The sequence below is a fragment of the Microcebus murinus genome, chromosome X, assembly GCF_040939455.1.
Source record: "Microcebus murinus isolate Inina chromosome X, M.murinus_Inina_mat1.0, whole genome shotgun sequence".
Classification (NCBI taxonomy): domain Eukaryota; kingdom Metazoa; phylum Chordata; class Mammalia; order Primates; family Cheirogaleidae; genus Microcebus; species Microcebus murinus.
Window position 1 is genome coordinate 30,121,759 of NC_134136.1, and position 143,800 is coordinate 30,265,558.

General features: G+C 41.6%; 5 protein-coding genes and 2 pseudogenes across 6 annotated transcripts; 3 read left to right on the forward strand and 4 right to left on the reverse strand.

Annotated features, from left to right (window-relative positions):
- Positions 1-21,695: 21,695 nt before the first annotated feature.
- On the reverse strand, positions 21,696-24,631 carry TIMM8A (translocase of inner mitochondrial membrane 8A). Its single transcript, XM_012767416.3, has 2 exons — positions 24,412-24,631; positions 21,696-22,750 (listed from the first exon to the last, which is right to left on the reverse strand). Exons 1-2 carry the CDS (start codon positions 24,541-24,543, stop codon positions 22,589-22,591), a joined length of 294 nt encoding a protein of 97 aa, XP_012622870.1. The 5' UTR covers positions 24,544-24,631; the 3' UTR covers positions 21,696-22,588.
- Positions 24,632-26,077: 1,446 nt separating this feature from the next.
- BTK (Bruton tyrosine kinase) lies at positions 26,078-64,028 on the reverse strand. Its single transcript, XM_075999201.1, has 19 exons — positions 63,891-64,028; positions 53,700-53,870; positions 53,071-53,169; positions 48,939-49,007; positions 46,278-46,359; positions 39,715-39,843; positions 39,349-39,416; positions 37,999-38,186; positions 37,526-37,588; positions 36,210-36,264; positions 35,840-35,919; positions 35,537-35,664; positions 34,560-34,634; positions 32,885-33,056; positions 32,044-32,260; positions 30,437-30,501; positions 29,629-29,747; positions 28,975-29,132; positions 26,078-26,577 (listed from the first exon to the last, which is right to left on the reverse strand). The coding sequence occupies exons 2-19, from the start codon at positions 53,838-53,840 to the stop codon at positions 26,506-26,508; spliced, it is 1,980 nt and encodes a 659-aa protein (XP_075855316.1). The 5' UTR covers positions 53,841-53,870; positions 63,891-64,028; the 3' UTR covers positions 26,078-26,505.
- A 3,828-nt stretch (positions 64,029-67,856) lies between these two features.
- Positions 67,857-71,596, forward strand: LOC105872967 (large ribosomal subunit protein eL42). The gene is made up of 5 exons (XM_075999626.1): positions 67,857-68,074; positions 68,475-68,580; positions 69,155-69,222; positions 71,052-71,174; positions 71,429-71,596. The coding sequence occupies exons 1-5, from the start codon at positions 67,964-67,966 to the stop codon at positions 71,447-71,449; spliced, it is 429 nt and encodes a 142-aa protein (XP_075855741.1). The 5' UTR covers positions 67,857-67,963; the 3' UTR covers positions 71,450-71,596.
- A 1,238-nt stretch (positions 71,597-72,834) lies between these two features.
- Positions 72,835-81,799, reverse strand: GLA (galactosidase alpha). Its single transcript, XM_012767417.2, has 7 exons — positions 81,587-81,799; positions 77,700-77,874; positions 76,282-76,459; positions 75,528-75,619; positions 74,011-74,172; positions 73,610-73,807; positions 72,835-73,234 (listed from the first exon to the last, which is right to left on the reverse strand). The coding sequence occupies exons 1-7, from the start codon at positions 81,793-81,795 to the stop codon at positions 72,947-72,949; spliced, it is 1,302 nt and encodes a 433-aa protein (XP_012622871.2). The 5' UTR covers positions 81,796-81,799; the 3' UTR covers positions 72,835-72,946.
- A 266-nt stretch (positions 81,800-82,065) lies between these two features.
- HNRNPH2 (heterogeneous nuclear ribonucleoprotein H2) lies at positions 82,066-88,490 on the forward strand. 2 transcript variants are annotated; one of them, XM_012767418.3, is made up of 2 exons: positions 82,066-82,196; positions 86,229-88,490. In XM_012767418.3, exon 2 carries the CDS (start codon positions 86,282-86,284, stop codon positions 87,629-87,631), a length of 1,350 nt encoding a protein of 449 aa, XP_012622872.1. In that variant the 5' UTR covers positions 82,066-82,196; positions 86,229-86,281; the 3' UTR covers positions 87,632-88,490. The 2 variants fall into 2 exon arrangements, with proteins under 2 accessions (XP_012622872.1, XP_012622873.1); XM_012767419.3 differs by having other exon boundaries at positions 82,066-82,184.
- Positions 88,491-102,616: 14,126 nt separating this feature from the next.
- LOC142865864 (putative protein FAM10A5) lies at positions 102,617-103,350 on the reverse strand (annotated as a pseudogene).
- Positions 103,351-136,540: 33,190 nt separating this feature from the next.
- On the forward strand, positions 136,541-137,228 carry LOC105873084 (small ribosomal subunit protein bS21m pseudogene; annotated as a pseudogene).
- Positions 137,229-143,800: the final 6,572 nt, after the last annotated feature.

The window sequence follows — 143,800 nt, forward strand, 5'->3', positions numbered from 1 at the left end:
GCGGTGGCTCACGCCTGTAATCCTAGCTCTCTGGGAGGCCGAGGCGGGCGGATTGCTCAAGGTCAGGAGTTCAAAACCAGCCTGAGCAAGAGCAAGACCCCGTCTCTACTATAAATAGAAAGAAATTAATTGGCCAACTGATATATATATAAAAAATTAGCTGGGCATGGTGGCGCATGCCTGTAGTCCCAGCTACTCGGGAGGCTGAGGCAGAAGGATCGCTCGAGCCCAGGAGTTTGAGGTTGCTGTGAGCTAGGCTGACGCCATGGCACTCACTCTAGCCTGGACAACAAAACGAGACTCTGTCTCAAGAAGAAAAAAAAAAAAGTGGAATAAATGAAATGATATAAATTATTATTATTATTTTGAGACAGAGTCTCACTCTCTTGCCTAGGCTACAGTGCCATGGCGTCAGCCTAGCTCACAGCAACCTCAAACTCCTGGGCTCAAGCGATCCTCCTGCCTCAGCCTCCCGAGTAGCTGGGACTCCAGGCTTGCACCACCATAACTGGCTAATTTTTCTATTTTTTTTTTCTTTTTTTTCTTTTTTTTTTAATTTTATGGAACATCACAGAACTGAAAATTTTTCTATTTTTAATAGAGACGGGGTCTCATGTTCAGGCTGGTCTCGAACTCGACCTCAAGTGATCATCCTGCCTCTGCCTCCCAGAGTGCCAGGATTACAGTCATCAGCCACCATGCCTGGCCTCAATTATAGTTCCTTTTGATAGGGGAGAACTGATCTAAGAAGTAACATAAGGTACAGATACAGATAAAAGCTGTTATGTACATACTATTATATTGTCTGGTGCACATAGAATATATTTATGGATTCTCTTCTGTCATATTGCTGTTTCTTTCCAGTAAGTTCTGTTGTACACCTCCCCCTGTATAGTACTTCTCCCCTCTCCCCAGCTATGGCTTCAATTTCAACATTATAACAAATATGCAGTTGCATGTGTTCCTTCAGTAGAAATGTATCCTGTAACAGGAATCCTTCCAAGGTTAATAACAGCTAACATTAACTGAGAGCCTTTTATGTGCTAGGCTCTTTGCCAATGCTTTGCATGCACTATCTCATTGAAACCTCACAATTGCCCTGTGAGTTTGGTATGATATGATCCTGTTTATTGGGGTTTTCTATATTAGTAAACTTAGATTTAAAAGGATTAATTATACCCATCTTTCACCATATACAAAAATCAACTCAAAATGGATTAAAGACTTAAATGTAAGAACTGAAACTATGAGACTACTAAAAAAAACATTGGAGCAACACTACAGGATATTGGTGTGGGCAAAGATATTTTGGGTAAGACCTCAAAAGCACAGGTAACAAAAGCAAAGATAGACAAATGGGATTACATCAAGCTAAAAAGCTTCTGCACTACAAAGGAAATAATCAACAAAGGGAAGAGACAACTCAGTGGAAGAAAGTATTTGCAAATTATCCATCTGACAAGGGATTAACAACCAGAATATATAAGAAACTCAATGTCAAAAAAAAAAAAAATCCTATTTAAAATGGGCAAAAGACCTGAATAGACATTTTTCAAAAGAAGACATACAAATGGCCAAAAGGTATATGAAAAAAATGCTCAACATCACTAATCATCAAGTAAATGCAAATTGAAATTGCAATGAGATATCATTTCATCCCAGTTAGAATGGCTATTATCAAAAACACAGAAAATAGCAGATGCCATCAAGGATGCAGATAAAGGGGAATCTTTGTACACTGTTCATGGAAATGTAAATTACTACAGCCACTATGGAAAACAGTGTGGAGGTTCCTCAAAAAACTAAAAATAAGCTGGGCATTGTGGCATGTGCCTGTAGTCCCAGCTACTTGGGAGATTGAGGCAGGAGGATTGCTTCAACCCAGGAATTTGAGACAAGCCTGGGTGATATAGTGATACCCCATTTCAAAGAAGAAAATACTTCATTGGTAAGTGACATATCATATATAAAAGAAAGAAAACTAAAAATAGAACTACCATATGACCCAGCAATGCCACTACTGGGTATGCATCCAAAAGAAAGGAAATCAGTATATTGAAGAGATAGCTGTACTCCCATGTATATTGTAGCATTATTCATCATAGCCAAAATATGGAATCAACCTCAGTGCCCTTCAACAGATCAATGCATAAAGAAAATATGATGCATATACACAATGGAATATTATTCAGCCGTGAAAAAGAATGAAATCTTGTCATTTTCAGCAACTTGGCTGCAACTGGAGGAGATTATATTAAGGGAAATAAGCCAGGCAGAGAAAGACAAATATTGCATGTTTTCACTCATATGTGGGAGCTAAAAAAGTGGATCTCGGGCTGGGAGCGGTGGCTCATGCCTGTAATCCTAGCACTCTGGAAGGTCGAGGCGGGAGGATCGCTCAAGGTCAGGAGTTCGAAACCAGCCTGAGCAAGAGAAAGATTCCATCTCTACTAAAAATAGAAAGAAATTAATTGGCCAACTAAAAATGTATAGAAAAAATTAGCTGGGCATGGTGGTGCATGCCTGGAGTCCCAGCTACTCGGGAGGCTATGGCAGAAGGATCGCTTGAGCCCAGGAGTTTGAGGTTGCTGTGAGCTAGGCTGATGCCACGGCACTCTAGCCCAGGTAACAGAGCAAGACTCTGCCTCAAAAAAATAAAAAATAAAATAAATAAATGAAAAAGTGGATCTCATGGAGGTAGAGAGTAGAATGGTGGTTACCAGAGGCTGGGAGGGGAAAGAGGGAGGAGGGACAAACAGAAGTTAGTTAAGAGGCACAAAAATACAGGTAGATAGAAGGAATAAATTCTACTATTTGATAGCATAGTAGGGCAAATATAGTTAACAATAATTTATTATATTATATATTTCAAAATAGCTAAAAAAGAAGTTTTGGAATGTCCTCAGCACAATGAAATAATAAATGTTCAAGGTGATGGATATCCCAATGACCTTGATCATTACATATTGTATGCATGTATCAAAATATCACATGTAGTCTGTAAATACGTATAACTATTATGTATCAATTTTTAAAAAAGAAAATCCAAAGGACTTTAGTAAAAAAAAATCTTTAATAAGAGAATTTGGATTCATGATAAATAAAGAATATTAAATAATGTTTTGTATTATAGCCATACATGAACAGAAGTGGAAATGGGAAAAATATTACATTTACAATAACAGGAAAAAGAACTTATAAAATAATTTGGAATAAATTTAACCAGAAAGTCACAGTATTTTATAAAGAAAACTACAAAATCTCATTATAAATATAAAACTATTTTTGAACTCATGAAAAGGCACAGGCAGTGTTATTGAATGGGGAGACTTAATGCCAAAAAATGTTAATCCTCCCAAAATTAATATATTTAATATAAATGTAATGCAATTCCAATTAGAATCCCGGCAGGGTTTTTTTTGGTTTGTGGTTTTTCTTTCTTTTTTTAGGAATTGGATAACGTGAGTAGCCAAGAAAAGCCTGAAAAATAAGAACACTGAAGCAGGATTTGCCTTGCTAGGTATTAGGAAAAGCAATTAAGCCAGTGAGATCAAATCAACATATTATTAATATAAGATTAGACAAATAGATGCATGGAATAGAATAGCAAATCTAGAATGAGATCCTAGTGCTCGTTTTGGCAGCACATACATCAGAATGAGATCCTAGAATATGTGAAAAGTTAATGTGTGACAAAAGTAGTTCAGTTCATCAGGAAAAGGACAGATTATTTAATAATTGATATTGGCACAATTGGCTATCCATTCGGAAGAAATAAAAATGCATTCCTTTCTTACACAATTTAGAAAACTAAATTACAGATGGTTTAGTTCCTTTCATTTATTTATTTATCTTTAGAGACAGGGTCTAACTCTGTTGCCTAGGCTGGAGTGCAGTGGGGCGATCATAGCTCACTGTAACCTTGAACTTCTAGGCTCAAGTGATTTTCTTACCTCGGCCTCCTGAGTAGCTGGGACTACGGGCACCTGCCAACATGCCCAGATAATTTTCTAATATTTTTGGAGAGATGGAGTCTTGCTATGTCACCCAGCCTGGTCTGGAGCTCCTGGCCTCAAGAGAGCCTTCTGCCTCAGCCTCCCAAAGCACTGGGATTTTAGGTGTTAGCCACTGCACTGGACCTTAATTCTTAATATAAAAGTAAAACGGTAAAAATGGAAAGTCTGGTAGGCCGTGGATACAGTGTAAGGGCAGAAGAAATCTAACAAAGACTGGATACCCAGAGTTATATAAAAGAAGAGATAGACCTATTTAACTATATAAACACCAAAAGTGTAATTTTTAGAAAGAGAAAAATAAATTAGTTCATACTGTCATTTCCAATTCAAAATTAAGATTATAGAATTTCTACTCAACTTCTTTGATTTTATATTTGTATCTCTTTTTATGCTGAAAATCTTGGTTGCTAATGATATTAACATAATTATCTATTTACTTTATCCTACAGTATGTATCCAATAGGTTTTTTTTTCTGTTTTTATTTATTTATTTATTTTGAGACAGAGTCTCACTCTGTCGCCTGGTCTAGAGTGCCGTGGTGTCAGCCTAGCTCACAGCAACCTCAAACTCCTGGGCTCAAGCGATCCTCCTGCCTCAGCCTCCCCAGTAGCTGGGATTACAGGCACACGCCACTGTGCCTGGCTAGTTTTTTTCTATTTTTAGTTGTTTTTCTAATTTCTTTCTATTTATGGTAGAGATGGGGTCTCACTCTTGCTCAGGCTGGTCTTGAACTCCTGAGCTCAAACAATCCTCCCGCCTCAGCTTTCCAGAGTGCTAGGATTACAGGAGTGAGCCACCATGCCCGGCCTGTATTCAATAGTTTTAAAATAACAATTTCAGTATTATTACTAACAGGTATGATTATTGAGTGTGAGTTGAGATTTCCTTGTGATTTATATTATCTTTGGTGTATGTCCCACCAGTTTACTTAAATTACAATGCTTTAAAGTAACCTGGAATAATTCTTCTTTGTGTCATTCTACCAACAACTGATATATGTTTAATTTGTTGTATTTATTTTGTTTTCAATTTTTAGGGATTTTTAGTTTAATTTTTGTTATAATTATGAAAAAAATTATGTGGTTCCAATGTTAAAACTATAAAAGGTACATTCAGACAACTTTAGCTTTCATTCCTGACCTTTAAGAGTTTGTTCCTTCCTTCTTCTTAGAGGTACCTATTTTTATTAGCTCTTACTTTATACTCAGTTAATATCAACATAATATTAATATAAGATTAGACAAATAGATGCACGGAATAGAATAGCAAATCTAGAATGAGATCCTAGTGTTCATTTTGGCAGCACATACACCAGAATGAGATCCTAGAATATGTGAAAAGTTAATGTGTGACAAAAGTAGTTCAGTTCATCAGGAAAAGGACAGATTATTTAATAATTGATACTGGCACAATTGGTTATCCGTTCAGAAGAAATGGTTATTCAGAATAAACATGGTTTATTTTTGAAAACATAAATAGCTATATATGTTCTTATTTCCTTCCTTTCCTTCATAAAAGGTAGCATACCTTATGTACCATCTGTGCTTTGCGTTTTTCACTTAACAGTACATCCTGGAGATTATTATATAAGGAGTATAGAAATCTTTCTCTTTTCTTTTTACAGCTGTGTGGTATTCCATTGTTCCAATGTACCATGTTTTATCCAGAAAATCTCCTATGCTGGACATTTGGGTAATTTAAAATTAGCAAAAGTTGATAAGGCGCAATGGCTCACGCCTGCAATCCTAGCACTCTGGGAGGCCGAGGCGGGAGGATTGCTTGAGTTCAGGAGTTCAAGACCTGTCTCCACTAAAAATAGAAAAATTAGCATGACATATGCCTGTAGTCCCAGCTACTCAGGAGGCTGGGGCAAGTAAGGATCGCTTGAGCCCAGGAGTTTGAGGTTGCAGTGAGCTACAATGACCCCATTGCATTCTACCTAGCACGACAGAGTGAGACTCTATCTGAAAAAAAAAAAAAAAGAAATACTAGAAGCCAGAAAACAATAGAATGACATTCTTTAATATGCTAAAAGAAAATAAATGCCTACCTAAACTTTTAAAAAAAATTGGCAAAACTTTATTGCTGATGGGTGTGTGGGAAAAGGGCATTCCTACATTTTTTTTTTTTTTAAATTTAGATCAGAGATCCAAGGAGGACTTTCCTATATATTGATGTTAGAAATATTTAGTATTACAGCCACGGTAAGCAATCTGGCAGTATCTACTGACAATTTTAAAGATGTAGGCCGAGCGTGGTGGCTCACACCTGTAATCCTAGCACTCCGGGAGGCCGAGGCGGGTGGATGGCTCAAGGTCAGGAGTTTGAAACCAGCCTGAGCAAGAGCGAGACCCCATCTCTACTAAAAATAGAAAGAAATTAATTGGCCAACTAAAAATATATAGAAAGAATTAGCCGGGCATGGTGGTGCATGCCTGTAGTCCCAGCTACTTGGGAGGGCTGAGGCAGGAGGATTGCTTGAGCCCAGGAGTTTGAAGTTGCTGTGAGCTAGGCTGATGCCACGGCACTCTAGCCTGGGCAACAGAGCCAGACTCTGTTTCAAAAAAAAAAAAAAACGGTTTTAGAGACAGATTGAAATTCAAGTCAAAGCACCATCATTGGCTATGTGATTTGGGGCAAATCACCTAACAGTCTTTCTAAGCCCCACTTTTCTCATCTGTAAAATCTGGGGTTTTGTGAGCATTAAATGAGATTATTGATATGTTTACTAACACAGTGCCTGGAAGATAGCTTAGTAAATTGTAACTCACAATAACCCTAGGACGTAGGTTTGACTACTGAGGAAATGGAATCAGAGACGAGTCACTTGTCCAATGCCGCACAGCTAGTAAGTGGTGAGCTGGGATCGAAATCCAGAAAGTTTGACTTCAAAACCCATGCTCAAGGCCGGGTGTGGTGGCTCAACCTGTAATCCTAACACTCTGGGAGGCCAGGGCAGGAAGATTACTTGAGCTCAGGAGTTCAAGGCCAGACTGAGCAAGAGTGAGACTCCATCTCTACTTAAAAAAATGATAATAATAATTAATTATAAAATGTCCGATTTCCTTAAGTACTAAGTTTGACAGTTGATATCTTTAACATTTCACATTGACCCTTCTTGTTTTATTTTTATTGTGAAGGTACATCCTTGGTCTTTAAAACACACGTTTTGGCTCGTGATTATCTTTCAAATTTTTTAGAACAATTTTTGGGAAACCATGGATAAGTCAAAAATTCGTGTTATTTTCGAATATGAGTTCCGTTGTGGAACCAATGCAGCACAGACAGCTCAAAATATCAATGAAGTGTTTGGGAAGGATGTGGCTAATGAACGCACAGTACATCGATGGCTTGAGAGGTTCCATTCTGGTGTTTTTAATCTTGAAAATGAGCCACATGGGCTACCTGAGACGAAGGTGGATAAGGATGAGCTGAAAGCTGTAGTGGAAGCGAATCCATCTCAACCTATGTGTGAATTAGCAGCAAGGTTTGACATTACTATTCCAACATTGGACAAGGTAAACGTTCCAACAAATGGGCAAGGTAAAGAAGCTGGATAGATGAGTACTGCATGAATTAAACGAGTGTCAGAAAAGAAATCGTCTCAAAGCTTGCCCTTTTTTCTGCATCATGGCATAAAGGATAACCATTTCTGTACCATATTGTTACGTGTGATGAAAACGGATTCTTTTTGACAATCATGAGTGTTCAGCACAATGGTTGGATAAAGATGAAGTGCCGAAACACAGTCCAAAACCGAATATTCATCAAAAAAAGCTAATGGTACCTGTTTGGTGATCCAGCGTTGGTATTATCCACTACAGCTTCATGAAACCGGGACAATTGATTACAGCAGATGTCTACTGCAACCAGTTGGACAAAATGATGAGGGGGCTTGTGATTAAGCAGCCAAGATTGGTCAATAGAGACAGGCCAGTCCTCTTGCAAGACAACACTGGACCACATGTTGCTCAAACAAAGCTGCTTAAACTACAGAGGCTGGACTTGGAAACTCTCTGTCACTCACTGTATTCACCAGACCTTGCACCAACTGACTACCTCTTCTTCCAGGCTTTGAACCACTTCTTGCAAGAAAAAATATTCAATTCTCAATAAGCTATGGAAAACGCCTTTCATGATTTCATCACCACTCACTCTCCAGGCTTCTTCATTGCTGGCATAAACAAGCTACCGTTCAGATGGCAAAACTCTTTTGATAGTTTAGGTGCATACTTTGATTAATTGTACTGATTCTTGTTTGAGATGTAATAAACTACACTTTTGATTCAAAATTGGACATGTCATATTTAATTACTTAAAATAGAAAAATTAGCTGGGTATTGTGGCACCTCCCTACAGTCCTGGCTTTCTTGGGAGGCTGAGGCAGGAGGATTGCTTGAGCCCAGGAATTGGAGGTCACAGTGAGCTATGATGACGCCACGGCACTCTACCCAGGAGACAGAGGGAGATTCTGTCTCAAAAAAGAAAACCATGCTCATAACCACAACACTAAAATGTTAGCTGCTATTTATGCTGTTACTGATGGCTCTGCTACTGATTAATAACATGGGAAAATGCTTATAGTAAAATGTTGAGTAAAAGAAAGAACACAGGCTGGGCGTGGTGGCTCACACCTGTAATCCTAGCACTCTGGAAGGCTGAGGCAGGAGGATCGCTTGAGGCCAGGAGTTCGAGACCAGCCTGAGCAAGAGCTAGACAACGTCTCTACTAAAAATAGAAAGAAATTAGCCAGACAACTAAATATATGGAAAAAATTAGCCGGGCATGGTGGCACATGCCTGTAGTCCCAGCTATTCAGGAGGCTGAGGCAGGAGGATTGCTTGAGCCCAGGAGATTGAGGTTGCTGTGAGCTAGGCTGACGCCATGGCACTCTAGTCCGGGCAACAGAGTGAGACTCTGTCAAAAAAAAAAAAAAAAAAAAAGGAAAGAAAGAAAGAATATAAAATTATATGTATGTTATTCTGATTTCGCTTTGAAAATTTTGTATTGTGCTTAAGCACGCATTGAGAAAAGACTGGAAGAAAATATACCAATATATTAAAATGATTATATTAAAATGATTACCTTTTGGGTAAAACAAAAGAACAATCCTGGCACATAGAAAATGCTAAATATTATCATCATGATCATTTGTTTCATTGTTCTGAAGATTCGACAACATGCTCTAAATGTGAATTTAGTTGTATTTATCCTGCTCAGGATTCATAATTCCTTAATCTGAGGATTCACATTTTTAACTCATCAGTTCTGGAATACCCTCAGCCACTGCTTCTTTGAATGTTACTTTTATTCATCTGTCCTGTATGTCTCTTTACTTCTCTTTTATATTTTTTTATTTCTGTATTCCTCTGTGCTGCATTCTGTGCATCTATATTCCAGTTTACCACTTTTCTCTTTTGCTGTGCCCAATTTGTGGTTCAATATGTGCATTGAGTTTTTAATTGTAAAACTTATTTTTTCATTTCTAGAATTCTTTTTTAATACTACCTGGTCTTTTTGAAATAGTGTCTTGTTCTTTTCTGATGTTTTCAATTATGTCTTTAATCGTTTTAAACATAGTTATTTTATAGTGTATATTAGATTATTCTATTATCTGCAGATCTTGAGGTCTAAGCCTGTTCGTTGTGTCTTCAGACATTTGCTTATGGTGCAGTGTTTCTTCCTGTGTTTTATAATTTTTTATTGTAAGTTGTGTTCAGTGCAGCTTTACCTGTGGGAACCTTGTGAAGAATATGTCTCTCTAGAGCTATTTTTTGCTGCTTCTGCCAGCATGTTATGCTTCTGACCATGTTATGCTCATTTTTTGGCCTGGAGGGTTCCTGGACATTTCAGGAGGTATATACTTTGAATTCCAAACCCACGTAAAACCAGGCCTGAGGTTACAAATCCTCACAGGGGGACCTTTTTCTACCTTTCTAGAGCCCAGATTATCTTCCTATGGTAGTGAATGATGTTTTTCCAGTTCAACCTTATTAAATGTGTCATCTTTTGAAAGTCTCAGCTGTCTACAGGTATCTCAGTTCCAACCTTACTGCCTTACTTAGGCCCAAGGCTCTGTCTCCTGCTGGCTCTACAAGGCCAGCAAAACCTAAGCACCTTACTTAATGAGGTAACTAAGCTACCTGCAAATATCCCACCCCACTGGAGCAGCTGAAATTTCAACACCCACCAAATGCTCTGGCTTTTGGTTTTCCACTTGATGTTTGGACCTCTGGTGATTTCCTTTACTTACTTGCAAGCTCAGCTGTATGTTTAAAAAGATGTTATATTTTATTTGTTATTTCTAAGTGTTTTGCAGTATGGGAAGACTTTCAGGTTATTTAGGGTATCCTATTACCAGAAATGGACATCAGAGATTATTTATTTATTTATTTATTTATTTAAAGGCAGGTGCTCCCTCTGTCTCCTGGGCTAGCATGCAGTGGCATCATCATAGTTCACAGCAACTTCAAACTCCTGGGCTCAAGGGATCCTCCTGCCTCAGCCTCCCAAGTAGCTGGGACTATAGGAACGTGCCACCAGTACCGGCTAATTTTTCTATTTTTAGCTCAGGTTGGGACAGAGATTATTTTTAAAGGAAAATAATTTTAGGATGGCAGGCAGCGTTGGTTTAAATGCCAATCTTAGATAAATTCTTAAAGAATTTGTCTTTAGAAGGCCATCTCCCTTTCTTTCTTAGGAGAATATAAATGAATTTTTTTCATGCCCTATTTCATCTTTAAAGCTTTTTGCTTGCCTGAAAAAGAAAATAAAACTCTCAACCTACAATCTACTAGTCACCGGAGGTCTGCTACCTCTTCTTATATATATATGAATCTCAGTACATTTGGCAGAATACCAGATTTCTTGCCAGTTTCTTGAAAAAGACTTTCTTGAAGTGGACTATAGTGAAGGTGAGAAGAAGGATTCATCTCACATATGTGCATATATATTATGAATGGATATGAGAAAATTTATCAAATTAATGGTTCTCAACTTTTTTGGTGAGCTCTGCTATAAAAATAAAAGGTGCTTAGCATGCTTCTTAGAAGGGAGAGAGTAATTTATTTCCCTTCACACATGTCAGGAATGAACTTTAATATAATATGGATAAATGGCAGATTGCATATAGTGAATCTTGAGTGGTTGGCCATCCTCATTCATTTCCTCTTACTTCTCATATTCAGTCATTGAAACCTAGCCTGGCTATCTTGGAATTACATTTCTAACTTAAAAATCTACCAGGTCTCTACTTTCAGTCTTGTCCTTTTTCAGTCCTCAGCACACATGTGATTGTAATCTTCTCAAATTAGGTGCTTAAAATACTTTAGAGGTACAACATCACCTTCAACACAAAATCCAAACTCCTTAGCATAATATATGGTCCATGCTACCTTGTGATGCTCATATCCAGAGATTCTCCCATGTCTACCTTGCATTTAAGTGGCACCAGATTATTAGAACTTCCCCCAAATTCTACATATTCATATTAGACCTAAGCTTCTTATTTATTTATTTTTTATATTTATTTATTTTTTTCCCCAAATTCTGTGGGTACAAATATTGTTAGGGTTACATATCTTGCCCCTGCCCCCCTCCCCAGCCTGCTCTGCCAGAGCTTCAAGCGTGTCCAGTCTTCAAGTGGTGCGCCCTGCACCCACCATGAAAGTGCGTACCCTTCCCCTTCTCCCCCCTTCCACCTGTTCACCTCCCATTAACAAATTTTTTTTTTTTAGACATTTTGGTTACAGTGTGTTTCTTTGTCTCTCCCTAAAAAGGGATAGAGGTAATCCTTTCCCCCCTACAATGCTCATCACATCCTTAAGATGTGGGTCTCCCCCCTAAGCTTCTTATTTTAATGAAAATATTTTTGATGAGTTTACTTCCATTAAAGCCATGAAAATAAAATTTAATAAATTCTAGTTTGGGTGAAAATAACATAATTTAAACAACTGCTGTATTTTTAAGCTTTTTTTAAATCTTTATTTTGGTTTTTTTGTTTTGTTTTTTTTGTTGTTGTTGTTGTTGTTGTTTTTGAGACAGAGTCTCACTTTGTTGCCCAGGCTAGAGTGAGTGCCGTGGCATCAGCCTAGCTCACAGCAACCTCAAACTCCTGGGCTCAAGCGATCCTACAGCCTCAGCCTCCCGAGGAGTTGGGACTACAGGCATGCGCCACCATGCCCCACTAATTTTTTGTATATATATTAGTTGGCCAATTAATTTCTTCCTATTTATAGTAGAGACGAGGTCTCACTTTTGCTCAGGATGGTTTTGAACTCCTGACCTTGAGCAATCCGCCCCCGCCTCGGCCTCCCAGAGTGCTAGGATTACAGGCGTGAGCCACCGCGCCCGGCCTTTATTTTGTTTTGAACAAAGCATATCTGAAGACTAGATGCTGTGAGTTTCAATTTATTTTTCAATTTTTCAATATTTTTTCAACAGCTTTTAATATTTTGGAAAAAAATTATCCATTCCAAAATACACAAATATGTATATGGCACCCAATAGTTTTCCTTTTGCCTTAGGCTCCAATATGGTTCAATATAGCACTGTTACTGATCCTGTCTTTATTTAAAATTTTGAGGCTGTGCACAGTGGCTCACACCTGTAATCCTAGCATTCTGGGAGGCCGAGGAAGGAGGATCACTTGAGGTCAGGAGGTCGAGACCAGCCTGAGCAAGAGTGAGATCCCGCCTCTAATAAAAATATAAAAAATTAGCTGAGCAACTAAAAATAGAAACAAAAATTAGCCAGGCATTGTGGCGAGCACCTGTAGTCCCAGCTACTCAGGAGGCTGAGGCAGAAGGATCGCTTGAGCCCAGGAGTTTGAAGTTGCTGGGAGCTAGGCTGACACCACAGCACTTTAGCCTGGGCAACAGAGCGAGACTGTCTCTAAATCATTCAATCAATAAATAAAATTTTGATATTTTGTTCATCATGGATTTTTTGCATTAATTTGATTTTTAAAATAGTGCATTAAAGGCCGGACGCGGTGGCTCACGCCTGTAATCCTAGCACTCTGGGAGGCCGAGGCAGGCGGATTGCTCGAGGTCAGGAGTTTGAAACCAGCCTGAGCAAGAACGAGACCCTGTCTCTACCATAAATAGAAAGAAATTAATTGGCCAACTAATATATATATAGAAAAAATTAGCCGGGCATGGTGGTGCATGCCTGTAGTCCCAGCTACTCAGGAGGCTGAGGCAGGAGGATCGCTTGAGCCCAGGAGTTTGAGGTTGCTGTGAGCTAGGCTGACGCCACGGCACTCACTCTAGCCTGGGCAACAAAGCTAGACTCTGTCTCAAAAAAAAAAAAATAGTGCATTAAAATATCATTCCTCTTGATTACTAAGTTTCTTGGCACTCCCTTAAATTTTGCACATGAAGTGAGTGCCTCCTTCACTCCACCCTACTCCCAGCTCTGCTTGGGGTCCTTAGATATAAATAATCTATTTAAGACTAATGGGCATCTGAAAGTATTGTAGTTGAAACATAGGGTTTTTATTCCTTACAGTGGTTTCTATCACACCTCCTCACTTATTAAACAGAGTTCAATGTACTGAAATGGGGAGAAATTTTATTTTTAAAATAATATTTATACTTTGAATAGGTGATTCATTCACATGATTCAAAATTCAAAAGGCATAGAAAAAAGATACATAGTATAAAGTCTCCCTCCCACCCATACCTCCCAACTACCCAGCTCTTTTCCCAAGAGGCAACCAATGTTAACAATATCCTTCAAGATATAATTTATGCTTATTCATCAAATGTATGTACATACATTTTAATTCTCCCCTTTTACACAAATCGCATACAGTGTCTTGAATCTTGGTTTTTTAATTTAACAATATGTATTGGAGCTCATTCCCTATCAATATATAAAGAGGTTCCTTATTCTTTTTTATTGCTGAGTAATAAGCATCTCACTGTAGGAATACTAATTAACAATATTGTATTAGCCCAGCCTGGTGGCTCATATCTGTAATCCTAGCACTCTGGGAGGCTGAGGCGGGCGGATGGCTCAAGGTCAGGAGTTGGAAACCAGCCTGATTAAGAGTGAGACCCATCTCTACTATAAATAGAAAGAAGTTAACTGGCCAACTAAAAGTATATAGAAAAAATTAGCCAGCTATGGTGGCCCTGGCTGTAGTCCCAGCTACTTGGGAGGCTGAGGCAGAAGGATTGCTTGAGCCCAGGAGTTTGAGGTTGCTGTGAACTAGGCTGACGCCATGCCACTCTAGCCCAGGCAACAAAGTGAGACTCTGTCTCAAAAAAATAAAAAATAAAAATAAAAATAAAATTGTATTGATTGTTTCCAGTTCTTATTACGAACATTGTTTATATGCCATTTTGCATATATGTGAGTATTTTTGTAGGATGAATTCCTAGAAGTCAGATTTCTGGACTGGAAGATTTGTACATTTATAATTTGGCAGATATTGCTAAACTGCTGTCCTCAAATGGTGCCAACTTATATTCCCACCTGTAAGATAAGAGAGTACCTGTTTCTTTACACCCACGGGTAACAGTATGTTATCAGACTTGCTTTGCCAGTCTAAAAGGTGAGAAATATCTCAGTGTAGGATTTTTATTTATCTTAAATATAGACATCTTTTCACATAGTCAAGAACCATTCATATTTCCATTCCTTTGAACCATCTCTTTATATCTGTGACAGTTAATTTTATGTGTTAGCTTGACTGGGTTGAGGGATATCCAGATAGCTGGCGAAACATTATTTCTGATTGTGTCTGTGAGGGTGTTTCCAGAAGAGATTAGCATTTGAATCAGTAGAGTGAATAGAGAAGATCCACCCGTACCAACATGGACTGGCATCATCCAATCAAGAGCTGAGATAGAACAAAAAGGTACAAATTCTCTCGCTTTTGGAGCTGGGACATATATCTTTTCCTGCCTTTGGATATCAGAGCTCTGGGTTCTCTGGCCTTCGGACTCTGGGACTTACACCAGCTTGCAGATGTCAGATCGTAGGACTTCTCGGCCTTCATAATCATGTGAGCCAATTCCTATGGTCAATCCCTTTTTGTATACCTATGTGTGTCCTATTGGTTCTGTTTTCCTGGAGAATTCTAATATCCTTTGCCCATATTTCTGTTACATTGTTGATTTTTTATTATTGATTTATAGGAGCCCTTTATATAATAAGGATATTTAGCCCTTTGTGAAAAAGTTTTGAATATTTGCTCCTTGTTTGCTGTTTTACTTTTCATTTTGCTTATGGAAGTGTTTGTTCAGGATGTTTTATGCAGACAAAATTAACTCTTACTTTATGGCTTCTGACTTTTGTGTCAAGTGTGAAAGCTTGCTGAAACCCCACTGATAGTGGAAGAATGAAGACTAAGGGGGATCTTGGTAATCACCATGTCACTAAGGAATGACCTATGAATCAGAGTTGACTGTTATAAATCTTTAAAATTCCATAACCTTTGCAATTTCCCCATATTTATTATTTGTGCTGTCCCAAGTCTGTTTCCCCATAGTGATTCAAAGCAAAACCTTTAAAATGCTCAGGACCACTGGGCTTGTCTTGAGTGGGGGCGAATCGGGGATAACAGTTAATATGATGGGAAAAGAATCCCCAAATGTTGGCAGCTTTAAGGAAGAAAATAAAAGCATCCCTGGGACCTATCTGGGGGAAGGAAAAAGTGCTTGAAAAACGGGGATTAGCTCTTAAGACATGGTGGTGTATCTTGCCACACAAGGATAAGGAAGAATAGCTGTTCAGAAAAAAACTAGGTGGTGTTCATGCTTACTCTGTAGTGGCAAGGTACATCTAGCAATATCATGACCACATTACATTTTTCTTTTTTTTTTTTTTTTTTTGGAGACAGTGTCACTCTGTCGCCTGGGCTAGAGTTCAGTGGCGTCAGCCTAGCTCACAGCAACCTCAAACTCTTGGGCTCGGGCAATCCCACTGCCTCAGCCTCCCGAGTAGCTGGGACTACAGGCATGCGCCATCATGCCCGGCTAATTTTTTCTATATGTTTTTAGTTGGCCAATTAATTTCTTTCTATTTTTTTAGTAGATATGGGATCTCACTCTTGCTCAGGCTGGTTTCGAACTCCTGACCTTGAGCAATCCGCCCGCCTCAGCCTCCCAGAGTGCTAGAATTACAGGCGTGAGCCATCGCGCCTGGCCCACATTGCATTTTTAATTTGAACGACACTGGTTTAGTACATTAGGTCCATCATGTTATGTAGCAAACGGTTCAAGTCTTAGGGAAATAACTATAGGGCTAAAGTCCAATTTAACAAATACCACTGAGTCTCTGACTCCTCACTGTTTCCTTCTTTTTCTTGTCTTTGTACTTCTTCCTCCTTTCCTTATCAAAGTACAGTATTAAAACTCAAATGATATTTACCTATTTATTCTTTTGGCTCGTGTCTAAATTTTCCTATGAAAAATTTATAGAACATTGCATTTGTGAGTAATCTTTTTAAGTATTTCTGACTTTAGGGATATGTTTATCTTCCTTAAATTGAAGGGGGGCAATAAATGATTCCAAGAGTTACCCAGACACTGGAGCTCTGGGGATAGCCATCTGGTAATTTCCTCTCTGAGGCCCCTTCAACGTGATCAGTTCTGTGATCTTCCTCTCTTTCTAGTCACTTTTGCTGCCCTTTGTACCCCAAGGCATCCTTTTATTGCACATTATTCTCTACTCTCCCTGCTTTCCTTTATCACCACGTTTCTCCCCCTTTCCACCTTACTCCAGATTTCTCTCACAGCTCCCCCATATATGTCCCCCCTCCATCCCCGTTTCCACTATCTTAATTCAATCATCTAGTCGCTTCGCTGAACTACTGACACATCCTTATTACTGTTTTCTCCTCCTTACTGCAACCTCCATATAGCTGCCAAAGTGATCTAATTGCAGATATGAGGGTTAAGGTAGGACTTTCATTTATTTTAAGCAATTCTATGTTGTTTGAAAGTGTTAAAACATGCATGAAATACTTTTGTCATTTAAAAAAGTGCAAATAGGGCCCTGTGCAGTGACTCATGCCTGTAACCCTAGCACTCTAGGAGGCTGAGGAGGGAGGATCGTTCAAGGCCAGGAGTTCGAGACCAGCCTGAGCAAGAGTGAGACCCCCATCTCCACTACAAATAGAAAGAAATTAACTGGCCTAAAAATATAGAGAGAAAAAATTAACTGGTCATGGTGGCGCATGCCTGTAGTCCCAGCTACTTGGGAGGCTGAGGCAAGAGGATTGCTTGAGCCCAGGGGTTTGAGGTTGCTGTGAGCTAGGCTGACGCCACGGCACTCTAGCCTGGGCAACAGAGTGAGACTCTGTCTCAAATAAATAAATAAATAAATAAATAAAACTTGTGCCCTGTCCACTAAACCATGCTATCTCTAGAATATCTTTCAGTCACTTTGGCTCAACCTTTTAGAAAAACATTATTTCCTCTCTTTAAGTACATTAGAAAGCAGTTTAGTACGGTTCAGACCATGAGCTCTGGAGTCAAACTGCCTGGGTTCAAATTCCCTCCCTACAACTTATTAGCTGTATAACCTTTAATAAGTTAATTAATTTCTCTGAGCCTCAGCTTCTCCATCTGTAAAATGGTATGCCAGTAAGTTTCTCTCACAGAGTTGCTGTAATTTTAAAAAGACCCATATAAAATATGTAGTACAACGTGCGGTTTTATGTACCACACAGCGTGCATACCCTCAATAAAGCATAGCTATTATTGTCATTATAGTGCAGATACCTGCCGAATTTCTGTTGGCCCATTTGTTCATCTGGAGTTCCTGATCAGTACATCTTATCAGTACATCTGAATCCTGATTTGCCATATCCTAATTCCCCTTCTATGTATTGCTGTGTAGCAAAAACTGCCATAATTATATTGCATATGTTTTGTCTTTTTGAGAGTGATTTTTGCAAGATACAACTTTAGACATACAGCAATTTTTATTAATTCATAACATTAAATGGGTATTTATTCAAATGCTGCTCCTTTGTTAAGGTGTTAAAGAATGCAATGTTTTGTTTTGTTGTTTTTTTCTTTCTTTCTTTCTTTTTTTTTTTTTTTAGACACAGTCTCACTCTGTTGCCTGGGCTAGAGTGCCATGGTGTCAGCCTAGCTCACAGCAACCTCAAACTCGTGGGCTCAAGTGATCCTTCTGCCTCAGCCTCTTGAGTAGCTGGGACTACAGGCATGTGCCACCATGCCTGGCTAATTTTTCTACATATTTTTAGTTGTCCAGCTAATTTCTTTCTATTTTTAGTAGAGACGGAGTCTTGCTCTTGCTCAGGCTGGTGTCAAACTCCTGAGCTCAAACGATCCTTCCGCCTCAGCCTCCGAGAGTGCTAGGATTACAGGCATGAGCCACCACGCCCAGCCTGTAATGGTTTAATTGTCGAATTGCTTTAGCATTTCTTATATATGTATTTTTAAAAGTAATTCAATTCTTTTATCACAGGATCACGCCTATAACCCTAGCACTCTGGGAGGCTGAAGCAGGTGGATAGCTCAAGGTCAGGAGTTCGAGACCAGCCTGAGCAAGAGCAAGACCCCATCTCTACTAAAAATAGAAAGAAATTAATTGGCAACTAATATATATATAAAAAATTAGCCGGGCATGGTGGCGCATGCCTGTAGTCCCAGCTACTTGGGAGGCTGAGGCAGGATTGCTTGAGCCCAGGAGTTTGAGGTTGCTGTGAGCTAGGCTGATGCCACGGCACTCACTCTAGCCTGGGCAAAAAAGCAAGACTCTGTCTCAAAAAAAAAAAAAAAAAAAAAGATAAGAGTCTTGCTCTGTCACCCAGGCTAGAGTGCAGTGGCATCATCATAGCTCACTGCAACCTTAAACTCCTGGGCTCAAGTGATCTTCCTGCCTCAGCCTCTGGAATAGGTGGGACTATGGGCACATGCCACATGCGTGGTGATGCCTGGCTAATTTTTTTAAAAAAAATTTTGTAGAGACAGGGTCTCAAAATATTGCCCAGGCTGGTTTCGAACTCCTGGCCTGAAACAATCTTCCTGCCTCGCCCTCCCAAAGTGTTGGAATTACAGGCATGAGCCACTGTGCCTGGCCAATGGTCCTTTAAAAACCAATTTTTACCCCCTAGCAATACCTTAATAAAAAATCTTGGCCTAGGGAGGTTTTATTCCAAAGTCTACTCAATAGCACTTCTCTTAAAACTCTTCATATTCTCCTTCAGCCTTATTTTTGTTGCCACTGCACTCTAGCCTGGGTCACATAGCCAGACCCTGTCTCAAGAAAAAAAAGGAAAAAAAGAAAAGACCATCAATTGCTTTTCATTATTTCATGTAAATGATACTCTAAGTGGGGTTTCTCAACTTGGTACATTTTAAAATTCAAACTCCTTACAGAGATTTGTTATCTTAAGTAAATAAATTCTTGCTTGATTTCCTTGTATCTGTTATCCTTAACGTTATTTCATGGACTCATGGGTAAGAACCTTAGGGACAGACTGGTTCCAATTTTCACAATATGTTCAGTAAAACCCTAGAGGCCTGAAGATAGTGCCTTAGGCATCATTGGGGGCACAGCGGGGTGAGACAGGCTACCAGACACCCAGAGCAGCTTAGCTTTTCTGTTTTATATATTAGGCTTCTATATAAGATTTCATTTCAGGAAAAGGGTCTGCTAATCCCAACCTTTTGTTTTACAGTTGAAGCTTGAATTTTCTACCTTGAGTATTTGCAATGAGGACTTTGAATGTCATCAGGGCAGACAGTACCACCTTTCTATCAAGGTTGTGAAAATCCATTTCTGAGACTGACAAAACAAATAACAGCCCAAGTTCTTGCTCTGGTACTTACTAACCTCCTTGAGGACAGAGCAAATGTTATACCTTTGCGTTTCCACTGTCTTATGCCTAATAGTGTTGAACACATACTTGGTGCTCAAGCATATTGTATGAAACCAACAGACTTTCTTTCTTATTATATATACTGGCTGTGTGAGCAAACCAGTAATGTCATAAAGCAAAGACATTTACGTTTGTGTGCACATATGAGAACACTTAAATACTAAATGAATAAGAAAGAATCATGGATATAGCAATAAAATAAATAACACAATAAATGCTATGATAGTAAGAATGAAGATTAAGGAAAAGACCAAAGAACCTTTCTCTATGCCTTGAGGTTTAACATGAATCATAGGGGGAAAGTCAACAGGGGCGTATAGATGCAAGATACCTATCCTGAAAGCATGATTTCTGTTGGACTTCAAAATGCCATTATTCTTGCTACTATTGGTACTGCTACTACAACTTCTTCTTCACCATGTGCATGTTCTCCAAACAGTAGTCAGACTCTCCGAAAACTTACTTAAATTATATCATTTGGCTGCTGAAGCCTCAAAATGGCTTCCCATCTTGCTTAGTAAAAGCCAAAAGTCCTTACAGTGGCCTACAAGGCCCTATGTGATCAGTGCACAAACACAGCCCCCCAGCCCTGATCCATATCATACATTTTTCCCCAACTTTCTCACCATTCTTGTTACCCTACTCCAGCAATACTGACCACTTGACTGTTCTCCGTGGCATCAGGCCATGCAGTTCTTACCTTGAGGACTTTGAACTTGCTGTTACCTCTGCCTGACACGTTCTTCTCCCAGATACCCACAAAGCTTGGTCACTTAGTTCTTTCAGGTCTCTACTAAAATGCCACCTTCCCAGGGAGGCCTTCTCTAACCATCTTATATAAAATAACCATGCCTGGCCAACATTCCCTAACATCTTTACCCTGCTTTTTCTCCATGGCACTTATTAAATTGACACATTTATATGTTTATTGCCTGTTTTCCCACACTACAACATAAGCTCTTCAAGAGCAGGGACTTTATTTCCATGCACTGCTGGAATCCTGTTACTAAAAACAGTAGCACAGAGTAAGCACTTAAATGTTTGTTGAACTGTGTTTTCATCATTATTTTTTAAAATTTCCTTCTATCATGCCTGTAATCCTAGCACTCTGAGAGGCCAAGGCAGGATTGCTCAAGGTCAGGAGTTCGAAACCAGCCTGAACAAGAGCGAGACCTCGTCTTTACTAAAAAATAGAAAGAAATCAACTGGCCAACTAAAAATATATAGAAAAAAAATTAGCCAGGCATGGTGGTGCATGCCTGTAGTCCCAGCTACTCGGGAGGCTGAGGCAGGAGGATCACTTGAGCCCACGAGTTTGAGGTTGCTGTGAGCTAGGCTGATGCCAGGGCACTTTAGCCCGGGCAACAGAATGAGACTCTGTCTCAAAAAAAAAAAAAAAAAAAAAATTTCCTTGTAGTGCCCATCTATGTCGGGAGAAAGCTAAACAGAAACTTGAGACTTCTAGAAATCTGTATTTCCCCAACTTTCATGGATTTGCACTAGAGACTCCCAACAAGTGGGTCCACTTTAGGTCTATGCTCCAGTCTAGTAGGATTCAAAATAAGAGGGGAATCCAGTCAATGCAACCTCTTTTACTATACTTAGGGACTTGACAGCACAGAATTCCTTCCCTCCCCATCTCATCTCCAGGTTCTCTTTTCTCACAAAAAAGACAAGGACCCCTGGAATACTGTGCCATACCTTGCACAGAGCAGGTACCCAGACTGACTACATTTCAGCTTTGGAATCAGCCCACACTAAACCTCTCCAGTTTCCAGAAAACCAAAATAGAAAGCCTTCTCAATCATAATTGAATCTCATAGAAGTTTTTATTTCAGTGATCAACAGAATGCAGTAAATGGAATCTACACTGATTTAACATTAGGCATGCACCTCTACCTGAAACTGCTATTAGTTTTTGACTAGCCTAAATCTTTATAACTTATTTAGGCACATCTTTAAAGTTTTTGTACCCTGATATACAAGGTAAGTTAACTTCTTCCTTGTGGCAGGCTAGTAATGAGAATTATGTTCACTGGCTAGATTCCTTTATAACTAAAGGCCTCTAGACTCTCAGACTGCCCCATAATACCTTGAGACCATAATTTAATATAGATATTTCAGCAAATCACAGTACAGGGGAGGCAAATAATCTACAAAGCTGAAGTGCACGGTATGAACACTCCATAGATCTTTTTTCCCCAACATTGATAGTCAAACACTAGATAAGGAGGCCCACAGTTAAATACCAAATTATCCTTCCCCCACTGCTATCCTTTCTGAAAGACACAATGATCTCCCCAGAAATTCGAAATGAATCCACACAAATGAGAGATTTTACCTATGTGGTCCCACAATCAAATTATAGAAAGCAGTTCCACTATCAAAATTACAGGAAGCAGTTAATGGCGCCTTTGAGAAAAGCACAGTCCCACACACAGTAATACACATCTAATAGAGTTTTCCATTCATCTGTCAATTATTTTCACAAGATTAGCATTAAAAAAAACACAATCAAATACACATATATAATCCTCAAGCCCCCCACACACAAATTGGTCTTTGTTCTTTCTCAGATGACATGATGTCCCAAGAGTGACGAAAGATGGGAGCCAATTCCTCCACAGCCATTTCTTCAATCCTCCCATCAACAGCTCTTCATTTCTTGAACTACCTTCTTTTTCCAAAAAGGTAATGCTGAGATCAGTCAGAAAGGCTTTCTGAGAAGACTGGCTTGGATTTCTGGGTCTGTTCCAGTCGATTCAAGATGAATTGGCTTGTATCAATGAAACGCTCAACGCAGTTCACAAAACAGGCCTCAGCCCGACTGTCCAACTTTGGCCCAGGCTTGTCCATGCACTTCTCCTGCTCAGGACAAGATACAGAATCACAAAAGGAACTTGGACATACCTAACAGGTACAATGCACACTATCTCGGCGATGGGCACACTTATAACTTTGACTCAAGCAGTACAAAAGCAATCCATGTAACCAAAATATTTGTACCCCAGTAATATCCTGAAATGTTTTTTTAAAAAGGAAACTTAGAAATTAAAAAAAGAGGGATGGGGGTTACTTTGTATTGCTTAGAGGGAAAACTTCACCTAAAAATAGTATCTGATATGTTAAGAATAGTTACAAAGTGTGGAGCAATTTTCTCCAGCCTTAAATTCTCACAACCCTATGGAGTAGATACTATTATAAATTCTCATTTTACAAAGAGGGAAACTGTGGCGCAGAGATACTTTGCCCAAGGTCATAGGGCCAGAAAATGGTAGAGCTATTACACAGCAAGAAAAAATGGCAACATATAAATGAAGTAATGTTTTGTTCAATTTGGTTGTAACTCCACAATGCTGCTTGCATTAATGCCTTTCAATTAAATGCAGAGCACAAGGGTGAAAGGATAAATCATTATGTCAAAGCACCCTAAAACCTATCAAAGAAGAAAAAAAAAATCTACAACCTGAGATCCCGTAACTTGTCTACTTAGGCCAGAGGTTTTTGAATGCTCTCCAGACAAATGGGAAACTGTATGAATTTTCCTAAAGGGCCCATAGCTTACAGATTGTTAAATGGAGTCCTTAAGCACACCCACACTTGGCCCAGAAGTAACAAATCACACATTTTTAAAAAAGAATCAAAGCATTCTGGCAGACCAGGGTCAAATAAGCATTTGGTAAGTGTCATAGTCCAGCAATATCACAAATTTATGGGGAAAGGACTATGGAAACAGATGACTGTATATAGTTCAAGTTCGAAAATTTGGTTAATTATCCTCTGCGGTGTACACAAGCCTCAGACCTTCCAATTCCAAGGAAAATTATTCTGGACCTCTGAATTCTGTTAATTTTGTACGTCAAGGGAGGGCAGCACGCTGTCCTTGGCAACCAGAACACTTTTATCTGGAGCTGCAAATGCCTTCCACCCTTTTGCCAAAGTCCCCTCACAGGGCAGACTCAATTCCTCAACCTTCAGACCTGAAACGTCTTGCTGTTACACAACAATCCAATAAAACCAGTAAATGTGTGTGTGTTGGAAGAGATTACACCACTTTTAAAGTTGATGGGCTAGAGCCATTCATTTCTCACCGGGGAGAATTAGAACTGGGGAATCAAGGTAAATCCCAAGGAGTCCGGGAATAGCAAATTCACTGGTTCACTGACTGTCTGGGACTGGAGCTCCCAGAAATAAAATCCCAGAGCTGGGAGCTCTGATCAGTCTCGGTGACCAGCACTAGGCAGCTTTAACCTCAGGTGCCAGAAAGAGCTGGGTGGGACAGAGGCGTTAAGTCTTCTTTGATCCCAGTCCTATGCACCAACAAAGTCGAGGTCCCAAGTGACAGTCCCCTGAGAAGTAGAGTCACCCTTCTTCCCTGCGGCTCAGCCTGAGGAACCTGAGAAAACCAAGGGGTGCTGCCGGGTCCGCCCCCACACCACATCCCCAACGTTGTCGCGAGTCCCGAGGGGTAAAGACAGAGAGGGAAAGTAAGCACAGTGTCCAGGTCCCAGCCCCAGGATCCTCACCCAACAAAGTTCGGTCATCTGGTGCACCAGCTGCTGGAAGCGCTGCTTCTGAGTCTCCACCTCGATGAAATGCTGCAACTGCGGGTCCACAGCGCCCAAACCCGCCGCGGAGGAAGACGAAGAGGAATCCATCCCAGCGCGACCACGCGTGCCGAGACGAACTCCGCACCAACTCACCGACCTTCACGTGTCTCCGCGACGGAACCGGAACCACAACCCGCCGCCCTGGGGACCGCCCCGCGAGCGCACTGCGCGGGCGCGACAAGGGCGCCCGGGTCCGCGCCGCCACCTCCAGCGCCCGAGGCGACCGAGTGCTCCGGAGCACGCCCGGCTCCTCCCGGGAGCCCGCAACCCCGCGCCCAGCCTGCGCCTTGATGTTTCAGGGCTTGCAGCCTAGCGCCGAGGTGCAGTCGAGACGTTATTCCAAAAAAAGAAAAAAGAATAAAGGAAAAGATAAAGCTACTTCCGACCACGTGGCCCGTTCGGGGCCAGCCCAACCTGCTTCCAAATTGGCCCGCGATTTCCCTGCTACCCGGATTGTGCGTGTCCCGGACTGCTTGACTTGTTCGTTGGCCATGCTGGGTCCCTGGCTCTGGTTTTTGGATGGAGTTTTCTCCTCTTCTGACCTATGGAAATGAGGCTCTGGCAGAGTTTGTCCCCGGCTTTCAGATTCATTCAGATATTGCATGTCTATCATGTGACAGGCCCTGTGCTTTGACCTGTGACTATCTCTGTTACAGAGACAGGATTTAACACAAGCGAGACAGGTTAAATGCCAGGGGTCCTGTTGAGTTCTCAGTGTTGGAATAGGCCAAACCATTATCACATAACAGCTTTCTTTTTTCTTTTTTATTTTGAGACAGTCTCACTCTGTTGCCCTGACTAGAGGGCCATGGCATCAGCCTAGCTCACAGCAACCTCTACCGTATTTCCCCGAAAATAAGCCCTACCCATAAAATAAGCCCTAGCAGGATTTCTAAACATTTGCCTAATATAAGCCCTACCGGGAAAATAAGACCTAGTGATTGGCGTGGCTACGCAGCGTTTCTGCACAACCCATGCATTTCGCCATGGAGCGCTGAAGAAGACAAGCAGCCCTTCTTATCTGTCCCATCCTGACAGCTACTATCCCAGAGGTGACCAGAAAGGTGCCGGCAGCCCCACCAAGAAGGTCACTCCCTCTTTCAGGTCCTGGCCATCCTGTGCGTGCTGCAAGCTGAGGCTTTGAGGGGAAAATAACACATCCCCTGAAAATAAGCCCTAGGGTGTCTTCTTGAGGAAAAATAAATATAAGACCCTGTCTTGTTTTGGGGGAAACACCGTATACCTCCTGGGCTCAAGCGATCCTCCTGCCTCAGCCTCCCAAGTAGCTGGGATACAGGCATGCGCCACCATGCCCGGCTATTTTTCCTATTTTTGAGTAGAGATGGGTTTTCCCTGTTGCTCAGGCTGGTCTCAAACTCCTGACCTCAAGTGATCCACCTGCTTCAGCCTAGGATTATAGGCGTGAGCCACTGCACCTGGCCACAATAGCTTTCTTGAACACTGGGATAGGGTGCTTCAGGTAGGCTGCATGATTTCATATATATTTCATATATTTTTTTTTTTAGCTAGCCTGCAGAGGTTGGAAGGCTGCATGATTAATCAAGATATCAGAGACCTTCATGTTTCCAGTAATTTTATTTTATCAAAACACCCTCCCCTCCCATTTTTAAGACACCATTTCATTCTTTTCAAATTTTGCCCCCCACCCACAGCTCTAATGCCTACCCAAAGAGCTGTTGGACCCCTTGTGAGGCTATTTACATCCCTCCCTCCCTCAAAATGTTTCCATCCTAAATTCAGTCTGTCTTAATATTCTTGGGAAATTTCCTCTCTGGGGGGTAATACCAGGCACAATAATTCCTTGGCCTTTGCTCAGAAGGCACTATCCCAGGGAATCAAAGAAGAGAGGCATTCCTAAGTGTAGAGAGGGGCCACTGTGTATTCAGTGGCAGCACAAGGGCTTCAAGGTCTGCAAGCCTAGGATTTCCTCAGAGAAAGTGAAACTGGGACTTGCAGAGGAGAGGAGTAGAACCAAGCTTATTGGCGAGCTCAGGATTCTTCATCCATGACATCTAGAATGTTGCTCAGAAGAATTTTGAAAGTGGGACGTTCATCTGCTTTCTAAAACCAAAGAAAAAGTGGAGTGTTATAGTGGCTAGAATCCAGAACTCAAGGGAAATTCAATGAGTAAGCAGCAAATGTTTATTAAGTATTAACTATATGCCCAGTAGCACACCCTGTCCATTATGAAAGAAAAAAAAAAAAAGGAAAAGAAACAGTAGCTCTCCATAAAGTCCTTGCACACTTTTCATTTTTAGTAACTCAGGTTATTAGTGAGATAAGACAAATTTACAAATTAAACTGACAAACATATTGATTAAAACTAAGGACAAGTTCATGATCTAATTGTACACACTGCATTCTTATTTTGGAGCTTCAAGTGAAAAATGGCTGCCAAACAAGTTTGAGTGGTTGGCAGAACAGAAATCCCACAAACTGATAATTTTTAGTTTGGTTTCAAACACTGTTTCTATCTTCCCCAAACCAAAGTTAACAATGGGATTAACATTTCAAAACTACAATCTGCATCTCTGGGCAAGGATTCTGAGTGCATGGGACCTTCTGTTACCATTGTCTGGCCTCCAGACTAAGGCTCTTTTTGACAGCCATGGTCTACAAGCCTCTGAGGCATTTAGTGATTCAGGGAACATTCGTGCAAGAATGGTGTCCATCTGTCAGAACCAATCTATGGTTTTCAAACCTAGCTGAGTATCAGAATTTCCTGGGAAGTTTAAAAAGAGATTTCTGGGTTCCACTTCAGATGTACATAATCAGAATTTCTGGGGAAGAGGCCCAGTCTTCTGTATTTTTAAGAGTTGCTCAGGGATTCTGATATGCATCGAGTTTTGTGGCCACTGCTTTAAACACGCTGTGGAGAAAATGCCTGTCTGAAATAGTATTTAGATAGCAGATGAGGATGTCCTGATTGGAAGGGAATATAACCAATCACCCCTAATTCTGCATCACATAGGAGAGAGAAGGGAAATGACTCCAAGGAGTTTTCCCTTTCTCCACACAGTTTTTGGTGACCTCTGTCATTTGTTCAAGGGAAAGGAGCCATGCTCTGATCCAGATACCCACTTTCCACCTCACCCGGAGGGCTCCAGATTCACATATGTGTTTGTTGGCCACTGTGAAGAGCTGAGCATTTATTTCCTACTAGAGATTTAGGTTGCCAAAGTAAGGTTGCCAAGGATCTACTGAAAAGTGAAGAAGGCACCTGGGGAAGAACCCACAGTGAGAGCAGCAAAGCATTTTAGTAATAGTGGGACAGACTCTTCATTTTCAAAATACCACACCTACCCACATACCCCACCATGCACCATATTAAAAAACAAAACAAAAAACTCTACTACCTATTTTAGTTCCTTCTCAAACCTTAGGGTTTTAAAAAAAAAATCTCATTTAGGCCAGGTGCGGTGGCTCACGCCTGTAACCCTAGCACTCTGGGAGGCTGAAGTGTGTGGATCGCTCAAGGTCAGGAGTTCAAGACCAGCCTGAGCAAGAGTGAGACCTTGTCTCTACGAAAAATAGAAAGAAATTAGCTGGACAACTAAAAATATATAGAAAAAACCAGCCGAGCATGATAGCATATGCCTATAGTCCCAGCTACTCAGGAAGCTGAGGCAGGAGGATTGCTCTAGCCCAGGAGTTTGAGGTTGCTGTGAGCTAGGCTGATGCCATGGCACTCTAGCCTAAAAAACAGAGTGAGACCCTGTCTAAAAAAAAAAAATCTTGGCCGGGTGCGGTGGCTCATGCCTGTAATCCTAGCACTCTGGGAGGCCGAGGCGGGTGGATTGCTCGAGGTCAGGAGTTTGAAACCAGCCTGAGCAAGAGCGAGACCCCTCTCTACTATAAAAATAGAAAGAAATTAATTGGTCAACTACTAAATATATAGAAAAAATTAGCCGGGCATGGTGGCACATGCCTGTAGTCCCAGCTACTCGGTAGGCTGAGGCAGGAGGATTGCTTGAGCCCAGGAGATTGAGGTTGCTGTGAGCTAGGCTAATGCCACAGCACTCACTCTAGCCTGGGCAACAAAGCGAGACTCTGTCTCAAAAAAAAAAAAATCTTATTTAGGACCTCAGCCAGAAAAGTTTGGCAGCTAGTGAAGTAGAAGAAAGGGCCAAGGACTCTCGAAGGAATGAACAAACTTTGATGACATTTCTTTGGTAATGCCCATACAATTGTCTGAGTGCCTTTGGCTACCTGCTAATGCTGGGTGATGTGGTCCCACAAACCCCCTCTTTCTAAAGCTGAATTAACATTGGGGTCTACTAATGATACTCTGGTGGCAATTGGGGTGGGCCTGGGAGAGCGTCTGGCCATCAGATGATTGGGGTGCAGACTGGGGTCAGAGAATGTGTGCGGCTGGCATGCAGCCATGGAGAGTGGAGACTGGCCAGATAAATGGGAAAGTAGGTTCAAGTAAATAAGAGGTCACCATAAAACTGATACCTCGTGCCAGCAACTGTACATGATGGTATATACTCTCTCTGAAGCCAGATGAGGCCTGTAGAGACGTAGGCCTTGAGCAATGTGCTCAGCGGTCTCGCTGTTAGTAAATCTTTCATATGGCATCTTCCCCAGGGAGTAAATTTCCCACATCAAAACACCTAGAAGACAGAAATAAAGGTATTAAGTCAGTTTGCAGTCTTTTGGGGTAGTAGGGGTCCTAGTCTTCCCAGAGCAACCTCCAAGATTAGAGTCAGCTGGTTCTCCCCTGTGCGCTTTTTGCATCTTACCCAAACTTCTGCTATAGTACTGACCACAGTGTGTGCCAGGGGACTGGAGATCAGGGTGGCACTAGATTATAAACTCCTCTAGAAGAGAGACAGCATCTTATTTGTCTCTGTAGTTACAGGGTCTGGCAGAATTCCTGGTACACAATCAGTATTCAGAAGCTGTTGAAAACTGAATGAAGGCAGGGATCATGTCCAGTTTCCTGTTTTTATCCTCAGAAACCCCCGTGGTGCCTGACACATAGCAAGCACTCCCCGAGAGTGAGATGAATGAAAGAACGATCTCTCTGTGCAGGTTGCAAAGTGTGAATTTTCCCATTACATTTCTCTTCCTTTGAGCTGTGTAATCTGTATAATCTTATTCACTTACCAAAAGCCCAAATGTCAGACTTGCTGCTGAACTTGCTATACATAAGGACTTCTGGGGGAGACCACCTGACCGGAAACTTGGAGCCTACTGAGCTTGTGTATTCGTCATCCAGGACGTACCTGCAAGGGATTCAGGACTTGTTAGCATTAGGGTTTGGAGAGCTCTCATATTGAAGTTTTCTTGGCACAATCACAAGAGCGGCACAGATACATGCTTACAGGCTTTCTCTCAAGCCTCTGCTGGTCAACAAATATGTTTCACAGATGTTACTTTTAACCAATTTCCTATTTTCATATCTGAGCTTTCCTGACAGACAGTATGGTTACAGGAAGAGTGAAGTGAAATAAGATCTAGCAGGTGTTCCCTTCCTCGTCTGGGTCCCTCCCCCTTTCCTTTCTCTGCTCTTCTTCCCTTCCATCTGCTCTGCAGTTGCCAGTGGGAATTAGACTGATTAAGAAAGAAGGAGGTCATTGTAAGTCTACGCACTTAAAGAAAAAAAAAAAAGAAAGAAGGAGGGATGGAGCAGAGTCAACAGGATTAACAGAACAAGATAAGATATTGGGGAAATAGCTACAAAAAAAGAAGGGGCAGAAATAAAGGGAGAAAGGAGAGGAGAGAGAGATAACAATAAAAGTATGAAAGAAGTGGCTTAAACAATTCAGAGGAAGCAAAAGGAATAGAAAGATGGCAGAAAACACCAGAATGAGAAAAAAAAAGACAAGGAGGGGATTAAAAACTATAACACCCCCTCCTGTTTGTACTATGCTACTTTTATTTTTAAAGGGAAAGATGAAAATGGTACACTCACCTGGACAGGCCAAAGTCAGACACTTTAACAACTCCTTGATCATTTACCAAACAGTTTCGAGCCGCCTGTGGTGCAACAGATACACGTGAGACTCCATCCCTGGCACACAGGCCAAACGCACAAAGCTTCTTCCCACCAGTAGAATGAAGCCAGGGAAGCCTCATCGCCTTCGACTACAGAAACCTTCCCAACTAATTGTTGATGCCACTGAGAAATTTTGATGCAATTCCACCCCACGGGGAAAGCAACCTGATATATAGTCCTACGTAAAGTACTGGGGACATGCAGAACAATTTCATTCCCATGAGCAATTCCACGACACTCCTTCCTGCACTGAAATGCTGAAACAATTGAGGGAGAACAGGAGGCAAGTTTGTTTCTTGCTTTTCTGCCAGCGAGACTAGGGCAATAAACTCTGATGCTTCCAGGGGCTAGGCAGGAAAGTAAGAGTGAAGTGGGGTAAGTGGAGATTGCAGGGAATGGAGCACACATGCCTGGTCTAAAGGAAAGGAGCCAACGTGGGAGGATTGCTTGAGGCCAGGAGTCTAAGACCAGCCTGGGCAACATAGTGAGACCCTTTCTCTACTTTTTTTTTTTTTTTTTTTTTTTGAGACAGGGTCTTGCTCTGTCACTCGGGTTAGAGTGCAGTGGCATCACCAGAGTTCACTGCAACCTCAAACTCCTGGGTTTAATTGATCCTCCTGCCTCAGCCTCCCAAGTAGCTGGGACTACAGGCACGTGCCACCATGCCTGGCTAAGTTTTCTATTTTTGTACAGACAGGGTTTCACTCTTACTGGCCTCAAACTCCTTACCTCAAGCGATCCTCCTGCCTCAGCCTCCCAAAGTGCTAGGATTACAGGCATGAGCCAGCGTGCCCGACCCCCCTTTCTCTGCTTTTATAATATTTTTAAAAGCTAGCTGGGCATGGTGACATGTGCTTGTAGTCCTAGTTGCTCGTAAGGCAGAGGTGACAGGATGGTTTGAACTCAGGAGTTTGAGGTTGCAGTGAGCTATGATCATGCCACTGTACTCCAGCCTGGGTGACAGTGCAAGACCCTATCTCTAAAAATAAATAAAGGAAAGGAGGTGGCCTGTGAGAATATGGACCTTGTATTTCAAGATTGTCTAGATTTTTAAAAGAAGCTGGAAATTCCAGTTTTTTTAAAAAAATGTGAAATATCTCTTTTTAAGTGTTTGCTATGTATAACATTTGAAAAAAAAAAAAAAACATGTGGGCCAAATGCACCCACAGGCCACAGTTTGTGACTCTGATGTAACCAAATGATAGCCCCATGCCAAGAGCAGTCTCGTGGGGAAGCACAGTCCCTTCTGCTCCGAGTACATAATGGCCACTGAAGGACTCCACCTCTTCCTCGTTGGCACTACGGAGCTGGAAATGAGTGACTGCTCTAGCACCCACCATGGCAGACCTCACGGACTTGACTGGCTCACCACTGGGGCTGAGACACACCCAACTTTTAGTGTTTTCTACACAAAACTGAAATGACGGCACCAGCATCCCTTCTCAACCGTGTGTGGTATGTCTTCCACTGCTACTTCTACCCCCTCGGCCCTTGGTCCCCTGCCAATCCTTCTGAGGGCCCACCAGGTCTCGGTGAAGGAACTGCTTTGACTCCAGGTATTCCATGGCTTCACAGACATCCTTGCACATCTCCAGCAGCTGCTGAGTCTGAAAGCGGTGGCGCATCTCCCTCAGGTAGTTCAGGAGGCAGCCATTGGCCATGTACTCGGTGATGATGAAGATGGGGCGCTGTTTGGTGCAGACGCCATACAACTGCACCAGCTTCTCATGGGAAAGATTCCTATAGGAGAGACAGCAAGGAACCAGTTCTCCCCTTTTGGCTTTACATACCAGTCATAAAGGGGCTAAGGAGGAGAGGGGTTGGCCTAGGAGGAGAGCATCACATAAGGGCCCACAATAGCAAGTTTGCTTTCTTCCTTCCCACCCTAAACCTCAAGAGTGCTTTTTTTAATTTTTAATTTTTTTTCTTTTATTAAATTTTATACTTTTTTCTTTTTTTTTAACAATCTGCAGCACTAATGTATTCTCTTAAGAGTGCTTACTTAATATGTGGAGGTAAGCATGGATTTGAAACTGATCAATCGAACAGGAAACAAAATCTAGGGCTGAAAGAACACTAAGGCTAAATTAGAATCAGTCTTTCTTTTGAAAGTTTCACTTTCTACATCTAGCCCCAAATGCTATTGAGATGGTACACACCCATGATCAACACTGTTCTCAACCAATATCTAAGGAAGAGAAATGATTACCTTAGCAATTAGGACTCCCACCAATCAAAGGTTGACCTCAGGCCCTGGTCCCAAATCCATCTCACTGTAAGTCACCTTTAAACCACAGTGGGTTGTCCTGGTAGTTCCTGGACTCCAGAAAACAGATTGAGATTTGAGTTTGGGCTGTAACTCACATCATGACTTTAGCTTCTTCAATGAATTCGTCTTCAGACATGGAGCCTTCTTTGATCATCTTGATGGCCACATCATACTGGCCTCTCCATTTCCCGTACTTCACTACTCCAAACTGCCCAGTCCCCAGCTCCTTCAAGAAGGTCAGGTCCTTTGGATCAATTTCCCATGATCCTAAGAACAAAGTCTTGGTGTGATTCTTTGAGGTCATGTGTACATAATTCCTACAATAGATAAGAATCCCTACTGGGGTAGAAATAGGAAAAGTAGTAGAAGGGAATTTCCCAAAAGTAGTAATCCATCTTTGCTCAGGTCAATCTCAAAACATCCCAAAATCCCTTTATGATTATATTAATGATGGTAGTTAATGGTGCTGAAAATTTTTACCACAATTAAAAATAAAAGACAGGCCAGGCACAGTGGCTCAGGCCTGGCTGTAATCCTAGCAGTCCAAGAGGTCGAGGCAGGCGGATTGCTTGAGCTCAGGTGTTCAAGATCAGCCTGAGCAAAAGTGAGACCCCATCTCTACTAAAAATAGTCATGGTGCGGGCCTGTAGTCCCAGCTACTTGGGAGGATGAGGTAGGAGGATCGCTTGAACCCAGGAGTTGGAGGTTGCAGTGAGCTATAATGATGTCACTGCATGCTACCCGGGAGACAGAGCAAGAGTCTGTCTCAAAAAAATATATCTATGTGTGTGTGTATATATATATATATATGGGAAAAGATAAAAATAAAAGACAAGGCTGGGCGCGGTGGCTCAGGCCTGTAATCCTAGCTCTCTGGGAGGCTGAGGCGGGCAGATTGCTCGAGGTCGGGAGTTCGAAACCAGCCTGAGCAAGAGCGAGACCCCGTCTCTACTATAAATAGAAAGAAACTAATTGGCCAACTAATATATATAGAAAAAATTAGCTGGGCATGGTGGCTCATGCCTGTAGTCCCAGCTACATGCGAGGCTGAGACAGAAGGATCGCTTGAGCCCAGGAGTTTGAGGTTGCTGTGAGCTAGGCTGACGCCACGGCACTCACTCTAGCCTAGGCAACAAAGCGAGACTCTGTCTCAAAAAATAAATAAATAAATAAATAAATAAATGACAAAAAGACCCAAAACAACAAATCTCTTACGAATCTATGTATTTGCAGTCCCAGTAGGAGCCACTAGAGGGAGAAAATTATTAAATAACTTTTTTTTTTTTTTTTTTTTTTTTTTTTTGAGACAGAGTCTCACTTTGTTGTCCAGGCTAGAGTGAGTGCCGTGGCGTCAGCCTAGCTCACAGCAACCTCAAACTCCTGGGCTCGAGTGATCCTTCTGCCTCAGCCTCCCGAGTAGCTGGGACTACAGGCATGTGCCACTATGCCCGGCTAATTTTTTAATATATATATATCAGTTGGCCAATTAATTTCTTTCTGTTTATAGTAGAGACGGGGTCTCGCTCTTGCTCAGGCTGGTTTTGAACTCCTGACCTTGAGCAATCCGCCCGCCTCGGCCTCCCAAGAGCTAGGATTACAGGCGTGAGCCACAGCGCCTGGCCTTAAATAACTTTTGCTTGACTGTCTTAACCTTCTTTGAGGCAGCTGGTGTAGAAGAGGGTACCTCAAGAACACCCGCTAACGCAGGGTCTAGAAAGGTAGTCTTTGCAACTGGGCGGCCCACCCTACCCCAGAGAAACAAGCAGTTACCATAGCCCAGGCCTGCAGTGGAAGGTGCATTCTTGTTTTGTTGAGACACTGGATATTTGAGCCTGGATATGAGTCCTGAAACAGAGAGGTCACACTGTTGGTGCAGCGTAGGGGTTGAGACACCTTGCCCTTACTTAAAGCCTCACACTTCCAGCATGTATCTTTCTAGTACATTTTAAATCCCAGAAGATCTCCACAAATCCACATTTTTCTGGAAGTTTCTCCCCTCACGAGTTTTCAGGAATGCAAAGGAGAAAATACTAATTGAAATACACCCGAACTAATTATATTCCCATCTCCCAGCCTAGGTTTAGCTCACATCTGACCTTCTCAATGAAGCTTTTCCCACATATTCATGCCCTCACCGATCTCCAAGTTTTTCAAATGTTGACGTTAGTTAGAAACTGTCTTCTGATGTTGTGTAACCTGCATGTTCTTTTCTTTTCTTTTTTCTTTTTTTTTTTTTGAGACAGAGTCTCGCTTTGTTGCCCAGGCTAGAGTGAGTGCCATGGCGTCAGCCTAGCTCACAGCAACCTCAAACTCCTGGGCTCAAGCAAGCCTCCTGCCTCAGCCTCCCAGAGTGCTAGGATTACAGGCATGAGCCACCGCACCCAGCCTAATGTGCACGTTCTTTGAGGGCAAGAACCTCGGGTCACAATCCTGTGATCTCCTCTAGAACTAAGGAAATTGGTGAGTACACAGTAGGAACTCAATGAATATTTGCTGACTGATTAGTCACCGGCCTCTTCTGGTGTCTTTTCTTAGCACTGAGCATCAATTATCAAGTAAGAAGTTATTTCTTATAGGTCTGCCTTTGACCAGCTCCTTACTAGACCTCCATCCAGTGGCTCAGGGATTTACTTTCACAGCTAATTCACGCTGCCCTGTGAGGCATATTCTTCCCTTCACCACCTTGTCCCGAATTGTTTTTCCTAGTGTTTGTGACACTCTTCTTCTCAGTTGCCCCTGGTACTCACCTGCAGAGTTGTGCTGATGGTAGTTAATGAGCTCAGGGATGGTGCTGAAAAGGTGCTTCTCAGCCAGGTAATACTGGCTCTGAGGTGTGGAGCACACAACGTAATGGCGGATCACCCCTTGAGTGTCCCTGAAGAAGTGGATACTTAGTAACTCGGGAACAAGGGTCAGCAGGCCCCCAGAAGTGAAGAGAGATGAGATTTGAGTTTACGGGGCAGAGGAAGGAGGAGGGGCACGCCATTAAGGAGCTGTTGGGAGGGTCCCCCTGTCCTTGGTCCCCAGGGCCTTAGAACAGTAGCACTCACCCTGTAGATTTAGCAAACACAGACACTGTATATTTCCCAGCTTTGCTGGAGTCTCTGACAATGAAACCTCCTTCTTTCCCCTGAAACAACAAAAAAGAAGTTGCCTGGAGGAGGAAGTGGCGCTTGCACCTGCATCCCACCTGCCCAAACCTGAGAGAAAATAGAATCACCCCTGATTTTACTGCCAAGTTCCACACCTGAGCTGTAGCCTCACTGCTTTTACTATTAAAAAGTCTAACTGGGACCCCAGATGACAGCAGCTTTGACACCACTTTGCCCAAGGGTGGTGGGCAGAGCAGGCCCTCAATTCAGGATCCTCACTCACTTATCGTGCAGGGAGAATGCTATCAGACTGTGATCCCGCACTTACCTCTTGCTTTAGCAGTTGCTCAGCTTGACTCCGAGTCATGTGCTTAGAATACCACCTGCGAAGGGACAGTGCTTGAGTGGCTCCTGGGCCAGGTCATAAGGGGCTCCTTCATGCCAGTGATTCAATCATTTCACTCAAAACCCTATTTACTGAGTATCTGTCATGTGCATAGCCCACTGTATCCCTTTCCCAAACCCAGGCTGGCACCGAAGATTCATGGAAATGGAGAGTAGCAGGCAGAGGGAGGTAGCAGGGGGTTGCAGGAAAGAGATCAGGGACCGGGGCACTTAAGGACAATCCACTTCCATGACTAGAGAGAAAAGGACAACAGTAGCAGTTGGCATTTGACTTTTTTTTTTTTTTGAAACAGAGTCTCACTCTGTTGCCCAGGCTAGAGTGCCATGGCATCAGCCTAGCTCACAGCAACCTCAAACTCCTGGGCTCAAGCAATCCTGCTACCTCCGCCTCCTGAGTAGCTGGGACTACAAGGCACACGACACCATGCCGGCTAATTTTTTCTATATATTTTTAGTTGGCCAATTAATTTCTTTCTATTTTTAGTAGAGACGGGGTCTCGCTCTTGCTCAGGCTGGCTTCGAACTTCTGAGCTTGAGCGATCCTCCTGCCTCGGCCTCCCAGAGTGCTAGGATTATAGGCGTGAACCACCGCGCCTGGCCTGGCATTTGACATTTTTATTCTTTCAAATGTTTCCCATCAGGTTGTCAACTCTTTCTCTTTGAGTATCATTCTTCTGGATTTGAGGGCATGGTGACCTCTCCAGCTCTCATAAGCAGAGGGTATTGGGGTGAAGGTAAGACATAGGCACTAACTTGGGGTAGTGGCATCATTTGACATGCTTGCCACTATGTTTAATATGTATCTTGAAATTAAAAATGTGTTGGGGCCGGGCGCGGTGGCTCACGCCTGTAATCCTAGCACTCTGGGAGGCCGAGGCAGGTGGATCGCTCAAGGTCAGGAGTTCGAAACCAGCCTGAGCAAGAGCGAGACCCCGTCTCTACTGAAAATAGAAAGAAACTAATTGACCAACTAAAAATATATATACAAAAAATTAGCCGGGCATGGTGGCGCATGCATGTAGTCCCAGCTACTCGGGAGGCTGAGGCAGGAGGATTGCTTGAGCCCAGGAGTTTGAGGTTGCTGTGAGCTAGGCTGGCGCCAGGGCACTCACTCTAGCCTGGGCAACAAAGTGAGACTCTGTCTCAAAAGAAAAAAATGTGTTGGAAGTATAAAAAAATATATATATTGTTGTTGTTCCTCTTGGAAGATTGTACACTGGGAACATAAGGCATACTCACTCATACATTTCTATGGAGTCTTCTGCTTCAGTAACATAGTTACTAGGGATATAGCCTTCCTGCCTGTAGGGGAGACAATGTGGCAGATCATCTAGCACCTTCCCATCCTCGGGTAGAAAGATGCATAAGCCCATATCCCTGGGCTCAGAACCAACCTCAAATGGAAGTATATATATCAGACCCCTCCCTCAAAGAGGACCACATCTCTGAAGCATGGTTAAGTCAGTGAAGTGTGGAACTTCTGCACATGTGGCATGGGTTATATGTACATGACAGCAAAGGCTCAGAGAGGTGGCAGAGGTCACGTGTAGAGAGCTGCACACTGGGAAGTACTTGGAGGGAGAGCATATTCACTTGGGTGTGGGAGGAACCGTCTCTGGTCAGGATACTGAGCCGGGGAGTGATGCTGCAGCATTTTGCACGTGTGTGGAGTGGACGGGCACAAGGTTCGGGAAGGGCTGGTGTGGACTTACCCATTTTTATCTCGGGCTCGCCACCATGGTAAGTTGCTTTCCTCCAGGATAAAATATTCATCACCCTTCCGCAGCTGTAGGTCATTTGCGTTCATTGGCATGTAATCGTAAAGGGCTACAACCTTTTTCAGCTCGCTTGTGGGCACTGGTGCTGCCCCTGGCTCAGGGGGCAGTGGCTTTTTCAAGATCTGTGTAGTCGGGAGAAAAAGCAGGAGGGTTTGGCTAGATATCAAGCACTCTCTTCTTCTCTCCCAATTCTCTGGCTTACTAGAGACGCCATTCTAACCCAAATCAGGCATAACAAAAGATTTATTCAGCATTCATTCAAAGACCACTTTTAAGCAACTGTGTGCACGTGAAGACCATCAAGGAAACATTTAACAATTTTGATTCCCGCAGAACAATTATATCAAAATCTCTGGGAGTGGGACCCAGACATCAGTATTTTTAAAGCTTACTGGACAACAACCATGTACAGACAAGGTCAGGGAACCTGCTTGGCACTAAACTAGTACATAAATCTAGTTAGTGTCTCTGAACCTTGGTTTCCTTCTTTGCAAAATGAGCATAATAACACCTGCTCTACTTACTTACGATATATGAGAAAGGGTTTTCTAGGCCTCAAGAAGGAATGAAAAAAATCAAGTTTTATTTATTTATTTTTTTAAAAATCAAGTTTTGGCCGGGCGCGGTGGCTCAGGCCTGTAATCCTAGCACTCTGGGAGGCCGAGGCACGTGGATTGCTCGAGGTCAGGAGTTCGAAACCAGCCTGAGCAAGAGTGTAGACTCCATCTCTACTATAAATAGAAAGAAATTAATTGGCCAACTAATATATGTAGAAAACAAATTAGCTGGGCATGGTGGCGCATGCCTGTAGTCCCAGCTACTCGGGAGGCTGAGGCAGTAGGATCGCTTGAGCCCAGGAGTTTGAGGTTGCTGCGAGCTAGGCTGACGCCACGGCACTCACTCTAGCCTGGGCAACAAAGCGAGACTCTGTCTCAAAAAAAAAAAAATCAAGTTTTAAAGTAAAATGTTAGTGGTAGGTAATTTTAGTGCTAGGTGTTGGGTATATGGGTGTTCAGTGTTAAATTCTTTTAATTTTACTGTATGTTTGAAAATACTTTTCATTAAAAAACCAGGCTTTGTTTTAAACAGGTGATTGGATTCCATGGTTGCCAAGAGCTACCTAATAGCTCTCTATCTTTCCGTTGAAGGGGAAGTCCTAATTAGGACAAATTTCCTGTCTCAGCAAGAATACTAATTAACACTGCCAAGTCCCAAGGGAATTCTAAGGCTTTGACAGTAAATTTCCATTTCAGCAATATAGCAACACCCAATATCTCTATATACCTGGTCTTCCTCAGGTGTGGGAGGAAGAGGCTTTTTTGTCTTCCGGTGAGAACTCCCAGGTTTTAAGCCTGCAAAACAAGAAGCCGGTGATGATCCAGAGTGCACTTTAAGAAAGAGCCCAGGGACAGGATTGGTCAGGGACTTTGCTATAAAAAGTATCTGGGTGGATATAGCAAGCCAGGTAGCATAGCTTGGAGAGCAGGCGGTCACCTGGGTATCAGCCCCCACTAATCCCCTCTTCCAGGCCTTTTTGTGAAGTGGCCAAGTGTACAACTTTATCCTATGTCCCTGGGTTTGACAGACTCTTGGGAAAGCAATGGAAATCGAGCCAAAGGAACAAGAAATTATATTGATCAGATCTCTTACTTCCATTCCTGTTCTCCAAAATTTGGCAGCCCATAGCATTTTTGGCTGTCTGAGAGCAGCAGAGATACTGCCCATCGATCCAGAAGCAAGGGTGATATTTCTGTACCAGATCACTGTTATACCGGATCACTGCAGCGGGAGAGAAGAGAGAGATCACATCTGACATGGGGGAGAATCCACCATTTGCATGTTTTCCTTTTTGACTAAGCTTAGTGGTGAGCTTCAAATAACTGGCCCCTCCTCAGCCACCCCAAAGGAAAGCAGACCACAGACAGGACCAGTTGGCTCACATGACTAGCCTGCCTGACTGTGTGCTGGCCCCAGGCAGTTCCTGTGCACTTTTCTTCAGTGGTCTGCCTTGATGAGTATCTCCTGATCAACGTGATAAGAATATCTGAGGCCAAGAGGCGGGAGGATCACTTGAGCCTATAAGTTTGAGGTTGCAGTGAGCTATGATGATGCCACTGCTCTCTAGCCAGGCAACAGAGTGAAACTCTGTTTCAAAAAAAAAAGAATATCTGATGGCTCCAGAGGCCAAGAACGGAAATATGTTATCTACGTTTTCCCAGTAGCCTTTACAATCTTCCGGTGAGGTAGGTGTTGATTGTGGTGTCTGCTTTCCAGATAAGGGAATCAACATGCCAGCCCAAACTCTCCAGCTTTTAATGTACCGATTTCCCAGTTCCCTGAATGATCTTTTAGGGATGTTCACCTTAGTGAGAACTTCTACATTAGGCTTCCTGTGTTCACAAAATAGACAGCAGGGCCGATCTCAAGGACAAATGAAGGTGATTCTGCTTCTAGAATAAACATGGTTCTGATTTTCTTTGGGCCACTGAGATGGGCTGAGCCCATTGCCAGAGATCAACACAGCAGCCCCATTTCCCTCCCAGAGTTGTGAGGCTCAAAAGAGCTCCAAGAAGCCCAAGTATTTTGCAAAGAATAGAGTAGTTTGCAGAGAGGAGAAATTGGTATGGCTGTTTAAAATGCTGCGGCATGCTATGGTTAATCAATTCTCATTTAAAAAAGAAAAAATATATAATGCTGTAGCATCTCAAGAACCTTAGCATGAAGTCAATTAGAAAAGTCATCCAGGGATCATCGTGTCAGATAACTGACAGAAGCAAACACTTATTGAAATGACAGACCAGCCTTGGTCTTTGCCCCAGGTGCTTGCTACTGTCAAAGAACATGCACATTTGAGGACATATATTTCAGCATTTACTGCTAAGAAGAATCCTGCGTAACCTTTTTAAAAAGACAAAAACAATACAAAATCTTGTACTGTAGAAAACAACTCAAATCCTTAAAAGTGTGCTAGTCACATTTCACTCACTTAAGGCTTTGGGGGAGGCCTAGAAGTTTCTGGTAGCTAGGTGCACTTTAAAGGCAAATGAACAAAAGTACTATCTTTTTTGTAAAAAGTGCCATCTTGATGCTTTTGTTCACATGGATTTGAAGACTTCTAACCACTCTCCCCTGCCCCCCCCCCCCCCGCTCACCCCCAACTTTTTCAGTACTACTTTTCACCATTGTATCAAGGAGGACAGAGTTGTATCAAGGTAGGAGTTGTCCAGATAGAGTGTGGGCTTATAAAGGGCTGCATCGCCTATAGAGAATTTCAAAACACTATGAAACCACCAAAAAATATGTCTCCCTTTTGTTATTACTAGGCACTGGTTCTGCAAACAACAACAACAAAAAAAAAAAACAGGCACTTGTAATTCTGAACAATGTCACTGACACTCCTCCCTGTCAGGATCGATTTCTCCCACTACCTCCACCCTCTACACCCTCCCCCCATGCCACTCCACTTCAGCCAGGGATTTGAAGACCCTTTGGTCCTCTGTGCCACATGCAGGGCTGGGCACCAGTAGACATGCCAAGAATACCTAATCGACAACTAGCCACTCAGATGAACTAAGCTATGCTAATAAGTTAATGAGACGAAATAAGACTTCCTGTCCTTCCCACCCTCAGCACACTCATTAAGAACTCTCCATTATCCAACTGGGTGGGTTGAATAAAAAAAAAAAAAAAAAAAAAAAAAAAAAAAAGAACTCTCCTACATTCCCAAATAATGTCTGCCCTCTTAAGAGGTCCCTTGAAGATGACACCCCTTCTTTTCTTCCCTAAGCCAGACCTAGAATTTCCAGCTAATTAGGAGAGGATTGCAAAAGCAGGGTGTCCACATGGGATGGTTAGGGGAGACTGCTTGCTTCACCAATGCACATGGCCAGCTCTGTCTGGGAAGCACTAATGGTTGATACATATTTTCCAGGTGTTTGATGGGCTAGATGGTCTCTTCTATCCATATTTATCAGGATAATATCTAAAATTCTGTTTCAGGCATGCATGAATCATTCCTCCCCTTGGAGGGGGAGGGCAAGGGAAATATATGTAACCTTAACATTTGTACCCCCATAATATGCTGAAATAAATTTAGAAAATGAGCTTAGGTGGCCGGGTGCTGTGGTTCATGCCTGTAATCCTAGCACTCTGGGAGGCCCAGGAGGGAGGATCACTCAAGGTCAGGAGTTCAAAACCAGCCTGAGCAAGAGCGAGACCCTGTCTCTACTAAAAAAAAAAAAAAAAATAGAAAGAAATTAGCCAGACAACTAAAAATATATAGAAAAAAAAGTTAGCCGAGCATGGTGGTGCATGCCTGTAGTCCCAGCTACTCGGGAGGCTGAGGCAGGAGGATCACTTGAGCCCAGGAGTTTGAGGTTGCTGCGAGCCGATGCCACCGCACTCTAGCCTGAGCAACAGAGTGAGACTCTGGTCTCAAAAAAAAAGAAGAAGAAGAATGAGTGTAGGCAAATATCTGTGGTGCTGGAACACAGAAGTGCCTACTGCCATGTTCAAGGAAATGGAAAGAGAGTATGTGGCTAAGTTCTCAGGAATACAACCTTTATATGGCAAGCACCATTGAGAAAATATGGCAGCTAGATATGAGGTACCTGAAGCCCTACTTTTTAAATTGAAGTAGAACTTACATATAATAAAGTGCACATATCTAAGGTGTACTGAGAGCCACATTTGTCCAAATCAGTTTAACACCCAACTAAGATCCAGCACCTCAGAAGACTTCCTTATGTCCCTCATGGTCAATACCCCTGCAGAGGTATCCAGTATTCTGATGAGGGACCGTTTTCATGTTAGCGATTTCCAATGGTGCATTTTACCCAAGAATGAGATAGCATCACTAGAGTGGGATTTTGTGGCTCCTAGGTAAATTGCTATTGGCAATGCCAGCATCTGGGACTGTCCTGGGATTATTAGGACTTGCACTTAAATCTCTCAGCACTATGGTATTTGTTGGAAGGCACCTAGTTTTTGGCTCCTGTTGTCAGCCCACGCAGGTTGAACAAGACATATAGGCAGGTGGAGCAACTGGAAAAAAATACTTTCAGTGAAACATAAGGGAAGAGAAGGCAAAACTGTGCCTAGCCATACTACCTACTCACACTAACGACCCAGCTAAAGTGATGGTGTTTCTCTTTGTGTGTTTTGGCTTTATTTTTTGGCCTGTTGTAATTTTACTTAGATAGCAAACTTAACTAGCAGTGCATAATCAACATGGTAATGTTAACATCTGAGTTGATAAAGCAAGCTTACAAGCTCAATATTCGTATCCTCAGTCATTACTCATACTTGAATATAGTGGGCACTATAGTCAATAAATCTTTGTTGGACTAAACTATAGTTTTGAAGTTAGTATTTGAAGTGTAAAGGAGCTATGAACTTGAACATACCACACTCTTTCTCCCTTGTTACTCCCTCAGCTAGTCTGCCTCACTTTCCCCTATTTCCAAACTACATCCTAGCCATTTATCAGTGTACAGCTCGAGTTTAATTGTTTACTCTCACAAAATAAAAAATAAATTCACACAACTATTTCTTTATCCCTTTCTGTGTGCAGGGAACTGGAGGCACTGTGGAGAGAACCAAAGACGTGCGTGTGTGTGTGTGTGTGTGTGTGTGTGTGTGTGTGTGTATTCACTGGGGTACCTATCTCAGTCTCTGTGAATATTTCTCTGACTGGAAATAGCATATTGTTTCAGAGCATGGAGTCTAGAGCCTGAATTCAAAGCCTGACCCTGTCATTTACTAACTGAGTGCTTTGGGGCAAAATATTTAACCTCGCTGTACCTCAGTTTTCGTATCTATAACATGGAGATGAGAAAAACAACTGCCTCATATGGTTAATATGAAGAATAAATGAGTTACTATATGTAAAGAATTTAGAGAGGAGCCTGGATCATAATAAGCACTATCAGAGAGTTTGCTCATTGTACCCCTAGGGCTAAGGCAGTCCCCTTATCTTAAAACATGCCAAGAGCTGAACTCTGTGGTGCAGGATATCACCTCTTTGTAATACTCAGCATGGCTGTACTTTAGAATAGTTTGCAACCAACTAAATGTGGAATTTCTGGGCTTGGAAACCAAGCAGCACAAAACCATGTAATGAGCTTGAGCTTTGGAGTCATACAGACCTAGGAATGTGGTGAGAATCTGGGCTCCACCATTCATTAGCTATGCACCCATGAGCAAGTTACATAACCTCTTTGAGCCTCAGTTCCCTCATCTGTAAATAGGGGAATAATACATACTGTATAAGGTTATTGTGTGGATCAAATAAAAAATACATTTGAAGCACTTGGCACAGAGCCTGGTACACAGTAAGTGCACATTAAGTATTAGTTATTATTATCATTGTTTTTAGCCCAAGGTGTTAGGGAGAATTAAATGAGATAATAAATATAAGGTATCTAGCTCAGTGTCTGGCACAGGGCAAGAAGCAAGAATTCAATTGATGACCCTGACACCTGCACCTGGATGTTTATAGCAGCACCATTCACAGTTGCAAAGATGTGGAATCAACCTAAGTGTCCATCAGTTCATGAGTGGATTAACACAATGTGGCATATATATACACACACACACACATATATATATGTATATATATATAAATATTAGAGTACTACTCAGCCATAAAAAGGAATGAAATAATGTCTTTTGCAGCAACTTGGATGGAACCATTATCCTAAATGAAGTATCTCAGGAATGGAAAAACAAGCACCACATGTACTCTCTAATAATTGGGAGCTAATTGCTGGGCACACAGGGGCACAAAGAGATGTAAAGGTCATTGGAAATCAAAAAGGAGGAAGGGGAGAAGGGGAGGTAAAAACCTACCTATTGGGTACAATGAACAGTATTTGGGTGATGGGCACACTAAAAGCCCCAACTTAAGCATTATGAAAAGTATTCATGTAACAAAAATATTTGTGCCCCCTTAATATTTTAAAATAAAAAAAATAGATGACCCTTCTCTTCCTTCCTCCCCTCCCCTTTCAGTCTGAAAGACCTAGTAATTATAATTTTGACCAAGCATATTTGCATTCAAGGGAGTGAACAAGGCTGATACAGCCAGCCAGTGAGTATCAGAATCTAAATGTTTATTAAGACAAAGGGCTGTCGTGCAATAACCCAACCATGCCATTATCAGTCTGCCATCCTTCCTGTTTCTCTAGGCAGCCTTTCCTGATGTCAACTCAACCAGTTAATCTCTCAGTCACTTGACATGTGGCTATATATACACACAAATATGTGTGCATGCATCCTGTGCTGCAAACATTTACTGTCAAGTTTATCTGAGCACACCGTATAGTCTATGCAAAGTGCTGAAACTATGTTCAAGTCATGGTCCTCATAAAGTAAGGAACACAAAATATTTCCTTGGGAAATATCCACAATGAGGAAATGTACGGTGCTTTCTTGTACAGTGCTTTACAGTTTCACATGTGCTTTTACATACATTATTACTTCATTTGATCCTTAGACAGATAGGTATGGCAGGCATCATCATTATTTGCCTTTGAGAAGAACAAATTGAGCCTCAAAGCAGCTTGTTGGTCTACTTGTCAAAAGTCACCCAGTTTGCAAATGGTAGAAGAGAGATTGAAAAATAGGTTCTCTGACTGGCATCAAGCACTCTCACACATCATTGATTTAATTTTTTGGAGCTAGGTATTTCATACTTCGGATTCTAAATATTGCATAACCATTGAAAGACACACCACCCTAGTAATCAGTATAAAGAATGAGACTTTTTTTTATAAATAGGGAAATGGAGGTGCCCACATTACAAAATTTCACTAGAGAGATAGTAGTAGAACCGTGTTGAAACCCTTAGTCTAATATGACACCTTTTATTCATATGCTAGAATACTAAACTCAATCATATCACTAATATTGAGGCAAAATAAAATCTTTTTCTTTCTTTTTTTCTTCCTCTCTCTTTCTCTTTCTGTCTCTTCTTTCCCTCCCTATCTTCTTTTCTTCCTTCCTTCCTTCTCCCTCCTCCCCTCTTTTTTCTCCCCTTCCATCTATTCTTTCTTCCTCTCTCTCTACCATTCTTTCCTCTTTCCCTTTCTTCTTTCTCCCTTCTTCCCTCTCTTCTCTGTCTTCTTTCTCTCTCCCTCTTCTCTTTCTTCTCTTCTTCTTCCTTCCTTTCCTTCTTTCTTTGGCAACTAGTTTATTTTCCAAATAATTCTCACCATTTTTGAGCTGGTGAATCCAACGCTTCCTCAGTTCTTCAGTTGGAGAGAAGACATACAGAGGCCCTTCATCATATACAACCTGAGGCAATGGACATACAGACTTTAGCAGTTAGGATTCAGAAAAAAGAAGAAAGACCTTGAAGCAACTAATCTTAAGGTACAACTTTGCCTATTCATTGTGGAAGACAAAGAAAGGCAGGTGTCTTTTTGATAAAATGACTTTTTTTTTCCCTTTGGGTAGATACCCAGTAGTGGGATTGCTGGATCAAATGGTAGGTCTACTTTTAGTTCTTTGAGGAATCTCCATACTGTTTTCCATAGAAGGTGTACTAATTTGCAGTCCCACCAACAGCATAGAAGTGTTCCTTTCTCTCTGTATACATGCCAGCATCTATTGTTTTTGGACTTTTTAATAGAATCAACCCAAGTGCCCATCAATTCATGAATGTATTAACAAAATGTGGTATACGTTTACTATGGAATACTACTCCTCCATGAAGAAGGATGAATTAAGGCCTTTTGCAATAATTTGGATGGAACTGGAGACCCTTATCCTAAGTGAAGTATCTAAAGAATGGAAAAATAAACACCACGTGTACTGGCTATTAAATTGGAACTAACCAATGAACACACATGTGCACAGGGGGAAGTAAAACTCAATGGAAATCAAGCAGGGGGAAGGGGGGAGGAGGGGATGGGTGAAAATCTACCTAACGGGTACAATGAACACTATTTAGGTGACAGGCACACTTATAACCCTGACTCAAGCATAACAAAATTGATAAACATAACCAAAAAGTATTTATACCTCAGTAATATTTTGAAATTAAAAAAAAAAGAAAGGCAGAGTCTTCAGTCAGCAGTGGTGCTCAGCTTCTGTTAATGACCTGAAGAATTCCTGAGCTATTAATATCCAGGAATGTGGGACTTAGAAGCTCTTAGCTTTTTTAATACTCTTAGGTTCTCTTGACTTATGTTTTAATTTGTGTGTAAACTTAGCTCATAATGTTTTCCTCTCTCCTTGGTGGAGATAGGATTTTTGTTGATCCAAGAAAGGATAGTTTATTGTCTTATTATTAAACTTTGAGTTTGTATAGGAGAGAATTGAAGTGATGATCAATATAACTTAAGTCTTGATTAGTATATGTGGTTATTCACTTGAATAATATGGAACAAAATTTTAATTCATGGCTAATTCCCCACCCCCCACCATCCAGTGGTGGCCCTTCACCAATATTAGCCAAAATAAACCACATTTGAAACCACAAACCTACTTCGAAAAGTAAGGTATATATTAAGCATTATCATCAAATCAGTCAGTACTTTTTGAACATCTACCATATACAAGACATCATAAAGTGTTGTGAAGATGCATGAATAAATAAAATGTGGTTCCAACCCTCACAGAGTTAATAGACATCATATAATGGATTCTAAAGTCAAATATAAATTAATTTTGAATTATCTGCTGTTCAGCATTGTCCACTAGGGCAGCCAAACAATGTCATCTTGTTGAAAGGCAATGGTAGTAAAAGCTATGTCTACAACACCCCTCCTCCACAGGTTTTATAACCTTGATACAGTCAGGGACATGAACAAGATCCTTTTGCATTTTTCTCTTTGCTTGTTAGTCTTGCTGTGCTCATAAATCCATGACAGAAAGCCCCCTCCCCTGAGACTTTCCACTTCCTTTTCTGGCTTTCACTGTTGCAGAGGCTGCTATATTCACAACATGTGGCCTATAGCGTTCTAAGGATGTAGGGAAGCCAGATTGAAGAGCGAATCTGTAGCTCTTGCTCTCCTTTATGACTTACACTGCACCTACCGAACAGATGCCTATGTGACATTTCAACTATTCCAGACTAGAATAGAATTTAAGTTTAGTGTAAGTCTAATAAGCCTTCCCCATACTGAACTTCCTAATATCACTCCTTACCTCCCCTTTTCTGTTTTTTCAACCCACATGACCACCATTAGACAGATAATCAGACCTAGAAGGAAGTGAAATGCTCACTCAACAAGCAGAGCATCTTTCTCAATGCAATTATCACAGACAAGTCACACTGTAATGGAATTGGTGCCACTATATATTCTTTGTGAAGTACAGGGACTAAATGAAATGATTATTAGATTGGGAAAATAGAAAAGCAAATATTCTCAGCTCTGGGTAGTCTCATTTCTTGGGTCATTGTCCTTGTCTACTTAAAATTCTATTCACTGAGCCGGGCGCGGTGGCTCACGCCTGTAATCCTAGCACTCTGGGAGGCTGAGGCGGGCGGATTGCTCGAGGTCAGGAGTTCGAAACCAGCCTGAGCAAGATCGAGACCCCGTCTCTACTATAAATAGAAAGAAATTAATTGGCCAACTAATATATATAGAAAATTAGCCGGGCATGGTGGCGCATGCCTGTAGTCCCAGCTACTCGGGAGGCTGAGGCAGCAGGATTGCTTGAGCCCAGGAGTTTGAGGTTGCTGTGAGCTAGGCTGACGCCACGGCACTCACTCTAGCCTGGGCAACAAGCGAGACTCTGTCTCAAAAAAAAAAAAAAAAAAAAATTCTATTCACTGAGACCTAGTATCCCTCCCTCTGCCCTGCACCCTATCCCTAGTGATTGCAATACAGGGTCCTTTCGAGAGTTGATGAGAGAAAATAACTCACCTGGAAGGGATAAGGGAATCTTTCGATGATTGAAATCTGCTCCATTTCACTGGATTCTTCACCCCTTCTCTGTAATGTAATAAGAAAGCATGGTTATTGGGGCCATGTGCAGTGGCTCATGCCTGTAATCCTAGGTCTCTGGGAGGCTGAGGCGGGCGGATTGCTCAAGGTCAGGAGTTCGAGACCAGCCTGGGCAAGAGTGATACCCCATCTCTACTAAAAATCGAAAGAAATTAGCTGGACAACTGAAAATATATAGAAAAAATTAGCCGGGCATGGTGGCCCATGGCTGTAGTCCCAGCAACTCGGGAGGCTGAGGCAGGAGGATCACTTGAGCCCGGGAGTTTGAGGTTGCTGTGAGCTAGGCTGACGCCACGGCACTCACTCTAGCCTGGACAACAAAGCGAGACTCTGTCTCAAAAAAAAAAAAAAAGAAAGAAAGAAAGAAAGCATGGTTATTGATTGATGCATTGCTCTTTTCTAGATTTCTTTAGTTGGGAGTCTTTTGCTGTGGCTTCAGAAGTTTCTCCTGCACAGACAACACCGATCCTTAGGGATTACTCCTTATAACCCAATAGGGACACATATCCATAGGGCCCAGCACATACTCACTTGAGAATGCCTCAAGTATTTCACATCATTTGGGAAAAAAAAAGGTTTCTCAATAATTGATGCTGGGACAAATATTTAACCACTAATATTGGCGGGAGGAGAAGAGTTAGGTAGCTATTTCACAGCATACATCAAAGTAAATTCCAGATGGATTCAAAAGCTTAACATAAAAATGAAACTATGAATAACTGAGAACAAATATAAGTGACTATTTATATAATCTTATGAGAGGCAAGGCTTTTCTAATATGATGGTAAAGGTTAGAACTAGTAAGAAAAAGGTGAACTAATTTGATGACATAGATTTTAAAACCCTGTATGACAAAAAAGACACCATAAATGAAATTCAAAGATAAATGATAAACTGGGAAAATATTTTTGACACACATTACAGTTGAAGGATTAATATTCTTATATCAAGATCTTTTTAAAAGTACTAGGAATAAGGTAAATATGTGAATAGATTTTCCTGGACAGAGCTGGAACCCATTCTACTAAGTGAAGTATCTCAAGAATGGAAAAATAAGCACCACATGTACTCACCAGCAAATTGATATTAACGGATCAACACCTAAGTGGACATATAGGAATAATATTCATCAGGTGTCGGGCAGGTGGGAGGGGGGAGGAAGGAATGGGTATATACAAACACACTGAGTGAGATGTGCAACGTTTGGGGGATGGTCATGCTTGAAGCTCTGACTCGAGGGGGGAGGGGGGCATGGGCAATATACATAACCTTAACATTTGTATCCCCATAATATGCTGAAATAAAAAAAAAAAGAAAAGTGAGCAAAAAAAAAAATTAACAAGCAATTCACAAATGAAAAATATAAATGAGGCCGGGCACAGTGGCTTACTCTTGTAATCCTGGCACTCTGGGAGGCCAAGGTGGGAGGATCACTTGAGGTCAGGAGTTCAAGACCAGCCTGAGCAAGAGCCAGACCCCATCTCTACAAAAACTAGAAAAATTAGCCGGGTGGGGTGGCACTCGCCTGTAGTCTCAGCTACTATGGAGGCTGAGGCAGAAGGATTGCATAAGCTCAGGAATTGGAGATTGCTGCGAGCTAGGCTGATGCCATGGCACTCTAGCCCAGGCGACAGAGCAAGACTCTGTCTGAAAGAAAGAAAGAAAGAAAGAAAGAAAGAAAGAAAGAAAGAAAGAAAGAAAGAAAGAAAGAAAGAAGAAAGAGAGAAGCAATAGACCAACCTTATGAACACAAAAAATTGCAAAATAAATCAGCAATGAAATGCTATTTTTCTTGGCTATCTAATTAATATTTAAAATATCCAGTGTTGGAAAGAATGTATTGAAATAAATACTCTTGTATATAGCTTATAGGAGTGTATGAAATTCAAATTCCACTTCTACAAAATAAAATACAATAAAAGATAAAAATAACCCAAGTGCACAGATTTCATAAAGAGAAGAACAAAATCGTACCTCTAGGAATTTATTATAAGGAAAAGAATAAGAAAAGTACACAAAGATATATACAAAGTTGTTTTTTTCAACATAGTTTATATTGTCAAGTAATTAGAAATAAACAGATGTGCAGTAATAGGAGATGAGCTAAACAAATTACAATAGGCCGGGTGCGGTGGCTCACGCCTGTAATCCTAGCTCTCTGGGAGGCCAAGGCGGGCGGATTGCTCAAGGTCAGGAGTTCAAAACCAGCCTGAGCAAGAGCGAGACCCCGTCTCTACTATAAATAGAAAGAAATTAATTGGCCAACTAATATATATTTAAAAAAATTAGCCAGGCATGGTGGCGCATGCCTGTAGTCCCAGCTACTTGGGAGGCTGAGGCAGAAGGATCGCTTGAGCCCAGGAGTTTGAGGTTGCTGTGAGCTAGGCTGACGCCACGGCACTCACTCTAGCCTGGACAACAAATCGAGACTCTGGCTCAAAAAAAAAAAAAAAAAATTACAATACATCCACAATAGGGAATACCATGCAGTCATTAAAATCATATTATTAAAGAGTATATATTGGCCAGGCGAGGTGGCTCATGCCTGTAATCCTAGCTCTCTAGGAGGCCGAGACGGGTGGATTGCTCGAGGTCAGGAGTTCGAAATCAGCCTGAGCAAGAGCGAGACCCTGGTCTCTACCATAAATAGAAAGAAATTGGCCAACTGATATATATAGAAAAAATTAGCCGGGCATGGTGGCGCATGCCTGTAGTCCCAGCTACTCGGAAGGCTGAGGCAGAAGGATCACTTGAGCCCAGGAGTTTGAGGTTGCTGTGAGCTAGGCTGACGCCACGGCACTCACTCTAGCTTGGACAACAAAGCGAGACTCTGTCTCAAAAATAAATAAATAAAGAGTATATATTGTCATGGGGGAAAGTTTCCCATATATTGTTTATTTTTTTATTTTTATTTTAAAATTTTAAATGATATTCACTTTTCTTTTTTATTATTATTTTTTGGAACTGTTTCTTGAATGTACCCATATATTGTTAAATTGAAAACGTAAGTTACAAAGCAAGATGTGTAGTATGATTCTATGTTTTAAATATATAATATATATGTGTGTGTATGTTTGTGTTGCTAGTGAAGAAAAACATCTATAAGTCTATATACACCATGATGTTAATAGTTGTTTTAACTGAAAAATGGAATTATTCATCATTTTTATCTTCTTTTCTGTGCTCTTAAAATCTATATAATATAGTTTCTGTAATAAATATGCAATACTCTTGTAATCAGGGAAATATGAAAAAAATTATATTTTTTGAAAAATCAACTGAAAAGTCAGTAGGTTTTATGCCCTAGAGAGGCTCTGGAAAGTAAGAAGAGAATAAACAATGAGATACTACAGAATCTCATGTGACTCAGAGCTCTAGGATTCTGGCATTCAGACTTAACTCAAACCTCTAACTCTGATCTTGGTAACTGAGGGAGTGAAAGCAATCATCTTTGACCACTTTGAAAACTTGATACGGCATCATTTTAAAATTGCTGTTAACCAATTTTCTTTTCTTTTCTTTCTTTTTGAGACAGAGTCTCACTCTGTTACCCAGGCTAGAGTGCCGTGGCAACAGCAACCTCAAACTCCTGGGGCTCAAGCGATCTTCCTGCCTCAGCCTCCCGAGTAGCTGGGACTACAGGCATGCACCACCATGTCGGCTAATTTTTTCTATATATATTTTTAGTTGGCCAATTAATTTCTTTCTATTTTTTTAGTAGAGACAGGGTCTCACTCTTGCTCAGGCTGGTCTTGAACTCCTGACCTTGAGCGATCCTCCCACCTCGGCCTCCCAGAGTGCTAGGATTACAGGCGTGAGCCACCGCGCCCGGCCGGTGTTAACCAATTTTCCAGGTTAAGTGAGATGTTCTGCATATGGAGGAAAGAGGCTGAGATTATGGAACCAATATGTGGTAGAATGAAGACTTGTATAAGGGAGCTTGACTGTGTGTCCCATTGCACAGCAACAGCAGTTTATTTACAGAGAATTTAACTGTTCCAAATTTCTGAAAATCCGCCCCTCCCTCTCTCTGACATTGGTCTCTTCTTACCGGAATCTGTCTTTCAGGGGGAGGATTTTTTTCAGGAACCACTGTTTCAACGCAGGTGATCTTCTCAACATCTATTGAGCCCTTCTTACTGCCTCTTCTCTGAGAAAGAGAATGCAGAAGAAAATGGAGAAATATTGAGTGATTAAGTAATCAGGTGATTAGATTTTGTTATCTAAGCATTCAATGTAGTGAGGTAGCACCCACATTCTGTATAAGGACCTGTCATTTGCAGGGGGGACCTTCCATATGTATAAATCTAACCTTCTTTGGCAACCAAATGGAGGACAAATATTATGGAAGAGTAAATAACTGTATGTGCCTTTGTCATAAGAAATAAGGGAGCAATTCCCAACTCTCAGATTTTATTTTTAACAATCATTTAATGAGTGCTCATCAATTGCAAGATTCCATAGTAAGATTTTCCCTGTGGCTTCTAAGCACCTTTGAATTTTTGCCTCAGCGTGGTTGTAGCTAGTTCTGGGCTAGGAAATATTTTGCTGAGTTTGGATATACTTAAGTCCGTTCCACGTCCGTCCTCCTACCAAGGAAGATGGACCTCTCTCCTAAGGGAAGATCTAAGGCCTACAACTTAAAATCTTAAACTCAAGTTTGACAGTGGAGAAACTTACCCCACGTTCAAAGTCATACTCATAGTAGGAAAGCTTGTGCACGGTCAAGAGAAAAAGGCGCTTCTTGAAGTTTAGAGGTGATGTTTTCTTTTTCTGCTGGGATCGTTTCAGGAAGATGCTCTCCAGTATCACCGCAGCCATACCTGCTTCTTTCAGGAGGTTGCTTGTGTGCTGTTGAGAATGAACGTTGTTAAGGCCCCAGCACATTAATCCTCATCGCTCCTGGTTCCCCCTCAGCCTAGCTACCTAGTTGCAAATGGAATAAAAATGTGCAAAGCTGACAAAGAACCTTCTTCCTACCTTGACATCCTCCTTCCACAGTCCCCAGCTCTATCAGTTTTCAGGTATAATGGATGCACACTGAATTGGGGGGCATTAGTTCTACGTTGCAAGCTCACGTAAACTGGGTTCTTGGGTAAGGCAATAGAATGTTCTAGATGTCAAATGGCATGTACATGTGTGCTCAGTAATGTGTAGAGGCAGCTCTACACTATTCACCCTCTTATGATACATGTAGCGTCTGTGCACAGCAAAAGTCTCTGCACAGCTATTGACCCTGATATCCCCAGAAGGGATAATGCAGGTGCTAGAACTCCACTGAGACAGATATTGGGCTTTCAGTTCCCAGTTTCCTAGACTTGTGAATGTAATTCTTCAAACATTCTCCCACTGGGGTCTGTAACCAAGGGGTCGAATAAGGATACGGAGGCTGCACCTGCAGTTTTGGACTCACACAACTGCCGCCCAGCTGATTTTGCCCATCACCCACTGGCTGAGCTACAAAGGATAGGAGCTTTGTTCTAAAGTTGAGAATACAATTTTTAGAAGTGGAGGGAGTAGTTGTTTTTCGACCTTTTCCCCAACTTTCTTTACTTTTTTCACACGGAAAGCAAAGTGAGTCCCCAACTTTCTTATTGCTATAGACGCCAGCTCTGTTCATTTATGAAGAGTAACTTATTGAGCCTCCCCAAACTTACAATACTCCAGACAGATTCAGCTAAGTAACTGAAATACAGAGAGGCAAAGAAAGTTCCAGAAAGTCACCATTGGCTTTTTTTAATTTTTGAAACAGAGTCTCACTTTGTTGCCTGGGCTAGAGTGCTGTGGCGTCAGCCTAGCTCACAGCAACCTCGAACTCCTGGGCTCAAGTGATCCTCCTGCCTCAGCCTCCCGAGTAGCTGGGACTACAGGCATGCACCACCATGCCCGGCTAATTTTTTCTATATATTTTTAGTTGGCCAATTAATTTCTTTCTAGTTTTTTGTTTTTTTTTTAAATAGAGATGGGGTCTCGCTCTTGCTCAGGCTGGTTTCGAACTCCTGACCTTCAGCAAACTGCCCGCCTCAGCCTTCCAGAGTGCTAGGATTACAGGCATGAGCCACCTCGCCTGGCCACCATTGGCTTTTTTATTTACACCAAGCAACATTTCATATCAGTTATTCACCTACAATTTTATACACAATCTTATATTATTACTAATTCCAAACTTTCATTAGAAAGATAAAGTGAAAATAAGCCAGGCATAGGAGTGAGTTCCTGTAGTCCCAGCTACCCAGGAGGCTGAAGTGGGAGGATCACTTGAGCCCAGGAGTTGGAGACCAGCCTGAGCAACATAGCTATTCCCATTACACACACACACACACACACACACACACACACACACAATGTGAAAACAAATACAATCATAAAAATGGAGCACTGAGAAAGTAACGAAAAATCACCAGTCCTCTCCTCAAGTTTTGTTAGAGGCGGAGTTTTTTCCTATGGGGTGGTGGGATTTATTTTTTTAAACTAAACGCCTTATGCTTTTGCTTCTACGGAGGCAGGATAAATAGCAGTTTTTTCTACTTTTCAAGCATAGCTTATTGCTCACTAGGAAAGCAAGGGAGTGGTTTTTATCAAAGCCTGGGAGCTATCTACACTGTTATTTTGCTCTTTCCTGTGGTGTAAAAGGTTCTATTATCATACTGGGGAGACAAAAATAGATTAAAGGAACACCAGGGACACTCAGAATGATCATTTTGCCTCTTATCTACCATGTGTATGCCACTATCTTCTGGTGGTAGATTAGTTCAATATTTTGTAAATGATCCTTTGAGAAAATTGGGCAAAGGTGCAAACCTTTCCCCATACCCTGCCACATGGCTCTCTTCCCTGATTTCCTGCTTTAACTGGTCTCTCAGGGGAATAACAAACTGATGAGAGTTTATAACCAATTAGTCCCAACATTCATTTTCAGCTCAAGCCCCAAACAGATTCCATTTATTTATTTATTTATTTATTTATTTATTTATTTATTTATTGAGTCAGAGTTTCACTCTGTTGCCTAGGCTAGAGTGCCATGGCATCAGCCTAGCTCACAGCAACCTCCAACTCCTGGGCTCAAGCAATCCTCCTGCCTCAGCCTCCCGAGTAGCTGGGACCATAGGCATGTGCCACCATGCCTGGCTAATTTTTTCTATATATTTTTAGTAGGCCAATTAATTTCTTTCTATTTCTAGTAGAGACGGGGTCTCGCTCAGGCTGGTTTTGAACTCCTGACCTTGAGCAATCCTCCTGCCTCGGCCTCCCAGAGTGCTAGGATTACAGGCATGAGCCACTGCACCTGGCCAAGAGATTCCTTTTAATATTACAGTTATTCGTTTACCTAGTGGTGGCAACCAAGTAAAAGTACTCAATTCTCAGGAACTGCCAACTCCTTGAGATCCCTTTAATAACATCACATTTGTTCTCATGGTGAATTACAATTAAATAGCTCTTCACAATCAAAGACTCAAATTACACAAGACAAAACAAAACCCTAAACAAACTGAATAGTATTACCAGTCAATGGGATCGGAAGCAGCCCAATAAACCACGTCGAGATGTCCTTCATTTAATTGAGTAAAGCACACCGAGTAAGCTCTCAGTGGATACACTCTCTGCTCAGACCCAGCATCTGCTTCAATCTTGGCCTCTGCTCTTATTTCCGATAAGACAAATCCTTCTGAAAGCTGTCTCTGGTCTTTTGCTTTTTTAGAAGAAATCCAGTTTGTACAAGAATAAGGCTTCCTCTCTGTCGAGTGTGTGTGTTGGGCTAGGATTCAGTGCTGGTCTGAGTATGAGGAAGTAAGTAAGCCTCTTACTAGCCTTCGCCCCTCTGAGCAAGGGGTGAAATGGCCTCCACCTCTAGATCATTGAGTTGGAGGAACACCAGGATTTCCATGGTGTGGCAGCACCATCTTTGACTGTTTTTTCTCTTACTCCTTGTGTTCCAGTCCAGATTCACACAGCCTGGAAGTGTGGTAGTTCTTCTTCTTTAGGCATCACTGGTCCATTGACCAATGACATGAAGGGAGAGGCATCCGTCTTTGTGTTGTCTAGAAGGCTAGTGTGTGATGGATATCTCTGAGTTAAAGAGTAGTTAGAGGGTAGTGCCTCTGTGGGTACTTATTGGGAAAGGCCCCACATTTTTTTTCTAACAATTTCAGCAGCCTACAAAAGTCAATTTGACCACAAAATATGCACGATGAGGGCTGATCCTGCACCTCACTCAGGGGGTGAGGGGGGTGAAAACGGAAGTGACATGAATGTGACACACAAACACACACACACACACAAACAGTTGTTCACATGGAGAAAAAAATAAAAGGGGGAGGAGAAATAATAGGAAGACACATAGCTCTTCATTTAAAATATAGAGTTTTGGTGTTATAATGTTCTCTTCATTAAACTACAAATGCAAGGATTTTTCACATGGTCACTTTTGCAGCCTCCCAGCCCCCTATGGAGCAGCAGAATTCAGAAAGAGGAAGCTTATTAATAAGAGTTCAGCCATCATACAAACTGCACTATGCCAAGGAATTAATAGAAATAGCATTTGCAGAATCAGTAAGCTAAACCATGTTTGGCTCCTATCTTTGATCATAAGATAAAATACTATTAAGGACAACACCAGAGCAAAATTCAGGAAACTACACAGCCTGCCTATGACCGGGAAGAGTTCATGAGATGCTAGTTAGAAGTAACCACTCAGGCGGGGCGCGGTGGCTCACGCCTGTAATCCTAGCACTCTGGGAGGCCAAGGCAGGTGGATCGTTTGAGCTCAGGAGTTGGAGACCAGCCTGAGCAAGAGTGAGACCCCATCTCTACTAAAAATAGAAAGAAGTTAATTGGACAGCTAAAAATATATAGAAAAAATTAGCCGGGCATGGTGACATACACCTGTAGTCCCAGCTACTCGGGAGGCTGAGGCAGGAGGATTGCTTGAGCCCAGGAGTTTGAGGTTGCTGTGAGCTAGGCTGATGCCATGGCACTCACTCTAGCCTGGGCAACAAAGTGAGACTGTCTCAAAAAAAAAAAAAAATTAAACCAATGCTGTATATCTTTTATAGATACATATCTAGTAATAATATAAAAACATGGCTAGGAATGATAAATACCAAATTCAAGATATTGGCTACCTCTAAGGAGAGAGGGGATTAAGATTGTGGAGTACATAACGAGGTTTTCTCTACATCAGTAGTATTTTAGTCCTAAAAATTATGTAAAGTAATTATAGCACAATGTTAGAATTCTGTAGAATTAAGTGGTGAGTCCATGAATGTAATGTCATTCTCTGTAGTTTCTATTTGAAATGTTTCATACTATAAAAGAAAGTATATTCAAAGTTTTATATTCACAATGAGCAATAACAACACAAGAGGCAGAGAAGAGTGGGTGTCCAACCTAAACCCTGCTTTCATTCCATCAACATTGAAACATCTTGAAAAGGAAACAAGTAACTCCAGGAATCCACCAGTTAGAATTTCTTTGGGGAGGATTTAAAGAAGGAAAATGTAACAAAACTTGGTGAGACTAAGAAGAGTCTTCATGTGGGGAAAACATACAGTTGACAGTTACCAGGGACAGATCCTCCATACCAGGCTGGAGGAATATTGCAGAGGAAAGTGCCCCAGGATCTTGAATTCTCTCTTATCCCCTGTATTTACCACCATTTCCTCTCTTGCTGAGCATTCTTAGAAGATTCAGAGGACTCTGTCCCAACTGCTCTTTGATGATAGCCATGGGAATGACAGGGCCCCAAATGAAGTAGGTGGCATCATATCTCATCAAAGACCAAAAAAAAAAAAGAAAAAAAAAACAAACAAAAACCAAACTCTGGGAGGCAATGAAGTAGCACAGAAACAGCAAGGGCTATAGATGATATAGCAAGGGTGAAAGATGGGTGAGTTTGGATAAGTTACATAACCTCTACGAGTCTCAGTTTCTCATCTGTTTGTTGTGAGGAATAAATGAAATAACGCATGTCAAATGCCTGACAGGTAGCCAGTAGTGAGAGCAGCAGTAGTTCCCGTCCATGCCCCTAGGGAGAGAAAGGGAATGGCCAGAATCTTGCTGGCAAATTAAGTAGTACTTTAAAGGGGAAACAAAGAAAAATGACTGCTTCTTGGATATTCTGCCTCCTGAGTAGCTGGGACTACAGGCATGCACCACCATGCCTGGCTAATTTTTTTCTATATATTTTTAGTTGTCCAGCTAATTTCTTTCTATTTTTTAGTAGAGACGGGGCTCCCTCTTGCTCAGGGTGGTCTCAAACTCCTGACCTTGAGCGATCCTCCTGCCTCAGCCTCCCAGAGTGCTAGGATTACAGGCGTGAGCCACCATGCCTGGCCTAAATATTTTAAATTTTTATATGTAAGTGATACATATACTTCAGCAACTCATTTTTTTCTCCTTCAATAAAATCTGTTATGGTTTATTTATCTGGGTAGTTCTAGTTCATACATTTTAATTCATTTTTATATACATAAAGTATTCTATGTGATTAATCATCCCCATTTATTTATCTATTCTCCTGTTGATGGACACTTAGGTTGTTTTCAATGATAAGCAATGCTGCAATAAACATTTTTGTACATGTGGTCGTAGTTATTTGCTCTCTGAATGAATTCTCAGTTACTTAGATGAAGTGGCAAACCCAGGTCCAGCTTATCTGTGGGACTATGCACTTTGTGTTAGTCCTTGTTCCCTTTTCAGTCCCATTTTCCTGACGCTTCACTATGAAATCTGGTCATCAACTGTCTCCAGTAGGAGAATATAACTGATGGGCTAAATTTGGCCTAGCAAAAATCTCTTCCCAGTCCCAAGAAGCATCCTTCAGGCTCTGATTGAGATTTTGATTGAGAATTCCTTGGCCTTGGGAGCAGAAGAAGTCTTCTTTAAAAATATCACAACCATAGTAACAAAACAACCTAATTAATCTTGTTAAGTTCCCAAGAAGCTCTGTTTGAGTTCCAATTAAATCTAATTATTTTATGCTAAGCTTTATGGTCAGCACTACAGATGACCAAATTTGTGGTGAACATTTTCAGCCCAAATCAGTTTTCTGGCTGTGTGCTAACCAGGGAAATTGTCATTTGCTGTAGTCTTCCAAGACATCTTAGGGCTCTGGTTCTTTCATGGCATTTCATGTTGCTAATATTTTACATTTTTCTTCTGTGGTTTTGGCGACTTCTAGGTCTCTGTGATTCATCATCTCTTCTGCCCTGCACTAGAGACAATAGATTCTGGCCAAGTGATGATGAATGGAGAGCCAGATAGCTAATCTGCGAATTTAGTCAGTGTCAGACCAGTGGTTATATTTTCAGTATTGTCCCTCTGTCCTGAGGGTGACTGTTGAGGTGTCTTGTCTTTCACTGTGGACTGGTATGTTCTTTGGCCTCCTTTTTTCAATTTAATTTTTGTTTTTCCTGGTTTAAACATTTTATTTTATTTTTCAGTTGATATCAAAATAACACGTGCCCCTGAGTGTGGTGGCATGGGCCTGTAGTCCCAGCTACTCAAACGACTGAAGCAAGAGGATCTTTTGAGCCCAGAAGTTTGAGGGCAGCCTGGGCAACATAGAGAGATCCCTCCCCAATCTCAAAAAACCAAAATAAAATAACACATACTCATTATAGAAAAGGTTTCAAGTACAGGAATATTAAAAAGAAAAACATCAATTTTAAGGTTATTTAGAGGCATTAATATTTTGGCATATTTCTTTCTCACCTTTTTCTGTGCATGTGTCTTATCATATTTGAGATCATACTGTACATATAGTTAGTTTGCTTATTGTTCTTAACATTATCTATCCATCCATCCATCCATCCAACATACCATTATCCAAAAAAGAACTAAGGTTCTTTTTTTTTTTTAAGGTTTTTTAAATTTATTTTTTTTTAATTTTTTTTATTTTGGCATATTATGGGGGTACAGATTAGAACTAAGGTTTTTATTTAGTATTATCCTTGTTTATTTCCCATATTATTAGGATCTCTATATAAGCCTCATTTACTGACTCAGAAAGTATGTGCATTTCACATTCTGATATATATATATACACATATATACCCAAAATAGTCTCCAGAAATGTATCAATTGTAGCATCAAATAGCAATTTTCTAGAGCTTATAACCAATCCTTATCTTTTCCCACATCCTTATCTCTTTTATGCTCCATTTCTAATAACTTATTTATGTATTCATTTTTGGCACAGAGTCTCACTCTGTCACCTGGGCTAGAGTGCCATGGTGTCAGCCTAGCTCACAGAAACCTCAAACTCCTGGGCTCAAGTGATCCTCCTGTCTCAGCCTTCCGAGTAGCTGGGACTACAGGCAAATGCCACCACGCCTGGCTAATTTTTCTAGTTTTAGTAGAGATGGGGTCTCGCTCTTGCTCAGGATGGTCTCGAACTCCTGACATCAAGTGATCCTCCCGCCTCAGCCTCCCAGAGTGCTAGGATTACAGGCATGAGCCACTACACTCACCTTTAATAATTTTTTAACTCTGATTTTATTGCAGACAAATCTGTTTTTTCACTGAGTCAATGATCTTGAACTCACTGGAGTTCCAAGATCCAACATCCAATTTATATAAAATTTAACTTCTCTTGACTCTCTGGAATGTCCTTCTTCTAGGACTGAGCTAATAGACTATAGATTATTTTCACTTCTGGGAGACAGAGCAGTGGGTGATATGAGCTTCTCCCTGAGGTTCAAATAACCGATATAATTCTAAGGACATCTGGTGGGGGATTTCAAAGAGTGGGGAGAAGAGCTTTGGAGTAAGGCTTCTAGGTTTCCAATGCTCTCAGATCACCGTCAGGCACTGCACATGAATCTCCATAGAAACTGAAAGTCACACGTGGCCCAATTGTTTCTGGGTGCCCATAAGAGTTCTCCCTCCTCCTTCCCCTGCCCAAAGGGCTTCATGCATAACCAAGTAGCTTTGGAGTGAAATAGGTCAAGGCCTCTTTTCTAGCTTCTGGTTGTGTACTTCCTCCCTGAAAATCCTAGCTCTCCCTTATTTTCAGGGTTTTAGCAATCACATCTCAGCAATGAGATCACTGGGGGGAAAGCTGCAGGTAGCTGATGACTCTTTGGAGAACACCCAAACTTTGGTTTTTAAAGGCCATATCTTCCCCTTATACCTAAGTCACTTCCTGATATGGGTCTAGTCCACTGAAAGGAAACTATAGGAAATTCGCTCGAATGGAAATAACAAATCATAGTGATAATTGAAAATTGCACCAGTACCTTAAAAGTGGATGGAAAGTTATGCCAGTTCTCACCGAAAGAAGTTTACAAAAGATTCTAAACAAAAACATCAATAGTCATAATCAATGGGAATTTAAACTTTCACCCAAGCAAGGAGTTTAAATAGTCTGAATATAAAAGGAATCAGAATAGAGTAGATAGGGTAAGCCTTAAAGGACACTGTTTAGTGTAATGCTTTAGATTTCCATCAGTATTTGCATTTTGTGGCTTATTTGGAGAGTGACATTGTTTTATCAAATAACTGAGGCTCCAGAGAGGCTATAGCACTCTTGCTTCAGGGACTTGCCATGCAAAATGAGGCAAGGAGCAAAAATAATACACAACTAACAGCTAAGAGGACGCCCCCTGAGCTGTGTTGACCCCCCAGCCTCTGAGCTTTGCTGCTGCCCTGGGATTTCATTTGGAGTGCTGGCAATGCATCCAAGGATGTCTTGATCAGGGTCACCAATCCCTTTTATTCTAAATGCTACACCATTTGCTCTAGATAGGCCTTCTGGGGGACATTGGCAGGGCTGAGACAAAAATAATAATAATAACAGCAATGGCTGAGATATAGCACTTACTATTGCCAGGCATGTTTTAACAGCTTTACATTTATTTACACATTTCCTGCTCACATATACCTTATGGGGAAGGTACTGGGCAAGTAGGGAGGAGGACAGGGAAAGGGAAGAGAGCAGGGGAAGAGAAGAAAGGGGCAAGAAAAATGCAATGCAATTCAGCAATTATTTATTCAGTGCTCACTCAGTGTCGGGGGACATGGTAATGAACAAAACAGAGGACAGTATAAAGAAGAGGGGATACAGGTAGAGAAAGGAGGAGGAAGGGGAGACGAAGGAGGAGAGGAGAGGAAAGGAGAGGAGACATAATGAAGACGAGAGAGAAGCAAGGTGTGCACATGGAAGGCAATGGTAAGAGGAGAAACCTGTGCCACGACCTCAGGGGTTGGCTACGCTGCCTGGGCCGAGGCAGAGGCTGCTTTCTCTCGGCCCCGGCTCTTACCCACTATTACCACGAGGTTGGCACAGCCTCGGCACAGTCCTTCTGACAAGCCAGCTCTGCCCCTGGCAACATTTGGCCTGATGCAGCCCACGTAGGTAGCCTACACCCCGGTTTAGCCAGCGCCTTCTCCCAGCTCACACGAGTCAACTGCCGAATGTGGCACGTGAGCTTTTACCGTGTTCTCAGAGAATCTCCCTCTTAGAATTTCTTCTTCTAAGGGCCTCATTGACATAAGTGTCCATTTTGAGTCTTCAAGCCATATTTGAGCAAAGGGCTTGTTTTTATCCTACTGCCACCTGCAATGTTACTGTTCCACCAAATTTTGCAGGGCTGCCCCTTTCTAACATTTGCTACCTTTTCAGATGGTCACCTCATGTCACTTTTGTCTCTTCCTGATCCCCCCACGGCCCTCATCAGAACGGACCCCTGCAGCCCTTCTGATCACCAGGAGAGACTGCCAGGGCCTTGTGCCGATGACACTCCCACCCTCAGTCAGCCTCCTCCGCCAGCAGCTACATGGCACCAGCCATGCTTTCTCTCTGGCCTTTAGGGGGTCCCAAGAAAGGTATATTGCTGCTGCTGCCCAGCCCCTGCCATCCCCCAGACCCACCTCAGTCCTGACTTAATGCAGGTAGCTTCCCAGGTGCATTGAGATGCCAGGACTTGGAAGGTGGGACTCGATCTCAGCAGACACTGGCCCTGGAGACATATTCTTACAGTCCAGAGAGGAAGGACAGTCTAAGCAAACCCCACCCTTTCACAGCCACTCAGTTCCCTTTTTTTGTTTCCTGACTTAAACCAAGGTCTTTTTTTTCTTCTTCTTCTCAGCAGCATGCTATCTGGTTCCCTGCTGCTCTCCCTAACCCCCCACCCCCAACTGTCCCCGCCCTTCATTTGCTTGGGACCTCTGACACTACTATCTTGAGTCCAGCTCTGAAAGAACCTTTCTCAACACTACTGGAGCCACTGAGACTCTAGCTGGGGCTGGGTTGAGCAGACAGGTCACCAGGCATCCCTTCCAAATGTAAAGGAATGACATACCTAAAGGTCTGTGGAGATGTTCAGCACAGGGAGAGGGGCTTGCATGGAAGAGGAGAGATGCTGGAGCTGGCAGAGACAGGAAGGACAAAGAGACTGGCCAGGAAGAGTGTCTTTAGTGTCTCCTGTCCTCTGAGGCAGAGGAGACTCAGGATCACACGGTTAAACTTGATAATGAAGGATGGGGAGTCTTCCTCACAGGGACCCCAAAGGCCAGAGCCTGACAAAGGTAGAGACAAGACTTCCCCCTGCTGAGTCATTTTCTAAGAAAGCACTCTTTTTCCTACAGATAAAAACGTCAGAATGTAAGCCCACGCAAAGACTCCATACCCTTCCCCATTTTCTGTGTAATCCCAGCTACTCTGGTGGCTGAGGTGGGAGGATCCCTCGAGCTCAGAAGTTCAAGATCAGCCTGGGCAACATAGCGAGACCCCTGCAGACCCCCATCTTTTGAAAAAGGCAATGAAAAGATTCAGCCTCAGGGATTAACTTTCATTTTACACATTTCTCTTTAACCCTGTAAATCGGTAAACCAGACTAAGTGTGTCTCTTGAAACCTAGATGTTTCCTCAGGGGTCCCCCTTAGCTTATGTTGCAGCTACAATCTTCTTCCCAAGGATTCTCCTAGGAAATGCAGCCAGTACTGGCTGCAGACTGTGATGGTGACTGATCTGCTTGCTCACCTTGACACACGAGGCACTGCCATCTTTCCTTGTCCCAAGGCGCTGTATCCTAATGTAGAAACAGAGCCCAGATCCCACTACAAGTCTGTTAGAATTTTTAAGGCAATAGGACTTTTTACAAATTTTAAAAAGAATTTGTAGGATGGCAGAGTCGTTGATCTTCACATTTGCACAAGGTAGATGGGCTGCAAGCATTGTATGATCTCCTTTCCTTTTTATTTTTTCTAGAAGGAAAGATGATGATGATCTCCTTTCTTTATTGACAACTTCCATCTTTTCACTAGTCACCCCCAAAAGCTGTTCAGTTGCCTGCCTGAGAGTTGGCCATAGGCATTCACCTTGCCTCCCCCTTTTATCAGTCAGAAGCTGCTCATTGTCAAATGCCCTGTTTTCTCTCAAGGTCCATCTTGGAGTGGGGACTGGGAGTTGATAGGCATATACCAGGAGATCTGGATAAAATAGAGGAGGACAAGGAAAAGGGGCAAGCAAACCTACGTTCTTCTTCACCCCCTGCCTACGACCACTCCCCTGGCACCGTTGTCCATACTGACAAGCACTGCATCCAGACTGGGAATGAATGGCTGAATGTCACCTCAATACATTCCCCATGTAATAAGGCTCTATTCTTGGTGCCATCCTGTTCAACATTTTTATTAATGGCCTTTGAGGAAGATATAGAAAGTAGCCTAGCTAATCTTTGAATGGAGCAAGGCTGTGTGCTAGATTGGACTACAGAATAGAACATTTTTTTATTTCTTTTATTTTGAGACAGAGTCTCACTCTGTTGCCCAGGCTAGAGTGCCGTGGCATCAGCCTAGCTCACAGCAACCTCAAACTCCTGGGCTCAAGAGATCCTTCTGCCTCAGCCTGTAGCTGGGACTACAGGTATGTGCCACCGTGCCTGGCTAATTTTTTCTATATATTTTTATTTGGCCAATTATTTCTTTCTATTTTTAGTACAGAGGGGGGTCCGGCTTTTGCTCGGGCTGGTTTCAAACTCCTGACCTCGAGCAATCCGCCCGCCTTGGCCTCCCAGAATGCTAGGATTACAGGCGTGAGCCACTGCCTAAAATCTTTTAGAAACTACCCAAAGGGAGTTTGGGAGATTTCTTAAGAATCTGGGGGAAAAAAGAAAATGCTGTGATACTACAGCCTGGCAGTTTGGCAAAGAAAATTTTAGGAAATATAGCAGGTAGTGGTAATATTTTTATTATCTCATTCCCAGAGACAACAACAACAAAAAAATAAAGGTGAGATCAGAGTCAGCTCAGGACTCACAGGTGTTTTGGAGGGCCATGCAAGTAGGGTATCCCAGGCTCTCATGGTTCCTTATCCCCTAATCCACTGATGCCTGCTCCTATATCTCAGCCCAATTCTCTTTCTTCACCATCCTATGGCCTGCAGATGCCCCTGCTTCCCCTGTGTGATGAAGTGGTTAAGTGCAAGGCTGTGGTGTTAAACTACCTAGGATCAAATTCCAACTCCACAAAATAACCGCCTGTGTGACTTTGGAGTAAGTGAATTTAAGGATTCTTGTGTTTCAGTTTCTTTGTCTATTAAATACTACTAATAGTACATACCTCCTGGGGTTGTTGTCAGGATTAAAAGAGGTCGTATGTAAGGTGATTAGAAGAATGCCTGGCATATAATAAGTGCTCTATAATTCTTAGCTATTATCATTAGCAGGCCACAATAGCAGTATTTTATAATGGTAAAGGAACCCAGGCTATGGTGTCAGACTACCTGGGTTTGTATCTTAGATCCACTAAATACTGTTGACATCGGACAAATAATTTAACATCCCATGGCCTCAAATCCTCATCTGTAAAATGGGAATAATAGTATTACCTACCTCCTAGCATTACTGTGAGAACTGCATGAGACAACCTATTTAAACGCTTAGCACTCTGCAGTCTTTCTCTGCCAGACTCCCTTGAAACCTAGTACATGCCTTATGCCAGGTATGCAGAGAAGGGAAGAGCTGAGTACTTTTCATCTCTTGGCCTGATTATTGCTATTGCAGGAGCTGAACAATTTCATTGGCACTTTTCAGAACCTAGAGTAGCCAGCTTACTCTCTTAACAAAATAATTGGTTTAATGTTGGTCATTCAAAGTACTTAGTCCTGGCTCATGCCTATAATCCTAGCACTCTGGGAGGCTGAGTATGGAGGATGGCTCAAGGTCATGAGTTCGAGACCAGCCTGAGCAAGAGTGAGACCCCCATCTCTACTAAAAATAGAAATAAACGAATTGGCCGACGAAAAATATATATAGAAAAAATTAGGTGGGCATGGTGGCGCATGCCTGTAGTCCCAGCTACTCGGGAGGCTGAGGCAGGAGGATTGCTTGAGCCCAGGAGTTTGAGGTTGCTGTGAACTAGGCTGACGCCACAGCACTCTAGCCCGGGCAACAGAGTGAGACTCTGTCTCAAAAAAAAAAAAAAAAAAAAAGTACTTAGTCCTTAATTGTATACATTTATGAGCATATTAGATTATTGTGTCTCTCCTCTAGCACAATGCCTGGCGCATAATGGGCAATCAGTGAACATTTATTTCTTGAATAGACCAACCGGCCATATGATAGACGAACTGGAGCAACTTGCTCCCTCCAAGCCCTCCTTGAACCAGCAGTTCCCTGCTAAAGGTGTTCTCAGGATTCCTGAGGTTGAACAGGAATGGAACGTGAAGGTGGAGAACCTCTCCACTCGAACCCTAGTCCCGGCTTCTCCTAGAGACAGGAAGACCAGAGGGTTTGGGTCTGCTCCCTTAAACTATATGCTATTACGTAGCAGCATCCGCTAAAAAGTGATGAAATAATGAAAAACTGTAAAGCTGAGGGGCGGGAGAAGTGGAGGTGAGGGGATCAGCCTTTAAGCAGAGCCCTCCCTTAAGCTCCCGCCCGCGGCTCCGAATCCAGTCCTCTCCGCCGCTGGACGGCGCTACGCACTGAGCCTTAGACTCTATGATCGCTCCCACCGACTCCCATGAGGAAGTGCGACAAGGCACCGCCTATATACTTCCGTTTCCGGCCTGGCCTCTTTCTTTCGTTGCCGATAGCGCGCACGCAAACATGGTAGGATCTTGGTTTCGGGGGGTCTAGTAACATCCAGCCTAATCTTCCCCCCTTGTGTCGACGGTGCTGTTCCGGGATAGGTCTAGGCCCTTGCGTGGACTAGATGTATGAAAGCAACCCAATGTTGGTGGGCTCGACCCCGAAGGGACCAGTCTCCAGGGTCAGGAGTTGAAGTGATGGGTTCAGAGAGGGAGAGCTCTTCCCTCTTCGGGGCTTGACGGAGGGCCATCTTCTTGAAACACGTGGGGCTGGACCACCTTCTAGTCAGAGCTGCAAGAGCGCAGTGTGTTAGCGAGGAGTTAGAGTCGGGTCTTCGTGGAATGTCTCAGCTTCGGCGGGGGTGGGTAGAGAGTTGTGCTATTGTGATAACACTGCATGATCTGAACGGTTCATTTACTAGGTGAACGTTCCTAAAACCCGTCGGACTTTCTGTAAGAAATGTGGCAAGCACCAACCCCACAAAGTGACACAGTACAAGAAGGGCAAGGATTCTCTGTATGCCCAGGGTAAGATGGCTTCTGCATAATTTTTTTTTTTTTTTTTTTTTTTGCGACAGAGTCTCACTTTGTTGTCCAGGCTAGAGTGAGTGCTGTGGCGTCAGCCTAGCTCACAGCAACCTCAAACTCCTGGGCTCGAGTGATCCTCCTGCCTCAGCCTCCCGAGTAGCTGGGACTACAGGCATGCGCCACCATGCCCGGCTAATTTTTTTATATATATATCAGTTGGCCAATTAATTTCTTTCTATTTATAGTAGAGACGGGGTCTCGCTCTTGCTCAGGCTGGTTTTGAACTCCTGACCTTGAGCAATCCGCCCGCCTCGGCCTCCCAAGAGCTAGGATTACAGGCGTGAGCCACAGCGCCCGGCCCATAATTTGGTTTTAATGTGGCATTTACGTAGTAGTATAATATTCAAGACCAGGTTTGGTGTTTTTTTTTTTTTTTCTTCCTCCCTCCCTCGGCATGGGCGTTAATATTTGTGCTGGGAAGCCTAAGATAAAACTGGTAAAAAGATTTTTCCATGTGGTTCTTGTGATTTGTGATCTTCAGTATACTGTAACAAGTAACACTTTGTTTTCCCAGGAAAGCGGCGTTATGATAGGAAGCAGAGTGGCTATGGTGGGCAGACTAAGCCGATTTTCCGGAAAAAGGTTAGTGGTAATTACTATGTGACATGTTTCTCACATAATTGTGGTGAGGACTGTGCATTTGTCACCTGTCATCTCTAGCCCCTAGTCCTCATACCTCGCAATATAGTTATAGCGTGTCAGTGAGGTTCTCACAGTTGCTTGCAGTGACATAACTAGTATGCAGTGGAGCTGGGAGTGCATCTCAGGCCTGACCCTAGTCTACAATACTATTTCAGTGTTTTACATTTACTTTTTTTTTTTTTTTTTTTTTTTTTTTGAGACAAGGTCTTGCTCTGTCTCCCTGGCTAGAGTGTAGTCTGTCATAGCTCACTACAACCTCAAACTTCCTGGCTCAAGTGATCCTCCCACTTTGGCTTCCCAAAGTACTAGGATTACAGGCTTAAGCCACTGTGCCCAGCCTGTTTTACATTTTTTATCATTTCTGAAGAGGCAAAAAGTCCAGGAATGTTCCCTGGAGACTGAAATCATTTGCCCTGTCCTTATCTGTCACATCTGAGTCCTCGGCTCTTGGTTGCAGTAAGAATTGTTCTGTTATTTAGCTTCTTACCACAGAAACCTGCAGTCTTCTGTCTCATGAAGTCTTACAACTTTTTAGAACAGCCATTTAACCTTACAATGGCCTCCTGAATTCTATATTTCTTTTCAGGCTGACTGAGTTTCTGTTCAAACTTTTTAGGTGATTTGGCTACCACATTAACACAGTGCCTGAAACATAACATTTCCTCCAACACAGCATTTTTCTTAGCACTTTGCTTCTCATGCAGCCTGGTTTTAGGAAGTAAGGAATGGTTTCATTGTTCATTTGAATGCAACAAATTGTTCAATGTCAGAGTGGTAAAAGGAATGCTTGAGACCTTTTCACATGCAAGTAACTTGTGTAGTAGGGAATTTACTAAGTTTGGGTCTTTTGAGAACTGCAAATTAGCAGCAGAACTCTGGTTAAAGGGGTATTCTTATTAAAAAGCTGGGTGTTCAAGTGGGGAGTTTAGCTTGAGTTAAATAACTCAGTTGAATGCACATAAATTCTAGACATAATTGTAGGTAGCCTTAGGTTTAGTTGATAGGCCTTAAGTAACAATCCTATTTAATGAATTACAAAAGTTATGTTTATTTCATAGTTGCATGGACTTGGTTTACTCATTTTTTTTTTTTGAGACAGAGTCTCACTTTGTTGTCCAGGCTAGAGTGAGTGCCATCAGCCTAGCTCACAGCAACCTCAAACTCCTGGGCTCAAGCGATCCTTCTGTCTCAGCCTCCTGAGTAGCTGGGACTACAGGCATGCACCACCATGCCCGGCTAATTTTTTTTTTGTATATATTTTTAGTTGGCCAATTAATTTCTTTCCATTTATAGTAGAGATGAGGTCTCGCTCTTGCTCAGGCTGGTTTCGAACTCCTGACCTCGAGCAATCCGCCCGCCTCGGCCTCCGAGAGAGCTAGGATTACAGGCGTGAGCCACAGCGCCCGGCCCGGTTTACTCATTTTTGATGTGTGAAATACTTACCTATGCAGAGCTACTGAAAGGCCATAAGCTCAAGGTGGCATAAATGCCCATTTGATAGGAAGCTCTCTAGGATCTTTGATTGATCTCGATGGTGTTTCAATTAGAACTTTAGCAATTAGATATCCTGCTGCTTTTGCTATTACTACATTTTGTCTTAAATTCACTGGGATTTTTAGATCATTTCCCCTCTATAGCTAAAGACAGATTGTGGCAACTATCATTTGCAGAGCTTTGCTTTAAGTAGTACTTGACCCAACATAGTCGTATTTTTGAAGAAAGTGATGTTCTGTAGTGATTTATGAAGGCTTTGATTTTTTTTTTTCCAGGCTAAAACTACAAAGAAAATTGTGCTGAGGCTTGAGTGTGTCGAGCCCAACTGCAGATCTAAGAGAATGCTGGCTATTAAGAGATGCAAGCATTTTGAACTGGGAGGAGATAAGAAGAGAAAGGTATATAATTATGGGTGGAAGGTGTACTCTTTTATATAGCTTTATTATTTGTAGAGGTGAACATTTCTATTCTCATTGTGGCATAAAGCTTGGGCAATTATCTCAATAACTAGATCGATAGCTGAAGGCATAAGGCTTTTTGGTGTTGATTTTGCTGTAAGTAGGAAAGGAGGATTTAGGAGACTTGATATGTTCTTGGTGGAGCAGTTCTTTGCAAAGTAAAAAACTCAATATTTTTTTCTGTTTTATTACAGGGCCAAGTGATCCAGTTCTAAGCGTCTTTTGTTTATTATGAAGACAATAAAATCTTGATGTTACGTTAATTACTTCATTTGGTTGCCGTTGATCTTTTGGGAGGGAATAAACTAGAGCCATCAGTAAAATTACCTTGTGGGGAAATACATGATTTGTGATTGTCTGGGTACTATTTGTTTTGGATTGGATCTGGCTGGTTGAGTTCACATCAGATGTTGCAGTTAGCTGATTTGGTGCTTTAATCCCTTGGGGCTAAGTAGAGCCTTAAATGCTTTAGGCTAATAGATGTCAGTAACAGATCAATAGTGAATATAAGGTTTACTACTAAGAGTTAAATCTCTCACGTGCCTTTTAGTATTCTAGTTACTTAAGTAGGGGAATTTTGGCCCTGTTCTCTAGGCATGATATGACATATATAATATATATTGTCTCTGAACTTAATTCCCCCTTCACATCTTAAACATTTTTATCACATTGAAATAACTGCAAGGAATGTCCTAAATCCCCCAGTAGAATCCTAACATATTCTATCCATTTCTAAAAATGCCTCCTAACAGTTATTTGCAAGTTTTATATCCTTTTTCTCTTACAATTCAGTGTTCAGCTCTTTGCAATTCTGCAGCAAAACTATGGTGAAACAATGATACACGTTTTGATCACTGGAAGTGCACCTTGACAAGGTGGAGCAGTTTTCCAAATTAGTGTATGCATCTGTGGATGAGTATATCTGGGTTTATTGATTTTACTCCCAACTTTTATCAACTGACAATATTCTTCCTCCAATTTTAGTGAAAATAATTGGTGATCACCAGCCAGGTAAAAGAGTTACTCCAACATGTACTTTGTGCTTTGAGTGGGCCTTTCGGTACTGTTGTGCATTCAGGATGGGTGAGGTATATGCCTCATTTCTACTCATGTACATGAGAGAAAGGTGATTATAAAAGGGAGACAGGTTCTCAGGCAAACCAATTGTAGGAAAAGTAGAGTAATTAAACTGGAAATTACCTTCAAAATTATCCACACCTACATACCCCAGTTTGAAAGATCACTGTTCCGAACACTGGTACACATAATTGTCTTCTGTCTTTGATCATGGTGTATCTAGTTATTCTTGGTGACAAACTGCTTTTGTTGGATCTAGATTACAACCTGGGGATTTTTCAGGCTATTTTTTGTCCTTTAATCGAGGAGACAGGTTTCGTTTAATTTTCGTTTTGCACTAAGATTGTAAGCAGCACCTTCTAAATACCTCAGGCAGTGTAGTCAAGAGCTTGGGTTTAAATCCCGGGTCCACAGTTTACAGTGGATAAACACCTGTCCCAGCAATTTTGTGAGGATTAAAATTAACACACCTTAAACATCTAGAGCAGCGCTTGGCACATAAGTATCCAATAAATTGTAGCGATTATTTCTTAGTTACCTCTGGAAAATTTTATTCAAGGGAATAGAGCTTTTTAAATTGGAATGGAAGAAAAGGTGAACAGAAGTGGGTAGTAACTGGCAACGAATTACACATTTTAAAGTAAGGTTTTTGATGTGTGGCTTCTCTTTTCTACCCGAAGCAATACAGTGCCTGTGGGATTTATTCGAATTTTTAACTCTGAAGTCCATTCATGGAACCCAAGCTCCCTTTTCACGGGAAGGAGCTGTGTGATGTGGCAGGCAGGATTACAGGCTACTCCTCGACCCAGGGAAACAATTGAGATGGTATAAGAGAGAGGTCCACCAATCTCCTGCCGGTTTGTTACAGCTATGGCCCAGGCTAAGCCTGCGAGAGGTCGTTCCCACACTTCAAAGTTGCCAGCCTAAAAAGCCGAGAAAATAGATGATTGCTTACTAACTGGCAATGAGCTGCCTTGTTAGTTTGGCATTCAGTTTTACTGTCATAACTATGCAGCACTTGTAGGAAAAATTAAAATTATCCATAGCATATTTTAGAAATAAAGTAATGGTTCTAGCAAAAAGTCCGATTACTGATTGTAGTAGCAAGATCAATGGAAAAAATATCAGTTCATGTCTTCATATGTAACAGATTTAGGCCCAAGAAAAACTTGGTATTGGTTATAAAGCCATCCTAAAATGCATACCTGAAATAAGTATTTGGCTGAATTGTAAACTAGAGAGGGCAGGAGAACATGTTCCTGGCCGGTTCCTGTTCTCTCCCATAGAACATTATTTACCTTTCTAAGCTGGTACCCCTGTTTGCCCAAGGGGTCCTGGTTGATGGCAATTACATCCTTATGCTGAAGCAGAGCTTTGGCTTGAGGGCTGATGCTTCGGAGGTCATTAGACATGAGTAAAGGAGCTGCCATGATGGCCCAGAGGGCCATCTGAGTTACTTGCTGATCCCAGCTGAGGCCAAAGTTGCCAATTACTAACTAGGACAAAGAATAAAATAAAGATAAGATGAGACATTCTTAAGTTACCTAGGTGACTCATAGAAGCCACTTTGCATAGCACTGTGCTCTAAGTATTCTCACATAAAGCCTCCTCCCAGGAACTTTACCTCTACTTACCTTGAATGTCAAATAGGAAACAGGCCTACTGCAGGGTTTTGAACAAGGAGGGCTCAGGTTTTTACCATATCTGGGTCATTCCAACCCCCTGGTCCAGCAACATGAACAATTCTGTCTTGTTGAGAAGATGTCCAGTCCAAAATATTCTTCACACTTTGCCAGGAATCATAAATGTCAGCAAAACTTCTCCAGTGATTACAGTACTGTCGGATTTCTTCATAATTGGGCTGTGAAAACAGGGATAGGACTGTTCTGTTTACTTTCTACTAACATCCTTGTGAGATGAAAACAGTCAAGTTTAAAGGAGGCACTTATAGTCTTTAGTTTACAGATTGAAGGTCACCAGGTCTAAATCCTTACAATGGAATTTTGTTAGAAGTTTGCTTCAGAAATAGGCCATATAACTTAAAGTCTCTACTTAAAGAGACCTTAATAATATTTATGCTGGAAATTTACCAAATAGTAACTTGGTGTTGGGATTATGAAGAATTTTTATGTTCTTTACATGTCACTGTACTTTGAAACTTTTCTAAAATTAACATCTATTTTATAATCAGAAATAACTAAAATGATCTTCATGAATAAAATTAAAAGCTGCAAAATTATATAGGACTCCATCAAGCATATAAGAAAACCTGAATCCTAGGCATGTAATCTGTTAATAAGAATGAATAAAAGTGTGTAGATAGGCAGGCAGGATATCTGAGGTTTAAGATGTTGACGTGAGACTATTCTGCAGAGATTATGAGGAAATAATAGGGATTCATTCCATAAATAACTTCAACACGATACAGTCATAAAGTCAGACAAGGTCCCTGCCCTCATGGAGCTTACACTCCAGTGGAAAGACAGGCAATAAATAAGTCACAAATACTTCTATATAGTGCTAAGCTGTTAGAAGGAAATTAAACAGGTTAATGTGATAAAGAATGAACAGCTATTTTAAAGTAGTTGAAGACCCTGTTGAGTATGTGGCATCTGGTCTGAGACTTCAGTGTTAAGGAGCTGGCCCTTTGAAAATCTTGGGGGAAGAACTGTTACAGGCAGAAAACTAAAAGCAAGTGTAAAGGCTCTGGGACAGCAATTGGCTTGTGGTGTTCAGGGACAGAAAGAAAATCAGTGTAGCAAGGCAAAGCCTTTGGAGTTTGGAGAGGCAGGCAAGTGATATGCCATTTACATTTTAACAAAATAACTCTGGTGCTGCTTGGCAAATGCTTGGGGGTGTGGAGAGAGTGGAAGCTCAAAGATCAGGCTGTCAGAACAGTCTGGGTGAGAGATGACAGTAGCTTAGAAACCAGAGTAGATGCAGTGGAGATGGAAAAAGAAGTGGGCTGACTCAGGATATATTTTGGAGACAGTATTGGAAGGATTGTTGATGGATAAGATGTGAATAATGAGATAAAGGGAAGAATCAAAGATGACTTCCCAGGTGATGGTAGCTTAGACTATAATTCCCGCAGTGTGGACAGTGAGTAGTAGTTGAATCCGGGAGAGAGAGTAGGATAATTATTCTTAAGTAAAGTTGGACTTTGAAGGAGACCTTTGTTCTCAAGTTCTGAAATTCTATCAGCAAGGTTCTCACCTGTTGAAGGGGCAACATATAAAGGGGCCACTCACAAGAGTACACAATGCTTCTGCCAGTCTTGTTCAGGGCCGAGGACATGTACTTATAACCTGTAAGAGAAAACAATGGGTAAAAAATAAGGGAAAGAAGGGAATTTTCAGCTTCTTAAAAAGAAGCTGCCTGGAAGGTCCATGTTTATATTCTAAACTAGCAGCAGGGACAGGTGTTTGCTCTGTGCTTAAATTGCATAAACTAGCTCCCAGACTGCTGGGATTGTTCTGGGGAGGTAGTGCAGAGAAGATGTGTATACAAGGAAAGGCAGGAATGAAAAAGGCAGTAATGCTTTTCTTTGGGAGAGGAAGGGGGAGGGGAGTTGCTTCTTTCTCTGGGAGAAGGAGAGGGAGATTGTTGGATTCTCTAGATTCATTCCAAAATGACGTTATGACACTCTGGTTTCTCTTCAGCGCGAACAAATCTTTTACCTTTTACCAAAATGATGTTATAGAGTTACAATTACTAAGTGTAATTAATTCTTAGAGCCCTCCTGAATTAAAAGTGCATAATATTAGCCATGGTTAGACATGCAGACTTTATATGAATGAATGAATGAGCTGAAAGAGAAGAGGTAGGAGCTCTGGCACATTGAGAATAATTATTTCCAGTATTGTGACTGGGTATTTAAAACCTGAAGATTAGTTCTTTGGATGCTCAGCTACCTAGGCCTCAAAGTTCTTCCCTTTGCTTGTGGCTAAATCTCTTGAATGAAACATACCATCTGCCAAAAGTTGTATACTGTCACAGTGACAACCATCAAATTTTAGCAAATCTACTCCCCAGTCAGCAAATGTCTGGGCATCAATGTCATAGTATCCAAAACTCCCAGGAAAGCCTGCGCAGGTATTATTTCCAACATCTGCATAAATCCCTAGCTTCAGTCCTTTGCTATGCACCTGAAATGAGAGGAAAAAAGAGTTATCACAATAGAAGTGCAATCATGAAGTAGCAGAGAGAACCATTCCAGGTCAGGGCAGAGAGACAAGTGCACTTCACCAGCTATTGTGGGCTTTTCTTTTCGCCACAAACCCCCCAAATTATCCAGATAAGTTTGTGGGAGACAATGGACAGATCCCCCAATTCTGCTGAGCTAGTTCAAACTATACATGTGAGCTACAACACAGAACTGAGGAGAAAGCTATCAGCCACACTAACTTTCCTGAGGGGATCCTAAAAGTCACCTTTCCAGGGCAATGATAGATTTATCTTGACAAAGACTCTCCTTGGGCCGGGGGTGGTGGCTCACACCTGTAATCCTAGCACTCTGGGAGGCTGAGGCGGGCGGATCGCTAAATTCGAGACCAGCCTGAGCAAGAGTGAGACCCCCATCTCTACTAAAAATAGAAAGAAATTAATTGGCCAACTAAAAATATATATAGAAAAAAAATTAAATAAAAAAGACTCTCCTTGACCAAACTTTAGACTTCTCTGAGCCTTCTTCTCCACTAGGCCTTGACTTTGGCTTTCCATGTCTGTCCTAGCAAGCCCTCTTAGCAAGAATCCTGCTATATCAATCCCTCCCATTCTTGATATCTGATCAAGTTCCCTGACTCCCCACACTTGGTGTCTAAGGCCATGGCCTGCCTTTAGCAAGAATCTCCCTACCTTGATGTCTTCTTTTCATAATTTGCCATCCATTGATCCTCCTCAATCTGCTCATTGACTATAAATTCCCACTTGTCTTTGTTGTATTGAGATTTGAGCTTGGCTCTTTTCCCTAGTGCAATACTACTGAATAAAATCTGTCTTCATCGCCTTTAACTAGTGTTGGGCTCTATGTCTCTTTAATGATCTCCAAAATATTTTCCCTCTATATTCTAAAGTTCTAATCTATAGTATAATTGCAATAGCTATCCAAAGCTTACATAGAAATACATGCACACATGTCATGAACCAAGTTCCTTTTTCCTCCTAGAGAATTCTCCAAGATGGGCCTCAGGGACTATTGCAAAACACATACCTGCAGATGGTCTGCTGATGGAATGCAAATTATACCTGATAAGCTTTACAATTCAATGTTCAGATAACAGCAGCTATTCTACTTTCTAGATGCCATCAGGGCTATTTCTAAACAATCTTCAGTACAGCAGTGCATGTAGTCCTCTGAATGAAAAAGAAAATTATCTATAAACTCACATAATTAGCTAGGCGGGGGATCCCACCAGGAAAGCGATGAGGGTCTGCCTGAAGTCTGCCTTTTGAATCTCTTTGGGGAGCCATCCAACAGTCGTCGATGCAGAGGTACTCATAACCTGCATCCTTCCAGCCATCTGAGACCATGAGGTCTGCCATCTGCATGAAGAGCTGCTCACTGAAAGAGAAATTTTCATAATCACCATAATTCATTAAATGAACACTTAGGTATCTGCTATTTGTTAGGCACCTTGACATTTCACAATTTTTTGTTCAACTCAGTAATAGCTTGGTAGTAATCACAACCAATACAAGGTAAAATGAATTGTTCTTCCAAATATTCTTTTCTCTCCCATGCTCCATTAATACTTCTGCCCTAAAAACCCCAAACAGTTAAAATAGGAATGAGAAATACAGATGAAACTGAAAATATTAGAATTAAGAAGAAAGTTCAGTAGAGTAAAAAAATGTATAAAGTTAACATAATCAACAGCTTCCTTAGATACCAACAATAACCTATTTGGAGAAAAAGATCTCATTCACAAGAGCAACTGAAAAACCTAAAATACCTAGAGAAAAATTGAAGATATGTGCAGGGCCTATATGTTAAAACTATGATGCTCCTAAATGATTTGAATAAATGGGGAAACATTTTGCTCTTGGATAAGAATACTCAAGATTAAAAATAAGCTAATTCTCCCTACAATATTATACATTTAGTAAAACCCTTAACATATCCCAAAAGGGCTTTTTAAGCAACTTGGTAAAATGATTCAAAAAGCTCACCTAAAAGATTAAACACATGTACATTCTATAAAAAACAAAGGAAGTTAGTGTAGTACTATCAGCATCAGAGTACATGGATAAATGAAATTAAAGAGAAAATTCAGAAAGAGATCCTTCCACCCATCTGATACCGTGGGACTTAGTATACATTAAATGTGGCATTTCTTATAAGAGAATAAAGTTTAGATGGACTAAAGATTTAAATATTTTAAAAATCCAACCGGGCGTGGTGGCTCACGCCTGTAATCCTAGCACTTTGGGAGGCCGAGGCGGGCGGATTGCTCAAGGTCAGGAGTTCGAAACCAGCCTGAGCGAGACCCCGTCTCTACCAAAAATAGAAATAAATTAATTGACCAACTAAAAATACATATACAAAAAATTAGCCGGGCATGGTGGCGCATGACTGTAGTCCCAGCTACTCGGGAGGCTGAGGCAGTAGGATTGCTTGAGCCCAGGAGATTGAGGTTGCTGTGAGCCAGGCTGACGCCACGGCACTCACTCTAGCCTGGGCAACAGTGAGAGACTGTCTCAAAAAAAAAAAAAAAAATCCATAAAAATACTAGTAGAGCTGGGTGCAGTGGCTCATCCTATAATCCTAGCACTTTGGGAGGCCAAGGCGGGAGGATCACTTGAGCCCAGGAATATTTTTTATTTTATAAAGACTTTTTTTTTTTTTTTTGAGACAGAGTCTCACTCGGTTGCCTAGGCTAGAGTGCCGTGGCATCAGCCTAGCTCACAGCAACCTCAAACTACTGGGCTCAAGCAATCCTCCTGCCTCAGCCTCCTGAGTAGCTGGGACTACAGGCATGCGCCACCAGGCCTGGCTAATTTTTTCTATATATTTTTAGCTGACCAATTAATTTCTTTCTACTTTTAGTAGAGACAGAGTCTTGCTCTTCTTGCTCAGGCTGGTTTTGAACTCCTGACCTTGAGTGATCCACCCGCCTCAGCCTCCCAGAGTGCTAGGATTACAGGAGTGAGTTACCCCACCCGGCCGAGCCCAGGAGTTTGAGATTGCAGTGAGCTATGATGACACCACTGTACTCTAGCCCAGGAAACACAGCGAGACCCTGCCTAAAAAAATAAAATACTAGTAGAAAATGTAGGTGATTATATTATCTTCATGTAGGAAAGGACTTTCTCAGCTTGACCCCAAAGCCAGAAATCATAAAGAATGATGTGTTTGATTACATAAATAAGCAAATCTAGCATATATCAAGAACCACCGTATTAGCAATGATAGATCAAAAGAAGAAAAGATGTTCAACCTTGTTAGTAATCAAAGAAATGCAAAGAACACCTACCAGATTGGCAAAGTTTTAAAAGAATGACAAAAATGTAATGTTGGCCAGGGTATGGCCTGTAAATACACTATTGCTGGGAATACACATTTGTAAAACCTTTGGGAAGGTCAGTTTGACGCTTATCAAAATCAGCATACCTTTGCACCTAGTAATTAGTCTTCTAAGAAAAGAATTAGATAAGAAACAGGTGATGGACAAAAGTTGAAGAGCCTGAATAGCTATCAACATGGAGATTGCTTAAATATGTTATGGTATATACATACAGTTTGCATTTATGAAACTTTTATTCTGTGCTGAACACTCTATTTAGAAAGGGTAATTAATTTGCCCAGTGTCATACAGCTAGAATGCCGTAGAATCTGAACCCAGGCAGGGTGCGAGAGTCTTTGCCATTAACCATGTATCACATAAACATGATTCCACTTTTTATGGAAAATAATGAAAAAAGAAATCTTTGTTTTCATTTACATAGAAAACAATTGCAAAATTGTATGTTAACATTTTAACTGATTATTTTTGGGTGATGGAATGGAGGGATCTTTATTTTCATTATACTCTTCTTTACTATTTATGTTTTTGGCAATGGCCATGCATTAGTTTTATAATTAGATACAAAAATAAGACAACCACCACTTAAAAAATAAAAGGAAAAGACAAAAAGAAATCCGTGATAGGCACAATTGTCACCCACTGTACCCCAGGGTCACAATAGACTTAGTCTGAAACTTAGAGGGCTGCCGATTTCTTCTGTGATGTCTGACCAACATCCTGAGTTTATCTGTAAAGAAAATGCATAGGAATAACTTATGGACACAGAGATGTATTGTGACTGCTGCTTTTAGAGGGGCTTCTGGACCATGGGTGAACTTATGTTTTTAACAGTATCTATCAGTGATTCTTAACCTTTTTAAAATCACAGAGCCTCGACTCCAGTAAGTCTTATGTGAAGAAAAAGAAAGAAAATTATTTAAAAATTAAATAATCAAAAAATTAATTAAAAAAAATCACAGAGCCTCCTTTGAGAATCTGAACAAAGGTAAGCATCTTCTCTCCAGAAAAATACACGTACTCACATTTGCAGATTTATACTCATTTTCTTATGGATTCCGGATTAAGAACAATTGTTCTACACGTTGAGTAGTCAGGCACTGTGCTATGTACTTTCTAAATGGGTTAACTCAGACAGCTCACCTGTTTTACATAAGAGCTATTTTACAAATCTTTCTGAGTTGGCTCCCGGAGGTAAAAAGTTATCCCAATATAGAAGTTAAGGATGTTGAGGATCAGATCGATTCAATACCTGTCTAATCCAGCCTCAACACTCCCCCAAAAGTGTAATTGTGGAAACTTCTTCCATGTCAACCTTCCAGCCTGATGCCACACTCAGGGGCGAGGGCGTGAGGGAGATCTCAGAAACTCCAGGGTCTCTCTAACTTCCTCAAGTGACAGCTAAGGAACCCGTGACCCCCAAAGGAGAAGAAATAGCACAAGTCTTAATCCCCTCCTACCCACCCCAGCTGTGCTCGCGGGTAGTGCCCGCCAGAGGCAGAGCAGAAGTTCACCAAGAAGGGTCTGAATGGAACCCGACAGGAAAAGAGAGAGAAGCAAGGGCCACTGGCTGGACTCCTACCCCAGGAAAGGTCATACGGAGAAAGTTTAGGGCCAGTCCCAAGCCGGGCCAGTTTGCTGGGGATAAAAAATCAGCAGCAGTAGGGGAGCTCTCCCCTGGGCTCAAATGTTCCCGCAGAAACCTCAAACACACGGAAAAGCAAAGGGAAGGGGGCACCCTATATCTGATACCTGATGCAGGAATCCGGCTCTTCCCGGCAGTCAAGGTTGCACATGAAGCGCTCCCAGTGCAGCCAGCCCATGGTAGGCGTCATAGCCAAGCCATTGTCCAGTGCTCTGGCCCTAGGGATGCCCCAGGGAATCAAGGCCAGGATGCAAAGCGCAAGCGCAGAGCCCAGCTGACGCTCTGTGCTCCGCAGCTGCATCGTCACTGTGATCATACAGTAAGGATTTCCGCGGGTAGCCTGGGCTTTTAAGTTTAACCTCAGGGGCGGACCAATCAACGATGAGCTATTAAATAATGACGTCATTGTTTCTCAGGCAACTGCGACGGTTATCCCCAGAGGCAGACCAATGATCAGTCACGTAAGACGTACCACAAACCAATCACATTCTTCCTTTTTTGATATTGGCCCGCCTTATTTCCATACCAGAAGGAAGTGCAGCACCTTAGTGATCCGGAGTTTAAACCGAGAGTCACTCACGTGACCTAGATCTCACATGACGTAGGTGCTCACGTGATCACTCGCTTACGTGAGCAGAAGTAGTTCTGGTCGTCGTCTACCGTCTCGCTATAACCGTTTGAGTGAAGAAGGAGGAAAATTACCCGGTATCGTTAGAGGTTGGTGTGTGGGTGGGAACTGGGGACCTGGGGGTGGTGATGATGAAGACCAAAGCGGGGTCCAGGGGCCGCCTCCGCCTTTTTCGTTCTCTGCTTTCCCCTCCCCCCGCTCTCCCTCCCTCCTCCCCCATTTCAGTGCCGGGAAGCCGCCTTTGCTGCGCCTGGTGGGGAAATGGTGGACGTTCGTGACTGTGTATGTGTTTTTGCATATCTCTCTGTCTGGGCCGGTCTCGGAGGACCCCTAAAAGTGACCGTAAGGTGAAAAACGTTTAAAAACCACGGCCCTGAGTTAGGAAAAACAGATATTGAGACCAGTGGTCTGAGTGCTGGTCCATCCATTCAGGCACTCAGTCTCCACTGCTTGATTGTTTGTCTGTAGGAGCAGGCCCCAAGTGAATTATCTCTGTGGAGTCACATTTAAGCAAATGTTGTGTGCGTGACAGAGACGCCCAATAAATGATTTTACTGAATTGAGTATTTGGATAACGTTTATTTTTCTGTTTATAACAATCTACATGTTCAATTTCGAACATTTAAAAAATAACAATATACTATAAATTTTTAAAATACACGTAATTCACCACCCAGAGATAACTATTCAACTTTATGTCGTTACAGTTGTAAAAAAGTATTTGTATAACACACATATAAATACACAAATTCTTAACTCACAAATAGAGTTCTGGTTTCTACTTCGGGCATCAGTCCTGGTGGCTTTCCCAGGAAATGCAGTAAGGAAGCAGATCCTCTCTGCCACTACAGAGGGGCTGTTAAGGCATAGAATGCAGCAGGAATATTAAATGGGATGGGTCATCCTAGGGGTAAGGCAGGTGAAAAAACAGTCCGTTAGTCTCATTGAGACCTTAGGATGGTTTATAGGAAGACTGTTATCACTACAGATGGAGTGTGCCAGGCACATAATAGGCAATTAGTGAATGTTTGTTAAATTGAATCCTCATTGTAGTTTGATGGCAGTTTTTACACTTTGTACTTGCTTTCCAAGAGGCCCAGTGTTCCAGATCATGTCAGGTAAACTACCCACATACAAAATTAGAAAATTTTATAAAATGTGCTATACCAAATCTCAGAAAAGCAAGCATATTTTTAATTTGTTTTATGTTACTTTTTCTTGCTGAAGTCAAATTAATTATTCTTTCTGTAGAAAATTAAGACTGCACAAAAAATTGGACAAAAATGAAATGGAAAAAGCCATAAACCTACCATTCAGAATAACCACTATTAAATTTTCTAACATGTTTTTTTTTTTTCGTTTCTCCACTTTTGAAGGACAACTTTTTTTGTTGTTTCAATACAGTGAGTTTGAAGAATTAAAACTGTGTAGAAGTATACAGGGTAAAAAGTGAAAATCCCACTTCACTCCCCCTACCCTCCAGTTCTTCTTTTCTTACAAACAAGTTTGTTTCCAGATCTTTTATGTATTTACATATATATGTGCATGCATGCTTATATTTTAGTGTAAGTGGGATCATACTATGTATATTCTTTCATTTAATATATTTTGGAGATCTTTCTAGGTCAGAGTAGATCTTTAAACACCTTCATAGCATTCCATATTAAGGATAAAGTATAATTCATTCAGCCATCCCTCTATTGATAACTGTTTAGGTTTCTAATTTTCTGCCATTACTGACAGTACTGCAAGGAACATTTTTAAGTATTTCTGTTGACCAGATACCTGGAAGAAATTCTAGCAGTGTCAAAGAGTATGTGAACATATATTTTTTACGTAGTTGAGATTATAAAGTAGCTGTGATCTTGGGTTGGCTAAGATACCATAAGTAATTTCTCATGTTATTAAATATTTTTACAACTTTAAAAATTAAAAATGTAATATTCCATTTTTAAGAAATACTTTTCAAAGAATATGTACCTCCATAAATCTTTGAATTTTAGATCATCTCCTTAGGGCACATAACCTGTTAAAAGGTGCTATACATATCACCAAATTGCTTGCCATTAATTTTCACTCCTCTGGTAGTGTATTAGTTTGTGAACCCTGAACAGTACTGACTTACTGTTTAATTTCCACCATCTTGACGGGTGAAAAATGGTGTGAGTTCTGGTTTTAACTTGCATTTTCCAATGATTGATGAGGTTTGAACATTTCCCAGACTCATCTCCTGTATCCTAAACCTGTATTCCCACATGCTTAAACCGTTACCAAGTCCTGCAGATTCCTTTTTTTGATATGTGTAGATCATATATTCCCTCTTTTACTGATGTTTCCTTAAATGAATCCTTTAACATATCTCTAAGAGACAGGTTCTGACTAATCTTCCTAGTTTTACCTCGACCCCCTTCTGTTTGAGTGCCACACGGTTGCCATGGTGATCTGTCTGCAAGGGTTCTGATGAAGTCACTCCCCTCATTCTAGGCCTTTAGGATCTGCTCTCTACCTTGCCAGCCTTATCTCTTGAGCTTTGTCCCCTCCTATTTATGTTCCATCATAATTTAAAAAATGTGTTTATATATCCCTGTGTGGGTTAGTCTGTTTCATTTAACCATTCTGCTTCCAACAGATAGAATTGACCAACTAGTCCCTTCTTGATACTATGATTATATCCTATAAAGAATTCCTTTATTTCCACAGAGGTTGAACTAAAAAAAAAAAAAAAAAAAAGAATTCCTTTATAGCAGGTATAATGTATGTTTGCACTTACATCTTTTAGTAAAGATATACAGTGCCCCTGTGGGACCATAAGCCCTTTGTGACCTTATTGATTCTTGTATGCCAGAGCTGAATACTGGACCTGGCAACTAAAAAATGTTTGCAAAATGAATGCATGAATTCCCAATAATGTCTTTTTTTATTTATCTTTTAGGCCTAAATAGTTCCCTGATTTTATTGATTTGCATGAGTTCTTTACATAATAAGCATATTAAGGCCGGGCGTGGTGGCTCATGCCTGTAATCCTAGCACTCTGGGAGGCCGAGGCGGGCGGATTGCTCAAGGTCAGGAGTTCGAAACCAGCCTGAGCAAGAGCAAGACCCCGTCACTACTATAAATAGAAAGAAATTAATTGGCCAAATAATATATAGAGAAAAAATTAGCCAGGCATGGTGGCACATGCCTGTAGTCCCAGTTACTCGGGAGGCTGAGGCAGTAGGATTGCTTGAGCCCAGGAGTTTGAGGTTGCTGTGAGCTAGGCTGATGCCATGGCACTCACTCTAGCCTGCGCAACAAAGCGAGACTCTGTCTAAAAAAAAATAAATAAATAAGCATATTAATGTGTTTTATTTTACCTTTTAATTGTTTAATCTTTTGATCTAATGAAGTTTTTTACTTTATAGAATCAGGTATAGGCATCTTTTATTTGTTGACATCATCCACTGATTTTCTTATATATATATATATATATATATATATATTTATTTTTGGAAACAGAGTCTTGCTCTGTTGCCCCCAGATAGAGTAAAGTGGGGTGATCATAGCTCACTGCAACCTCAAACTTCTGGGCTGAAGTGATTCTCCCACCTCAGTGCTCCAACTATACAGATTCATGCCACCATGCCCAGCTAATTTTTTCTGTCATTAGTAGAAATGAGGTCTGGTTCTTGCTCAGGCTGGCCTCAAACTTCTGACCTTAAGCAGTCCTCCTGCCTTGGTCTCCCAGAGTGCTAGGATTGCAGGTGTGAGCCACCATGCCTGGCCTTCTTGTTGTTGATTTTTTAAGCCTTTTTATTTTCCCACTATGATGTTAAGACACAATTAGTGCAGAAAACTTAGAACATACAGAGAGATCCAAAGAAGAAAAATTCCCTGAAATAAAAAGCTCCCATAATCTTACTATCAGAAATAACCACCGTTAATGGCACTTGACACATAATAAGCATTGAATAAATAGTTGATGAATAAATGAATGAGTTAAAAATTTGGTACAGTCTTTTTATTTATACAGATGTCTTACAAAAAAAGCTATTGGCATAATTGAGTTTTGTATTAATAGTTTGCTTTTTTACTATATTGTGAATGTTTTTCCATAACAGGAGTCCTCTAATTTTTTTTTTCAGCCACACCGTAATCGCATTGAGCCAAGCTTGCCATCCAGAGCCCACCAGTCACCATGATGCTGAGCACAGAAGGCAGGGAGGGGTTCGTGGTGAAGGTCAGGGGCCTGCCCTGGTCCTGCTCAGCTGATGAAGTGATGCGCTTCTTCTCTGATTGCAAAATCCAAAATGGCACATCAGGTATTCGTTTCATCTACACCAGAGAAGGCAGACCGAGTGGTGAAGCATTTGTTGAACTTGAATCCGAAGATGAAGTGAAATTGGCTTTGAAGAAGGACAGAGAAACCATGGGACACAGATACGTTGAAGTATTCAAGTCCAACAGTGTTGAAATGGATTGGGTGTTGAAGCATACAGGTCCGAATAGTCCTGATACTGCCAATGATGGTTTCGTCCGGCTTAGAGGACTCCCATTTGGCTGTAGCAAGGAAGAAATTGTTCAGTTCTTTTCAGGGTTGGAAATTGTGCCAAATGGGATGACACTGCCAGTGGACTTTCAGGGGAGGAGCACTGGGGAGGCTTTTGTGCAGTTTGCTTCACAGGAGATAGCTGAGAAGGCTTTAAAGAAACACAAGGAAAGAATAGGGCACAGGTACATTGAAATCTTCAAGAGTAGCCGAGCTGAAGTCCGAACCCACTATGATCCCCCTCGAAAGCTCATGGCTATGCAGCGGCCAGGTCCCTATGATAGGCCAGGGGCTGGCAGAGGGTATAATAGCATTGGTAGAGGGGCTGGGTTTGAAAGGATGAGGCGAGGTGCCTATGGTGGAGGGTATGGAGGCTATGATGACTATGGTGGCTATAATGATGGATATGGCTTTGGGTCTGATAGATTTGGAAGAGACCTCAATTACTGTTTTTCAGGAATGTCTGATCATAGATATGGAGATGGTGGGTCCAGTTTCCAGAGCACCACAGGGCACTGTGTACACATGAGGGGGTTACCTTACAGAGCCACTGAGAATGATATTTATAATTTCTTCTCACCTCTTAACCCCATGAGAGTACACATTGAAATTGGACCCGATGGCAGAGTTACTGGTGAGGCAGATGTTGAATTTGCTACTCATGAAGATGCCGTGGCAGCTATGGCAAAAGACAAAGCTAATATGCAGCACAGATATGTGGAGCTCTTCTTAAATTCTACTGCAGGAACAAGTGGAGGGGCTTATGATCACAGCTATGTAGAACTCTTTTTGAATTCTACAGCAGGGGCAAGTGGTGGTGCTTATGGTAGCCAAATGATGGGAGGGATGGGCTTATCCAACCAGTCTAGTTATGGGGGTCCTGCTAGCCAGCAGCTGAGTGGTGGTTATGGAGGTGGTTATGGAGGTCAGAGCAGTATGAGTGGATATGACCAAGTTCTGCAGGAAAACTCCAGTGACTATCAGTCAAACCTTGCTTAGGTAGAGAAGGAGTACTAAACAGCTACTACAGAAATAAAAGCTGTGCATTTATGGGAGTTGAATAGAATGGGAGGGATGTCTAGTATATCCAGTATGATTGGTATAAATGGGAAATATAGTTGATTCTGATCACTCTTGGTCAACTCTTTTCTTTCTTTCTTTCTTTCTTTCTTTCTTTCTTTCTTTCTTTCTTTCTTTCTTTCTTTCTTTCTTTTTTAAGAAAACAAACAAAAATTAAGTTTAACAGTTTTGCATTACAGGCTTGTGATTCATGCTTACTGTAAAGTGGAAGTCAAGATTGTTTTAAAACTTCAAGCTCAGTAATTTTGAACACTGAAACATTCATTTAGGACATAATAACAAAGTTCAGTATTGACCATAACTGTTAAAACAATTTTCAGCTTTCCTCAACTTAGTTATGTTGTAGAAGTGTACCTAAGCAGTAAGCGTATTTAGGTTAAAGCAGTTTCACTTATGTTAAATGTTGCTCTTATACCACAATACATTGAAAACTTCGGATGCATGTTGAAAAACATGCTTTTCTGTAAAACTAAAATATAGGAGCTGTGTCTACGATTCAAAGTGAAAACATTTGGCATGTTTGTTAATTCTAGCTTTTTGGTTTAATATCCTGTAAGGCACGTGAGTGTACACTTTTACTTTTTTTTTTTTTTTTTTTTTAAAGATCTGGGACAATTTTGAGATGTAATACCAATACTTTAGGAGTTTGGTCATGTCATTTGTATGCAATTCTGAGGCTTTGATTTAAATCCTTCCTTGTATTGTGATTTCCATTTAGATGTATTGTACTAAGTGAAACTTGTTAAATAAATCTTCCTTTTAAAAACTGGAAAAATAATCTTGTATGGTTTTTATTACTACATTCTATCATATGGGCACACTGTAATTGACTTTATAGTTCCCTGTTATTGAAATTTTTAATTTTTAAATGATAAAACATATTAGCATCTTTATATATATATATATATTGTTGATATACCATTAATTATTTCTAAGATATATCCTTAGATACACATTTTTAAGGCTTTTGATTTGCCTTACCAGAATAGTTATGGTTCTTTGTCTTTCCTTTGGAGTGCATGTTATTCCCCATACCTTCCTTAATGATGCATTTTATTTTTTTTGTATATTTGCCAGTTTGTTAGTTGAGAAATTATATCTCACTGCTATTTTAATTTGTTTCTTTGATTAATATTAAGGTTGAACATTTTCCTCTTGTTTTTAAACTTCCTATCATGTTCACAGTACAATTGAGCTACTTCTGGAGACTTTGTACTTTGCCAAGACAATAATTCTCCAAAATCCAAAGAAGTACAAATAAATAATCTTTTTTATTTATTTAACCACAAACTAGAAGATCTAAGGTACTTTTGTATGTTAAAAAGGGAGTAGGCTTACAATTATGTGTCAAAAACAAAATACAACTTACTAAAAAAGAAGTAGGCTTATAGAAATAATTGCCTATTCCATGAGATCATTATTAATAGAGCCTCTAAATACCCTTTCAGGTTTTTCAAGGCATCTAAAGCTTGTTTAAACCAGCGGTTCTGAAACTTTAGTGTGCATCAGAATCACTGCAGGGGTTAAGACATTGATTGCTGGGCCCCATCCCTGGAATTTCTGATTACGTACTTCTGGGACGATGTCCAAGAATGTGCTAATGCTGCTTGGCCTGAAGACCATGTTTAGACCCATCACAGTTCTCCAATCACTAAAGGTCTATTTAAACCTAAAATGGCAACTTTAAGGAGCAGCTTCCTTTATGATCCCTGATTGCCTCCCCTTTGTTCCTGTAACATGTAGTTTAAATTTTTTTTCTTCTTTTTTTCTTTTTCTTTATTTTGAGACAGGGCCTCACTCTGTCGCCTGGGCTGGAGTGCAGTGACATTATCATAGCTCACTGTAACCTCAAACTCCTGGCCTCAAGCGATCCTCCCACTTCAGACTTTCAGAGTACTAGGATTACAGGTGTGATCCACCTAAAATTTCTATTAAATTACAAACCAGATATGATTATTTACAATACCTTACACCTCCTATGTGACTCTGAGTTCCTGTGGTATCTCCATAGTTGGCAGCAGTGGTACCTTATATTTCTGTCTAGATCACGGTGGTTAAGATCGCAAGGATTTTCAGTCCTGGACGCTCTAGGGTTAGTACCAGCTGTACCTGAACCACAGATCTCTTTGTAGATCTGACTACCCTGGAACTGGATTGTTATATTTGGGCTATTTAGGGCTTCGGGCCCCATAGTACTATCCTGACATAGGAGGCAAATACCAAGTTGGTATTAGTTGACTCCATTTCACTCAGGGACGGTCTTTGTTGATCATCATTTCTAGAAAACTATTGGAACTAAAGATGCAGTGAGAGGTGTTTTGAGATTTTTTTGATGACTTCTAATTTCTATCACAGCTGCCAGGATAGCAAGAAATCCATTTTGACTCTTATGTCACGTTGAGCCAGTCATTATTACCTTGCCCTCCTTAAGCCCTTCAGGAAGCCTTTCTCGGGGGATAAACTAATAGTAGGTGTTTTTGCTTTCCCAGGCCGCTCAGTTAATTTTCTAGAAGTTTCTCTAAGTCTGAGGAAGGATCTCCAGTAGCCGCTAGATGTCACTAAATCTCAGGAAACCACACACTGATCCCTGTTATTGTGGGTGTTTGCTTTCTCATTGCTGGATTAAGAATACTCAAAAGGGCTCTGGGAAGCAATCAAAGAATAGAGAACTTAGAGGTCAGTGGTTAGCACTAGAGGTGTGCAAAGGGACAGCAGTACCTGTTAGGGCAACAGTACACAACCCCCACCAGTGCAGCCACAATAATCCTGGTCTAAGAGGGTCTCCACAGATGGCTTGGGGCAGTAGTTCTCTGAGTGCAGCTCCTGGTGGTATCTGCATGATCTCGGACCTTGTTAGAAATGCAAATTCTCCACACCCCTCCCCCCAGGCCACCTGAATCATAAACCCCGGGAATGGGGCCCAACAAGCTGTGTTTCCACAAGTGCTCAGGGTAGTTCTGCTGCAGGGAAGCACTGGCAGAAGCATGGATTCCGTCATTCACCCATTTATTCCTGCATCCATTCATCCAACCCTAAAGGAGGTAACCAAAACAGAGACAATCCTGTGTGTAAGCATGGCACATCTTCTCTGCCTCTCCTCCCAGCAAATTGATATGAAAATGCATTGCAAATTCATTTACAGATCAAGCTTTTTCCATCAGGGAGAACTCCTTAGGCTGTCAGTAAGAATGAAGATTTTTCTAAAATAGGCCTCAAGGGTTATTGCAAAACATAGCTGCTGATGGAATGAAATTCCAGGCTGGGAGTGTCGCAAGAGCCTTTTTTACTACCTGCTCCCACACTGACTTGTGAATGCAAAGCAGGCACGTCCATGGGTTCACCAGGTTAGCGCGGTGCAGGACTCCGGGGGAGAGGTGACAGGTTATGTAGTGCCTGCGCCCACCCTGTCCCCCCCCCACCCTGTACAGACAGATAAACAACACACATCGCTCCAGCCCTCTGATAGAGAACCTTAGACTCCTGAAAAAAGAGATGGGTTCTAAGAGACAATATTTTAGAATCACTGTAATTTATTCAGTAATTATTTTCTGAACCATTTACCTATTCTAACGCTCTGTCTGACCTATACATTCGTTAGGACAACTCCCTGCACAATACGAAGACCCTTTCCCAGGATCATTTTCCTCCCTCCCTCCGTGCCTCCCTCCCTCTTCCTGCTCCCCCCTCCTTTGCACAGGTCATGTTTCTCATATACAAGATGTCATTAAGTGTCACTGCCATCCCCACTTTAGAGATGAGTAAACTGAGTCTCAGGGAGGGCGAGAATCAACTTTGCCTTGGGAAAGGAAACAGGAGGCTGACTGCACGGGAGGAGGAAAAGAGTTCAGGCGAAGGAAAGAAGAGGACATAGTTTTGATCTGCATGGGGTGGTGTAAGGGTAGCTGTGCCCTGGGACCGGTGGGGTGACGGTGGCGGTAACCAGCGCTGGGACCAGCTCCTGCGGTCTGGCTCCCAGGCCGACAAGGAGGCGGGGTGGGGTGGGGAAGGGCGAGGTAGGGGGCCCTCAGGAGGGCGGAGAGAGAGTTTGGTAAGAATCCACCCGCCATCTCCCCTCCCGCTTTCCGGAGACCCTCAAACACGTGTCTGTCTCCCCGCCCCGTATATTCGTTTCAAGGAAAGGGACTAGGAAGAGGCGGCCGGGAAATGGCGGCCGCGGCGCAGAAGGGCTGGCCCGGGAGCAGCAGAGGGGGAGTGGCCCGCGTGGCGCATGGCGGGCGGGAGGTGGCGAGGATGAGGAAGAGGAGCCTGGAGTCCCCAAGCTCTGAGAGGGAGACGATCACTTTGCCTAAACGCGGCCGAGCATCTGGAAAGGCCTGGGAACCTCGTTCGCCTGTCCAGGCCCCTCTCACTCCTTTCGGTCCCCTTAGGCTCCGGGGTGGGGGTGGGGGCGGGGGACACAGGCCGAACCGTGGGACTGGCTAAAAGAAGGAACAGCCGTGGGCCTCCCTCGCGCTCTGCCTGTGCCAGGCGCACCCCTCCATGAGTTGACTCGGGCCAGTCCCGGGGGCACCCTGCTTCTCAGGCTGGGTGGCGCAGCCGGGGGCTCTCTCAGCCCCGGGGCAGCCCAGGGAGCGGGTGGGAGGGGGCACCACGGCCACCTCGCCGGGTATGGGGAGCTGCTCAGCGAGGAGCCGCTTTTCCTTACTCAGAGCCCCTTTGCTTGGCACACAGTAGGCGTTCAATACAGGTTTATTTTCAGTTGAGTATTGATTGAACTCTTATGCCTTTTTTTTTTTTTTTGAGACAGAGTCTCACTCTTGCCCGGGCTAGAGTCCTGTGGAGTCAGCCTAGCTCACAGCAACCTCAAACTCCTGGGCTCAAGCAATCCTCCTGCCTCAGCCTCCTGAGTAGCTAGGACTACTCCGGAGTAGGTGTATGTCACCATGCCAGGCTATATTTATTTATTTACTTATTTTTAGTTGTCCAGCTAATTTTTTCTAATTTTAGTTGCCCAGCTAATGTTTTTTTTTTTTTTTTTTTTTTTTTTGAGACAGAGTCTCGCTTTGTTGTCCAGGCTAGAGTGAGTGCCGTGGCGTCAGCCTAGCTCACAGCAACCTCAAACTCCTGGGCTCCAGTGATCCTTCTGCCTCAGCCTCCCGAGTAGCTGGGACTACAGGCATGCGCCACCATGCCCGGCTCATTTTTATATATATATATATCAGTTGGCCAATTAATTTCTTTCTATTTATAGTAGAGACGGGGTCTCGCTCTTGCTCAGGCTGGTTTTGAACTCCTGACCTTGAGCAATCCGCCCGCCTCGGCCTCCCAAGAGCTAGGATTACAGGCGTGAGCCACAGCGCCCGGCCTGTTTTTTTTTTTTTTTTCCTCCTATTTTTAGTAGAGACGGGGTCTCGCTCTTGCTGGTCTCGAACCCCTGAGCTCAAGCGGTCCTCCTGCCTCAGCCTCCTGAGCTGGGACTACAGGCATGCGCCACCATACCCAGCTACTTTTTTGTATATATTTTTAGTTGGCCAATTAATTTCTTTCTATTTTTAGTAGAGACGGAGTCTCACTCTTGCTCAGGCTGGTTTCGAACTCCTGAGCTTGAGTGATCCGCCCGCCACCCACCTCGGCCTCTCAAAGTGCCAGGATTACAGGCGTGAGCCACCGGGCCCGGCCTCTTATGCCTTTTGATTAATCCTTATCCTTCTGTTTTAGAGACTCTCATTGCTGACTGGATCAAGAACAGACAGGTCACCAACTGTCACAACACCTCCATATTGGAACTTTAAAAAGTTCTCGGCCGGGCGCGGTGGCTCACGCCTGTAATCCTAGCACTCTGGGAGGCTGAGGCGGGCATATCGCTCAGGAGTTGGAAACCAACCTGAGCAAGAGCGAGACTGTCTCTACTAAAAAATAAAAGGAAATTAGCTAGACATCTAAAAACAGAAAAAAGTAGCAAGGCATGGTAACCCATGCCTGTAATCCCAGCTACTCGGGAGGCTGAGGCAGGAGGATTGCTTGAGCCCAGGAGTTTGAGGTTGCTGTGAGCTATGCTGACACCACTGCACTCTAGCGGGGGCAACAGAGTGAGACTCTGTCTCAAAAAAAAAAAAAAAAAAAAAAAGTTCTGAAAACTCTTTTGAGTATTTTTCAACTCATATTACTTTCTTTTTCCTTCCTTTTTTTTTTTTTTTTTGTATTTTTTCCTCTGCAGTAAAGCCTTAAAATTTTTTGCTTTTCCTTGAAACCTCCTTCCACTCCTTAGTTCACACTGGTTTGTTTTCCCTAAATCCTTTTGAGCAAGTAATCAGAAATGCACAGTTAACACTTGGTGGTTCTCAAGTTATTTCACGGGTGGTAGTTTTGATTCTTGCTTGTCTGGTTAGGCTGTATCTTTTATCCCTAGGTGAATGTGACAGCCCTCAAAAATGCCTACAGCGTGGGGACTGCAAGTGACTGCAAATGGGCACGTAACATCTTTTAGAGGTAATGAAAATGTCTTAAACTTAGATTGTGGTGATGGTTTGCACAACTCTATATAATTTACTAAAAACCACTTAATTTACACTTAAAAGGGGAGAACTTTATGAAATGGAAATTATTCCTCCAAAAGGCTCTTAAAAATGCCTGTGGAGTAATAAGTAAAGAGTAGTGGGGATGATTTATTTTGTGGGGAAACTAGCAGGAAAAGTAAGACATTGTGATAAATATACACTGGCCTGAGAAAGTGACAAAGACTCTGTGACCAAACTTTAGACACGCCCCTCTGAGCCCTCTTTACAATTAGGCCTTGTCCTTGGCCCTGTCCTTGGCGTTCCTAGCCCAGATTTATCAAGAATCTGCTAAGTAATCCCCTTCCACCCTTGATACCCGGTCACCTTTCCCTGCCTTTAACAAGAATCCTATTTAGTCAGTTTAGCAAGAAACCCTTGATGGCTCCTCTTACTAATTTTCTATCCACTGACTGCCCCCACTCTGCTCCTTAGCTGTAAATCCACGCTTGTCCTTGTATTTGCAATTGAGCTCAGTTCTATACTAGAGTCTCTTTTCCCATATTACAATAGTGCTCAATACAATCTGTCTTTGCTGCTTTTGACTAGTGGCTAGCTCTGTTTCTCTTTGGCAGAAGGCACTCTCAGACAGTCCTTCTGGTGGTATATATTAGTCTGGCCTGCTGGGGGACAATTCTAGGCATTGTGCTGGGTGCTGAGAAAATAAGAGCGAAAACACCTACCAAGTCCCTGCCCTCAAGGAGCTCATAGTCCACTGGGGAGCCAAATAGCAAGCGAATAGTCATATAAGTGTGTAATTGCAATAAGGACAAGTACTAGGAAGAAGGGAATATACAGCACTATGACAGTCTATACTATAGGAGGATTTCACTAGTCAAGGTGGTTGGGAATGTTGCCCTAAGAAAGTGATTATTGAGCTGAGGGCCAAAGAAAGAGTAGAGGTTAATTAATTAGGTTGGAGGTGGGGGTTGAAGGAGCAGGTTTAAGACAACAAGTTCAAAGATAGCCTGGTGAGTGAAAGGGATTGAAAGAACCAGTGTGGCTGCAGTTCAAGAGGCAGTTGGGGCTGGGCGCGGTGGCTCACGCCTATAATCCTAGCACTCTGGGAGGCCGAGGCAGGCTTTCGCTCAAGGTCAGGAGTTCGAAACCAGCCTGAGCAAGAGCGAGACCCCGACTCTACTATAAATAGAAAGAAATTAATTAGCCAACTAATATATATATAGAAAAAATGAGCTGGACATGGTGGCGCATGCCTGTAGTCCCAGCTACTCGGGAGGCTGAGGCAGCAGGATTGCTTGAGCCCAGGAGTTTGAGGTTCTCAAAAAAAAAGAAAGAAAAGAAAAAAAGAGGCAGTTGGAAGAGCAATGTCGTGGGTCAGGGCTTAAGGAACTTTTAGAAAGCAGTTAAGGACGGTTTGTCTATATCTTAAGAGCCATCGGAAACCCTGTGGGGTGGTGGTAATTGTTAGGGTAGAAAGTTAGTAGGAGCTAAGGGCACAGGTGGAGAAAGATTTCTCACACAGAGATTAAGATATATAAAAGTAAAATTTATTTTATTCTTTAGAAGGACAGAGAGAATGAGAGAGAGAGGAAAAAGGGGGAGGGAAGAGAGCAGGGAGCTGGCAGGCATCCCAAAGAAAGAGAAGGGGGTGCCAGCAGTGAGGCCAAGTAGCTCACTGATTTTAAGGGGGAGGAAGAAATAAAAATAGCGATGGCTGTTGATAACAAAAGCGGCAGCGAGTAGATAACAAAAACTGCAAGGATGTCAGAATCCAAGAGCTGGTTTCCTGCCTTTCCTTGGAGAAGGGATTATCACAGCAGATGTGACTCCATCCTCAGATATGGTTGAGGCTTGGAGCTTGTTCTCCTGTTGTTTACTCAGGAACTCTATAAAAGCTGATTCTCAGAAAAACAATTTTGACAGAGAGAGATTTATTTACAGCTTTTTTTCTGTTCACTCAGCTCTTCTGAGAAGTTGTGCAAAACAGAACTCCTGCAGGGTGCCTGTTGCTGAGAGAACTCACAGGACTGATCCTTAACTGTTACTTGGGGAAATTGTAGGATTGGGTATTTTCCTGTTATTTTTGCAAGGCCGATCCTTTCAGTAATGAGTCAGATTTGTCTTTCGGAAACATTGCCCTGGCTACAGTATGGACAAAGGATTGGGAAAGGGGGAAGGTGTCAGAATGTATTGTATTGGGGCATTCTATTAGGAACTATTGCAATGATCTAGAATAGAGGTAATAGTAGCTTGGATTAGGGTAGCTGTGGTTTAGATGGAGTGAATTGGTTTATTTTAGGGTTACTTAGGAGGTAAAATTCACAGGACTTGGCAATGGGTTGGAACAGGGGGTGACCAAATTGTCTTAGTCTGTTTTGTGCTGCTATAACAGAATACCTGAGACTGGGTAATTTATAAATAGAAATTTATTGACTCACAGTTCTAGAGTGAGTCTAAGGCCAAGACATGGGTAGGGGCCAGGCGTGATGGCTCATGCCTGTAATCCTAGCATTCTGGAAGGCTCAGGCGGGAGGATCGCTCAAGGTCAGGAGTTTGAAACCAGCCTGAGCAAGAAACCCCATCTCTGCTAAAAATATGGAAAGAAATTACCTGGACAACTAAAAGTATATATATAAAAAATTAGCTGGGCATGGTGGCACATGCTTGTAGTCCCAGCTACTTGGGAGGCTGAGGCAGGAGGATCACTTGAGCCCAGCAGTTTGAGGTTGCTGTGAGCTAGGCTGATACCATGGCACTCACTCTAGCCTGGTCAACAGAGTGAAACCCTGTCTCCAAAAAAAAAAAAAAAAAAAAAAGACATGGGTGGATTTTATCCCCATTTCCTGATTTACAGCTCCTAAAACCCTTACAGTCTCTGAAGTAATGAATGTCTTTTGTATACTAATGAGATGACTGGTGGCTGAAGCCCTTAGGTAGCTTCAGGATGGGGCCTTGGCACAGGAAAGAACAAGGCAGCATTAGAGGGTAGGGACTTTCAGCCCCATCTCCCAACCTCTGGGAGGAAAAAGGAGCTAAAAGTTAAGTGATCAGCAATGACCAATGATGTAACCAATCACGCCTATGTAATGAAGCTTTCATAAAAACCCAAAAGGTCAGGGCTTGGAGAGCTTCCAGATAGCTGAACATGTAGAGGTTCCTGGAGGGTAGTGCATCCAGAGAGGGCATAGAGGCTCTATGTCCTTAATCCCATATCTCAACGTATGCATCTCTTCCATCTGGCTGGTCACCTGTATCCTTTGTAATATACTTTATAATAAACCAGTAAATGTAAGTGTTTTCCTGAGTTCTGTGAGGTGCTCTAGCAAATTAATTGAATCCAAGGAGGGGGCCATGGGAAGGCTGATTTATAGTTGATCGGTCAGAAGCACAGCTCACAACTTGGCATCTGAAGTGGGGAGTATTCTTGTGAGACTGAGCCCTCAACCTGTAGGATCTGGCACTATCTCCAGGTAGACAGTGTCAGAATTGAATTGAGTTAGAGGAACTCAGCTGGTGTCCACTGCAGAACTGAGTGCTTGGTGTGTGGGGGAAATTACCCCCATACATCTGGGGTCACAGAAGCGTTCTGTGTTGAGTACAGGGTAGAGAGCAGAGAATAGGAAGACCAGCACTTTGGGTTTTTCCCCCTATATACTACAGGGAGAGTGAGAGCGAAAGAATGACTTCTTAGTTTCTGGCTTATACAACTGGATGTTTGGGATACTGGTCAGAGACACTGAATACCAAGTTCAGGGATGAAGATTTGAGTTTGGTTTTATTTGTTTTTATTTTTATTTTTTTGAGACAGAGTCTCACTCTGTTGCCCAGACTAGAGTGCCGTGGCGTCAGCCTAGCTCACAGCAACATAAAACTCCTGGGCTCAAGCGATCCTCCTGCCTCAGCCTCCCGAGTAGCTGGGACTACAGGCATGCGCCACCATGCCCGGCTAATTTTTTCTATATATTTTTAGTTGGCCAATTAATTTCTTTCTATTTTTAGTAGAGACCAGGTCTCGCTCTTGCTCAGGCTGTTCTCGAACTCCTGACCTTGAGCAATCCACCAGCTTCGGCCTCCCAGAGTGCTAGGATTACAGGCATGAGCCACTGCGCCCGGCCAAGTTTGGTTTTATTTTTTTTTTCTTTTTTTTTTTTTGAGACAGAGTCTCACTTTGTTGCCCAGGCTAGAGTGAGTGCCGTGGCGTCAGCCTGGCTCACATCAATCTCCGGGGCTCAGCGATCCTACTGCCTCAGCCTCCCAAGTAGCTGGGACTACAGGCATGCGCCACCATGCCCGGCTAATTTTTTGTATATATATTTTTTAGTTGGTCAATTAATTTATTTCTATTTTTGGTAGAGACGGGGTCTCGCTCAGGCTGGTTTCGAACTCCTGACCTTGAGCAATCCGCCCGCCTCGGCCTCCCAAAGTGCTAGGATTACAGGCGTGAGCCACCGCGCCCGGCCCAAGTTTGGTTTTAGATATGTTATGTTTGAGGTACCTTTGAGAACACCCAAGACAAGCTATATAGACTGTTGGATGGGTGGATCTAGAGCTCAGAAGGGGCCTCTAGACTGGAGATATAAATTGTGGGCTCTATGCAAAAAGGAGGTAATTGAAGCCGTGTGTGGGGATAAGGTTGTGTAGGTCAGAGAGTATGAGAGTGAGATGTAGGAAAGCGCAGGAAGGAGGTTTGAGAAACTGCAGTATTTCATGCAGAATAGAAGAGGAAAGAGCAGCCAAGGGCCGGGCACGGTGGCTCACTCCCTAGCATTCTGGGAGGCCGAGGCGGGAGTCTGAAGAAACAAAAATTAGTAGGGACTTGTGTCATTGAAACCAAAGGAAGATACTATTTCAAGAAGTAGGAAGTAGAAGAAGGAAGTAGCATCTGTTGGTGCTGAGAGATCAAATAAGATGTGGACTGGTAAATATGTGTTGCATTTTGGAATATGGAGGTCACTGGTGACTTTGGACAGATCTATTTTCATGGAGTAACAGGGCAGAAATCTGGATTGAATGGAGTGCATTTAGCAGAGAGGGGAAGGCAAGGAAATGGAAAAAAAGAGTATAGGCAACTATTGAAGCAGTTTGGCTGCAAAGGACGTGGAAAAGTTAGGGCAGTAGCAGGAGTGAGAGTAGGGATCAAGAGAGGACTCTTTTAACAGGAAGAAATTTTGTAGCTAGGTAAAGTTTACCTTAAGGGTCTGTAGAGAGTGAGTGGTGAAAAATGCAGCAGAGAGGCCGGGGCGTGGTGGCTCATGCCTGTAATCCTAGCACTCTGGGAGGCCGAGGCGGGCGGATTGCTCGAGGTCAGGAGTTCGAAACCAGCCTGAGCAAGAGCGAGACCCCATCTCTACTAAAAATAGGAAGAAATTTATTGGCCAACTAATATATATAGAAAAAATTAGCCGGGCATGGTGGCGCATGCCTGTAGTCCCAGCTACTCGGGAGGCTGAGGCAGTAGGATTTCTTGAGCCCAGGAGATTGAGGTTGCTGTGAGCTAGGCTGACGCCACGGCACTCACTCTAGCCTGGACAACAAAACGAGACTCTGTCTCAAAAAAAAAAAAAATCCAGCAGAGAGAAGGGGTAAATCATAGTATATATTTGCTGAGAAAGAGAAGGGTATGGGACCCAAAACGGTAGGTGGAGGAATTAGTGCCCAGTGTGTCAACCTTAAGGTCAGAATCTAATTTAAAGAGAGTTTATTCAAGTGCACAATTTGAGGGTGAGCCACTTGGAAACACCAACTCCAAAGGAATGGAGTTGGCATTCTGAAGTAGAGAAGTTAAGGTTTCATTTATATAGGCAGAGACTGCAGGGTTAGCAGGATTATATGACATTATTCACACACGGTTGGCACATAGTTACAGCAATTTGATTGCTTATAGGTAGTGTTTCTTTTCTGGGAAGGATACATTTAATGTTTTTTACAGAGGGAGTAATAGTCATGAGTTTTCTGTTATCTGGTCCAAGCAAAGCAGGATAACAAAGGGGAAGTTAATCTTGAACAAGGATCATTAATTAAGAAGGCAGGAAGCTTTTGTCCCTGACATTGTTGTTTAATTCTCTTTAGTCACTGCACAGAACAAGAAAAATAAGAAAGTGAGTTAATCTATAATCTGAGAAACAGAAGTTGTAACTGTATGCAACTCAGATCACAGTCACATCTCCCCCAAGGCTTAAAGTTTTGGGGGGTTCCAACACATTTTAAATTATATTTATTTTCACAAGTAGGAGGCAAGAACATCTCTGTCTTAATTGAGGGACTGCTGATAGGATATGTGATGGTACAGTAAGTTTATGTTTAATGTTAGGAAGAAGAGAGGGAGTTTCCTTCTGTAGGCCCTTCCCTCACTTATTATTTTTCTCTGTAAATGGCAGTGTGGTCATCTGTACATATACAGAATAAGGAGGAGAAGGGGTTGGAAGTTTGAAGAGAATGGAGAAGGTTCAATGAGTTGTAAGGGTGAGAGTGGTTGTGGGTTTATAGGGCTCCTGAGTAATGTCGAAACCATCCTTTATAAAATTGATAAAGGGCCACAAGGTGGGAACTATGGTAGGGGAAATATATATACAACCAGCCATTGTTCCCTAGCTTGCTTTCCTATAATTGCTTACTACTCAAGAGTCATATAACTCATGGTCATAAAATGCTTAGCTTTCAGGCTGGGGGCCTGGTGGTTCACGCCTATAATCCTAACACTCTGGGAGGCCAAGGCAGGAGGATTGCTTGAGCTCAGGAGTTCGAGGCCAGACTGAGCAAGAGTGAGACCCCATCTCTACTAAAAATAGAAAAATGAGCCGGCATGGTGGCGCATGCTTGTAGTCCCAGCTACGCGGGAGGCTGAGGCAGGAGAATCGCTTAAGCCCAGGAGTTTGAGGTTGCTGTGAGCTATGCTGACTCCACTGAGCTACAGAGTGAGACTCTGTCTCAAAAATAAAAATAAAAAAAGATTTTTAGTTTTCTTCATTACTCCCATAGATAACATCACCCTCATGAATCCTAAGGCTAGTTTTTGAGATGTCTTCCAGGCCCTGTATTCCAGTAGAATGGTTGACCCGTCCAGACTAGTGGCCCATACTGAGGAAATGACTCAACTGCTCTTGTGACCCCCACCCAAGAATCAACTCAGCAAAGAAGGCAATTTCTACCACCCTGTGAGTCTGCCCTGGATCCAGCCAATGAGTAGACCCAATTGCCTAGGTCTTTGCCCACCAAACTGTCTTTAACCAAACTATCTTTAAAAACTTTTTGTTCCAAATTTTCCAGGATACGGATTTGAGAACTTCCTCTCATCCCCTTTCATGGCATCTGCAATATTAAACTCTCTGCTGTAACCCCTACTGTCTCAGTGTGTTGGCTTCCTTTTGAGCAGTGGGCAATGAACCCAGTAAGGCTGTAACAATGTTGACAGCCCATTTTAACAAGTGCATTTCAGGTTGTTGATGGTAAATTTACCATGAACCAAGCTTTACTTTTTCTAAGTATTCTAGTGTTTTATTTAGTCCTCAAAGCACCCTCACGAGGTAGGTAGTATTATTATCACCCCCTTTTCACAGTTGATGAAATGGAAATACAGCAACATTATGTCATTTGTTTAAGGTCAAAGAGCTAGGTTTGGGGACAGCCATCAAATCTAGATAGTCTGATTGCAAAGCCCATGATATAAACCATTACACTGAAATATGGCCTAAAAATTGGTCCTGATCACATTTTACTATTGATAAATATAGGTCTACATAATCATATTTAATGACTGTACTATATTCCATTGTATGGATGTAGCTAACATTAGGATGTGATCAAAGTTTTTTTTTCTTTTATTTTAGGAATTAACACACCTTTTAAATTAGTTTTAAATATTTGTAAAGTTTAAAACATGTCTAAAGATTGTAATTTCTTGTTGGAAAACATTATCTGAATGAATATCCTAATGGCAAACCACTGCAAAATGCTTCAGCTGCATGCGGGGTAGAGTGGTAGGGATTATCTTCAAAGCACCCCAGCTATCTTGATGAGAAGGTCAGAGGTACACTGATTTGTATTATTGCCACATCCATTAGGTAATACAGGTTGCTTTGCCTTCGGCATGGGCTTTATTTGTCAGAAGGGCATCACGTTTGACCTCCAAATTAGGTTGACAATTTACTGATGAGATTCATAACCTTTGGGTTGCTCTGGTATTTTCACATATTTACTGGGATCTGGGTTACATCCTGTATCACTAAGAATTTCATTGGGTCCAGACATGCCTGCCATTTCAGGCATGCCTCCTCCCATTCCAGCTCATTCCTCCAGGAACACTACCAGGAAAGCCACCTGGAAAAGAGCCATACCAAGCTCCTGATTGTCCTCTGGCTTATTCCTCCCTCTGGGCTCTCTTGCCCTCTTGTCAAGCCTTCCTAACCCTTTCTGTTCTTTCTTTGATCTCTCATTCTTTGTGTTTTCGCTCATACTTTCTTCAATGTTGTGCAATTTTCTGGGCTCTAGGTTAACCTTCTTTCAGCATTGCACTAGCATCTTCATCATAATCCAGTTTACATGCAAAGGCAAGGTCGTGGGCTGCTTCTTCCCAATAGCCCAGAAGTCTGTGTGTTTTCCCTCTCCACTCGTAAGGCTGAGCTGAATCAGGATTTATTGCAATGGCTCTGTCACAGTCTCAGATGGCAGCATTTGGCTTCTGTCATTTGATGAAGACACTGGCTCTCTCGGCATACAAAATGGCCAACCAAGGATTCAGCTTGGTGGCATCTATGAACAATCAATGGCTTTCTGTAGTTCACTATCATTTAGGGCTTCAGTGGCAGCAACTTTCATATCATTTGCCTGATCCATCATCTCCTCAGTTATCTTTACATTTTCATCTCCCATTTCTTGAGGGGCATCAATGTCTGGTTCAATCACACCTTCATGATCAATTTCTACATCACTTTCCTCACTTGATGGTTCCTCTGCCTGTATGTTTTCCTCCACCTTCATACTATCTGTTTTTTCTTCCTTAATATTTTCTTTTGATTTAGCTTTCTGAGTAGCAAGTGGTAATTTACCCCCCATGCTCTCCACCTACTCCCTCAAGAAGTACATTTCCTCAGTGTGCAGAATGCTTGGGTCCTGCTTACATATTTTCATGAAGGCCCGAAGCTCACTCACTTTGCGGGGGTCCATGGTTAGGAAGCAGGGGACGACGCAGCTGAGGAGGCTGTGGCCGGATTCCAGGCCCAGGAGCTAGCTCAGCATGATCGCATGGAAAGCAGCGGCTGCCGCCTCTGGACATGAGACTCTGAAGGGTCTAAGGCCCAGATGTGCCCCTTTCAGCTCCTGCCCCTCCATTCCCTGCACTTTTGAATCTTAGATGGTCATGCTTGTCTCTGTATCCCAAACCTACTTTTTGGTGCATGTTTCTTTCTTTCCCATGATGTAAGGATATCTTGTTCACCTGCGATGTTCAGACTTGAAATGAGAACTCTTTGCCACTTCCGAGGGGCTGTCAGGATACACAATATATCTGGGAAAATGAAGGGGTTAGGTCTCACTCCCCTGGGTAAGGCAAACCAAAATGGGTACTGACATCTATCACTATGACCTAGGTATGGATGAAAGATTAACTGTGCCTTGCTCAGAAGTGTCTCTCAATACATTTTCTCTGCATTCAGTCTTTCTTTTTCTTTTTCTTTTGATAGACCTCTTGGTTCAGGTGAATGGATTCAGTTTTGAGCATCATTTTTTGCCTGTTATATGCTATACTTTGTTCCCAGAAGTTCACAATGTTTTGTAATCCATTGATAAGCAGTTAAAAAATTGCCCTACATTTGGTCTTACAAAACTTTATGCACTAAATTCCTTAAAGGCATATATAGTGATTACTTTTTTCTAGTTTTGCTAGTCGCTTATATTTTGCTGATCATGTAGTAATAATATTCTGTGTAGAAATTTATGAAAAGACAGAAATATGTATGTTAAAACATGAGCCAGAGGAAATTACCGTTGACATAGTTCCCTCTATTTTTTTTCTTGCCTAAATTGGTTCCATCCCTCTAGTTTTTCAACAGACCTCGAATATATAATCTTGAATCACTATTTTAAAAATTGACAGTATAGGCCGGGCGTGGTGGCTCATGCCTGTAATCCTAGTACTCTGGGAGGCCGAGGCAGGGGGATTGATCGAGGTCAGGAGTTTGAAACCAGCCTGAGCAAGAGTGAGACCCCGTCTCTACTATAAATAGAAAGAAATTAATTGGCCAACTAATATATATAGAAAAAATTAGCCGGGCATAGTGGTGCATGCCTGTAGTCCCAGCTGCTCAGGAGGCTAGGCAGCAGGATTGCTTGAGCCCAGGAAATTGAGGTTGCTGTGAGCTAGGCTGAGCCACGGCACTTACTCTAGCCTGGGCAACAAAGTGAGACTCTGTCTCAAAAAAAAAAATAAAAATGACAGTATAATGTGCACTTTCCTGTTTCATTAAAAAATTCCCATAAACATGTGTTTCAAGGTGTGCATACTCTCCCTCTTATGGCTGTAGGAAGGTTCACTCAATAACACGGTTAGCCTTGAAGCCCTCTCTGACCACTTCTGCCCTTATATTTCCTTCCACCAGAATGGATTGAACTGAAGATGAGTCCCCTTAATAGTGGTTTCATGTGAGGGAGTTCTGGTTTCCTGGATAGAGTGAATCACATCCTCCAAGACACCAGCCTTTTCTTTGACTTACCCTGTATATTTTTTAAATCACTTATGACAGTGCTGTGCAATAGGAAGGTCTTCATAGAAACATTTTTGGGAAAGGTACTTAATTTGTCTGAGTCTGAGTTTCCTCATCTGACACATGGATGGGACTACAAGAGTACCACTTCATTGGGTTGTTGTGGTGATTAAATGAGAAAATGAGCCAGGCGCAGTGGCTCACGCCTGTAATCCTAGCACTATGAGAAGCCGAGGTGGGAGGATTGCTTGAGCTCAGGAGTTTGAGACCAGCCTGAGCAAGAGCAAGACCCCGTCTCTACTAAAAAAATAGAAAAAAATTAGCTGGACAACTAAAAATATATAGAAACAATTAGCCGGGCATGGTGGCGCATGCCTGTAGTCCCAGCTACTCGGGAGGCTGAGGCAGGAGGATCACTTGAGCCCAGGAGTTTGAGGTTGCTGTGAGCTAGGCTGACGCCACAGCAACAAAGTGAGACTCTGTTTCAATAAATAAATAAATAAATAGGTGAGAAAATGCCTGTAAGCTAATCCCAGGGCTTGGCATATATTATAGGATGTCTCTGTATCCCATAAATGCTGGCCATTATTACTATTACCTGATAAATGACCTAGTGTGGAGAAGTATCAATTGAGTGGAGACAACAGGACAAGACTTACAAGTGGTGATTAATCCTGATACCAAAAACGTTATTCTCCTGCAAAACCCACTTGCTTCATGCATATTGGACTATTGGGGCAGAGACCAGGCTGGGCCTGAGACCTTTGAAACCACCTAGGAAAACATTTTACCTTAGAATCTTCTTAAAGAACATCAAATTGAAGGCAGGAGAGTAGAAAGTGGGAAGGGAACTAATGTTTTCTGAATGCCCACTATGTGCCTAACACTGTCCAGTGCTTCCTCTAGGGTTTTTTTTTCATTTAATAATCTCAACAATATTGTAAGATCAGAGTCATAATCCTAACTTTACTGATCATGAAGCTGAACCTCAGAGCCCAAAAGTTTAGAAGGTCACATAAATGCTCAGAGGCAGAACCTGCATGCAATTTTTTTCTATCAGGGAGAACTTTTAGCAATGTCAGTAAAAATGAAGATTTCTCCAAAATAGGCCTCAAGGGCTATTGCAAAACAGATAGAGAGCTGCTGGTGGAATGAAATTCCAGGCAGAGAGTGTCACAAGAGCCCTTTCACAACCCGTTCCCACACTGACTAAACTTCTATCTTATGAGTGAAAAAGAAGCATGTGCATGGATTCACCATGTTAGCACCTTGCAGGACTTCACAGGGGAAGACCTTGGTTGATTCAGCAAATGGCTGAGTCCTTGAGTGTCAGACTGCCAGCCTTTCCCAGGCCATGCCCCCCTCCTTTTTCATGCCCCCATCTTCTTCACCCATGATTATCTAACCCCAGTCTCCTTGGTCCTGACTGCAGGGGATTTTAACTCCTCTGTAAAGCTCCTGAAATTCAGCAATAAAAGAAGAGATACATTCTAAGAATGCACAAGGATCAAGCTTGGCCAAAAGGCAGGTTCTCATTGTTGGGAGGACTTATCAGAGACAGCAACCAATCCATGTAAAGGCTTCCTATACCTCCCCCTACCTCTGCCATCCTCTCTCCAGGCCACTGTGCCCTGCTTTGGTTTGAATGATGGTGTCCCCTCCGAAATTTATACTGAAAGTTGATTCTCAATGCAACAGTATTAAAAGATGTGGCCTTTGGGGGTGATTAAATCAGAAAGGGTCAGCCCTTATAGATGGGATTAGTATTCTTTTGTTTTGTTTTGTTTTTGAGACAGAGTCTCACTCTGTTGCCCGGGCTAGAGTGCCGTGGCGTCAGCCTAGCTCACAGCAACCTCAAACTCCTGGGCTCAAGTGATCCTCCTGCCTCAGCCTCCAGGGTAGCTGTGACTGTAGGCATGCGCCACCGTGCCCGGCTAATTTTTTGTATATATTTGAGTTGGCCAATTAATTTCTATTTATAGTAGAGACAGGGTCTCGCTCTTGCTCAGGCTGGTTTCAAACTCCTGACCTCGAGCAATCCACCCACCTTGGCCTCCTAGAGTGCTAGTATTACAGGCGTGAGCCACTGCACCCGGACAGGATTGATATTCTTATAAAAGGGCTCAAGGTTGGAGGAAACACTCTCATGCTCTTCTGTCTCTTCTGTCACTTGAGAACACAATGCTTCTCCCCTCTGGAGGATGCAGCAACAAGGTGCCATCTTGGAATCAGAGAGCAGCCCTCACTAGACATCAATCCTGCCAACAGCTGATCTTGGACTTCCAAGCCTCTAGAGTTGTGAGAAATAAATTTCTGTTCTTTATAAACTACCCAGTCTAAATATAATATGTTGTTATAGCACTACAAGCAGACAAAGACAGATGCCCTCCTTGACCAAACTTTTTTTTTTTTTTTTTTTTGAGACAAGACCTTGCTCTGTCACCAGGGCTAGAGTGCAGTAGTGTCATCATAGCTCACTGCAGCCTCAAATTCTTGAGCTGGGCTCAAGTCATCCTCCTGCCTCAGCCTTCCAAGTAGCTGGGACTACAGGTGCTCACTACCATGCCCGGTTGATTTTTTTTCTATTTTTTGTGGAGACAAAGTCTTGCTATGTTGCTCAGGCTGGTCTCAAACTCCTGGTCTCAAGCAATCCTCCTGCCTTGGCTCCCAAAGTGCTGGGATTACGGGCCTGAGGCACTGCACCTGGCCTTGATCAAACTTTAATCAGCTTCATCTGAGCCCTCTGTTTAACTAGGCCATGGCCTTGGCCTGCTGCCCCTGGTCTCCCATTAGGCAAGAATCCTGCTAAGTAATGTAAGTGAGAATCCCCCCACCCTTTATATCTGATCACCCTTGATATCCGATCAAGTTCCTCATTTCTCGTCCTTGATGTCTAAACCCTTGGCGTACTTCTACCAAGAATCCTGTTAGACGATTTTAGCAAGAAACCCCCTGCCCTTGATTTCTTCCCTTAGTAATTTTCCATCTATAGAACCCCTCATTCTGCTCATTGGCATCCCTAGCTATCTTTGCTGAATTGGGAGCTGAGCTCAATCTCTCTTCCCTCTTGAAATAGTCTTGAATGAAATGTTCCTTACTGTTTTAATAAGTGTCAGATAATTTATCTTTTCCCCTCAGCTTTATTGAGGTATAATTGACAAATAAAAATTGTATATATTCAAAGTATACAATGTGATTATTTGATATATGTATACATTGTGAAATAATTGCCAGAATCAAGTTAATTAACATACCCATCACTTCACATAGTTACCATTTTGTGTGTGTATGTGTGGTGAGGACACTTAACTTCTACTCTCTTAGCAAATTTTAAGTACATAATAATTATTATTGACTATAGTCACCATGCTGTACATTAGATTCTCCCTGGAACTTAATTATCTTACATAACTGAAACTTTGTATCCTTTTACCAATATCTCCCCATTTTCCCTACCCTACAGCTCTTGGCAACCACCCTTCTACTCTCTGATTTTTATGAGTTTGGGTTTTTTAGATTCTATCTGTTAGTGAAAACATAAGGTATCTGTTCTCTCTGTGCCTGGCTTACTTAACATAATGTTCTCTAGGTTCATCCATATTGTTGCATAATGGCAAGACTTACTTCCTTTTAAGGCTGAATAGTATTCCATTGTGGACAGATACCACATTTTCTTCATTCATGTGTTGATGGACACCTAGGTTGTTTGTATATCTTGACTATTGTGAATAATCCTGCAATGAAGAATTTCTTATTAACAGCCCACAGCTGCCCAGGACAGTTTCCCTGAAGCCACCTCTTATCTTATCACCCCAGAACTCGCAGAGGCACCCCACTGCCTACTTTTTGTTCTCCCTCTAGAACATAAAGATCACACTGCCCACTAACAACAGAAGGACCTACTGCTTGCTCTGGCTCTGGCACCCCCCACCCCCAAGGTCTTGGAATAACATTGCTGTCAGAAAGTTGTGAGTAAAATGCAAATGTTCTATATGTACACAGCTTTGTTTGAGATTAGATTTAGGAGTTAAGATTCGAGAAAATAAAACATGATATAGGGCCGGGCGCGGTGGCTCACGCCTGTAATCCTAGCACTCTGGGAGGCCGAGGTGTTGGGCCGTAGAAATGTACAGCCCGTTTGGGAGAGAGAGACGACCGCCCAAAAAGACTCAGAGTCCAGAGGCTTGATGCAAGAGAGCAAGAGGATTTATTTCTAGCGCGCGCAGGGGCTAAACAGCATCACCAAGATGGGGAGGCTGCCGCCCCGAAGCTCTCAAGCTTAGGGTTTTTATGGGGCGAGACCACACGCAGGTGGCCGGGGAGTTTAGGGTGGGGAAATTCCAGTAGCTCCATGTTGCACAACCAGTTGCACGACCACTACCCAATTCCGAGAACTTGCAAGGGACACTTACAGGAAAAGATAAAGAAAAAGGGAGGGGTAGGGGTCTTAATTACCTATGAGCAAGCATAGTTACAGAAGCGAAAAGCTGGTTAGGCTAGTTTGGGCCTTTAGGCTAGTTTGGGCCTTTAGGCTAGTTTGGGCCTTTCAAAGGCAGGAGGATTGCTTGAGCTCAGGAGTTCGAGACCAGCCTGAGCAACAGCGAGACCCCCATCTCTATTAAAAAAAAATAGAAAGAAATTAGCTGGACAACTAAAAATATATAGAAAAAATTAGCCGGGCATGGTGGCACATGCCTGTAGTCCCAGCTACTCGGGAGGCTGAGGCAGGAGGATGGCTTGAACCCAGGAGTTTGAAGTTGCTGTGAGCTAGGCTGACGCCACCGCACTCTAGCCAGGGCAACAGACCAAGACTCTGTCTCAAAAAAAAAAAAAAAAAAGAAAAAGAAAAAAGACGCAAGGCCAAAATATGCTTCCAAAGAGCATAAATGAATATACATCATTCCTCCTGATATTAATCTAGAGAGTCCAAAGAATGAAAAGAAATCCCACCAATTCATTTAAAAGGAAGGTAATACTTTTTCTTTCAATCCTAGTTCCATCAGACCAACTCATCATACCACATAGAAACGGTCTTGAAACTACTACTTACTGTTACAAAATAGTGCTTATTTTCCTTCTCGCTGTTAAGTTTCCAAAGGCTCTACATGACATGGTTGTGCTGTATGTTTTATTATGAATTTCTTTCTTTTCAGAAAGGAGGTAGCAGGGAGGGAGGGAATTAACATTTAATGAGTAACTATAACATGCCAGACACTTCACACAGGTTTTCTCATTTAATTCTCACCACCACTCTGAAAGAAAAAGTACTAATAGCACCATTTTACAAATGAAGAAGTTAATCTTTGGAAAGCTTAAGTAGTTCTTTTAGGATCACTCTACCAGTGAGTGGAATAGACAGTGCTCAAACCCACGCTTTGTTTACCTATGGTGTTTATTAGGGTGCTTCCTTTTCAGATGGTATACTTTGTAGCTTCAGGGTTAGGTCAATTTATGCTTGCTGAGTCATAGAGTTCGATTTTGATGCAATGACAAAATGAATGTGAATCTTTAGCATATTTTTATGATACATAAATAGTATTTATTATTATGAAGTGCCATTAACATTAATACCCTAAATTCTATCCTTCTTTTTTTTTTTTTTTTTTTTTTTGAGACAGAGTCTCACTTTGTTGCCCAGGCTAGAGTGAGTGCCTTGGCATCAGCCTAGCTCATAGCAACCTCAATCTCCTGGGCTCAAGCGATCCTCCTGCCTCAGCCTCCCGAGTAGCTGGGACTACAGGCATGGGCCACCATGCCTGGCTAATTTTTTCTACATATATTAGTTGGACAATTAATTTCTCTCTATTTATAGTAGAGACAGGGTCTCGCTCTTGCTCAGGTTGGTTTCGAACTCCGGACCTCGAGCAATCCACCCGCCTGGGCCTCCCAGAGTGCTAGGATTACAGGCGTGAGCCACCGCGCCCGGCCAATTGTATCCTTCTAAGCCCCTAGTTCTATAGACTCACGTTTCTCAAACTTAAATGTATATACAGATCACCTAGGGGATCTGGTTAAAATGAAGGCTCTAATCCAATAGATCTGAGGGTGAGAACTATGGTTCTGCATGTCTAACAAGCTGATGCTGCTCAGTCTTCAGATCATACTTTGAGTAGCAAGACTATGGAGTATTCCTTCTTAAATATTTTTGGAATCCCCAGAGATGCTTCAAGCTGTCCAGGAATTTGTAGTCACTAACAAGGATGGCTAAGCTGAGCTAGAACTCTGAGGCTTACAGTCACAACTGTTTTACAGAGGTTCTCCTCTACGTCAGAACTCTGTTTGTGGTACCATTTCTCCTACACATGAATGGGTTAGGAAATCTGCTACGCCAGGTATTACTGGATCTGCATGTTAATGTAGTCTCTTGATGTTAATCACAAGCGATGGCTGATGAACAATGGCAGCCTAGAAGAGGGTGAATCAGAGAGGCAAGCACAATAGGCATCTGCTGCTGGATAGAGAGGAAAGAGGAGAAGCCTAGACCGTGGATAGCATGGTCCATTCTGCAGGGCAAACCTATAGCCATGGTGTAGATGAAAGATCTACATCAAGTCACAGCTTGATGACACAGGCCATGGAAAATATCCTACTCACTCCCCTCGCTCTGATTCCATTCTTTCCAGGCAGATGGATATTACTGCAGATGGCAGCCAGAAACTGTCTTCTCTGATAATGTTTCTCCTAGGATTGGCAAGTGTTTTACAAGTATGCATCCCAGTCATTCATTCAGATAACCAGTCTGTCAAAGAAGAGTAATTAGTACTGAAGGAAACCAGCATATTTCACCCCAAAATATACGTCTTTGACATTTTTATACAGCTATTCAGAGGGGCTGCAAACCACAGGAATAGCTCAGAAAAGCTGCCCTTTTGGGGGGAGATTTACATCCGTAGAAAAAAACCTACATTAATGGCCGGGTGCAGTGGCTCATGGTGGTAATCTTAGTACTATGGGAGGCCGAGGCGGGAGGATTGCTTGAGTTCAGGAGTTCGAGACCAGCCTGAGCAAGAGCGAGAACCTGTCTCTACTATAAATAGAAAAAAATAGCCAAACAACTAAAAATAGAAAAGAAATCACCTGGCATTGTGGCACGTGCCTATAGTCCCAGCTACTCGGGAGGCTGAGGCAGAAGGATCGCTTGAGCCCAGGAATTTGAGGCTGCTGTGAGCTAGGCTGACACCACGGCACTCTAGCCCAGGCAACAGAGTGAGACTCTGTCTCAAAAAAAAATTTTAAAAAATCTACATTAGTGAAATAAATAGCCGGGCTTTCTCCACCCGCCCCTTACCAAAATCTAGGAAAGATTAATTCACAGGAAAAGGAGACTAAGGTTGGACACTTTTAAAGGGCTGACAAAGCCATCTTTCCCACAGGATACTATCTATTCTTTCTTAAAATAGCTCCGAGATTACCTGAAAAAAAACAGCTATCCTGTTGTCCACATAACAGGATAGCCTTTACTTGCCATGCTTTCCTGCCTTCTCTCTCCCATGGCTTGTGTTGCTACTTCCCCCTGAGAAGCCCCAAGCCCCTTTCTATAATCTCAAAATAGTATAAAAACGTCAACGATCCTGGCCTTTTTTCCGAGTCTCACATTTTATATGGCTCCCATGTTTATACACATTAACAAACTTGTATGCTCTTTTCCCTGTTAGTCTATTGTTAATTCATTTCAACAGACTTAGACTCAAACCTTTAGCGGAAAAGTTTAAAATTCCCTATAGTACTTTCTGTAAGCCAGACACGGAGTAAGATTCTAGAGATATAGTGTTTCTAGGCTCAAGAGAAATTCAGGCCGGGCGGGGTGGCTCACGCCTGTAATCCTAGCACTCTGGAAGGGCAAGGCGGGAGGATTGCTTGCACTCAGGAGTTCAAGACCAGCCTGAGCACAAGCAAGACCCCGTCTCTACTATGAATAGAAAGAAATTAGCTGGACAACTGAAAATATATAGAAAAAATTAGCTGGGCATGGTGGTGCATGCCTGTAGTCCCAGCTACTTGGGAGGCTGAGGCAGAAGGATCGCTTGAGCCCAGGAGTTTTATGTTGCTGTGAGCTAGGCTGACGCCACGGTATACGGTATTCTAGCCCCGGCAACAGAGCAAGACTCTGTCTCAAAAAAAAAAAAAAAAAAAAAGAGAGAGAGAGAGAAATTCAGCCTGGAGGGGGGGATAGACAAGTGACCTACAGTACCTAATGATGAGTTTAAGCTTAGGGTATTTTCAAAGCCTATAGCAGAGCCATCTAATCCACACCTGGAATAGAGTGTGGAGGAGGCAGGGCAGTGGTATGCTGATAAATGTTTAACAATCAATTTTCTCAAAAAATAAAAACCTTGATTTATAGTGTTTCCTGATTTCCATGATGTAAATACTTCCATCATGGCTGCTTTCACGGTACTAACTTGATGTCCCTGAACATGGAGTTAGGAAGAGATGTGCACAATTGCCTCTTGTAAATCAGGGCAAGCTGACTGCAGCATACCATTAAGGTAAGGAAGACTTCTCAAACTAAACAATGCCTGTCTTTGTCAGTGTGGACTGTCATAACAAAGTGCCATAGACTGGGTGACTTGTAAGCAACAGAAATTTATTTCTCATAGTTCTGGAGTCCAAGATCAGGGTGCCAGCATGGTTGGGTTCTGGTTAGGGCCTTCTTCTGGGTTACAGACTGCCCACTTCTCACTGTACTTTAACATGGCAGAAAAGGACAAGCTAGCTCTCTGCCCTCTTTTTTGAACTCTTGCCCTCTTTTTATAAGGACATTAATCCCATTCATGGGGGCTCCATGCTCATGACCTAATTATTAAATATATCCCAGAGGCTCCACCTCCTAATACCACCACATTGGCATTAGGCTTTCAACATATGAATTTTTTTGAGAGGGAAGGACACAAATATTTTAGTCCATTGCAATGTATAAGAAGAGATTTGAAGGATAAGCAAAAATGAGTCCATCAAACGTGGAGGAGAGATAAGGGAATTCTTGGTAGAAGGAACAGCATGTATAAATGATTCAAGGTGGCAGGAAAAATGGTGTTTTGGCAGTAAATTTCGATAGTCTGTAGCCCGGGCAACAGAGCAAGACTCTGTTTAAAAAAAAAAATACATACGATTAGAATAGTAATGAATTACCATATTCTCAACAACCAACTTCAAAAATTATCAAACTCTTAGCCAATCTTATTTACTCCTTCTAAATAGATTGGACTTTAAAAAAATTTATAACTTCAGTGCCACTATTATTATATTTATGAAATAACAATATTTCTTAATAATATTAAATCTCCATTTAATGTTATATTTTTTCTGATTGTCTAATTTTTCTCTTATAATTTGTTTGAAACAGGATTCAGATAAGGCCCATACATTGTAGGGTGAAGTGGCGTCATCATAGCTCATTGTAACGTCAAACTCCTGGGCTCAAGGGATCCTTCTGCCTCAGCCTCTCAAGTAGCTGGGACTACAAGCGGGCGCCATGAAGCCCAGCTAAATTTCGTATTTTTAGTAGAGACAGTCCCCCTCTTGCTCAGGCTGCTCTCAAAATCCAAAGCTCAAGTAATCCTCCTGCCTTGGCCTCCCAGAGTGCTAGGATTACAGGCATGAGCAACCATACCGGGCCTCTATTTTTATTTTAAAATATAATTTCCATTTCTTTGTTAAAGAAAACATGTTCTTTATTCTGTAAAGTTTTCCATATTCCGGATTTTGATTGCATCCCTGTGGTGTTGATTAACATATTCTTTTGTTGCCTATATTTCCTGTAAACTGGTAAATCTAGAGGCTTGTTCTCATTTGGGATTGATTTTCTAGTAGGAATATTTCATAAGTATTGTGTGTATTTCCATCAAAAGATACATAATATCTGGCTGAATCTCTTTTTTTTTTGTGATGTTAGTGGCCATCAATGGTCATTGCCTAGATTCATTATGTCATTAGGGATTTGTAAAATAGTGATATTCCAATTCTGTAACTCCTTCTTCATTTGTTAATTGGTAAATTTGTATAAAAGGAAAATTCCTCTCAAAAGTTGTTTGGTTGGGCGGGGGCTGTGGCTCACGCCTGTAATCCTAGCAATCTGGGAAGCCGAGGCGGGCGGATTGCTCAAGGTCAGGAGTTCGAAACCACCCTGAGTAAGAGCGAGACCCCGTCTCTACTATAAATAGAAACAAATTAATTGGCTAACTAATATATATAGAAAAAATTAGCCGGGCATGGTGGCCCATGCCTGTAGTCCCAGCTACTCGGGAGGCTGAGGCAGGAGGATTGCTTGAGCCCAGGAGTTTGAGGTTGCTGTGAGCTAGGCTGATGCCATGGCACTCACTCTAGCCTGGGCAACAAAGCGAGACTCTGCCTCAAAAAAAATAAAATAAAATAAAATAAAATAAAACAAAATAAAATATAAATGGTAGCATACTTTACACACTTTTCTCCACCTTGCTTTTTTTTCACCTAAAAATATACCAGGAGATCAAAGTCGTATATAGAGAATATATTCTTCATTATTTTTATGGCTTCTGTGGTGCACTGGATGTATTGCATTTCACTCAACTAGTCGCTTATTGATGAACATTTGGTTAAGTTTTTAACACTCTGCTATTACATGCAAAGTTGCAATGAATAACCTAGTATATATGTTGTGATAATGTATTTTTGCCAGTGTGTCTTTGGTATGGATTCCTAGAAGTGGGATTGCTGAATGAAAAGGTGAATGCTTATGTAATTTTGCCGGATATTGACCATTTCCTCTCCAATGGGGTGATGCTATTTTACATTCCCACCATCAAAGGATAAGAGTGCTTGTTCACAGCCTCACCAACAGACTATAGGACTTCGGACTATATGGCCAAATCTTTAAATTTTTGCCAGTCTTATAGGTGAGAATCATATCTCGGTTTAGTTTTTTTTGTCCTATATATTTTTTTTTATTATTATTTTTTTTTTGAGACAGAGTCTTGCTTTGTTGTCCATGCTAGAGTGAGTGCTGTGGCATCAGCCTCGCTCACAGCAACCTCAAACTCCTGGCTCAAGCAATCCTTCTGCCTCAGCCTCCCGAGTAGCTGGGACTACAGGCATTCGCCACCATGCCCGGCTAATTTTTTTTTTTTTTTGTATATATTAGTTGGCCAATTAATTTCTTTCTATTTATAGTAGAGACGAGGTCTCGCTCTTGCTCAGGCTGGTTTTGAACTCCTGACCTCGAGCAATCCGCCCGCCTCGACCTCCCAGAGAGCTAGGATTACAGGCGTGAGCCACCGCGCCCGGCCTGTCCTATATATTTTTAGTTGTCTAGCTAGTTTCTTTCTATTTTTAGTAGAGATGGGGTCTCACTCTTGCTCAGGCTGGTCTCGAACTCCTGAGCTCAAAGGATCCTCCCACCTCGGCCTCCCAGGGTGCTATGATTATAGGCATGAGCCACCGTGCCCAGCCCCTTGGTTTAGTTTTAATTTATATTCTTGTTATTATGAATAAGATTGAATATTTTTTCATATATGTGAGCCATTTGTATATTTTTTTTTCTGAGAAGTGTCTTGACCGTTTTAAAAAAGCCATATTCAATGTGTTTTAATCTATTACAGTCTTTTTTTTTTTTTTTTTTTTTGAGACAGAGTCTCACTTGTTGCCCAGCCTAGAGTGAGTGCCGTGACGTCAGCCTAGCTCACAGCAACCTCAATCTCCTGGGCTCAAGCAATCCTTCTGCCTCAGCCTCCCAAGTAGCTGGGACTACAGGCATGCACCACCATGCCCGGCTAATTTTATATATATATATAGGCCAATTAATTTCTTTCTATTTATAGTAGAGACGGGGTCTCGCTCTTGCTCAGGCTGGTTTCGAACTCCTGACCTTGAGCAATCCGCCCGCCTCGGCCTCCCAGAGAGCTAGGATTACAGGCATGAGCCACCGCGCCCGGCCTATTATAGTCTTTTTTAATGCTCAAGTTCTATCTTTGGCCAGTGGAAGCCTCTTCAGGTTTTCCTTTTTTTATGATTTTTTTTTTTTTTGAGACAGAGTCTCACTTTGTTGCCCAGGCTAGAGTGAGTGGCTTGGCGTCAGACTAGCTCACAGCAACCTCAAACTCCTGGGCTCGAGCGATCCTTCTGCCTCAGCCTCCCAAGTAGCTGGGACTACAGGCATGCGCCACCAGGCCCAGCTAATTTTTTCTATATATATTAGTTGGCCAATTAATTTCTTTCTATTTATAGTAGAGACAGGGTCTCACTCTTGCTCAGGCTGGTTTCGAACTCCTGACCTCGAGCAATCCTCCCGCCTCAGCCTCCCGGAGTGCTAAGATTACAGGCGTGAGCCACCGCACCCGGCCTTTTTATGATTTTTAAAAATTTCAAAATATTAAGGGGGAGCTGGGGGAGGTTGCTCACACTTCTAATTCTAGCACTTTGGGAGGACAAGGCAGAAGGATCACTTGAGGTCAGGAGTTCGAGACCAGCCTGAACAAGAGTGAGACCCTGTCTCTACCAAAAGTAGAAAAGTTCATTCCTTTTTATGGCTGAGTAGTACTCCATGAGAGTACTGAGGCCACGACACTCATTCATTCATCCATTCATTCCCATGTACTGAAAAACTGGTCTGCTCCAGACAGTGTTTCAGGCAAGATGGCAATGTTTGTGTTAGCCTGGCTACCACTACTTTGCCCAACCAATGCCCTGACTGAACATTGATAAACATCTAGCCAGACTGATCAGGCAGGAATGATTCCTCTCCAATGTCAAACTAGAGCTAAACTAACAGAGTTAAGTAACCACTTGGAATAAAAAGAAATGGTGGAAGTATTTTCTTCCCTTAGGATTCATTCTGCCATGAAGACATAGCACTAAAGCTTATATATTATGCAAATGTGTGTATTTCATTTCTTGCATACATTTCCAGATGCTCTCTATAATAGCTGTGTTCTGGGCCGGGCGCTGTGGCTCACGCCTGTAATCCTAGCTCTTGGGAGGCCGAGGCGGGCGGATTGCTCAAGGTCAGGAGTTCAAAACCAGCCTGAGCAAGAGCGAGACCCCGTCTCTACTATAAATAGAAAGAAATTAATTGGCCAACTGATATATATATAAAAAAATTAGCCGGACATGGTGGCGCATGCCTGTAGTCCCAGCTACCTGGGAGGCTGAGGCAGAAGGATCACTCGAGCCCAGGAGTTTGAGGTTGCTGTGAGCTAGGCTGACGCCACGGCACTCACTCTAGCCTGGGCAACAAAGCGAGACTCTGTCTCAAAAAAAAAAAAAAATAGCTGTGTTCTATGCAGTTTATGTGAAAGTCATCTCTTCATGTCAGAGGGAAAGCAGAGTAAGCCAGGGCTAACATTTGTTGAAGTCCTATTGTTTGCCAGACATTCTTTATAGATTTTTGCATTATGTTTTCTCTTAGAGTCACTTAGAAGATAAAGTAAGGAGGACAAGAAAGCACATTTTTAAAAAAAAAATCAAAGGAAATGGCATAGGGATTTTCTATTCTTTTCTCAACCCCAGAAGGTAATTCATCTTATGACATGGAAGTATCACTAGATCCCATCTACGCAGGATTTCCAATGTATTTCTCACACCACTGTGAAGTGGCAAAATTTATCATCTCCATTGAGGAGATAGAGGCTCAGGAGAAGTGATAACAATATAAAACTCTCTCAGTCATTTATGGAGTAGAGCAGCGCTTCTCCAACTTCAGCATGCATCTTTTGTAGGCATGTAAACATTAATTGCTGGCCTCCTCCCCCTAGGGTTTCTGATCAGACCATTTGGTGAGATCCAAGGATATGCATTTCTCACAAGTTCCCAGATGATGCTGATGCTACTGGTTCAGGGACCACAGTCTGAGAGTCACTGATGCAGATAATAAGTAAACAAACAAAAACAGTACTTACCCTTTACAGAACACCTAGAGAATCACACTGGGCTGAGAGGGTCAAAGCAAAGGGGTCACAGTGTATGGTGTACTCAGACCTGTGACCTGGGCCATACACTCAGGAAATGGGTGACAACTTGTCATTCCCTTAAAATGTGAGAGGACCAGTCACTGGTTCCCTGGATCAGCTCATGTGGGCATTGGTGATTTCATCTTCTACCTTGGAGAGCCTTGTGGGTGAGGTTAATCTCTCCAGGGTCCCAAGATCTTTCTTGATCTTAACGGCTATTCATATTACTAATTATTAAATCCATTATTCAGCTCAGGGTATAGGAAGTTAGGAAAAGGTTGAGTAAATCAGGGAAATTGCCTTGTAAAAGACTGCTTAGTAGTGAAACCTGGAATTACTCTAAAGCTTTTCCTATTGTGTCTGGAAACTTCCAGGGCTCTAAGTGCTCTAATTTCTCTGGGCAATTGATGCTGGTAAGGATATTGCTTAATTTTTAAAAATAATGAGTTGTATTACTTCTAAATTATGCTATTATTGAAAAATTTAAAACATGTATGGCAAAAAAATCAGTACAGCTTGTCTGGAATGGCTACAGCAAATATTTGCAAATTATATGTGGGTAATTCTCCTGAAATAGGAATCATTCCCAGTAGCCAATATAAAAAGATGGGCAAATGAGGTAAGCAGCCTCTAAGATGGTCTCAGTGAACAATGTCTTCTAGTGTCCATGCACTTGTGTAATCCCGATCCTTTAGGGTGGGCTGGGAGTTAAGGAGTTAGGCTAAGTAATTAAAGCTACAATTACTCTAAAGCTTTTCTTTTTGTGTCCTGAAGCCTCCAGGGCTCTGAATGCTCTAATCTCCTGGGGGCTGGCATTTGATACTCCCTAGGGTATTGCTCAATTTCTGTTGTAATGAACTGTTTTATTTATTTATAAAATATGCATAATGTAAATTTTACCATTTTAGTCATGTTAAGTGTACAGTTCAGTGGCATTAAGTATATTCACATTGTTGTGCATTCACCACCATCCATCTCCAGAACTCTTCATCTTGCATAAATGAAACTCTACACCCATTAAATGATAACTTCCTATCCTCCTCTTCCTCAGCCTCTGCAACCACCATTGTTCTTGCTATCTCTATGAATTTGACTACTCAAGGGACCTCCTATAAGTGGAATCAGACAGTTCTTGTCTTTCTGACTTCTTTCACTTAGCATAATGTTTTCAAGGTTCAGCCATATTACAGCATGTAGCAGATTTTCCTTCCTATTTAAGGCTGAATAATATTCTATTGTATGGATATACCATATTTTGATTATCCATTCATTCATTCATGGACATTTTGGTTGTTTCCACCTTTTGGCTATTGTGAATAATGCTGCTATCAGCATGAGTATGCAAATATCAGTTCAAGTCTTTGCTTCCACTTCTTTTGGGTATATACCTAGAAGTGGAATTGCTGGATCATCTGGCTATTCTACACTTTTTTTTTTTGAGGAACTGCCATACTGTTTTCCACGGTGGCCACACCATTTTACATTCCACCGGGAACACACAAGAGTTCCAATTTCTCCACAACATCACCAGCATTTATTATTTTCCCTTTTTTTGATAATAGCTTTTCTAATGTGTGTGATTTATTATTTATTTGCTTATTTATTTTTGAGATTGAGTCTTGCTCTGTCACCCAGGCTGGAGTCTAGTAGCCTCATCATAGCTCACAGCAACCTCAAATTCCCGGGCTCAAGCGATCCTTCTGCTTCAGCCTCCTGAGTAGCTGGGACTACACGTGCACACCAAGTGCCTGGCTAATTTTTCTATTTTTAATAGAGGCGTGCCTTGCTCTGTATAATTTTTTTTTTTTTTTTTGAGACAGAGTCTCGCTTTGTTGCCCAGGCTAGAGTGAGTGCCATGGCGTCAGCCTAGCTCACAGCAACCTCAAACTCCTGGCTCAAGCAATCCTCCTGCCTTAGCCTCCCAAGTAGCTGGGACTACAGGCATTCGCCACCATGCCCGGCTAATTTTTTTGTATATATATTAGTTGGCCAATTAATTTCTTTATATTTATAGTAGAGACGGGGTCTCGCTCAGGCTGGTTTCGAACTCCTGACCTCGAGCAATCCGCCCGCCTCGGCCTCCCAGAGAGCTAGGATTACAGGCGTGAGCCACCGCGCCCGGCTCTGTATAATTTTAATTAACAATATTATTGAAATATTTAAAATACTGTGTAAGGCAGAAAAGCAAAGCAAAAGTTATGTGAAAAGTAGAGCGAGTATCTGCAAACTGTATGAGGCTTATATTTGTGATATGTTAGGTGGATTGACTTACCAAGATAGGTGGGTCAATGATATCAACAAAGAATTGATTACATGAGCAATATTTGTGCCCAGTAAACACGACCTAATGAAATGCTAGTGAAAATCAGAGATAACATATTAAGTGAAATAGGCAAATTGTAGAAAAATATATATAACATGATTATAATTTTGAAGAATATGTGCATTTTTGCATATTTTATGTAAATATTTTCTTTTTTTTTTTTAATAGAAACTGCTGATGGAGATAAATATTTTCTTTATACATAGCTATACATTAGTAAATTACATACACAGAAATGCCTCTGGAGAACATGCACCTATTTTCACTAAATATCTTTGGGTTAGGAAGTGAGGATCAGGCATATGGGATAGACAGGATATAAAGGTATACACATATACCTTTTGGTCCTGTTTGAGATTTTGTAATCAGGAAAATTTATTTAGATAAAAATTTGTAAAGAGCAAAAATATAGAACTTGACCGGCAAAAATTAGATACATATATATTATGTTTTGGAAATATGTGCACAATATGCTGGTTTCTTGGGGGAAAAGCAAATTAAAGCTATTGATTTGACAGTCTATCTGTTTATGTATGTGTTTCTACATCTCAGACCTCTTCACCCCAAATAATCATACACACAAGCAGCTTTCTCTTCAGCTAAGGTAGGAAGTGGATATCTAGTTTTAGGGCTTAGAGACCACAGAAAGTCCTGTATTCAGAGGATTACTGCCAATGGGTGGTAAATTCCAGAAAGATCTGGCTGATGTCAAGAACTCCAAACTCGGCCTGGCGCGGTGGCTCACGCCTGTAATCCTAGCACTCTGGGAGGCTGCGGCGGGCGGATTGCTTGAGGTCAGGAGTTCGAGACCAGCCTGAGCAAGAGCGAGACCCCGTCTCTACTATAAATAGAAAGAAATTAATTGGCCAACTAATATATATAGAAAAAATTAGCCGGGCATGGTGGTGCATGGTCCCAGCTACTTGGGAGGCTGAGGCAGCAGGATCGCTTGAGCCCAGGAATTTGAGGTTGCTGTGAGCTAGGCTGATGCCAAGGCACTCACTCTAGCCTGGGCAACAAAGCCAGACTCTGTCTCAAAAAAAAAAAAAAGAAGTCCAAACTCCTTCATTCCCTCAACCCCTTGCAAAGCCTCCTAAGACTTTCAGAATTGCAACTCTAATTCTGATCACTAGGTGGCATCTGTCTCCACTTTCTCTAACAATTTTTTTTTTTTTTTTTTTGAGACAGAGTCTCACTTTGTTGCCCAGGCTAGAGTGAGTGCCATGGCGTCAGCCTAGCTCACAGCAACCTCAAACTCCTGGGCTCAAGCGATCCTCCTGCCTCAGCCTCCCGAGTAGCTGGGACTACAGGCATGCACCACCATGCCTGGCTAATTTTTTCTATATATATTAGTTGGCCAATTAATTTTTTTCTATTTATAGTAGAGACGGGGTTTCGCTCTTGCTCAGGCTGGTCTTGAACTCCTGACTTCGAGCTATCTGCCTGCCTCGGTCTCCCAGAGTGCTAGGATTACAGGCATGAGCCACCACGCCCGGCCTTTTTTTTTTTTTTTTTTAATGAGAAAGAATATATTTTTTAGAAGAAACAAGATGTTATTTTTAAAGTGGTTTATGAAATAGTATACATGAAGTTATACAACTGTGTTTTTAAAATGTATTTTTTTTATATACAAGGACTAAAAGGATATCTATTCAATTTCATAGATACACTGTCTCTCCCTGGTCCCTCCCTCCTTCCCTCTTTTTCTTCATCAAAATTGGCTGAACTGTCCACACTGTATAGAGAGCTACTTGGAGAGGTCAGGTGGTTCAAGCCCCCAAGTTCCACACCCCTGTCATGGCTTCCCAAACCTATTCCATGTACTAGGCCACTTCACACACAGCTGTCCAGAGCAGTTTCCCTGAAGCTGGCTTTTATAATCATCTTGCAAACACCCTTAGAGGCAATCTATTACCTACCAAGAGAACTACAAACTCTTTTGCTCAGCTAGCATTTACCCTATGGATCCAGGCTACTTTCCTGGCTTTTCTCGCAAGTGCTCTGTGTTCTTGGCAGACTGCACCATGGGTGCTCCCTCAAGGGACTCTTGTGCTCCTTGTGTGCCTCTCTAGCAGGTTGGGGATCAACTTGCTAGACCCTGGACTTTGAACACACATGGCAACATTACATGTTTAGATCAACCCTTTGAGGAAGGATTATTATCCTCATTATAAAGATATGAAAACTGGGCCAGGCACTGCGGCTCATGCTTGTATTCCTAGCACTCTGGGAGGCCAAGGTGGGTGGATCATTCGAAGTCAGCAGTTCGAGACCAGCCTGAGCAAGAGCAAGACCCCATCTCTACTATAAAAATAGAAAGAAATTAGCTGGACAACTAAAAATATATTAAAAAATTAGCCGGGCATGGTGGTGCATGCCTGTAGTCCCAGCTACTCGGGAGGCTGAGGTAGTAGGATCGTTTGAGCCCAGGAGTTTGTGGTTGCTGTGAGCTAGGCTGACGCCACGGCACTCTAGCCCGGGCAACAGAGTCTCAAAAATAAAAAAGAATAAATACCCACAATCCCACACAGGAACAGCCCATACCTTTCTAGGATTTGCTGACATCTAGTGGTAGGTTCCAGAATGTCAAATTATACCTATCACTGAAGTTAAGTTAAAAAAAGGAAAAAAAAATATAGTAGGTTGGTGCAAAAGTAATTGCGGTTTTGGACCATGAATTTTAAATCATTATAACTAGGCTCAAACACATATTTATTAATCAGAATAGGAACCATTACAATCAACACATTTTTGCCATTGAGAAAAAAGTTTATTTATACCTGTAGCCTAAAAATCTGTGTTTCTAGATCTGGCAAACTCTTAGAAAGCATTTTCTGCCTCCTGCTGGTTGTGGAAGCATTTTCCCCCGCAAAAAGTTGTCAAGATGCTTGAAGAAGTGGTAGTCGGTTGGCGAGAGGTCAGGTGAATGTAGCGGATGAGGCAAAACTTGGTAGCCCAATTCGTTCAATTTTTGAAGCGTTGGTTGTGCAACGTGCTATCAGGGGTTGTCTTGGAGAAGAATTGGGCCCTTTCTGTTGACCAATGCAAGCTGCAGGCGTTGCAATTTTCCATGCATCTCATCGATTTGCTGAGCATACTTCTCAGATGGAATGGTTTTGCCAGGATTCAGAAAGCTGTAGTGGATCAGACCAGCAGCAGACGATCAAACAGTGACCATGACCATTTTTGGTGTAAGTTTGGCTTTGGGAGGTGCTTTGGAGCTGCTTCTCAGTCTAACCACTATGCTGGTTGTCATATAAAATCCACTTTTCATCGCATGTCACAATCCCATTGAGAAATGATTCATTGTTGTTACATACAATAAGAGAAGATGACACTTCAAAACAACGATTTTTAAAAATTTTCTGTCAGCTCACAAGGCGCCCACTTATTGAGCTTTTCCACCTTTCCAATTTGCTTCAAATGCCAAATGACTTTAGAATGGTCGACTTTGATTGAGTTCTTTGGCAACTTCTCATGTAGTTGTAAGAGGATCAGCTTCGATGATTGCTCTCAATTGGTCGTTGTCAACTTCTGATGGCCGGCCACTGCACTCCTCATTTTTTTTTTTTTTTTTTTGAGACAGTCTCGATTTGTTGCCCAGGCTAGAGTGAGTGCCATGGCGTCAGCCTAGCTCACAGCAACCTCAAACTCCTGGGCTCAAGCGATCCTCCTGCCTCAGCCTCCCAAGTAGCTGGGACTACAGGCATGTGCCACCATGCCCGGCTAATTTTATATATATATATATATATATATATATATATATATATATATATATATATTTTAGTTGGCCAATTAATTTCTTTCCATTTATAGTAGAGACGGGGTCTTGCTCAGGCTGGTTTCGAACTCCTGAACTTGAGCAATCCGCCCACCTCGGCCTCCCAGAGAGCTAGGACTACAGGCGTGAGCCACCATGCCCAGCCATGCACTCCTCATTTTTGAGGCTCTCATCTCCTTTGCAAAACTTCTTGAACCACCACTGCACTGTACGTTCATTAGCAGCTCCTGGGACAAATGCGTTGTTGATGTTGCAAGTTGTCTCCCCTGCTTTACAACCCATTTTGAATAAGAAAATTTCTAATTTGCTTTTTGTCTAACATCATTTCCATAGTCTAAAATAAATATAAAATATACAGCAAGTAATAATTCATTAGCAAAAAAACATAAAGCGTGAAATATGCATTAAAATGTTGTAGAACATAACCACATTTAAGAATGTATTCCAGGCTGGGCGCAGTGGCTCACGCCTGTAATCCTAGCACTCTGGGAGGCCAAGGCGGGAGGATTGCTCGAGGTCAGGAGTTCGAAACCAGCCTGAGCAAGAGCGAGACCCCACCTCTACTATAAATAGAAAGAAATTAATTGGCCAACTAATATATAGAGAAAAAAATTGGCCGGGCATGGTGGCGCATGCCTGTAGTCCCAGCTACCAGGGAGGCTGAGACAGAAGGATCGCTTGAGCCCAGGAGTTTGAGGTTGCTGTGAGCTAGGCTGACACCACAGCACTCACTCTAGCCTGGGCAACAAAGCGAGACTGTCTCAAAAAAAAAAAAAAAAAGGATGTATTCCAATATTAAACGGCAAATTTCAACAATACTAAAACCGCAATTACTTTTGCACCAAACTAAATAGGATAAAAACATTTCCAGGTTCCATCTTACCCTGGCTTCAATACATACAATTTCCTAGTTTTGCCACTGGCTTCCCCTTTGAGATGATAGATTTCTAGGACTCAGGATACGGCTGTGTTACATTTGTTTGGAATGATGCACATATGTTATGAAATGATGCATACATATAGGTACCAGTTCATCAAGTTCTTTTGATGGAGATAAAACTCCTCTCTTTTTGCTAAAAAGCCAAGGTGTATGACCAACATCACTTGGCCTCCAAGGCAGTGATACATAGAGGAAATAGTACAGGCTTCAGAATCACAGATGGGAGTGGAGAATCCAGACAAGGGATCTAATATTTATTTAGGAGCACTCTATAGTCTGACAGTGTAGTAAAATTAATTATATTAGACTTGAGTAATGTCTAGGATGTATTTTGTAATCACTAGGGTAACCACTACATGACTAGCAATAGAATGCATAATTAACAAGGTAAGAGAGAAAATGCATTATAAGGAATCATTAAGCAATCCAAAAGAGAGCAAGAGAAAAGAGAAAAAACAACATAAAACAGGCAGAATAAATAGAAAGCAAATAGTAGGATGATAGATTTAAGCCCCAAAATATACCAAATATACCATATGTTATATATATTAAAGGTAAACAGCCTAAACATTCCAATTAAAAGACTGGATTAAAAAAAAAAACTATATGTTCCTTAGAAGAGAGTCACCTGTAAAATAAATCTACAGAAGGATGAAAGTAAAGGGATGGAAAAAGATATGCTATGTAAATATTAACAAAAGAAAGCTGATATAGTTATATTAATATCAGATAAAGTAGATTTTAAAACAGGAAGTCATAGTAAAGACAAAAAGAAAGGGACATTTCATAATGATAAAAGAATCAATTCACCAGGAAGATAAAATAATTATAAATTTGTATCTGTACTTGCCTTGAAGGAGAAAATTAAAAAAAGAAAGAAAAATTTGCATGTATCTAATATAGTTTTTAATAATAGAGCTCAATGTTATGTTTGCAAGATTCATCCATTTGGTTAAATGTGTTAGTAGTTTATTCATTATTATTGTTGTATGGTATTTCATTGTATAAATATATCAGGTGATGTTTAACAGACTTCTCAATATTGATAAAATAATATAAAAATAAGAATATAAAATATTTGAATAGCACAATTAATTATCTTAACATAATTAACAAATATAGAATCTTGCACTCTAAAACTGCAGAATACATTTTCTTTTTAGGTACAAATGGAACTCTCACAGTTCAATAACAGGAAAACAAACAACCGAATTTAAACTTATGGGCAAAAGATTACAATAGGCACATCTATTAGAATGGGTTAAAAAATGACAAAATCAAGTGTAGGTGAGGATTAGGGCAACTGGAACTGTCATATAAGTCTAATGGAAGTGTAAAATGGTGCAGCCACTTTGGAAAATAGTTTTTATACAATTATACATACCCTTTTCATGTGGCCCAATAATCCTCCTCTTAAGTTTTTACCCAAGAGAAATAAAAACATAGGTCAACACAAAGACTTCTATGTAAATATTCATAGTAGCTTCATTGGTAATTGGCCTAACCTGGAAACAACACAAATGTCTATCAACAAGTGAATGAATAAGTTGTGCTACATATATGCAGTGGAATACTACCCAGCAATAAAAAGGACCAAACTAGTAATACAAGCAACAACATGGATGAGTCCAATAGCAATATGTTAAATGAAATTCAGACATAAAATATATATATATCCATGACATTCTAAGAAGAACAAAACTTTAGGGACAGACATCAGATCAGAGGTTTCTAAGGGCTGAGGTTGAGGAGAGAGGGTTGACTATACAGGGCACAAGGGAACTTTGTGGGGTGATGAAAATATTCTATATCTTGATTGTGGTGTGGTTATATGACTGCCTACAGTTGTCAAAACTCATTAGACTTTACAACTAAAAAACACTAAAAGTAACCTTAAAAAATGAATCTTACTGTGTGTAAATTATATATCAATAAACCTGATTTTTATGTCTTTTTTATTTCAAAATATTAAGGAGGTACAAATATTTTTGTTACATGAATCACTTTTATAATGCTTAAGTCAGAGCTATTACTGTGCCCATGACCCAAATAGTGTCCATTGTACATGTTAGGTAGATTTTTACTCCTCTTCTCCTCCCCCTTCTCCCTTCTTGATTTGCAATGATTTTACTTCTCTCTGTGCCCATACATGCCCATCGATTAGTTCCAAATTATTATAGAGTACATTTTGTGTTTGTTTTTCCATTTCTGAGATACTTCGGATAATAGTCTCCACTTCCATCCAAATTGATGTAAAAGGCACTAATTCATTTCTTTTTATGGCTGAGTAATACTCCACGGTATATATACACATATAACACATTGTGTTAATCCACTCATGAATTGATGGCCACTTAGGTTGATTCCACATCATTCCAATTGTGAATTATGTGCAATATACATTTGAGTGCAATAAACCTGATTTTAAAAAACCAATCCTGTGAATTTGAAAAAGACCGGAAATAAACCATCTAAGCATCTATCTCAAGAAGCTAGAAAAAAATCCCAGCCAAAAAAATTAAACTGGGTTAAGATGGTGATGGTATAATTCTCTTTTGTACAGTTATTTCCTATATCAATACTTCAGTACTTCTTATTACTGAGCAGCATCCTACTGTATATATGTACAACAATTTGTTTATCCAGTTGTTTTAGGCTATTATGAATAAAGCTGATATAAACATTCATGTACAAGTCTTTGTGTAGAAATGTTTTCATTTTTCTTGGCTAAATAATACAAGCGCAATTGATGGGTCATATGGTAAGTGAATGTTAAATTTTATAAGAAAGTGAAAACGGGCCGGGCGCGGTGGCTCACGCCTGTAATCCTAGCTCTCTGGGAGGCTGAGGCGGGCGGATTGCTCAAGGTCAGGAGTTCAAAACCAGCCTGAGCAAGAGCGAGACCCCGTCTCTACTATAAATAGAAAGAAATTAATTGGCCAACTGATATATATATATAAAAAATTAGCCGGGCATGGTGGCACATGCCTGTAGTCCCAGCTACTCGGGAGGCTGAGGCAGAAGGATTGCTTGAGCCCAGGAGTTTGAGGTTGCTGTGAGCGAGGCTGATGCCACGGCACTCACTCTAGCCTGGACAACAAAGGGAGACTCTGTCTCAAAAAAAAAAAAAAAAAAAAAGAAAAAGAAAGTGAAAACGATGTCTTTAAAGTGGCTGTACCATTTTACGTCCATGACGGCAATGTGTTGGTGTTCTGATTTTTCCACATTCTTACCAGTATTTGGTGGTGTTAGTCTTTTTGATTTTAGCCATTCTGGTGCAATCTCATTGTGGTTTTTATTTTCATTTCCCTTATTACTAAAGATGTTGAAGACTGGATGTCTTCCTTTTGAAGTGTCCACTCAAGTTTGTGCCCCTCTTTACACTGGGGTCTTCTTTTTATTGTTGATTTGTAGGAGTTCTTTATACACAAGTCCTTTGTTGGATGTGTGTACTGCATATATATTTATTCCAAGTCTGTGACTTTTTTTTTTTTTTTTTTTTTTTGAGACAGAGTCTCGCTTTGTTGTCCAGGCTAGAGTGAGTGCCGTGGGGTCAGCTTCGCTCACAGCAACCTCAGACTCCTGGGCTCAAGGGATCCTCCTGCCTCAGCCTCCCGAGTAGCTGGGACTACAGGCATGCGCCACCATGCCCGGCTAATTTTTTCTATATATATATATATATTAGTTGGCCAATTAGTTTCTTTCTTTTTATAGTAGAGACGGGGTCTCGCTCTTGCTCAGGCTGGTTTCGAACTCCCGACTTCGAGCAATCCGCCCGCTTCGGCCTCCCAGAGAGCTAGGATTACAGGCGTGAGCCACCTCGCCCAGCCTCCAAGTCTGTGACTTTTATATTCATCTTGTTAATAATGTCTATGGATGAACAGAAAATTTAAATTTTGATAAAGTCTAATTTATCAGATTTCTCTTTTATTATTAATGCTTTTAGTGCCCTATCTAAGGCATTTTGCCTACCTCAAGGTCATGAAGATATTCCTGTGTTTTATGCTAGAAACCTTATGGCTTTGGCTTTTATTTTTAGTTTGCTAGGAATACAGAAGAGGCATTGGTCCCTCTGAAACAGGTTTTATGGAACAGACTGTCAGATTTGGAGGTAATGGAGAGTGGAAATTAAGACTTGTTGGTTGGTACCTGCAAAAGAACAAAGTTATCAGGGCTGACAAATGGGTGTGAAATAAAAATAGAATGCATAACCTCCATAACCACCACTATCGGTAAAATAAATTGATCCAACACAAAGCAAGAGGAAAAGGGGAAAAAAAAGCATGATAAATAGAAAATGCAAAGGCAGATGTCAGAAATAAATCTAAATAATATTATAATCACAATGTGAATTGGTTAAATTCACTTAATAAAAGATAGACTCTTAGATTGTGTTAAAAATAAAACCAAAATGCATCTCAATAGTATATTAAATAAGAAGATGGAAAAGGGTAAATTAGGTGAAAACTAATACAAAGAAAGCAGAGCAGCGTACAGTGGCTCATGGCTGTAATCCCAGAACTTTGGGAGGAGGAGGCAGGAGGGTCACTTGAGGTCAGGAGTTCAAAACAAGCCTGGGTAATATAGCAAGACTGCATATATACCATAAATAAATAAATAATAAAAAAGAAAGCAGAAGCTGCATTATTAATATGACAGACTAGAATTTCAGACAGGACTAAAAGGGACAAAGAAGGATATTTAATATTAATAAGTATGATTATATTACCTAGAAAATATAACACATAATCTTTTAAGTAATTAACAACATAGCTTCAAAATATGCAATGCAAGAAATGACATAAATATATGGAAAAATTGTTACATTGTGACATCTATAATCATAGCTGGAAGGCTTAGTGCACCTCTTTCAGTAATCCACAGATTAGCAAGTATATAGAGGATTTGAATTCCACCATCAACGAGCTTTAACTAATCTCTCTAATATAAACAACTTCGTACAAAACAGAAAATAAAATTCTTTTCAAATACACTTGGTTTTTAAAAATTGCCCATGCATTAGAACATGCTCATTCAGCAGTTAAATCCCCACTACTCTCTTTTTTTAAGAAGTAGAAAGAATAATCATAGGGGTCACATTCATTATTCATCCTTTATTTATTCAGCAAGTATTTACTGAGTGCCTACTACGTTCCAAGCCTTGTTTCAGGTACTGAAAATGTGGTGGCGAATAAGAAACAATGTCTCTGTTCCCAAGGAGTTTACATCCTAAGGAAAGGACTCAAATAATACATAAATAAATAAACAAGTGATGAGTCCTGTAACGCAGCTGTTCCCAACCTTTTAACACCAGGGACCAGCTTCATGGATGACAATTTTTCCTCGGAGGTGGGGGGAAGATGGAGGTGGAGCTCAGGCTGTGACTCGACCATGGGGAGTGGCTGTAAATACAGTTGAAGGTTTGCTTGCTCTCCTGCTCACCTCCTGCTGTGCGCCCCCACCCCCAGTGGCTAAGAAGACAATGTTTCCTTCTTACTTATCAGGAATTAAAACAAAATTATTTCAGCATATTATGGGGGTATAAATGTTTAGGTTATGCATATTGCTTTTGCCCCACACAAGTCAGAGCTTCAAGGGTGTCCATCCCCCAGATGGTGCACACCATACTCATTAGGTGTGAATGTACCCACCCCCTCCTCCCCTCCCATCTGCCTGACACCCGATTAACATTACTACTGTATGTGCACATAAGTGTTGATCAGTTAATACCAATTTGATGGTGAGAACATGTGGGGCTTGATTTTCCATTCTTGTTTTTTTTTTGAGACAGAGTCTCGATTTGTTGCCCAGGCTACAGTGAGTGCCATGGCATCAGCCTAGCTCACAGCAACTTCAAACTCCTGGGCTCAAGCAATCCTGCTGCCTCAGCCTCCAGAGTAGCTGGGACTACAGGCATGCGCCACCATGCCTGGCTAATTTTTTCTATATATATTAGTTGGCCAATTAATTTCTTTCTATTTTTAGTAGAGATGGGGTCTCGCTCTTGCTCAGGCTGGTTTCAAACTTCTGACCTCGAGCAATCCGCCCGCCTAGGCCTCTCAGTGTGCTAGGATTACAGGTGTGAGCCACCGCGCCTGGCCAATTTTCCATTCTCGTGATATTTCACTTGGTAGAATGGACTCCTCCTCTATCCAGGATAATACAAGACGTGCTAGTTCACCATTGTTTTCTGTGGCTGAGTAGAACTCCATGGTATACACATACCACGCTTTATTAATCCACTCATGTATTGATGGGCACTTGGGTTGTTTCTATGTCTTTGCAATTGTGAATTGTGCTGCTGTAAACATTCTAGTGCAGATGTCTTTTTTTATAGAATGTCTTTTGTTCTTTTGGGTAACTGCCCAGTAATGGGATTGCTGGATTAAATGGTAGTTGTACTTGTAGCTCTTTGAGGTATCTCCATATTGCTTTCCACAGAGGTTGTACTAGTTTGCAGTCCCAAGGAAGACAATTTTTCCATGGAAGGTGGGGGTGGAGGTGGACCCCTGCAGCCAAGTCCCTAATAGGACACCAAACCAGTATCAGTCATGCCTGGGGGTTGGCAACAGCAGCATAATGAAAATCAAACTGAATGGTGCCCTAAAAGCTGCATCTCTATCTCTATCTCTATCTCTATCTCTATCTCTATCTCTATCTCTATCTCTATCTCTATCTCTATCTCTATCTATATCTATATCTATATTTATCGATAGATAGATAGATAGATAGATTTTTTTTTTTTTTTTGAGACAGAGTCTCACTTTGTTGCCCAGGCTAGAGTGAGTGCCATGGCGTCAGCCTAGCTCACAGCAACCTCAAACTCCTGGGCTCAAGCGATCCTTCTGTCTCAGCCTCCCAAGTAGCTGGGACTACAGGCATGCGCCACCATGCCCGGCTAATTTTTTCTATATATATTAGTTGGCCAATTAGTTTCTTTCTATTTATAGTAGAGACGGGGTCTCGCTCTTGCTCAGGCTGGTTTGGAACTCCTGACCTCGAGCAATCCGCCCGCCTCGGCCTCCCAGAGAGCTAGGATTACAGGCGTGAGCCACCGCGCCCGGCCTAGATTTTTTTTTTTTTTGAGACAGTCTCACTCTGTCACCCGGGCTAGAGTGCTGTGGCATCAGCCTAGCTCACAGCAACCTCAAACTCCTGGGCTCAAGCGATCCTGCTGCTTCAGCCTCCCGAGTAGCTGGGACTACAGGCATGTGCCACCATGCTTGGCTAATTTTTCTATATATTTTTAGTTGTCCAGCTAATTTCTTTCTATTTTTAGTTGATATGGGGTCTTGCTCTTGCTCAGGCTGGTTTCAAACTTCTGACCTTGAGTGATCCACCCGCCTCAGCCTCCCAGAGTGCTAGGATTACAGGCATGAGCCACCGCACCCGCCAAGATACATTTTAAATAGCCTGATTAAAGAAGACCTTGAAAAGAAGGTGACACGGTATGATGAAATAAAATTAGACATTACTACAAAAAGCCCCACCCAATCCAAAACAAAAAATGTGACTCTTCTAAGTGACTCTTGGGTTAAAGAGGAAATAAAAATCATCACTTCAAATTTCATAGATGAGAATGAAAATGAGGATACCAGATGTAAAATCTGTAGTATGAGGTTAGAATCATCAAGAGGTTCATTTATACATGCACACACACATTTGAAAACAAAGAAGATAGCAAGAGGGGGTATAGCTCAGGTGCAGAGCATTTGGCTGAAAACAAAGAAGACTTAAGATAAATGAACTAAACACTCAACTCAAAGACAAAGAAAAAGAACAATAAACTGAATCCTAAGAAAATAGAAGAAAGGAAAGAAATAAAGACAAAAATAAAAGAAGAAAGAGCAAGAAACAAAAATAACTCAGTACAATTGACTGATACAACTTAAATTCATTATCTGAGAAAAAATCTTGGCAACTCTGATTGAAAAAAAGAAACAATAAACAACATTTTAGGAATTATAATTACAGATATGGAAGACAATTAGAAAAAATAAGAAAATACAAGTCAAAAAAAAGAAAAAGAAAAAAAAGAAAAAGAAAATATAAGTCACAGTTTTATACCACTTAATTTGAAATTCCAGGCAAAATGGATCATATATTAAGAAAATACAAGTTGTCAAAATTGGTTGAAGAAGTAGAAAACCTGAAGAGAGTAATAACCAATAAAGAATGTCAAGAGATACTTAAGGGCCAGGCTTGGTGGCTCATGCCTGTAATCCTAGCACTCGAGGAGGATTGCTTGAGGTCAGGAGTTTGAGACCAGCCTGAGCAAGAGCCAGGCCCCCATCTCTTCTGAAAAAAAAAGAAAAGAATTAAAAAAAAAGAAAGAGATGCTTAAGGACCTACTACTTACAAAATGAACAACAGAGATAATTACCATGCTCAGATTGTTGTTTTTTGTTTTAAGGAAAGTTCTTCCTAAAATCTTCAAGGAGTGGAAAATTCTCTTGTTATATAAACCATATCCAGAACATAGAAAACTTCCCAGTTTGTTTTACAGGGCTAGTATAATTCTAATACTAAAAACTGGAAAAGGGGCCAGGTGCAGTGGCTCATGCTTATATAATCCTAGCATTCTGGGAGGTCAAGACTGGAGTATTGCTTGAGCTCAGGAGTTCGAGACTAGCCTGAGCAAGGTTGAGACCCCATCTCTACTTAAAATAGAAAGAAATTAGCCAAACAACTAAAAATAGAAAAAATTAGCCGGGTATGGTGGCAGGTGCCTGTAGTCCCAGCTACTCAGGAGGCTGAGGCAGGAGGATGGCTTGAGCCCAGGAGTTTGAGGTTGCTGTGAGCTAGGCTAGTGCTGTGGCACTCTAGCCCAGGCCACAGAGTGAGACTTTGTCTCAAAAACAAAAACAAAAACAAAAAAACTGGAAAAAGATGATGCACAAAAAAAAGAAAACTATAAATGGATCTCATCTATGAACACATGAAAAAAAGGTAAAATCAAATATTAACAAATTGAAATCCAGCAGTATATTAAAAAATAGTCATTACCATGTGAGGTTTATCCTAAGAATTCAAACGTGGTCCAATATTTATTTACTTATTTGAGTCAGAGTCTCACTCTCTTGCCCAGACTAGAGTGCGGTGGCGTCAGCCTAGCTCATAGCAACCTCAAACTCCTGGGCTCAAGTGATCCTCCTGCCTCAGCCTCCCGAGTAGCTGGGACTACAGGCATGTGCCACCATGCCTGGCTAATTTTTTCTATATATTTTATATATATTTTCAGTTGGCCAATTAATTTCTTTGTATTTTTAGTAGAGACCGGGTCTCGCTCTTGCTCAGGCTGGTTCCCAACTCCTGACGTTGAGCAATCCTCCCGCCTCGGCCTCCCAGAGTGCTAGGATTACAGGCGTGAGCCACCACGCCCGGCCGAAACATGGTCCAATATTTAAATATTTTTATTGTAATCCACTATATTAAAATCATATTAAAAACATGATCACTTCAATAGGTACCATAAAGTCATTTGTTGGAATTAAACATCCATCTCTGATAACAGCTCTTGAGCATTCTAGAAATAGAGGAAATTTCCTTAACTTGACAAAGGGTTTGTTCAGCAGATGTATAGGAACTTCATGAAAAATTAAACATTCCCATTATAGTCAGGAGCTACCTCTGACTATAAGTATGTCCATTATCACCTTTACTATTCAACATTACTCTAGAGTTCTTGTTCCTTGCATTAAGACAAAAAGAATAAATGAACAATATAAAATACCAGAAAGGAAAAATAATAAACTGTCATTTACAGACAATATAAATGTCTTTCTAGAAAATCAGAGCGAATCAACTGACAAACTTTTATTTATTTATTTTTCATAAAGCATTCTTAAGCAGAAGAACTTTTTTTTTTTTTTTTTTTTGAGACAGAGTCTCACTTTGTTGCCCAGGCTGAGTGAGTGCCGTGGCGTCAGCCTAGCTCACAGCAACCTCAAACTCCTGGGCTCAAGCAATCCTGCTGCCTCAGCCTCCAGAGTAGCTGGGACTACAGACATGCACCACCATGCCTGGCTAATGTTTTTCTATATATATATTTGGCTAATTAATTTCTTTCTATTTATAGTAGAGACAGGGTTTTGCTCTTGCTCAGGCTGGTTTTGGACTCCTGACCTTGAGCAATCCACCCGCCTCGGCCTCCCAGAGTGCTAGGATTATAGGCATGAGCCACTGCGCCTGGCCCAGAAGAACTCTTATAACTAGTAATAAAGATTCATTAGGACGGGCTAATACAAGATCAACATTCAGATATTGTAGCTTTGCCTTGCACCAGCAATACACAACTGGAAAATGGATTAGAAGAAGCTTCTGTGTTTCAATATAGGAAAGACATTGCTTCACAAAATCTCTCCTAATACTTAACAAATTGCAGAAAAAAAAATTGTTAAAAAGCAGGAAAAGAGTGGAGATAATCATTAGCAACCAAACAAGGAAACAGGCACATTCCAGTGACATGAACTTCAAAATGTAGCAGTCAAGTAAACAGGAGATTCCAGAGCTTAGCACTGTGGTGCAGTAGGGCCAGGCTCTTAAACTTGTCCCCATTTCTCAGAAACCATGTAAGATAGTGCAAAAGATAAGAACCTAAACAAGAAGAAAGCATACCACAAAGAACAGAAAGACATTTCCAACTAGTACTTTAAGCCATAGAACAACTTAATAAGAATATGAGCCTAATAAAACAAGAACTCAAAGATGAGATGTTAAAACAGCAGAATTAGATAAAAAGGTGGATGGCAAGCTAAAGAACTCATCAGGACCAAACAGCAGCATTATAGAAGCAATACATTATAAACAGCATGAAATAGAAAAACGTGGCTAAAAATTGAATTATGGACAGAGGAAAGGCTTGAGATAATCACATTGACTGGAGATCAAAAATAAGAAATTAGAAGGCTGCGAGTTCGCTGGGTACTGAGCGCGAGGGTTCAGGATTTTATGCAGGTCCTGAAGAGTGGAGACTTAAATCCAAGGTCATGGCAAATAATCTCAAGTTCATTGCTAGGACTGTGATGGTACAGGAAGGGAACGTGGAAGGTGCATACAGGACCCTAAACAGAATCCTCACTATGTGAGGGCTCACTGGGCTCATTGGGCTCAATGGGCTCATTGAGGACATCAAGCGACGGGGTTACTATGAGAAGCTGTGCCGTGGGCCGACAATGAGAAAGTTATGAAACATGCCGTCGGATCTACAAGATGGATATGGAGCGAAAGATCAAATTCTTGATGCGAAAGAATTGGTCAGATCCATGGCAGGGCTGCTGAGGCCTGTGGATAGGATGCCCAATATGAAAACCCTTGTCCAGTTTGTGCCTCCACCTATTTCCTTTCCACAGTCCATTTTCTGTTATCTTTCTCTACAATAAATTCAATTACATATATGCAAGAAGCAATAAAAAATAAGAAATTAAAGGAAATAACTATATATATACATATATATGTATACACCCACTCCCCCCCCCCCCACACACACGCATGCACACACAGGTATTTTTTTTTTTTTGAGACAGAGTCTCACTTTGTTGCCCAGGCTAGAGTGCCGTGGCGTCAGCCTAGCTCACAGCAACCTCAAACTCCTGGGCTCAAGCGATCCTTCTGCCTCAGCCTCCCGAGTAGCTGGGACTACAGGCATGCGCCACCATGCCCGGCTAATTTTTTCTATATATTTTTAGTTGTCCAAGTAATTTCTTTCTATTTTTAGTAGAGATAGAGTCTCACTCTTGCTCAGATCTGGTCTTGAACTCCTGACCTCAACCCATCCTCCCACTTCGGCCTCCCAGAGTGCTAGAATTACAGGCCTGAGCCACCAGGGAGGGCCCTCATACATATATATTCCTTTTTTTTTATTTCGGCATATTATGGGGGTACAATTTTAAGGTTTCAATAAATGCCCTTTCCCCCCCTTCCCCCACAAGTCTGAGTTTCCAGCATGACCATCCCTCAGATGGTGCACATCTCACTCATTATGTATGTATGTACCTGCCCCCCTCCCCCCTCCCACCTGCCCAGTATCCTATTACTGTAGTACCTATGTGTCCACTTAGGTGCTGCTCAGTTAATACCAGTTTGCAGGTGAGTATATGTGGTGCTTGTTTTTCCATTCTTGGGATACTTCACTTAGTAGTATGGGTTCCAGCTCTAACCAGGAAAATACAAGATGTGCTATATCACCGTTGTTTCTTAGAGCTGAATAGTACTCCATGGTATACATATACCACATTTTATTAATCCATTCTTGGATTGATGGGCACTTGGGCTGTTTCCACAGCCTTGAAATTATGAATTGTGCTGCTATAAACATTCGAGTGCAGGTGTCTTTTTTGTAGAGTGTCATTGGATCTTTTGGATAGATGCCCAGTAATGGGATTGCTGGGTCAAATGGTAGATCCACTTGTATCGCTTTAAGGTATCTCCATATTGCTTTCCCCAGAGGTTGAACTAGTTTGCAGTCCCACCAGGGCACATATGTATTCTTAAGAATGAAGTGTTTAGATCTAAAGAACACATCATGTTCTGGGAAGTTTGATTATTGATTTAATGTTTGTTATTTCACAGTGCTAGAATATGAGTGATATTTTACCTTTCTTCTTTGTACTTTATTGCATTGTATTGCTTCTTTATAATAAACATGAATAATTTTCATAAAAATAATGAAATTATTTTACTAATAAATGAAGAGAGAATATAATGTACAAAAAGCCATCATTCATAGTATTAACAAAAACTATGAAATATATGTTAATATAATTAATAATAAATGTGTAAAATTTATATGAAGAAAACTACACAATTTTCCTGAAGGGCACTAGATGAAAATAATTTATTAGTAAGATTTTAATTATTCCTTAAGTTAATCTATAAATTCAATGCAATCCTAATAAAAAATCCAACAGGAATTTTAAAAAACTTGGAACTTCGCTTGAAATGTCCAAGCATATCTAAAAATAGCTGGAAAAAGCAGAGGGATGAAGGATTTGATCTCCCAAACACCAAAACTTACTATAAAGCTATACCAATTAAAAGTGTGTTGAGGCAATAATACATACATATATCAGTGGATACAGAAAAGTCAATCCACGAAGCAGATCTGAGTATAAATAGAATTTAACTTATGGTAAATCAGCTTTTTTTTTTTTTTTTTTTTTTTTTGTGAGACAGAGTCTCGCTTTGTTGCTCAGGCTAGAGTGAGTGCCGTGGCGTCAGCCTAGCTCACAGCAACCTCAAACTCCTGGGCTCGAGCGATCCTTCTGCCTCAGCCTCCCGAGTAGCTGGGACTACAGGCACGCGCCACTATGCCCAGCTAATTTTTTTCTATATATATTAGTTGGCCAATTAATTTCTTTCTATTTATAGTAGAGACGGGGTCTCGCTCTTGCTCAGGCTGGTTTGGAACTCCTGACCTCGAGCAATCCACCCGCCTAGGCCTCCCAGAGTGCTAGGGTTACAGGCGTGAGCCACCGTGCCTGGCTGGTAAATCAGCTTTTTATTTTTTTTTTTATTTATTTTTTTTTTTTGAGACAGAGTCTCGCTTTGTTGTCCAGGCTAGAGTGAGTGCCGTGGCGTCAGCCTAGCTCACAGCAACCTCAAACTCCTGGGCTGGAGCGATCCTTCTGCCTCAGCCTCCCGAGTAGCTGGGACTACAGGCATGCGCCACCATGCCCGGCTAATTTTTTATATATATATCAGTTGGCCAATTAATTTCTTTCTATTTATAGTAGAGATGGGGTCTCGCTCTTGCTCAGGCTGGTTTTGAACTCCTGACCTTGAGCAATCCGCCCACCTCGGCCTCCCAGAGAGCTAGGATTACAGGCGTGAGCCACCGCGCCCGGCTTAAATCAGCTTTTTAAATGTGTTGGGAAGTAATGCACTGTGACATGAATGGTGCTGGGAGTTAGATATACATTTGAATATGTGTATGTAATAACCTACAAGCCATTCAGGAAAAAGTTAATGTATTTGACCACATCAAAATGTAAAACTTCTGAATATCAAAAATACTATAAAATTAAGATGTTAGTGACAGATTGGGAGAAGATATGTGCAACCTATATAACAGAAAAATAACTAATATACCCAAATGTATAAGGAACTACAAATCAGTTAGAAAAATACAGCTGGATAGAAAAATATTCAAAGAATGTTAACAAGTAATTCTCAGAGAAGAAATGCAAATGGATAATCAGCATATGAAATGATGCTCAAGATAATATATATTTAGGAAAATGCAAATTAATAGAACAATCTGATCTTTTTTTGCCTCTTATATTGGCACTAATTACTAATACAGATGGGCCCTGATTTACGAGGGTTGAACCTACAATTTTTTTTTTTTTTGAGACATAGTCTCACTCTGTTGCCCGGGCTAGAGTGCCATGGCGTCAGCCTAGCTCACAGCAACCTCAAACTCCTGTGCTCAAGCAATCCTCCTGCCTCAGCCTCCCGAGTAGCTGGGACTATAGGCATCTATAGGCATGCACCACCATACGCGGTTAATTTTTTCTATATATTTTTAGTTGTCCGGCTAATTTCTTTCTTTTACCCGTGGTCGGGGGTGAGCCTTAAGATTTTGTTTTAGTTCACAGGGCTAATTCATAATAATCTAAAACTCTTGCAAATCGTTAATAAAGTGATAAGCTCAATAGAAAAATGCACCAAAAGACATAAAAGATTTATTCACAGAAAAGAAATACAAATGACTGACAAACATATAAAAAGATGCTCAACTTCAAAAATGCAAATTGAAATAACTATGTTTTACCATGTTTTAGCTATAAGTTTGTCAAAATTTAGAAATTTGACAATATTGTTGACTGGTTTATAAGAAAATGGGCACTCCCACATTGTTGAAGGCAGTGTGGTACCTTGATGTAACCTTTATATGGAGGGCAATTTGGCAAAATCTATTAAATGATAAGTATAATATTCCACAAATTCTTTGATCCAGTAATTCTATTCCTTGGAATTGAGCCAACCTACATATCTACATAGCTCCACAAAGATATATATATATATATATATATATATATATATATATATATATATATATATACTGGGATATTGTTTGCAGTGCTTCTAAAAGTTTAAAAAAACATGAAGCAACATAAAATGACCATCAACAGGAGAGAGATTAAATAAATTATGTTAAATTTATACAATATAACTGATAAAAAGGAAGAGTTAGGTCTATGTATCCTGATGGAAAGATAATTGGGGCATATTATTATTTGCTGTTTATTTTCTGTAATTACATACAAATTTCACAAGCATACATTCTAGTATAAAATTCAAACCCAGAAAAAGAATTAGTACGGTGTTAACTCCACTATCCTCGTCCAAATCACAGTTACCTCCCCATTGTTATAAATTTGGTGTGTTAAATCCTTTTCTATACATTACATACACATACATGTCTTATTAAAATAAATAAATGGGGGGCAAGGCAATATACAGAACCTAAACATTTGTACCCCCATAATGTGCTGAAATAATAAATAAATAAATAAATGGGACCATAATTAACATATTGTTTTGCAACTTGTTTTTTTTCCAATTAAAATTATGTCTCAGGGAGCTCTACCTACCAGTACATTTAAAGATGCTTCATTCTTTTCTAAGTACTGCACAGTATTTTATAGTTTAGTTATGCTATTGTTTATTTAACTCCACCACCACCACCACTCTCACCCCCTTACTCACCCGCACTCCACCCCCCACCCCACCCCGCTGATTAACATAAAACTGTTCTGGGGCTTGGGCTAATAAAAACAAGGCTTTGTGAACTAAAATAAAATCTTAAGGCTCACCCCCTGGCCGGCTGACTAAATGCACCCCTTCTGGGCCAAGGGGATAGCCTAAAACTAAATTGCCAGCCAGGAGGAGGGAGGTCTGACTAGCCTCATTAAGCCCCTCTCCCTTCTTGGGGACATCCTTTGTAACCCATTAACAGGCCTAAGGGTATGCAAGACAAACCTGCAGGTCCTTAATTTACACAACAAATATATATCCGGTGGCTTATCTCTGATTAACAGCTCCAGATCTTAAAACATTCCAAACCTTTAGACAAAGTTTCCTGTTTTTAACCAAGTCAAAGAATCTTTACACCCACCTATAACCTGTAAGTCCCCCACCCCCACCCCACCCCCGCTTCAAGATGGCCCACCTTTTCCGGCCAAACCAATGCATGCCTTCCATGTATTGATTTATGACTTTACCTGTAACCCCTGACTCCCTGAAATGTGTAAAACCAAACTGTAACCCAGCCACAGCGAGTCCACTTGCTCAAGGCTTCTTGTGTGTGGCTCTGGGTCGTGGCCTCAAATTTGGCTCGGAATTAATCTCTTTAAAATTATTTTACAGAGTTTGGCTTCTTTTCCATTAACAGCCCTTTGACATCCAATGCTTAAGGTTTTTTTTTTTTTTTTTTAACTTTGCCAAAGATTAAAATTTTCATGTAATTAATTTAGCCATCTTTTCCTTTGGTGGTGAAAATGAGTTTGTCACAGGCAATTGAGTTCTAAAAAGCCATTAGTAAGGTTGCATGGTGCTACAGGTTCCCTGGCTCACCTCCTGAAACGGCCTCTTGCACACAGGGGCCCCTCATGGCAGGGGGGAGGGCAGCCTCCTGCCAGGGTGTCATATTTCAGTGTTCTAAGAAAGAGGCTGCCTGGAGCGTCTATATTTAGAGTATGACTCCCCAGCAGGGACAGGTGGATGTCTGGGGATTAATTTCTGCATACTTTGTCCCTGAGTTCTGGGATTATTCTGAGGGGCTTGTACAGGCGATGCAGTGAAGTTGTCACAGAAGGCAGGGAATGAGAAGGCCTCTTTTTTCCTGGTAACTTCTTGGAACCTTGTACATTGTCCTTGCATTTGTGGGGGAAAATGACAAAGACATCAGGAGTGATGCAGTGATTCACAGTCACCCACAGACCCTCACCACCATCTCCGCTGGAAAACATTGAACACTTACCATTACTGGGGTGACATATGGTACATGAATGGCAGACACCAAGGAAATTTCACCAGTGTCATGATTGAATGAAAATTCCACCCCCTGAACCTCCTTTTCATCCACGCTATAGCAGTTGGTCCTTTTATGGGTGTGGTGAGACTGATTTGATTACCTGCTTATTTAAAATACAAATAAAGCTCCTTGAAGGGGAAACAAGTTACTGGTTTGTAAGGCACTGGGTTCATCAGGAGCTGGGTCTTCATTAAATTAACCAGGAGTCATTAATGAAGGTCTCAGACACTTGACAAAAGACGGGAAGTTCAGCCAGAACTTCAACAGGTTATAAATCACTTGTGTAAAATTGTTAAGATTAGAAAACTAAATGCCTTTAAAAGATTAATTTATAGATCACATTGAAAAACGTGCTGACTTTGTTTGGGACTATTTTGTATTTAAAATGTCAATAATGACCAGTCTGTTTTGAAAGCTGGGAAATAGTTGACAGTAACTAGAAAACATTTTTTTAGTGCGGCACAAAATAATGTAAACGAATGAATCTTTTGTTATTTTTACAACCTGAATATTTTTTTTATGTCAAATGAAATGAAAATGGCTATACTGCATTTTGCGATTACAAAAAAAGAGAATGCAATGTTAAAAGAAAAAAAAAAGGAACATATAAAAGAAAGTTAAGGCTCTACTTGCATTCCCCGCTTTCCTTCCCAACACCTCCTTCTGCAGCCTGTTTGGTGCAGGCGCTGTACTTGGGGAGGGAAGGTTGTGTAGGGGCTGGTTGGGGATCTTTGGTCTTACAGCCTATGGAGGGGAAGAAAGGATTCCTGAAAGAAGCAGCAGAAAAGGCCACAGCCAAGGCCTGGGAGTGGGTGGGGGGGAACAGACCCTCCTTGGTAACAAGAGATGGGTAAACTCCAACTGCAAGGCGATGATGCCACTTGTCGGCCCTCAGATTGGAGGGGACGGAG

Excerpts from the sequence above, each read along its gene's own strand:
- TIMM8A (XM_012767416.3), bottom strand. The coding sequence starts at position 24,543 with ATGGATTCCTCTTCGTCTTCCTCCGCGGCGGGTTTGGGCGCTGTGGAC. Across the intron at positions 22,751-24,411 it reads AGATGACCGAACTTTGTTGG|GAGAAGTGCATGGACAAGCC; the intron begins GTGAGGATCCTG and ends TGTCCTGAGCAG.
- BTK (XM_075999201.1), bottom strand. The coding sequence starts at position 53,840 with ATGGCTGCGGTGATACTGGAGAGCATCTTCCTGAAACGATCCCAGCAG. Across the intron at positions 39,417-39,714 it reads TTTGGAGAACAGGAATGGAA|GCTTAAAACCTGGGAGTTCT; the intron begins GTAAGAGATCTG and ends CTTGTTTTGCAG. Across the intron at positions 35,665-35,839 it reads GTGTTTGCTAAATCTACAGG|GGACACTCAAGGGGTGATCC; the intron begins GTGAGTGCTACT and ends CCACTTCTTCAG.
- LOC105872967 (XM_075999626.1), top strand. The coding sequence starts at position 67,964 with ATGATCGCTCCCACCGACTCCCATGAGGAAGTGCGACAAGGCACCGCC. Across the intron at positions 68,581-69,154 it reads GGATTCTCTGTATGCCCAGG|GAAAGCGGCGTTATGATAGG; the intron begins GTAAGATGGCTT and ends TTGTTTTCCCAG. Across the intron at positions 71,175-71,428 it reads GAGGAGATAAGAAGAGAAAG|GGCCAAGTGATCCAGTTCTA; the intron begins GTATATAATTAT and ends GTTTTATTACAG.
- GLA (XM_012767417.2), bottom strand. The coding sequence starts at position 81,795 with ATGATCACAGTGACGATGCAGCTGCGGAGCACAGAGCGTCAGCTGGGC. Across the intron at positions 76,460-77,699 it reads TCCCCCGCCTAGCTAATTAT|GTGCATAGCAAAGGACTGAA; the intron begins GTGAGTTTATAG and ends CTCTCATTTCAG. Across the intron at positions 74,173-75,527 it reads ATATGTTGCCCCTTCAACAG|CCCAATTATGAAGAAATCCG; the intron begins GTGAGAACCTTG and ends CTGTTTTCACAG.
- HNRNPH2 (XM_012767418.3), top strand. The coding sequence starts at position 86,282 with ATGATGCTGAGCACAGAAGGCAGGGAGGGGTTCGTGGTGAAGGTCAGG.